A 127,737-nucleotide genomic window follows, 5' to 3' on the forward strand; every position below is an offset into this window, starting at 1 on the left:
TTCCACAACCTAGGCGTAGTCACCCCTCACTGACCCCTAGAGTGGCGGCGTCACCCCTCATGCACTTCAGAATTCTGCAGTTCAACTGTAATGGACTAACTGGGAAGATTACGGAGATAGTCGATTTCATGAAGCGGCACAACATCCGCATTGCTGCGATTCAAGAGACTAAACTCACAGCAAGATCTGCATTGCAGACCTGCTCTGGTTATAATGTCCACAGGAAAGACCGCGAGAGCGGAAATGGAGGCGGCCTCGCGTTTATTATACACCACTCTGTGCAATATCATATATTTGATCCTGGCATCGACCGCAGTGACAATGTCTTAGAACGTCAAGGCCTATCTGTCCGGTCAGGCGATGCAAATCTAGAAATCATCAACATCTACATCCCTCCTGTCACCTGTTGCCCCAGTGGATACCGCCCTAATATCGAGGCCTTACTCCCTGGCAACAATCGCATTATCTTAGGCGATTTCAATGCCCATCATGACCTATGGCATTCAAACTTGCGGGCGGACAGTAGGGGTGAGATGTTGGCGGATCAAATAGACGAAACGACGTTCTGCACAATAAACGGAGACGCCCCCACACGTATGGTAGGAAGCTGTCATAGCTCGCCAGATATCTCAATCGTGAGCGCAGAACTCGTAAACTGCGTCAACTGGCAGCCGATGGTAACATTGGCATCCGACCACCTGCCCATACTTATTTCGTTCGAGCGTACCGCCGACTTCATCGTCACCGAAAAACGCACTTTCATAAACTTCAAAAAAGGAAAGTGGGAAGAATATAAATCTGCAACAGACAGCAGCTTTGCTGCCCTCCCTATCCCGACTGATGCCCGCCAAGGGGAGCGTGCCTTCCGTAAGGTCATTGAATCCGCCTCGGCACATTTCATTCCCGCCGGGAGAATTCCCGAAATCCGGCCCCACTTCCCGGCGGAGGCCGCGAGCTTAGCGAGGGAACGCGACCTTATAAGACAGCTTGATCCAGGCGACCCCCAAATAAGGGATATAAACCAACGCATCAGATTGCTTGTGGACGAACACAAGCGGGCGAAATGGGAAGAGCACCTAAGAGGTTGTAACCTCTCTACCGGTGTGGGTAAACTTTGGTCCACCGTAAAGTCCCTATCGAATCCGACTAAGCACAAAGACAAAGTTTCCATCGCCTTTGGCGATAAGGTGCTGTCGGATGCGAAAAAATGCGCGAGCGCTTTCTGCCGACAATATATAATGCATCCTACGGTCGACAAAGATAGACGGAGAGCCAATAGACACGCACATAAACACAAACTCAGCGCGTCACCAATTACCATCACCGCTAGAGAGGTTGAGGACGCCATTGGTCGCGCTAAACCATCCAAAGCAGTGGGCCCAGACGGCATAGCCATGCCGATGCTTAAAAACCTAGGGAAAGAGGGTTTCAAATATTTAGCGCATGTCTTCAACCTGTCTCTTTCCACCTTTTTCATACCCGAGAAATGGAAAATGGCCAAGGTGGTCCCGCTACTAAAGCCTGGGAAACCAGCTAACGTAGGTGAGTCATATCGTCCGATATCTCTCCTATCGCCAGTGGCAAAGACGCTTGAATCCATTTTGCTCCCTTATTTCCAAGCACATTTGCAGCTAGCCCCTCATCAGCATGGCTTCAGAAAACTCCATAGCACTACCTCCGCGCTAAATGTCATTAGCACCCAGATAAATTGCGGTTTGAATCAATATCCCCACCATAGAACAGTACTCGTAGCGTTAGACCTATCAAAAGCTTTTGATACGGTCAACCATGGCTCGTTACTGCAAGACCTGGAAGGGTCCACCCTTCCCCCATGTCTTAAAAGGTGGACCGCAAATTATCTGGGTGGTCGGCAGGCATCGGTGCAATTCAGAAACGAAACATCAAAACAAAGGAGAATTAAACAAGGGGTGCCACAGGGTGGTGTCCTATCCCCGCTTTTGTTTAATTTCTACATATCTAAGCTACCTTCACCACCGGAAGGAGTCACAATCGTTTCCTACGCCGATGACTGCACAATAATGGCCACAGGCCCAGGCCCAAAGATCGATGAGCTATGCAATAAAATAAACGGCTATCTCCCTGATCTCTCCAGTTTTTTTGCCTCGCGAAACCTGGCATTGTCACCGACTAAATCTTCCGCGACCTTATTTACAACATGGACGCCCCAAATGTCGACCATATTGAACATCCACGTCGATGGCACTACGCTACCGACTGTCCTACACCCCAAAATCTTGGGTGTGACGTTTGATCAGGATCTACATTTTGGTGCGCACGCAACCGCAATTGTTCCAAGAATTCAGAGCCGTAATTAAATCCTCAAATCCCTTGCTGGCAGTACCTGGGGAAAAGATAAAGAAACGCTCTTGACCACATACAAAGCAATTAGCCAGCCGATTACGTGCTACGCGTCACCCATATGGTCGCCAAGCCTAAAAACCACCCACTGGAAGAAACTACAGGCCTGCCAAAATACTGCTCTCAGAATCGCCACGGGCTGTCTTCTTATGTCCCCAGAACACCATCTGCATAATGAGGCGAGAATACTCCCCATCAGGGAGAGAAATGAGATGCTGACCAAACAGTTTCTGTTGAATACCCAGAAACCTGGGCATCCCAACAGACATCTGATTGACGAACCAGCACCGCCTAGGGGCCTAAGGAGTCATCTCCGTAAGCATTTTGAGGAAATACGGCACCTGAGAACCCAGCCGTATGAAGCGGAAAAACACAAGCAGGTCCTTGGTGAACTCCATAGACAGGCGTCGGACCTTTATGTCGGGAATTGCCCGGTGAATCCAGTACTTGAAGAAAAATATCCAGAACTCGCAGAAGAGGAACGCATACTCCCCAGGGAAACGCGTGTCACTCTTGCTCAACTTCGTTCTGGATACTGTAACAGGTTAAACTCTTACCTATCCAGAATCAACCCCGACATACAAAATGTATGCCCTGCTTGCAATGTGTCCCCACATGACACCAACCATCTCTTTAATTGTAATGTGGAACCAACGCCTCTAACACCCCTCTCCTTATGGTCCACCCCTGTTGAAACGGCAAGTTTCCTTGGACTCCCGTTAGAGGATATTGATGACAATTTGTGATCGGTCGCGGCTATTTAGGTGGGGCGAGCATTGCTACAACAACAACAACAACAACTGTCCTACACCCCAAAATCTTGGGTGTGACGTTTGATCAGGATCTACATTTTGGTGAGCACGCAGCCGCAATTGTTCCGAAAATCCAGAGCCGTAATAAAATCCTCAAATCCCTTGCTGGCAGTACTTGGGGAAAAGACAAAGAAACGCTCATTTCCACATACAAAGCAATTGGCCAGCCGATTGCGTGCTACGCGTCCCCTATATGGTCGCCAAGCCTAAAAATTACCCACTGGAAGAAGTTACAGGCCTGCCAAAATACTGCTCTCAGAATCGCCACGGGCTGTCTTCTTATGTCCCCATAACACCATCTACATAATGAGGCGAGAATACTCTCCATCAGGGAGAGAAATGAGATGCTAACCAAGCAGTTCCTGTTGAATACCCAGAAACCTGAGCATCCCAACAGACATCTAATTGATGAGCCAACACCGCCTATGGGCTTAAGGAGTCATCTCCGTAAGCATTTTGAGGAAATACGGCACCTGAGAACTCAGCCGAATGAAGCAAAGAAACACAAGCAGGTCCTTGGTGAACTCCACAAACAGGCGTCGGACCTTTATGCCAGGAATTGCCCGGTGAATCGAGTACTCAAAGAAACAATACCCTAAACTTGCAGAAGAGGAACGCACACTCCCTAGGGAAACGCGTGTCACTCTAGCTCAACTTCGATCTGGATATTGTAACAGGTTAAACTCTTACCTACCCAGAATCAACCCCATCTATTCAATTGTAATGTGGAACCAACGCCTCTAACACCCCTCTCATTATTATCCACCCCTGTTGAAACAGCAAGTTTCCTTGGACTCTCGTGATTATACGGCGCTACTGTTGCAAATGAAGTTTACATTGAAAAAAATCATAAGAAACACAAAAAAGCATACAATATTTTATTGTATTAACTTGATTTTACTTTACGCTTTAATAAATGGAAATTTCCATAAGTAGTATAATTATCTGTTAAAAATGGAATATAAAAAGCTCTGAAAAGTTTATGCGATTTATGCTGTATAAGAAAAGGTAATGTTTTCATTGTTGTCCATTCTTTGGTGAAATTAGCATAATTGGGCTCCAAATCTGTATAAACTCCTTCATCAAAATATATCAAAAAATCACAGTTATTATAATTAAAATATGTACGTTCATCTTCTTGATTCATATCATTAAAATATGGATGCACCAATTGTGTAGCATTTTCACACTCAGCATAATAAACTGGCAACATACCACGAAATTCCGATTTCAAAAAACGCAAACGAAAATTTTTCGTTGGCAAGAAAAAGCTACTAGGATAACGATACCAATCCTTACCAATACAAACATTATAAATTTGATCGTTACGATATTGTGGTGTTGTTGTAAATTGATTTAGCTCCATAATGACATCCATCGGTGCATGGTAATTGCGATAGAGCGCAAATACTCTGGATAATCCCAAAAGTGTGCTGATTAGCATTACAAAAATTGCAATAAACATAGTATGATCCAAATAATGTGAACCCACTGTTGTTCTACTTGGAAAGAGTAATGTCTTAAGTCTATAGAAAATGCGTTGTAAAATATCAACAGTGATTGCGCCACATAATGATATTATTGGATAAATGGGAAATAGAAAACGTTCTTCTTTATGTGGCTGTGGCAAAAATACCAACAACCAAATGTAAAGTGGCGCCAATGATAAATACCGTGGAAAATTAAGTGTTGATTTTGATTTGGCTGGTACCACAAAATAATCAATCACTAATATAATTGGAGTAATTAGGGATAGTAGCTGGAAATAAAAGAATAAAAAAGATTGTATTTGATGGTATGTTTTTATTGTAAGTTTATATTTCGTTGTTGGAGTTCACGTGCACCTGTCCAAGAGGTCTAAAAAGCCCATCCGTCGGGGTGTAGGGCACTGTTATAACTGGTTAGAACATAAAAACAGTCGGTTTATACGATTTAATTTTACTGAAAGGCATATAAAATAAGTTTTTTCTAGTCAGTGTGCTTTAAATTTAATATAAGTACCTAGTAAAAGGTTAATGGTCCTAATATATTTTAGGGCAGATGTGTCGTTTGGACCTCACCTGTTGGTTTGAAGTCTTTAGCTTTTCTAAAATAGTCCCAATTTGGAGTCAGGACAGAGAACATGAATTGAGGCTATGAAACAAAAAAACTATGTGTTGCGTTTTACTACCCTTTTCTAATGAATGGTTGCCTAAATATGGCCGTTGGCATGTAAGTGCGGAGTATGTTCATTGGTTTCCCTGTCACCAAAGTCTATTCGGCTGAAGCGTGGCAGCCAGTTCAAACAAATTAGCCTGAACTGCTCGCAAGGTATTTTTAGTCTTCAGTGTAGGAGCCATTACTTCGTTGCAAAAATTGCACCTTACCCGCTGATAAAAATCCAATTGAAGTACTTTCTGAATTCAGAACCGGTACAAAGGAATATTATCATCAGAATCCCAACTCGCGGTGGTGAAAACGGAGCGGGTGCTTAATGCATATTATGACCTACGGGCACATAGTTATGTGGCAAAACAGTCAGTTAACAAAATAAACGGCTACCTCCCTGATCTCTCCAGTTTCTTCACCTCGCGAAACCTGACATTATCACCGACTACATCATCGGCGACCTTATTTACAACATGGGCGTCCCAAATGTCGACCATTTTGAACATCCACGTCAATTGCACTACGCGACCGACTGTCTTACACCCCAAAATCTTGGGTGTGACGTTCCATCAGGATCTACATTTCGGTAAGCATGCAGCCGCAATTGTACCGAAAATCCAGAGCCGTAAAAAATCCTCAAATCTATTGCTGGCAATACTTGGGGAAAAGAAAAAGAAACGCTCATTACCACATACAAAGCAATTGGGCAGCCGATTGCATGCTAGGCGTCGCCGATATGGTCGCCAAGCACAAAGACTACTCACTGGAAGAAGCTACAGGCCTGCCAAAATACTGCCCTCGGAACCGCCACGGGTTGTCTTCTTATATCCCCAGAACACCGTCTACATTATGAGGTGAGAATACTCCCCATCAGGGAGAGAAATGCTAACCAAACAGTTCCTGTTGAATACCCAAATTTGGGCATCCCACAGACATCTGATTGATGAGCCAACACCGCCCAGGGGCTTAAGGAGTCATCTCAGTAAGCATATGAGGAAATACGACACCTGAGAACACAGCCGTATGAAGCCAAAAAACACAAGCAGGTCTTCAGTGAACTCCACAAACAGGCGTATGTCAGGAATTGCCCGGTGAATCCTGTACTCAAAGAACAATACCCTAAACTTGCAGAACAGGAACGCACACTCCCTAGGGAAACGCGAGTCACTCTAGCTCAACTTCGATCTGGATATTGTAACAGGTTAAACTCTTACCTATCCAGAATCAACCCCGACATATAAAATGTATGTTCCGCTTGCAATGGGTGTCCACATGACACCAACCATCTCTTCAATTGTAATGTGGAACCAACGCCTCTAACACCCCTCTCATTATGGTCCACCACCGTTGAAACACCAAGTTTCCTTGGACTTCCGTTAGAGGATATTGAGGACAATTTGTGATCGGTCACAACTATTAGATGGGGCGAAGCACTGCTACAACAACAACAAGTCGTTAAAGAGTATAAACTATCACAGTGGTAGATTGCCGACATAAGTGCAAAATTTCCGCTTAATTGGGAAGTAGAGACGTCAATGGGTCCGACAGGCACTTAGGCTGACAATCTGCACATAGTAAATTGTATGTTGTCTACTTACCCAAATTATATTGAAATTTAAAAATCCATTGATTAAATAATACGTTAGTGGTTCCGTACCAAATATATTCGGTCCATGACTAGTGAATACGTTATAAATGACTAGATTCAGTGGTGCGATAACCAATTTTCCGAAGTAAATACTATCAATGATGACCATTGGCACACCGATTGTTATGGCTGAAATTGCTCCCCAAAAGAAAAACGTTTTCCACAATCGTTTACGGACAAGAATATCTATAGCAATTGGTACACCTATTAAACAACCAAAAGGCCAACCGAGAAGTGCAGAAATGGCCACAAAAAATATCGCCAAACTATATTTCAATTTCCACCATGCAGCAAGAGCAGCACAACCAAAATACATTGAGAAGGATGATGGCAACAATGAGGTACTCGAAATAAACATGCCAACACTAAAAAGTTGAAAAATCAACCACAAGCGACCTATATGTATACCAAATTCCTGGCAAATTGACCTGTAGTAAATAGATATTACATATATATAATTTTTTTTAATATATAAAAAATGTTACTCACTTATACATAAAACGTTCCATAACTGCACAACCAAATCCTAAAATACATCGTATCATATAAAATATAAGTATCGGGCTTGGATTAAATAATTTCTGATATATCCATCCGGGTACTCCTTGCATTAGCAGATATGTGTAGGAGCGTAACGCATACTTGGGACTATATTCCCATGTTTGCATGCCATGTCCATTGATGATATAATGAAGTGGCTCCCAATAATTGTAGGTTTCATCACAATCGGAAATGTATGTCCAAATGGCGCTACATAAACGTGCACTAATGAACGTTTTAAATGCAGTTTCTACACTTGGTACAAGTGTCGATTTTCCTTCCGTTGGTATTGAAGGCTTAACAATTTTAGTTCCATTAACACTGCAAATACAAAAATACTTTTTCCAAACACAAAAATTATTTCTTATTGTAAAGTTACTTCTTTTTGGAAGCCTTTCTTTGGTTGTTATCAAGCTTCTTTGGTGGTTTTTTTGTTAGAATACTTCCATAGTCGGACTTGTTTGCATTATATCGTTGACGTGCGGCCGGTGGGGCCATAGCTACAATTGAGCGTGCTAATCCTCGCGAGAAATAATTTTTATGTATGTTCGATGGAGGATTAGCTATATTTATACTTCGAGTCGTTCATTTACACAAGACTCCTAGACATTGTTTACTATATAGTTTGGCAGTTTAAGTAGAGGTTATGTTGCGAATAGAGTGGAAGGCAGTGGACTAGGCAGTCGAATGTCATATAATGAAGGAATGGTGTTCGGAGTTTTTTCAAAGTTAAAAAAAAAATGATAAAAGCTTTAATATAAATAAAACTATCGTTTTAATAACAACAAAAACGCCTTATGTATTCTATATACACAAATTCGTAATGATTATTTCACTTTAAAAGTTTAGTTAAATAATCTAAAATTTTTTTTTGAACCTGAGTCGAGATCTGTGCGTGTGAAAGTGTGAATTTTCACCGATCAGCTGTTAGTTGCTCTACTTGGTAAAATTGGCAGCGATTTAGTTTAGCACCCCCCGAGTTCGGGGTTAAACTTGGTATCAAATGAAAGAGGGAGTTCTCCCGATCACAAATATATATAACTTAAAGTGCGCGGACTTATAGTTTACGAGTTATTTGATGTTAAAGTTTGCAAATTTAGCAAATTTCTATAGCACTCTCACTTACAATTTACACATCTTTCAAAACCTTTATGCTCATAAATATCTATATAAATTGGCAACGATACACTTAAATTTCATTTTAGTATATTTCACATATAATTCTTGCATTGTTTTTACTTAATTTAAATGTTTTTATTAAATAAATCGCGCTTTTGTAGCAACATTCACATTTATGTATGTATATATTTTATCGATGACATTACAAAGCTGTGCTGCCACATCAACAAAGAAAAAACAAATATAAATATTAACGTGCCACCTTTCAGTTAATAAAGAAAAGGAAAATATATATTTTTACTACTATGCGGAAGGACATCACCGTGGCGGTAGCCACGGTTATACGACACACCCGGACTTGGCATGGCGTAGCCCAGGGTTATTTTAAATAAGCGCGGCCGAAGGCCGCCTACGCGGAAAGGTGTTCTACGCAGAATTACTGTGCATGGCGCAGCCGGTGTTGGATCGGCTAACATAACAATAAACATAAGAGTTATAAGGTAATATGCGGAAGGACATCACCGTGGCGGTAGCCACGGTTATACCACACACCCGGACTTGGCATGGCGTAGCCCAGGGTTATTGTAAATAAGCGCGGCCGAAGGCCGCCTACGCGGAAAGGTGTTCTACGCAGAATTACTGTGCATGGCGCAGCCGGTGTTGGATCGGCTAACATAACAATAAACATAAGAGTTATAAGGTAATATGCGGAAGAATATCACCGTGGCGGTAGCCACGGTTATACCACACACCCGGACTTGGCATGGCGTAGCCCAGGGTTATTTTAAATAAGCGCGGCCGAAGGCCGCCTACGCGGAAAGGTGTTCTACGCAGAATTACTGTGCATGGCGCAGCCGGTGTTGGATCGGCTAACATAACAATAAACATAAGAGTTATAAGGTAATATCAGCTCGTTCACGAATGCAAAAAAGAGCTTTTTCAAATTAATAAGTAAATAAAGACTAGAAAAGTTAAAGATATATATACATCAGATGAAAGATATTTTTATAAGTTATTTTTCGATTCTGCACCGTTTCCGTTTTTTAGATGTGGCAGCACAGCTTTGTAATGTCATCAATAAAATATATATATACATAAATGTGAATGTTGCTACAAAAGCGCGATTGATTTAATAAACACTTGTATATTAAGTAAAAACAATGCAAGAATTATATGTGAAATATATTAAAATGAAATTTAAGTGTATCGTTGCCAATTTATATAGATATTTATGTGCATAAAGGTTTTGAAAGATGTGTAAATTGTAAGTGAAAGTGCTATAGAAATTTGCTAAATTTGCAAACTTTAATATCAAATAACTCGTAAACTATAAGTCTGCGCACTTTAAGTTATATATATTTGTGATCGGGAGAACTCCCTCTTTCATTTGATACCAAGTTTAACCCCGAACTCGGGGGGTGCTATTCTAAAATTTTCCCGTAAAATTTACAATGCTCCTAGAGATAAGCAGCAGTATCCGGTTCATTGCATTGTTTACTATATAGTTTGGCAGCTTAATTCGAGGTAATGTTGCGAATAGAGTGGAAGGCACTCGTAGGCCGTGAAAATAGGCACTCGAATGGAGTGGAATGAAGAACAGTAGGAAGACCAGAGTTGCATTGGATCAATCATTGCATCAATTTTAAAGATAAATTTCGAAAAAATAATTAAATACTTGAGTATAAGCAAACATTTTCTTTCAATTACTGCAATTAAGGTGTCCTAGATGCTATATATTCTAAAATTATAACATTTTATGTCTGTTTAAAAATTTAACTTCAATTTCCCTAAGATTTCCGTAATATGGCCATCAGTGATGTTTGTGTGTGTGTGCAAATTTTGAGCGATCAGCTGTTAGTTGCGCTACTTGGTAAAGTTTACAATGCTCCGGTTAAACTCCTGAACATTTGGAAAAGTTACGAACAGACTTATAAGAGATATGTCATTTCACGAAGCCGAGTCGAAATGTCATAAGCCTTTAACGCACTAAACACATTGTCGCATTGTTATAAGACCGCGTCACAATACCATTTTTCATATAGATAAGCTTATGCAGTTACATCGCCACAATCAACCAAGATGTTTTATTTTTTTTTTGTTTTCTCGGACGTTGTGCCAGCGCACTGCCCTCAAGTGGCCCGATGAAACCAGGCTAATCCTGTTATTATTATTATTTTTTTTCATACGTAGTTTTTTTTTTTTTTTGGTATCCTAATTCTTATTTATGTTTTATTTATAACTTCTACTTTTTATTGTTACCGAGTTTTTGAGAGGCAGTGGCTTCCCTGCAAAAACGCTCTCGTCATTCCACGTCATTTGACTAGTCATTTTACGGTCATAGGTTATATTCATAGTCACAATTGCATGGGCGTGATTAGGTTTTGTGACCAAATTTTTTGTAGGGTTCTTAAGCGCCGAGATCTAAAACCGCTCAGCTACAGAATAACTCATCAGCTGAGAAATATAGATTCACAAAATACAATAGATTAAAAGTATAAATATAATTTTTTAATTATTAAGAGAAGATAGAACCTTTTTTTATGGCAAAGAGCGAGCCCGAAATATCAATTAATCTCGAGTGAGAGTTATAATCTTCACACAAACATAGAAAAGCTTCGTTTAGTTGGAAATTGCTTCTGCATTGTTTAAGAATTATAGGTTTGTAATGCCATGTATATACAATATATATATATATGCATTATAATACCTTGTCGCTTTTTTCGTTATTGCAATTCAACAAACGAAAAGAAATGAAAGTGGTGAATAGAGTTGCCAACTCCGCAACAATATCTTTTTATCTTGGTAGAACATTATAAGGTGGTGACACGTCGACATAAATGCAAACAAACATTCACTATCAATGTATTTTGTTTTTGTAAAACACTTAATAATTTGTAGTCTAATATTATTTGGGGTGCTGCACAGAAGGGTGTACTACGCAGAAGAACATCACCGTGGCGGTAGCCACGGTTATACCACACACCCGGACTTGGCATGCCGTAGCCCAGGGTTATTTTTTATAAGCGCGGCCGAAGGCCGCCTGTGTAGAAAAGTGTTATACGCAGAATTACCGTTGGAATCAGCATAAACATCTCTATAAAGTCCGGTTTTTTTATTTTTTTGACAAATGTATGTATTCTGCACTCGTTCCAATTAAATACATTAATTTCAAATTATTCAGAGAATTACACAACAAAATACATTGATAGTGTATGTTTGTTTGCATTTATGTCGGCGTGCCACCACCTTATAATGTTCTACCAAGATAAAAATATATTGTTGCGGAGCTGGCAACACTATTCACCACCTTCATTTGTTTTCGTTTGTTTAATTGCAACAACGAAAAAAGCGACAATAGTACCGACGTGTTTTCCGCGAAAACCTTTTAAACGAGATAAGATATATAGTTTCTGCTTTCGGATTCTGAATCTTGACACAAATACGCGTCTTTTGATACCGCTATCGATATGTGCGACCCGAATTTTAAGTGCAGGACTTAAGTTGAAATTTCACTAAATTTGAAATTAAAATGCTTATATTTCATAAACTAAGAGTTTCCTAGAGCTGTGGATGATAATTTTGTGATTTTTAGGACCCCCTCTACCCCTACACATCAACAAAAGTTTGAAAATCGGGGCACCTTATTCAAAATATTCTCCTTTACTTGTCATACGATTTTAGTTCGCAACATTTGCGTGAATGAAATTTTTGTTGGGGCAGTTATAAAATATGCAGGAAGTCCCTTAAAATAAGCGACCCTAATGTTTGTTGTTCGATTCTATGCAATCGAGTATAGTTGTCATTTGTACAACAAAAACTATGGAGACACATCTCCAATTGTTAACAATTTTTGCAGATTGTCATCGTTGGTAGTTCTTTTTGTTTTTTGGTTCCATGACACCAGTTTATACAAACTCCTAAATATCCAAGTAATAATTGTAAAGGTAATTGTCTACTTTGGGGAACAACCGCACAGACCAGAAAATTTCGGCAGCATGTCTAAGGATGATAGAGAATTAGATCTTTCCAACGCGGGACGTGGTGTGTGGTTAGTGAAAGTGCCAAAGTATATAGCACAAAAATGGTCAAAGGCGCCTTCAAATATGGATGTTGGGAAATTGCGCATTAGTAAAACACCTGGACAAAAGGCACAAGTGTCCTTATCACTAACCCAAGCTGTGGTAAACTTAGATCCCGAGGAGAGAATCCCTACTGAACATATTTTAGATGTATCAGTGGTAACTAAACAAACCTTAGGAGTATTTTCGCATGTGATGCCACCAGAACCAGTAAACATAAGCAATGGGAAAGATAAAGATCAGCCCCCAGTCACTGAATCTGAAAAATTATATATGGAGGGACGTATTGTACAAAAGTTAGAATGTCGACCAATTGCAGACAACTGTTATATGCAATTAAAACTTGAATCAATACGAAGAGCATCAGTGCCACAGCGTAGAGTGCAACCAATAGATAAAATCGTGCAAAACTTCAAGCCTGTTAAAGATCATGCACACAATGTTTGTATTTTATTTTTACCTTTTACTTGTACATATATAAGTACTATTAAGGATATTTCAATAAACATTTTTTCTTATTTTTATCACAGATCGAATATCGTGAACGTAAGAAGGCAGAAGGCAAAAAAGCGCGCGATGATAAAAATTCAGTTATGGACATGCTTTTCAATGCATTTGAAAAACATCAATATTACAATATTAAAGATCTGGTGAAAATAACCAAACAACCGATAGGCTATCTTAAGGAAATTCTCAAAGAGGTATGTGATTATAATATGAAGAATCCGCATAAAAATATGTGGGAATTGAAGAAAGAGTATCGCCATTATAAGACTGATGAAAAAAAAGAGGATGACGAAAAGGCGAACACGGACAGCGATTCGGATTAGTACAAAAAATGAAATGTATAATAAATCAAAATGATGTTTATTTTTTATTATTAATTAAAAGGGTATATAGCAAAGATATCGGCGAATGAAATATTTATAAAATGGATGTGGTATATGCTGAACACAGATATTCAACACGGCCAAAAAAATTACTGACATGTTTTTTCGACACTACAAAATTTAAGTTTAAGTATTGATTGGTTTTAAGGAAAACCTTCGTCTATTGTGCTCTGTATGGTGAGTCTAATTCAATACCAAATGAAGCAGCATCACAACCACTCACCTTGACTAACCGCATCAAGGTTATGGGCTTACACTTATAACTCATGAACCCCTACGACTGTTGGTAGAGAAGCGACTATACCAAAATTTGTTGTAATCAGCAAAGATTTATTATATAAGTTCATTTATATTTAGAATGAGGAAAGGTGAGGTCCGTTGATGTGTTCTGCCCAATCGTTAAATTATTCCATCTCATCAAACTAATGGAGCCTAAGTACTTTTTGTCCCCCAGCGGGTTAGGGGGTCAGAATATACCCGCGGTAGGTATGTGCAATTACTGGCATATGCTGATGACATTGATATCATCGGCTTAAACACCCGCGCTGTTAGTTCTGCTCACTCCAAACTGGAAAAAGAAGCGGTAAAGATGGGTTTGATAGTGAATGAGGACAAAACGAAGTAACTGCTGTCAGCAAAAAGTCAGCGCATACGCGCCTTGGCAACCACGCTACTGTTGGCAGCCATAATTTCGAAATAGTAAAAAACTTCGTTTATTTGGGAACCAGCAACAACATCAGCACTGAAATCCAGCGAAGAATCAATCTTGCCAATAAATGCTACTTTGGACTAGGTAGGCAATTGAAAAGTAAAGTCCTCTCTCGGCGAACGAAAATCATACTCTACAAGTCACTTATCGTACCCGTCCTGCTATATGGGGCAGAAGCATGGACCATGACAACAGCAGATGAAGAGGCTTTGGGAGTTTTCGAGAGAAAAGTTCTTCGAAAGATTTATGGACCTCTACGCGTTGGCGATGGCGAGTACCGAAGAATATTTAATGATGAGCTGTACGAGCTATACGCAGACATCAACATATTCCAGCGAATTAAAACGCAGTGGCTGCGCTGGCTAGGCCATGTTATGCGAATGAAAGATTATGCTCCGGCCAAGAAAGTGTTTCTATCGGAACCCGCCTATGGAAGCAGAGGTAGAGGGCGGCCCCCACTCCGTTGGAAGGACCAGGTGGAAAACGATTTAAACTCCCTTGGTGTGACCAATTGGCGCCGGTTGGCGGAGCGAAGGAGCGACTGGCGCGCCTTGTTGGACGGCCATAACCGTTTAGACGGTTAAGCGCCAATTAAGTAAGATATATTGCCAGCGCAATATATAGCTTCTCCAAACCCAATTGTCAACCTCACCTATCCGCAGCGAATCCTGCTTCACAAACAGACGAGGCTCTGGCGACCCCAAGCTCCTCATGGAACTTGAGGGTGGGGAGAGTGGGATGGCCTGAAGGTTTAATGTGGTCATATAAATCGTTCCCGAGATGGTGCTGTTACCGGAGCGTACCGGATCTGTATCCGGCAAAGGACCATCACATCGATAACACTCCCCAAAGCCTTCGGGGAGCAACCTAATCGCTACAACAACAACAAGTACGTTTTGTTTAAATACTTGAAAAAGATTACATCCAGCTCGAAAAAACCACAGCCACGACAAAAATGCACATAGGAACAATTTCCACGAACTCAACAACAGAAACAGCCAAAGAAGATAATAAATAAAATAACTTGCATCCTACCAACATATTATGACCAAGTACAAACGTTATATTCCAATTCAAAAACAAAAAGAATCGGTGTCTGACAACAGTTATGGCAAAATAATGAAGTTCTCGGTAAGAGGTTGATGAAGTGAGTCTCGGAATTATTCTATAGTCAGGAATTGTTTTAGTTTTAGACTGGGAAAGTATCCGAGCGATAAGATTTTCATCGTATTGCAGACTTCAATTTTACGATGGGTAATGAAAGCTCAGTCAAAATTTAAAATAATGCTAACGACTGTACCACCTTCGATGTTGGAAACATATTTGCCTTTTCTGAATTAAATTGGATTTTTCTAAAATGTTGTTACAAAAGTTGTAGTCACAGCATGAGCGACCAAGTGAGCATCTACTGAGTGCTTTCTGCCTAGAGACCCATTCTCATTCAATAAAAATTTTAATTTTGTTAAACACTATTATTTTTTAGGTAATTTTTTTACATTAAAACTATGTTTGTAGATATAAAAAAGCCCTATTTGTATATACATGTGTGTATGCACAATATAAACTATTTAAAACTATATACATATGTACATATTTGTATGCGTCAATTACAGATTTTATATAATCACTGTCATTGTAGTTAAATATCGTCGGTCCAATGCCAAAGTCACGAATGTGCATATTTGATGTGTTGAGAAAAACGCGTAAGACATTGTCAAAAATAGAGATTTAATTTTGTATTTTTCAACCACTATTGGAAGGTTTACTTTTGTAAACCACTTAGGAAATGTTAGTTGAAAATGATTTTTAAATTTTTTTTCAAAAAAATTCACATTTGTTGTTTTGGCTTTGCAAAATTTGACATATATAATATTTCGTTTAAGCAAAAATGGCACATTCGTGGCTTTGGCATTCTACGGACGATATACCAAATTCATTGTACTGTCTATTTACAAATTGTCATAATTTATAAAACTGTTTTATTAGTATTTTTGATAGATATACCCTCCACAGCGTTAATTGGATGGTCAGGTACAAAGCAATTATTATTGTTTTTTAACCAAATTTGAAACAAATAGTAAAATATTAACATTTTATATTAACATATTATGAGCATTTATAATATAGTATATGTGTGTAACTTTACATTGGCAATATTTATTATAATATGCAAATTTCTTTAAGTATAACTTGTGTCAGGTGAATAAACGGAATGCTTTATTATATGTTTGCAAAATATAGTAGGTAATAAACTTTTATGTGTCTGTAAAAATAAGAAATTTCATAGGAAATAAGTTTGCTAGTTAATCAATGAAAAAACGCATACAAAAATTTTAAATATCTACTGCACATTTTTACAACTAATTTCAAAATTATTGCACACACTTACGTTTTAGTACTTTCAAACAATATTAGCATCTGTGCGCAATATGTGTTTATAGCCGAAAATTGTATTTTTAAGGCTTTCGTTTAGTGTATTACACTGAAAGAAATGGTGCTAGTAAAATCAACAAATCGGTTCTGTTTTTCTTGACTTAACGGAGATTCAGTGAAATTGATCGAATTATGGTGAATTCGACCGAGTTCTTTGTCAAGCGAACAAATTCGTTTAGTCATTTCAACAGAAGAGAAATTGTCGCCCTTAAGTTAACAAAATTCTGTAAAATTGACAGATTCCTAATCAATCTAACTGATTTTTCTGTTAACACAAATGATCTTACTGGTTATTTCAACAGTGAACAACAGTCAATGCTTGAGCAAATATCAAAGAGAATTTTACGCTCACCGCGCTCTCTACTTTGTACTTATGACGATGGTGCCACTTGTTAAAAAACCACCAAAATAAGAAAACAATCAAATCGAAAAAAACACACAAAATGGGAAAACAATAAAAAACTCGTTTTTCAGTTACCAATACAAAACGAAAACCTCTTTTTTGAATTTACTGTGCAACAAATGATGATATACCGGGACACCTATTTATGGTATAATTTTGCAACTTCTCGTCCAAGCGATATGCAAAATTGCGCCCTCTTGTTGCAAAGTTTTGCTTGAACGAACAGGATTTTTCCAAAGTTAGTAACATTTTGCTCAAGTTTTTATGAATTTTCACTCAAGCGAACGAATCTAATAAGATAATAAAAAAAACATCCTTTTTTAATGTTGATGTTTCCGACAAAATAAAAATGAGTTGTTTTGGAATCGTTTCAACTTAAAGTGTTACGAAAATTAAACTTGCCGAATTACATGTAAAGTTACTCCAGTAGTGAATTACCTTCCTGCGATTTGATTCTTTACTTTTCTATAACTTACAAGTTCTCTTTTTAAAATATTACGTCAAACATTTATACTACCCCTCAGAAACCTCCCCCCTCCCTCCCCCCACCACGCCGGCCTGGTGATGTGCTATACTTGATATCATTCGCTATAATATTTTTATTGATAAGCAGGTTGTTTAATTAAACACCAAGCAATTACACGGAAGTATATACGCACCACCTGAAAATATGAGTGCCACTGCGTATACGTAACATTTTATTATTATGTATAAACAAATAAAAAAATTTGCAATAAAATAATATTGCGACTATAAACTGAGATATAACCTATCCTATGTCTCAAGTTAGATCAAACTACACACGGGGTGCAAAACAAATTCAAAATCGGTTCAGTAGTTTAGGAGTCCATCGCGGCCGAAAATATTGTGACACGTGTTTTTTGTATATTAAGATGTATGAATATGTAGCAAGCATGCGTGTTTATGTATTCACATATTTACGTATTTATATAGCGGCCACCGTGGTGTGATGGTAGCGTGCTCCACTTACCACACCGAAGACCCTGGGTTCACACCCCGGGAAAAGCAAGATCAAAATTTTAGAAACAAGCTTTTTCAATTAGAAGAAACAATTTCTAAGCGGAGTCGCCCCTCGGCAGTGTTGGGCAAACACTCAGAGTATATTTCTGCCATGAAAAGCTCTCAGTGAAAACTCATATGCCTTGCAGAAGCCATTCGGAGTCGGCATAAAACAAGTAGGTCGCGTCCCGCCAATTTGTAAGAAAAATTAATAGGAGCACGACACAAATTGGAAGAGAAGTTCGGCCTAAAATCACTTCGGAGGTTATCGCGTCTTACATTTATTTATTTATTAGCAGACCCGGCAGACGTTTTCTGCCCTAAACTTGGCCTGCATGCATGCGTTTTAAAAAGCTTTTTCCGCCTAACTCTGCCCTCCCCCTCTTCACTTTTTCCTAATCCTTTTATTAACTCCTCCCTCGGTCTTTTTCGCTTCATCTATCTCCATCGTCGTCTCATTCTATCTCTTTTGTTCCAGTCCCAGTCCCACTCCGAGTCTCAGCCCCAGTCCTAGTCCTAATCCCAGTCCTAGTCCTGATCCCAGTCCCAGTCCCTCTCTGGTCGGAAAAAAGCGATCGTAAGCACTAATATAGGCAAATTTATATACCAAATTTCAGGCAAATCGAATAGGACGTATGTAAATAAGTATGCGGGTATTATTAATTCATGTCTCTATTTCGGCTTCGCTTGCATATTTATTAGTTTTGCCAGGTTGATGCGACTAAATCGAATATCACAATGAAAATTACTTTAGCGCTCTCAGCAACAGCTTTCATTTGATATCCATATTACCCACACATTCTATTCATCAACAGCTTTCATTTGATATCCATATTGTATAAACACTGTCTAGGCATTCACGGGCCCACGTTTTGGCCTATATCTCGAGACCCTAGTCACCCAGGGGTATGGAAATTACCCTCTACTAAAGCACTCATCAACAGCTTTCATTTGCTATCAATATTCTATAAACACATTCTAGGGGTACCCTGGTCCACGTTTGAACAAAATAGACTGACGCATCTCTTCAAACAACTAACCCCCTCCCCTCCCCCCCCCCCCCCCCCCCCCTCCTCTCGGGGGCCTGGTGATGTGCTATATTTGATATCATTCGCTATAATATTTTTTATTGATAAGCAGGTTGTTTAATTAAACATCAAGCAATTACACGGAAGTATATCCGCACCACCTGAAAATATGAGTGCAACTGCGTATACGTAACATTTTATTATTACGTATAAACATTTAAAGTCCATCGAGGACAAACATAGTGACACGTGATTTTTATATATAAAGATATGGCAACATAGGTACTTTCATACAAAGCTGTCGCAACAACTTTTTTTTGTTCATTTGACTACTAAAACGGTAAATTACGAATCAACGATTTGTGCGCAGTTGATTCAACATCTTGTTGCGATGGATAAAAATTGACAGAAATTTCGGTTGATTTCACCAGTCTTTTTCTTGCAGTGTAGAGGAAATTTAGGTTAATTGTCTATTAATAAATATACATGATTACGTTTTTATAATTATTAGTAAAGGGATTTCCCAAAATAAGCAGGCAGTTTAACTAACACATCTACTACATAGTAGTCAATAATGTGACGTGGCTGATTAGTTCCGAGTTGTTCTACTATCATGACATCAACTCTTCATTTGAGAAAATGCCAGAATCATAATCGTCATTGGTATTTGGTACTTTCTCTATTTTTTTTAATGGACGTACAACATTTATATTAACATTTAACATTTCACTGTTGACTGTAAGATTTTCATCAGTTTTAGTACTACTACTACTACAACCAGCCTCATTAATTATATTAGACGACTTTTTCTGTTTACGTTTGGTGTTGTCAGTCGTGCTAATCGTCGTGGTGTTTATTATGCCAATATTATCTTCTATAGCTACAGTATGACGTTTGGTATCTAAGAGATCCAATTTGATATCGTCCCAAGTAGAAGGCTTTTCGGTACATTTGTTTTTTACATTAATTTTGATATTATTTTGGTTTGCCTGCAAAATATTAAAAAGTTTTTGTTTAAGTAATAATAATAATAACAAGGTCGGATATTCTTTCGAGCTTTACCAATTTCTGTTTATTTTAACTACAAGCTATTGCGACTTACAGTTTTAATAACCACTCTGTACGTGGAAGCTTTCATTCGCTTTCATGCGCTCGGTAGGGTTAAGGGTCTTGGAATATACCCGCGGTAAGGCACAACTGCCATAAAAGGCAACGTGCTTCATACGATTATAATCAATTTTCGAATTGTAAAACAAAATTCGAATATAGATCCGCCACGTTCCGGTAACAAGCACCTTAAGACAATAGCTCGACCATCTGTGATACTCTTCAATATTACCATTGGGTTGGGTTGATTTGTTTGTTTGTTGTTGAAAGTTAACCGATATTGCGCCATCGGTTTTTCAATAGGATTTGGGCTCAGGAAAAAAATGTCCACTACGCATACCCAAAAAAATAATTTTCGCGCCTGCGAAATTTATTTTTTTTTTACTTTTTTCAACTTTGATTTTTAAGGTTTTTTTCCATGACCTACTAAAAAAATTTTCAAAAAACTGTTATCGACGTTTTTAGCGGACATTTTTGGCTCGGACAGGGTATACATGAAAATTTTACAATCAAATGAAAATTTTTTAGTAGGTCAAGAAAAAAACCTTAAACATCAAAGACGAAAAAAAGTAAAAAAATGAAATTTCGCATGCTCGAAAATTATTTTTTTGTGTATGCGTATTGGAACTTTTTTCCTGAACCCAAATTCTATCGAAAAATCGATGGCGCGATATCGGTTTTATTAACCCGGTTTATCGACCCAGTCTAATAACCATATTTTACTTTCTATGCCATCACCAGCGGGTTAGGGGGCTTAGAATATACCCACGGCAGGTATTCTTGTCGTAAGAGGCGACTAAAATACAAAATTGATTTAGGTTGTGTAGCGCAGCCTTTTCAAGGTATTGCCAGCGCAAAATATAGCTTCTCCAACCCAATTGTCAACCTCACATACCCGTGGCGAATCCTGTTGCTTTAACAGCCGAGGCTGTTGCGGTATGGCCTTGAAGCTTTCATGTGGTCATACTAAATCGTTCCCGTAATGGTCGGGCAGGTGCCTTAATGGGGCTTGTTACCGGAACGTACCGGATCTGCATCCGGCAAAGGACCATCAATATCGATAACACTCCTTAAGGCCTTCGGGGAGTGTCCTTATCGCTACAACAACAACAACAACGCCCTCCATGAGGATCTTGGGGTTGCCATAGCCTCCTATAATTACCTAGACTAAGCCAAAATAAGAAAAGTAGCCCATTGGTGTATGCTTAGGCTTATTCGCCAATGTCTTTAAAACACTGTGCTTTGTATCTCTTGATATCAATACTCACCAGCAGTAATGTCGACAAAAAATAACGCGATACATAACTTTCATCCTTATCCGTCATCACATCTTGAAATGTAATAGAAGTTGCCGTTATTTGTCTCGTCGAATTTTTTGGTTTTTGTAGCTCATTCATAATTTCTGTACCTAATTGAAAAACATCAAAATGATGACGATCTCGTGCTTTCGATAAAATAGGTTGCAAATATTCATGCCATTTTTGAATCTGAAAAATAAAATAATAATAAAAAGAATAAAAAATTGCATATAACAAATCATTTTAAAAGAACTGTATATACATGTATATATATATATATATATATATATACCGGGATCCATAAGATAAGTCGAAAAAAAAAATATCGAAAAAAAATGTCGAATTTAAAAATTTTTTATATGATGAACATTTTTTTTTGCCTAAACTCAAAATATCGAAATGTTATAATGTCGAAATAAAAAAGGCCGAAAAAAGAAAAATGTCGAAAATGTGGAAAATATTAGAAATTCAAAAAAAAAAAAAAATTTTTTTTTTAATGACAATTAAGTTTTCAGTGCACATTTGCAAAATAAAACTAAAATTTTGATAATTTTCCAATTATTCATGATATGGATATATACGTAGTTATAACAATTTCCTGAAAAATGTCATTGCTCTTTTGTGGAATACTTGTGGTGCACTTCATGTCAAATACATTTTTTCCACTAATTTTCAAGAAACTTTTATATTATAATAGGTGTTTTTATATATCGACTTCGGTCGTAATCTGCAAAACAATAAAATTCAATGCTTAGAAGCCCCAGTTGCGCTTTATTATAAGATTTAGCATAAGCATCCATTAATGTGTTTCTATTTTCAGTATTTTAGATTCATTTTGTAATGGTAGTATGAATTATTTTGAGTCAGGAAATAATTGTGTATGTTTCTTTTTTAATAATATGTACTACTTCCACTTTGCACTCAGTTCTCAATCTAAGTTACCTTATTTTTTTAATTTTTAAGTATGTATTAGGTACATATGAGTAATTCTTAAAAACAATGACGTTTTTCTAATATGATGGGTTTTTTACTTTGCTTTTTATACTCAGCGTGCTTTGCATACAGAGTCTATTAACTTTGATTGGATAACGGTTGGTTGTACAGGTATAAAGGAATCGAGATAGATATAAACTTCCATATATCAAAATTATCAGTATCGAAAAAAAAATTTGGTTGAGCCATATCCGTCCGTCCGTTAGCACGAAAATTTGAGTAAATATTAAGATATCTTCACCAAATTTGGTACACTAGCTTATCTGGGCCCAGAATAGATTGGTGTTGAAAATGAGCGGATGATAACCACGCCCACTTTTTATATATATAACATTTTGGAAAACACAAAAAAACCTATAATTCAGTAAATGATACACCTAGAATGTTAACATGTGGACTGATATTGAGACTTGATAAAAATTTAGAAAATTTTTTTTAAAATAGGCGTGGCACCGCCCACTTGTGACAAAATCAATTTAAATATTATTAATCATAAATCAAAAATCGTTAAAGCTAAAAAAAATAAATGTAAGGCGCGATAACCTCCGAAGAGATCTAAGCCAAGCTTCTCTTCCAATTTGCGTCGTGCTCCTCTTGATTTTCCCTACAAATTGGCCGGACAGAACCTACATGTTTTATGCCGACTCCGAACGGCATCTGCAAGGCAGATGAGTTTTCACTGAGAGCTTTTCATGGCAGAAATACACCCGGAGCGCTTGCCAAACACTGCCGAGGTGACACCGCTTAGAAAAATCTTCTAATTTAAAAACCTTATTTCTAAAATTTTGATGTTGCTTTGCCCGGGGTGCGAACCCAGGGCATACGGTGTGGTAGGCGGAGAACGCTACCATCACACCACGGTGGCCGCCGATCGTTAAAGCTATCGTAACAAAATTCGGTAGAGAGGTTGCCTTTACTATATGGAATACTTTGAAGAAAAATTAACGAAATCGGTTAAGGACCACGCCCACGTTTATATAAAAGATTTTTAAAAGGGTCGTGGACGAATTAAATAAGCTATATCTTAGCGAAAAAGGGCTTTGTATCAATAGAATTTTACTTTCTAAATTGAATTATAACATTAAATTGGAAAACACTAAAATTTTTGAAAATGGGTGTGGCACCGCCCCTTTTAAGACTAAGCAATTTTCCATGTTTCGGGAGCCATAACTCGAAGAAAAATTAACATATCGGTAATGAAATTGTGTACACAAATTTTCCTTACAGCAGAAAATATTTTTAGTAAAAATGGACGGGATCGTCTAAAGACCGTGGCAACTTAGATATAAAATAAGTTTAAAAGGCTCGTAGACTGGAATAATAAGCTATAACTTAGCAAAAAATAGTTTTGAATCAATGACATTTCACTCATCAAGTTTTAATGTAAGAGGAAATGGGGAGATATTTTTTTTAAACGGACGGTGCCACGTGTTATGTAGAAAAGTAATTTATCTGAAATGAAATGTACAATTGAAGCTCACGCTGAGTATATAATATTCGGTGACATCCGAACTTAGACACCTTTACTTTTTTAATCTATGTTTCCTTTGCGTTCGTTATTTTTTTTTTATGTTACTCAAGGCCATGTGTTTTTTTTAATTGTTTTAGTTGAAATTTTTGTTTGGAACAATTTAGTTGATTTTTGTTTGTTGCAACTCCCAAAAGAATGAGTGCCGAAATTGTTACATCTAATAAGGGCAAGAGAAAGCTTGTTCTGAACGGATATGAACTTGGGGTGGGGAGGGAGGTATAGCCTGAAGGTTTAATGAGGCCATATAAATCGTTCCCGAGATGGCCGGGCTAGCACCTTAATGGTGCTGTGTTACCGGAGCGAGCCGGATCTGTATCCGGCAAAGGAACATCACAACGATAACACTCCCCAAAGCCTTCGGGGAGTAAACATCGCTGCAACAATAAAACCAACAACGGATATGTATATCATTCAGAAAAGTCGCATAAGGATGTGTTTTACTGGAAGTGCGGGAAGAAAAATGAATTTAAATGTAACGCTCGCGTTACGACGGCGTTAGATGGAAACGTGCATATTAGTAAAAAAGCCTGCTTCAGCACACGTCCACGATCAATTGGCATATGAAGCTGAAATTTACAAAGCAAATGCTAATTTAAAGCAACAAGCCAAAACTAGCAAGAGCAAACCATCACAAATAATAAAAGCATCAATAGTTGGATGTAAAAGAGAATGCAGGATATACCTACCGAATTCCCAGAGCAACTTGCAAAAAATCAAAAGAGACGGAACCTTCAACTTTGGACGAAATCAACGTTCCAGAAGACCTCCAGCTCGTGGAAGAGGAAAGTTTTTACTCTCGGATAAAGAGTTTGGTAATGAGCGAATTTTAATTTTTAGCACAATTGAAAACTTAAAGGTTCTTGGGGATTCGAGCAGTGCACGGACTTTTAAAAAGAGAATGTTGGTAGACGAAAAATCCAAATAGTGGTAGAAGTTGGTAGATTTTTTTCCAAGAAAACAATATCTACAGTTTATATTTGTACAAAACAATTCATAATTTATTATAAAACAAATAAAGCACATTTCACGGAAATAACACTAAAAAGCAAAAAAAAAACAGGAAAATACATGTAAATTTGTATATACATCGCTTATGCCTATATGATACTTGCTTTTTTCCTGTATTTCGAGCTTGAAATATTAACGAAAATTTACCGAAACGTCTAATTACAACAACAATTTTCCAATGTACCAAAAATACTGCCACAAAATAATGACATCGGCATGTTATCGTTTACTTCAACCTTTTTTTTTATTTTCGTTCAAAATTATTCACAAAAAACTGATTGCTGCAGCAATATTGCTCGCTGTGGCAATTAAGCGTAAAAAAAGAGAGAAGATCGCAAAAAAAGAATTTGGTGCAAAGAATGGTTTAAAAAACGAGCAGTTCTTGGACAAAGTGAGCTTATTAAAGAACTGGAATTCACGTCACAAAATGATTTTAAAAATTACGTTCGTATGAGCAAGGCAACATTTGACCAACTTTTACAAAAAATTTTGCCACTCATAACGAAACGGGATACAATAATGAGAGAAGCGATTCCCCATCATCACCGCCTTGCTTTAACTTTGCGCTTTCTAGCTAGTGGCAATAGCTTTGAAGACTGAAAATTTTTGACAGCAATTGCGCCCCAAACGATTTAATTTTTCGATTAAAGTCGCATAATCATTATTCTTTTTAATTCTATTACAATAATCTTTGCTTTTTACTTGCCACAATGATGGCAAAGATTTATACATTTCAATAAATTCACTCAGAAATTTTTTATTGTCCATTTTACTTTTCCGCGCACGTCTGTTCCGTTCAGAAATTACTACGATTATGAGCTATTTCGCCATACACGCACGAACAGTTCGCGCAAATGTTCGCCAAAAATTAAAATATTTAGATTTTTGGCGAACATTTGCGCGAACTGGCAAACACCACCATACACGACAGAAAAGGTCGCAGAAACATGACATAACGGGAATGTTCGCGGAAATGTTCGTGTGTTGTATTTGGCGCTTAATGATCGCAGTATTTGGTTTCAATGCGAATATATTGAAATGTTGGTAGATTTTTGGACTTTGGTGTTAGAAGTGGTAGAAAATAAAAATGGGCTAAAAAGTTGGTAGATCTACCAATAAAGTGGTAAAGTCCGTGCACTGGATTCGAAGGTATGGCTAGTGGATGGGACAATCAAAGTTGCACCAACAATTTTGAAACAACTATTTACTATACATGCCCATTTAAAGGGAAATGTGGTTCCTGGTATTTACTGCCTAATGAGTAGCAAAAAAAAAAAACAAAACAATGTTACGAGGAAGTTTTTTACGAAATCCTCAAGCTAGCTTGCGAGAATAATATACACCTTAAAACTGATTATATAATTTCTGACTTCGAAAAAGCAATCATTTCAGCCACGAAGTCGTTCTTTCCAAATGCAATTAATAAAGGATGTTTTTTCCATTTTGAACAGATTTTGTAGCGGAAAGTTCAAAGTGAAAAGTTTGCCTCGATTTACGAAAAAGATGAACACTTTTCTTTGCAGGTGAGAATGCTAAGCTGTTTAGCTTTCTTGAAAGCAGAGGAAATACCATAATACTTCAAGGAAATTGAAAAATCCATGAGCAATCAAACTGCAGGTATATTCAAAATGGTTGGAAAAGAACTACATAGCCACAGCAGATAAGTCCAAAAAAGGCGTGATTCCAGTAAAAACCATCTCTCAGTGTATCCACCATCGTTTTGGTCAATACATGAACAAATGGATATAAACATACCAACAACGCAAAACTGCAGAAGCTTGGCACAGAAGAACGCAAGTGATAATTGACAAGGACCATATTGGAGTATACAAACTTATACATCACTTAAAAGAAGAATATGTTAGTTGTTAAAAATAAAATAAATTTAATTAGATCGCAAAATATTATTAAACCAAAAAAAGCGTATTAAAGAAAAAAGGAAATAATTGTTTCTTCAAACTGGCTCTAGGTCCATAAATTATACACGTGGTTGTTGTTTTTGTTCCAATATATTTCGATCTCCAACGGTTCGAAATATATTGGAATAAAAACAACAACAACGTGTTTAATTTATGGACCTAGAGGCAGTTTGAAGAAATAATTGTTAAATTTAATTGTCGCCAAAAATCAAAATTTGAAAAAAGAAAATAATAAATAAAATTTTAAATAAATAAAAAGATGATAAAAAAATTTTAAGGACTACCTTTATATAAATGGACCAAAAAATAAAAGGCAATTTTTTTTAATACAGACATAGTCTTGTTGAATTTTGACTAAAAAAGTTTAACAATATCTCTTGCAAAAGAATTTTGGGATTTAAAATTATTAAGGTAGAGTGCGTGTTTAAATTTTAAATAATCAATTAGTTAATCCCAAGTACATGGTTTGCCTTAAATTTAAAGATTGCGCTCCACCTTTATAGTTTTAAATCCCAAAATTCTATTACAAGAGTTATTGTTAAAGTTTTTTAGTCAAAATTCATCAAGACTATGTCTGTATTAAAGGAAAAATTGCCTTCTATTTTTTGGTCCATTTATATAAAGGTAGTCATTAAAATTTTGTATCATCTTTTTATTTTCAATTTTTTAGTACTGCCTACAAAAAGGCAATTGCAACTTTTATGAGTAATTTAAGTAATTCCTACGTGAAAATTCTTATCTTTATTTCTTCAAAATAGCAGGATTTAATAAAATTAGTGGAATTTTCGCTGACAACACTGGCGAAAACAACAGAATTCCACCTCGCATCATAACAAGAGAATTCCACCTCGTCTGTCAGCTTAATTTGCACAGCTGATAATCGTGGTGAAATTCGCATACGCCTGAAAGTCTAAAAGAATCGTGGCGGAAGTCGTGTTCGCTTAAAAGTATGCAAGGACGTGCATTGAGTTGGGCCTTAAACGAGGTGGAATTCTACAACGCCTGCAACGCTCAGGAGGCTAGCCAAGAAGGTATGTCCAAATCTTCTAAATAGTTCGACTTGTGCGTTACGTAGCTCAAATTGTTTGATCAAACATTGCACTGTCACCGAGTTTTAAACTATATTTCAGGTTTCAAGTCTCTAGATAGCCAGGAAGTTAGTTAAAAATCGATTACAAGATTCCCAAATTAAAATTAATTTTCTTAATATCTCGATCCATGCGCCACCTAGCGGAGTTTGTCACCGGGTTCTGACTTACGGCTTAAGTTTCATATCTCCAGCTCACCGGGAAGTTACTCAAAAATCGATTGCAAGATTGCCCTCGTTTTTCAAGGATTTGTAGTTATCTCACTTAGCGCGCCACCTAGTCGAATTTTGTTTTCTGTATATTGTATTGTCACCGGGTCTCGAACTATGTGCTAAGTTACAAGTATCTAGGTAACCGGGAAGTTAGTTAAAAATGGATTGAAAGATTCCCAAATTAAAATAAATTTTCTTAATATCTCGATCCATGCGCCACCTAGTGGCATTTTTTTAATCAAATGTTGCATTAGGACCGGGTTCTGACCCACAGCCCAAGTTTCAAGTCTCTAGCTCACCGGCAAGTTACTCAAAATTCGATCGCAAGATTACCCTCGTGTTTCTGGGATTTGTAGTTATCTCAATTAGCATGCCACCTAGCGGAACTTTGTTTTCTACAAATTGTATTGTCACCGGGTCTCGAACTATGTGCTAAGTTACAAGTCTCTAGGTGACCGGGAAGTTTGTTAAAAATGGATTGAAAAATTCCCAAATTAAAATTAATTTTTCTAATATCTCGATCCATGCGCCACCTAACGGAATTTTTTGATAAAATATTGCTTTGTCACCGGGTTCTGACCCACGGCCCAAGTTTCAAGTCTCTAGCTCACCGGCAAGTTACTCAAAAATCGATTGCAAAATTCCCATCGTTTTTCAGGGATTTTTAGTTATCTCAATTAGCATGCCACCTAGCGGAACTTTGTTTTCTACAAATTGTAATGTCACCGGGTTTCGAACTATGTGCAAAGTTACAAGTCTCTAGGTAACCAGAAAGTTAGTTAAAAGTGGATTGAAAGATTCCCAAATTAAAATTAATTTTCCTAATATCTCGATCCATGCACCACCTAGCGGAATATTTTTGATAAAATATTGCATTGTCACCGGGTTCTGACTTACAACTCAAGTTTCACTTCTCCAGCTCAACGGGAAGTTACTCAAAAATCGATTGCAAGATTCTCTGCGTTTTTTCAGGGATTTTCGTTTATCTCGATTCGTCTGCCACCTGGCGGCATTTTGTTTTCCACGAATTGTATTGCCATCGACTCCCAAACTATGTGCTAAGTTTCAAGTCTCTGGACCGCCGAGAAGTTAGTTAAAAGTCGATCACAAAATTTCCATTTTAAAATTAATTTTCCTAATATCTCGATCCATGCGCCACTTAGCGGTTTTTTTTTCACTTGCATTGTAATGTCTCCCAGATCTGAACTATGTTCTAAGTATCAAGTGTCAAGCTCAACTGGAAGTTACCGAAAAAGACTTTTCCGTGGGTCAAAAATTCGTACGGAAATGAGGGGACAAACATAAAAGCGACTTAATATAAAGGATTAAGATTTTTGCGTTTCGCATTTTCTATTTAAATATTTTGCTATATTATGGATAAATACGTAATTATTTTAGCTCTTGAATTTCCAAGTGTTAGCTTTTAGTTGTATAAATATTTTGAATTAAATAAAATTGAACAAAATATATGTATATATGTATGTATACATTTTATATACATAAATACTTTCTTTCTTAACAACTTTGAATTCTGAACATAAATAGTTTTGGGACGTTACATAGGTTTGGAGGTGCTGAACCACTAAAGTACTCTGAATTTTTATAATTTTTGCAATAATTACATAGTTGATGTTTATATGAAAAATAGATTTGTCGAAATAATTCAATGAATGATGTGTAAAATTCGCGCGAATTTGTCGAAAAAAAATTTCGTAATAATTCAATGAATGATGTGTAAAGTTCGCGCGAATTTGACACATCATTCATTGATATATTTCGACATTTTTATTCGACATTTTTATTATCGACATTTTTATTCTCAACATTTTTTTCGGTATTTTTAGTTTCGACATTAAAATTTTCTACATATCGTACTAGACCCATATATACCTTAGTTTTACTCTTTTCAATTTCGTGCACATTGTCCATGTCCAACAAATCATCTTGCGTAAATAAGCCCGAATCGCGAAAGGTTGGTTCGTCATCAATGCCACTTTCATGCGCTGTATTTATATTGTCTTCCATAACAGCAGCAACATTTTCATTTAAAGAATTTTCAATAACGGCAGCAACATTTTCATTTAAAGAATTTTCAATAACAGCACCAACGTTTTCTTTCATACAACTTTCAGTAAGCGCTGTAGATGCTGTTTCGGTAGTTTCTTTATCTATACAATTGTTGTTAGTTAGCAAATCATTTGTTATTGCCATTGTGCTGGTGGTTGATTCCACTGTCGCCGTAGCTTCTCCCACTTCATTCGCTGTTACATCTACACAGTTTTCAGCATCGTTTTGTGGTGCAACATTTTCAACATTTCCCACCATTTCATCATTTCTACTATCTTCACTAATTTGTTCTTGTAGCTCTTTTATTGCTTTATCGAAGTCTTCATTTATCACTCTCATACTACACATTATCGACGGTGTTAATTGTAAATCTGCGTCGTCAACACCCGAATCTCTGCTCAAACGATGTGTCATTTTATTGGCCTGCTCTTCCTCAGTAAACCCCAAAAAATCTTCTGCATCTTCATCATCGCTTAGGACGTTGCAATCTGGTAGATATAATGTAAAAATTTATTAAATATTCTAAAAATAATTGGTTTTTAAACAAACCTGTTGCACTGCTAGTTCTCATTCGCGTATCATTTGATTCTATAGTGACATTTTGTGAATCACTAAATAATTTCATTGGTCTATATTGTCGTGTTTCACTCATATCTACATGGTGTGTACGTTTCATCGAACGCTGTGATGTTGGACATAAAAATTGTTATAGAGTAACATTTTTTTTTGTAGTTTTTACGTAGGAAAGAACCGAAGAAAAATTCCAATAAATTATTACTTTTTATGTCGAACTTTATTTTAACAAATTCACTTCTAACTAGTAATGTGAAAAAAGAGTTAAAAATTGGTTTTTAATTTTTAGTTAAAAATAAAAATGAAAACTTATTTGCTACCCTTCGACTTATTTATTATTACAAACATATTTCATTTATTTCAATTTGGAAATAGATGGCAGCCCTACAAAAATATGTGCTTTTTTAAATTGAGTTAATTTCCCAATACATATATACAAGGCGTCAACAATTCTTGATACAAATTTAATTTTAGTACAAATTTTATTTGTAGGTAGTCTTATTGTGCAGCCTAGCTAGAAAGTGCCTTAGTTTATATGTTGCTACCCCTTACAACTTTTCAGAAGCTTTGACCATTTAAAAAAAATGCCTTTTCGTATGCCCATATTTTGACCAATTCTCTAACGAAATTTGCATTCATTACACGTGCCCTTAGCCTTAAAAATTACCGTTAATTAAAAACATTAGTAAAAACTATAAGAAAAACCCACAGCTAAATAATAAGTTAAAGCGTACATCATGCTCTGTAATAATTACAAAAAATACCCACCGATTGCAGAAAAAGATCCATTTCTGCACCAAGCTTAAATAATATACGACGCCTTAATATTTTTTCAGGAAATTTAAAAATATTCAATACTATCGGCGTCGTAGGTGGCAATATTTGTACAGGCATCGTATATGTAATTGGTGGTTCATCTTCCTCAACTATATTTAAAAGTGTTCTTATTTCATCATCAACATATACGGTTATATTCTCTTTGTTTGGAATGGATGGAAAAACATCTGTAGTGAGTACTTTTGGTGAAAGCATACGTTGTTCATGATCATCCAAATCAGATAAATATACACCTTCATCATCTAAATGCGGTAGATAAACGCGAATTTTTTCTGATTCAGTCACATTTTCGGCGGCTACAAAAAAGTAAGTACATACTTTAATTACTTCATACATAACTGTAATTTTAAGAAATTTACCATTTTCAACTGCTTTCTTGTCACTCGCAGCCACCAATGCGACACTTTCAGTTTCATTTTGTGCTTCCTTATTAGCAATCGTTGATGGATTTTCGTTTTGATTTTTAGAATTCCCATTCCTACATGCGGTATTCAAGGCATCATCATTTATTTTGTTCGCTAAATTACTACTGCTCTCGCTTAATTGATTAGTTCGTTCGCTAATGCTTTCCCCTAAACATGCGGTATCTAACGCATCAGCATTTATGCTGTTCGCTAAATTGCTACTGCTCTCGCTTAATTGATTAGTTTGTTCGCTAATGCTTTCACCTAAGCCAGTGTCATTACGCAACTGACCTGTCGCATTTTCACTGCAGCCGCTATCATTCACATTCAAAGTGTTTGAATTCGCGCTTACATTAGAATCTGTTTGACCTGTCACATTTTCACTGTACCCGCTTTCGTTCTCATTCAAATTGCTAGAATTGGCGTTCACATTGGAATATGTTAAATCTTTTTGTGTACTAGTATTTGAAGCGTCTATTGAATTTTCAGTTTGGTTTGTACATTCTAATAATGATTTTTCGGTGGAATTAAAATGTTGCGTTAAATCTAGTATGTGTTGTGTGGGTGCTGTTAAATTTGTTAAACTCAAATCTGCCTCATTCCTTATTGCATCTTCCTGTATGCTGCTTTGCGCAAGCAATTCAGATTCATTCGCATTTGTACTTGTATCAATGGCTGAAGTATTATTTAAGCTAACACTGCTATCAATGCCTAAATCAAGTTGCAGCAAATCTTGATTACAGTCAATAATGGATTCAGCGAATCCCTTTGAATTTTGTACTTCTTGATTAGGCACTTTATTTTTGCTTATTTTGAGTTGTTCAATAAGTATGTCATCTAACCTAGGTTTTTTTCGATGTCTCAAAATTTCACCAATGTCCAGAACTTTATTTTCTAAATCTAAATATTTTTGTATATACTCTTCAGAGAGTGGAGGCCAATCTGCTAGATCGTTAACTGCATCAATCGCACTTTGTTCCTCTCTTTCTGCTAGACGTTCCTCCTCCTCATCAATATAATCTTTGACTTTGAAATATAAACGAAAATTAATATCTGGCACCAATGTATTATAGCGGTGTTCCACATGATATGTAAAGAGTTTGTAATTTCTTTTTGAGTCAATGTCTTCTTCATTTTCAAGATCGACTATGCTGGCATGCATCCATGCTACTGGGTGTATATATTGCTCTGATTCTATTCTATAAAACTTTGAAGTTGTAACTTTTGCTTTATCTTGTTGATTAATTCCACCGAAACGTTTCTCTTCTGCTAGTTTTCGAAACTTTCTTGGTACTAGCTCCACTTCATAGGGGTCTTCCACAGCTTCCACCAGACGTTTACGACTGCGTTTAAGTTTTTCTGTGGAAGTTTTTGCTGAATTCTCTGGCCTAAAAGATGAAAACAAATTTTTTAATGAATGATAAATAGAATGAATATGAATAAATAGAATGATAAAACATAAAATTATTTTAAAACATTTTCCCCTGTTGTTGTTGTTGTTGTTGTAGCGATAAGGTTGCTCCCCGAAGGTTTTGGGGAGTGTTATCGATGTGATGGTCCTTTGCCGGATACAAATCCGGTACGCTCCGGTACCATAGCACCATTAAGGTGCTAGCCCGACCATCTCGGGAACGATTTATGTGGCCACATTAAACCTTCAGGCCATTCCCTCCCTCCCTACCCCCAAGTTCCATGAGGAGCTTGGGATCGCCAGAGCCTCGTCTGTTAGTGAAACAGGATTCGCCGCGGATAGGTGAGGTTGACAATTGGGTTTGGAGAAGCTATATATTGCGCTGGCAACCTGAAAGGTTGCGCTACACAGCCCCTTGAATCTGGTATTTTAGTCGCCTCTTACGACAGGCATACCTACCGCGGGTATATTCTGATCCCCTAACCCGCTGGGGTAACATTTTCCCCTGTTGTTGTTGTATTAATGATAACGACACTTCCCGAAGGTTTTGGAGAGTGTTATCGATGTTGATGGTCCTTTGCCGGATACATATCCGGTACGTTCCGGTAATAAAGCACCATAAAGGTACTAGCGCGACCATCTAGGGAACGATTAATATTGAGCCCTATAACAACATATTGCAAAAAGAGCGAATTGGCACGAGTTCCTCTGAACCAACCAACCAATACAGCTCTTACCTTTTTCAGATTTGTTCCGTGCTCATACTCGTGAGGAGTGTCCATAAGGTAGGGCTAGATGTGCCTCCTTGACTATGATTAAATGTATTCAAAAGAAGTATAGAAGCATAAGGTGACTTTAGACCAAAATATCTGCTTTTACTCTTCTTGATTTTTCAAATTTTGTTTTTGCGTATACTTTATCGTTTTGTTTGGTATAAACAATGGATGACTTCTGTGGAAAGTGCAATAAAGGTTTCGGTAGATCTGATACTTTGACTGTTCCATGTAGTGCCATCGCGCCTGCTGTGCAGGGCCTATCACTGAATATGACGTGAATCTGATGAAATCCAACCATAATATTCGTTACCTGTGCCCAGACTGTGCTAATGCGCCTGAAAAAATCTGTAAACTATATGAGTCTGCGCTTGCTACACAAAAAATTGGTTTAGAAACACTAATGACTGCCTTTGAAACTAAATTCAAAGATTTGGCCGCGCAAATTGATACACTAAAAGCTAATGTGAACATAGTGCTGTTGCATTACAACAACGAAAACAACAAAAGTAATGTGACCGACGATAATGTTGCAAAAAAAAAAAGCAAAAAACACCAAAAAAGAGTAAAAAAACATGAAAATAATAATACGGCGTTATTAGTCGCAGAAAGAAACGCCGTAAAGACAGTTGTAGTTAGCTCTTGTGCTTTGGTGCTAAGATCATTCATAATCTTAATTGCGATAGTTGTCGCTCTGCAGACGTCGATTTCTTGGCATTCTCGCCTTTGCCCAGTACCTCACGCACTCTCCATACTGCCCATCTGGCTACCACTGCTAATAAACCTGTTAACACTGATCCTAAAACTAATGTCGCTACAAATACAGCCAGTACTAATACTGCTGCGATCAGCAGTGCGTCGTCAATTAACCATTCTATTACTACGGTTGCATATATTTCTGCTGCTCTGTCTGCAGGGCCTGCTGCTGTTTCTACTGATGGCTGCCCTGGTTCTTCTGGTCGGCCCGTAAAAGTTGGTGCTAATCTCAGCAAAGTTGCCCATGCAAGTGCTACTTTAAATGCTGCAGATAACTTTGTGGATGACAGTATTGTTGAAATCGAAACTTCTACGTATGGAGACACTGCTGCAGCCCGGCCTGCCGACTTTGGCGGTAATTCCAATTCTCCAGCTGCGTCCCGGCGAATGGACTCTGCAAACATCATTGGCATTACAGGTGCTGGCATTTTGAGAAGCGACAGCCGTTCCGCCTCGTAAAGTGATCTTTGTATCAAGACTGCATGCATCACTATCGGAAGATGACATTTCTAATTACATCTGCACTAAGTTTGGTGCTGAAACTAGTGACATCAATGTCTTCAAGTTTACTTTTAAATATGCGAGAGACATATCTTCCTTCAAAATATCGGTTCCTGATAAATATTTTGATAAGGTACTGGATACTTCCTTCTGGCCGACTCATTCTGTGGTTCATGTATAATCCAAAAAGCATGTCAATACGTCAAAAAACTAAAAGACCTGTGCTGTGAGAGCAGCACAAACCTTGATAGCTGTCTACCGTCCTGTTCTAAAGGTCGGGGAGTTGATATTTCCATAAATGGCACCCAAAAGCAATTGAGTATCTACTATCAAAATGTCTCCGGAATGCGAACTAAGTCTAACGCAATGTACAATGTGAGTTCGCATGCAGACTTTGACGTGTTCGTTCTTATCGAAACCTGGCTAAATCCTGAGTTCCTTGATGCTGAGTTTTTTGACTCTAAGCTGTATATTGTCTATCGCAAGGATCGCGATTTTTCCAAAACTGGCCTCTCTAGAGGCGGTGGTTTTAATTGCCATACCCCGGCACATCAACTCGTCGCTTGTGGAGCTGAAGGATCAAGACTCGCTTTTGGACCAACTGTGTGTCTCAGTTTGTGGCATCTCTGAAAGTTTTAGCTGTGCGTCATACATTCCACCGTCTAGTCTAGACTCACTTTATAAGTCTCATGTAGATAATATTACCGATTCAGTTCGTTCTTGTGATAATGGTAACTTTTGCATATTAGGTGATTTTAATTTACCTAATATTGAATGGTCTTACGTCGACAATAACTACACATTGGTTCCGAACAATGTTAACACCACTTCTGAGATTTACCTTATTGACAGTCTCTCAAGTGTCAGTCTTTCTCAGATCAAGGGCTTCACCAATCAACTGTCGAGAATTCTTGATCTTGTCTTTCTTAATGATAATTTTAACTGTACGGTAACTGAATGCCTGGAACCGTTGTCGTGCTCTGGTTTGCACCACATTCCGCTTATCCTCGACGTAGAATTCTATAACTTCGAAAGTATTGGTACTCTAAATGAGGGTCCTAGTTTTTCATTTGGACGTGGAAATTATGACTGTATATATCAGGAAGTTTCTTCCGTTGAGGGGAAGCCCTTTTTCTGGGAAGTGATCTTGCTCGTTGCTTCAGTTTATTTAAAAACGTTGTTAATCAAATCTGCATAAACAATATACCTAAGAAAATGAAGCGGTATTACAGAATACCATGGTATACTAGAAAACTAAATAGGCTTAAGAATCAGAGGAATCGGTTTTTCAAAAAGTTCAAGGCCACTAAGCTTATGGCGTATAAAGAAAAATACCTGCGTTATTCCAAATTATTCAAAGCTTTAGGAAAGAGGCTCTATGGTAACTATGTTCGTAATTTTGTATCTGATATTAAAGAAAACCCTAGGCCGTTCTGGAATTATGTAAATTCCAAAAAACGATGCTCAAGTATCCCGGCCTCAGTCATCTATGACTCTGAGCATGCTTCAACAGCTGAAGCGGCTAATCTTTTTGCAGCCTTCTGCTCCAATTTCGTTACGCCACCGGAAGTCCCACAGGAGCCGCCCACTGTGGTTGACACTCCCATTAACTTTAGTGCGTCGACTCTATCGATTGAAGATATGGTCGATGGAATCCAGAATATTAAATCATCTACCAATACTGATATTGACGGCTTATCGTCTAATCTTTTGAAAAATTGTTTGGCTCTGGCTTTCACCCTCCTTTTAATTTTCAACAAATCTTTAGAGCGTGGCGAATTTATTGATGCGTGGAAGATAACTATCATCAGCCCGATTTTAAAGTGTGGTAACAAGAACAATGTCGCAAATTATAGGCCCATTGCAAAATTATCATCTGTTTCAAAATTATTCGAGTACATCGTGAAATAAAAAATGTATTTTACTGTTAAACCATTAATCATTGAAAATCAGCATGGTTTTATGGTCGGTAGGTCCACTGTAACAAACCTATCTATCTTCTCTGATTTTTGCCTATCTTCTTTTAATGACCGTTGTCAAGTTGATACTGTGTACACCGATTTCTCAAAAGCATTTGATAAAGTTAGTCACTCAATCCTGATTTCAAAATTGGCCCGCTTGGGCTTCCACTCGATGTTTTTATCATGGATTAAATCGTACCTTCACCAGCGCAGCTGTGTTGTGGTTGTAGACAATGACTCTTCAAACCCATTCACAGCCACCTCTGGGGTGCCTCAAGGTAGCATACTTGGCCCGTTACTTTTTGTAATTTTTATAAACGATATTTCCACCTGCTTCTAGCACTCTAATTTTCTATTATACGCTGATGACCTAAAGATTTTCAATACCATCACAAACTCTGATGACGTGATTAAAATTCAATCTGATTTAGATAACGTTGCTGTCTGGTGCAGTGCCAATAACTTGCCACTAAATGTCAGCAATTCCTTTCTTGTAAACTTTTCTAAATCACGTGGCCTCATTCCCACTTCCTACTCCCTTGATGGTACCCGCCTCTCAACTCTTAACGAGATAAAGGACTTGGGTGTTGCCTTCGATTCGAGATTTTCTTTCGCGACCCATATAAATTCTACTATTGCTAAGGCGTATTCACTTCTGGCTTTTATTAGGCGTTGTTGAACAGACTTCACGGATCCCTACACCCTCAAGTTATTGTTCACTGCAATAGTTCGTTCGAAACTGGAATATGCCTGTTTTATTTGGAGGTCATATCATGAATGCCATATTGTTAGGATTGAACGTGTGCAAAAAAACGTTTTTTGGTTCGCGCTGCGCTCGATGAACTTTTCTGAACCGATTCCATCATATAAAGCCAGGTACTCACTTATCAAATTAGAGTCCTTGGTTTTAGAAGAACTGTCCTATCGCTCACGTTTGTTTATGACATCATCAATGGTGTAGTTGATGCACCTTGTCTCCTTAAAGCTGGAGACATTGGTGCTTTATCGGTAACCGTATCGGTAACCTTTTAACAGCTGATTCGACCAACCTTATGAGAATCAATGCAATCGATTATTGGTGCCGCTAAGGTCGTAACCGTATCGTAGCCAACCAATTGGGTTTTGGTTTGCCGTCGTAACGATAAACAGCTGATTACGTTAGGGATACGGATACAGCGATACGACATACGGCACCAATGACTCCAGCTTTAGAGTCTCCGTTTCCATATCCCTATAAGGCCTCTTCGTAATGTACCTATTTTCTATACGGATTGTGTCCGAACCCTCTATGCCTCAAATAAACCTTTGCTTAGAGCTATGATGGACTTTAATCGCATCTCTGATTCTTCAGCTTTGATTTTGCTCTTCCTAAGTCTACTTTTAAAACAATACTTACTGATATCTATTCAAACTGATTACTTTTCTGGTCAATCTCTTCGTAGCATGTAAGTTTTATTGTGTCTATATTCAACTTATGTCCTATATTATTAAGTAATTATCTTATTTTTTATTAAACATTGTTATCTAGTCTGTAAGGGCTTTAAATGCCATAGACTGAAATAAATAAATAAATAATAAATAAATACAATTTCTTTGCAGGGGCATCCACTAGAAGGCTTTTTGAAAAGTTATACAATAACTTGTGAATGGTTAAATGCTATATCATTGGATAGAAAAGCACAAGGTAGATTTAGAGCAAAGGCCTTGGAAGATGGCAGGAAGTGTGTGGCTTCCCGGCGCGACCGAAAAATTTTTTTTTTTTTAAATAAGAAATTTAAGTAGACACTGTAAATTCCACATTTTAGTCGTAATACCGACATTTGTCGGCCAAACAACTGCACGATCAAGTGTACCACCCCAGCGGGTTAGAATATACCCGCGGTAGGTATGCCTGTCGTAATAGGCGACTAAAATACTAGATTGAAGGGGCTGTGTAGCCCAACCCTTTCAGTTTGCCAGCGCAATATATAGGTTCTCCAAACCCAATTGTCAACCTCACCTATCCGTGGCGAATCCTGTTTCACTAACAGACGAGGCTCTGACATCCCCAAGCTCCTCATGGAACTTGGCGATGGGGAGGGAGGGATGGTCTGAAGGTTTAATTTGGCCATATAAATCGTTCCCGAGATGGTCGGGCTAGCACCTTAATGGTGCTGTGTTACCGGAGCGTGCCTGATCTATATCCCTTGATGTGTTGAGATTACCTTCGAAAATCTTTAAAGGACAATTTCAATGTTTCTAGATGAAGATACTTTCGGATTTATACCATTTTTCTGAGAAAAGTTTTCTCTATCTTCACAACAAAAATAATATAAGATTTATGCTTTAATAAAATAGAGCATTAAATATAGAAACATTCAAAACACTACACTTTCCTACCTGTTATCAACCATTTCCTTCTCCGTGTTGGATAAGGTCAATATCTGCCGCTCCACGAGCTCTTGCACAAAATCTACTCGCCGCGCATACACTTTGGACGAGTTCAATAGCAACAAACCAGCTTCATTTAATACAATATCCCGTCCGATGCCTAATTGTTCGAATAAATCTAAATACTAATATTATAACCATTTTAGAATGAGAAAAATTAGCATGTAGCGTCCGGCTAAATATTGCATTTTATTTCAAACACTCACGTAGCTTAATGAAATACCAAAGTCGGTAGCATACTCTGGGTGCTCCGCTAATTCAATAAGCAAAAGCACAATATTTTTTTGAGAACAATCTTCTTCTACGCTGTGTATTAGCTTGGAAACACGTGAATTAGGATGTTTATTTGCTGCTTGAAGAATGCTATCGAGGACTTTGGAGTGATTTGCATCTAAAATCATTTAAAGTTGTGAAGTTTAAAGCAAAATTAGAAAGAAAAATAGTAAAGAAAAATCTTGGAATGTTGTGTTGACTGACACACACACACCGCTACACACGCCAAACACATTGCGAGTACAGCATCAACGGGAACTGACGCTTTCTTGGCTTTTGCGGGTGCACTTGCAGCTTTTATGCTTACCCGATTCAAACATGTTGACTATCGGATGCGGCAGCACTATTTATTTTTTAATAAATCTTGAAATTTTATAACTTTTCATTATTTACACTTTTTTTATCTCTTATCTTTTCTATTTTGATATTCTCTTTTACAAAACCTCATTTTCTGCCTCAGTTTTTCTCCAAAGAAAAGTTCATTTTTCCATTCGAGGGTGTCGTGCCCTCAAATAAGAACTTAACGAATCAACAATCAATTATTATAGCCGGCTTAGTGACTTTTGAGACTATTATAAACAAAATTATTCCATTTATTGAATTAAATATTTTTAGATTACATTTTAACAACTTAATATTAAATAAACCTTTAAGAAATGAGATTGTAATATATCCGAAAATATGCTTCCCGATGCTGACGAGAATGAACTTTCGTTAAGTTATGCTGAACACTGAAACATTAAACCGACCTCATATCACCATAGTTTGTGCGTTAAATTTGGTTGGTTGCTGCACGATATGCGATATATATGCACATCAAGATGCATGCTGCTCATACATGTTCTTCAATTAATTTAAATTCGGTTAAACGTGTTTGCACATGTAAAAATTGTTATATATATCCGGTTTTCAAAGCAAATCCACAGCGAATTGGATGTTAAAGTAATCCAAAATTTCATTTTTTTGGGAAAACGCAATCAAAGATTCACAGCTATGTATATGTGGGATATTTTCTTACCACTGTTCAATTTAGTGTTCTTGCCTGACGAAACACTTAGGGAGATAATTTTCCCGTAAATAAAAAAGTCGGTTTAATATTGATAACCTTAACTTTAATTACTTAAAAGTTTTCTTTAAAGGAAAATTAGCGCGTGTTCTACAGCTTGAGTACAAAAATCGTATGATCAAAAAATGTTCAGTTTTGCTAACTGTAAGCTTACAAAAACAATGTACATTGTAGAAAGAGAATGCCAAATATAATAATGTAATATTTATACAGAAGTTTTCACAGGGTGCCCCACATATATATATTCTATATTCTATGTAGTCTGCGGTAATATTTTTGGGTGTTCTATAAATGTCATCATAATCTCGCCAACTGGTTATCTACGTGGGTCATAAAATAAAAAAAATAAAAACAAAGTTTTGAGTTGAATCAGTTAACAATAAGACATACGATATCTCCCACAGCGGGTTGGGGGGTCAGAATATACCCGCGGTTGGTATGCCTGTCGTAAGAGGCGACTAAAATACCAGATTCAAGGGGTTGTGCCGGGCAACCATTTCAGTGGGTTTGCTAGCGCAATATATAGCTTCTCCAAACCTCACCTATCCTTGGCGAATTCTGTTTCATTAACAGTCGAGGCTCTGACGACCCCAAACTCCTCATGGATTTAGGAGGTTAGAGGACGGATTGGCCAAGAAGATCGCATGTGGTCATAACAAATCGTTCCCCAAATTGTCGGGCTTGGTACCGGAACGTACCGGATCTGAATCCGGCAAAAGACCATCAACATCGATAACCTCCCCAAGGCATTCGCGGAATTTCCTTATCGCTACAACAACAACAACAACTACATGCGATATCAGTGGAAGGTATTGAACTCAGGCCCACTCATGTGCTATGCGTCACCAGTTTGGTCGCCTGGTCTTAAAAAATACACACTGCAAAAAGCTGCAGACCTGCCAAAATGCTGTATTATGACCCTAAACATCATCTGTATAGTGAAACCAAAGAAGTGACAAACCGGGACACCCTTGCAAACAATTGCTTGATCTAGACCTGCCTCCAAAGGGTTAAAGGAATCTCTCAATAAGCAACAGAATGAGATCCGGTACTAACACAGCCGTTTGATCCAGACAAGCATTAGAAAGACCTAGGCCATATCCACCCAGAATCAGTAAACGTCTTTGCCGGGCTCGCCCGTCGAGCCCCGTTATCAATATACACTATCCTACGTTTGCAAAAGAGGTGGAAACTACGCTTCTAACACCAATTTCCCTATTATCTACCTTTGTTGAAACTGCTAGTTCCTTTCCTTTCCAGTCTCAAAGCATCGTTTTCACTAATTGTGGCCTATGGTTTAGAGAGTGATTGATGGACGTGAAAAATAAAGAATTCACATATAATGTATTTGTAAATAATGGTCTATCTATAGTCATAGTTAAAATAAAAAAGGTTTTAATTTTAGTTGCAGCTTTTTGACATAATTTTCAATGAGCTATCTCTCAAAAAAGCTACACTTAAATATAAAACCTATTTGAATTTGACTATGACTATGCGCCAATAAATTGCAGTACGTTATCCTTTGATTTTGTCACATTAGCTGTGTTTTTTTTTTTACATATATAGACGTTCACACTTAAAGTTTATATGGACTGCTAAGCGTCAAACTTTAAATACACCTCCGAAATTGCTGCGCATAAAATTTGTCCTACTAAATTTCAATACGCATTATACTCAGATGTAACTGAAATATGTGGCTATGTGTCACCTCCACACTAATACCTATATGACACTACTTTATTTTCACGTATTTTTTCTGTATCTTTACTTCAATTTTTAGTCTCCCTCCTCCTAATACGACTTGAGTATTGGTGTAAGTGTGTAAACTATATTCCAAAAAACTAACGAAATACAAGAAAAATACAACTAGTTCAATAAAAACAAACGAGCGTATTTCGTTAGGTTTTTTGACATTCGGCTGTTTTTTCTTAATTTTTTCTGACAAATGAAAATTTTGTGCACAAATATACAAATAATATCAACATTTTTGTGAAATATGTAAACTAGGAGAGCGCAACATAATGCTCCTGTATTATTTGCATTTTTTTATTGTGCAAAAGTTTTATGAAAAAGAAAATTCTAAATGTAAACAATAATATGCCAAAATCAATCATTTTTGGGGAATATTGGTCTCCTTTTCTCTTGTGCAATATTGTTCTTGTAATTGGACGCTCCGACAAAGTTTCGTCAGTTTGGAATCCGAGATAAAATAAAGTAGTGTCATATAGGTATAATTCTATATTTCCCCTTTAAAAGTGATGTTTATCCACTATTCATCGCAACCGATTCACCAATAGCCATCATCCGGCAGAAAGAGCCTGAGCCAGATACATAATTTTGCATGTAAATGCAACAACAACGAGTTGAGCCAGATAAATCCAGATAGAAGCAAAAAGGATAAATATAATAAGAGTCGTCACTCGTTATTTTTTTGGCATTTACTCGATGTAAACTATGAGGTAGTCGCTAATTTTTTTTTGGGCGAGATGTTTATAAATGTCTTCATTTTCATGGGGTATTTGTGTTTATTTTTCCGACTGTATCTAATTAATTTTTTAATTCTCTTTCCAAAAAACACGTTTGCATAACGTGACAACACCGCATGGATAAATGGGAGGCAATTCAAATATGTCCCTCAAAGTGGTGACTACACTACCTCACAGTTTACATCGAGTAAATGCCAAAAAAGATAGAAGTCTGGTTCAATTTGTGAGCCAGATAATTTGTTAATTACTTGTCTTTAGTTTGGCAACGCTGCCTTTAATCAGAGCTGTAAAAAGATTGAATCAATTGAGTGTGCATTCTTTTAAAAAATTGTGATTTATTGGTTGCATATTCTCCATTCATGAATGGCTCAAAATACCTTAACTCAAATCAAAAGTGTGTGTGTTATTGAATGGTAAAATATAATTCAATATAGAGTGGGAATGTAGCAACCATTCCCAATCTTTAATGAATGTAAATTTGAAATGAATGCACACTTTTTTCCATTCAGTACTAAATACTTTTTCCCTAGGTTTTTTTTGTATACTTCCATTGCCATCAGATATGTTAAATCAATTTAGGAGTTGGGTGCAAAAAAAGGCGTAAAATTTATCAATAGAAATAATAGCCCCTTCTAATTATTCAAGTAGTTTAATATTTAAGAATTCATGAGCTTAACACTGGCTTATAATAATTGAGTATTCAATCATTATTTTTGAAAAGAAAGAAAAATTTACTGGCATACTGCGATTTTAACATTTCGAAAATCGCCACATAATCATCATCCATCACTTTCGAATGTTATCAAAGGCTTCACTGATATTCGAACCGCGAATCACGGTGAAACTGCAGTTGCCTTAAATCATCGAAATATGCCAGTAAATGTTTTTTTCTTTTCAGTTTCTCTTTAAACTTCGCAAAGACAATCTATTGCTTTCTTCCTATATGTCAAAATGGTTCTATATGTCCTACTTATTTTGGTATTGTAGTAAAATGGATATTGTAAATGAACACATTGTGCATTGACCAAATAGAGTAAATTGCGGATATATTTTGCCGATAATATAACAAAAACAGATACATGAGTTTAAGTCGTTTAAATTTAAATACATAAAGTACATAGGTATATCGGCGATTTCGTTGGAGCTTCCTAATTTCGATAAATATATGTCTAATTCCACGGCATCGTCCTACAGCGATTCAGGCTTTTTCCATTCACCTGAGTCACCTTCCCAGTTTTCCTTCATATGTGCCACGAAAAAAAAAAATGTTTCATTGGGAGAAACTCTTCAGAGGTTATTAATTTCCCTCCCCACAAAGAGATTGACTGGCTCCATCGGATTACAGTTTTTTACATCTGATGTTTTGACAGTGTTTGACGGAATATAAATATAGGACCCGAGTGATTGAGAAGGACCATTAGTCTCTGCCTATTTGCATGGCATTTGTAGGTTGAATTCTATCTTACTTGAGCAGATTTGTATGAAAAGTTAATTTTCCTTGCTATCAACAAAGCTACAACTACCTATAGAGCCTACTTTAAATGACTGATTACAAACTATTGTGTTTGGAAGAATATTTTTCTTAGAAAATAGAGAAAAATAGTATATTGCTGTTGCAATTTTGAAACTCACAAACCATTATCTATACAGTATTGGACCATAAACCGCTATGAAGAATATATGAAGGAACTTAAGAGATTTTATAATATATATCTTTCGATTGTTTAATCAACAATTGAGGACATTCAAATGTAGATTAGTACTTTTTCCTGCAAGCCTTTTATATGCCACATTGGCAACACTTATTTAGAACGATGACAATTTTCAGAACAGGGATGTTGAAATCTTTTTCATTTGCTATTTTTATTATTAAATTTTTAAGAAAATTTCAATAAGAATACTTTTCCAGTTAACTTCTTTGTGCTTTATTACCATTTAAATATCGAAAAAACTGGTCATTATGGACAATAATTAAATTTGTGTGTAGATATTTTGAAGTGGCTTTAATTCAATGCAACCATGTGATATTTGAGCGGGTTTTGTGCATGTACGACATTTTTCATAACTGGTTGGTACTAGAAAAGTGTGTGCACAATCAGCAAAGGCTGCATTCATTTGAATGCTTATTCTGTGTTTAAAAATGTTTGTGTTTCTTTCAATTACTTCATTCCTTCTTCGAAGAGTTCAACAGTGCATTCTTTTTTTCCCACTGCTGAATGAAGAATGGGTTGTGTTTTAAGCCACATTCCTTAACAAGGAGAGAAGAATGAAGAAACAGCATTCTTAAATCAATGATTTAAATATTCAAATGATTGCACACTTTTACAGCTCTGCCTTTAATAAACCTACTTTTTCAAAAATATATGTCGCGGCTTATCCTTTCGCCGTATGAGTTAAATGTAAAACAGCGGCGACATCTGCCTATCACATTTCACGTGTGCGAAAATATCACGACATCTGCTTCTCAAGTCTCTCAATGATCCAGTGAGAATTGAGCGTGAGCCGGAGCTATAAACCTCACTGGATGACGGCAAATATGTTATACATTATGGCCACAAGGGGTTTTTGTCTCCGATTTTGGGTACACCCTGTTCTGTAGCTAGTTATGAATCACTGCCGCTAGATGGGTCTCCTAAGCATTATCTGAGCGAGGACAAAGCTGGAGTCATTGGTGCCGTATGTTGTATCGCTGTATCCGTATCCCTAACGTAATCAGCTGTTTATCGTTACGATGGTAAACCAAAACCCAATTGGTTGGCTACGATACGGTTACGACCTTAGCGGCACCAATAGTCGATTGCATTGATTCTCATAAGGTTGGTCGAATCAGCTGTTATAAGGTTACCGATACGGTTACCGATAAAGCACCAATGTCTCCAGCTTAAGGTTTTTTTACGCGCAAACGTAAAAAAAAAAACCACCATATCCATCTCGCCATACACCAAAATTTCTGGCCCACCCTTATCTCTTTATCACCTCTACCGCTATTAGACAACTGTCAATTGCAGCTGAGAAGCTTGTAAGATTTAACATAAACAACAGTTTTTTTCGCGTTGTTTTAATTTAATAACTAATATTTACTAGTTGAATTAAAAAATTACTGAAAATACATCAAAATGGCGAATCAAGAATCACAAGTAATGAGTCTACCGTTACCACCAACGCAGTATATCAATCTTTTTTCCGATGAAAATATTCGACGCAATCGGGCTCCTCGACCACCACCGCCCATACAGGATAGCTATAGCATGTTCGGCATACAATATAGTAACGAAGAAATGATCCGCTCCCTGGAATCCCAAAATATAAAACGTCTCATACCAATACATTTTGACCGCAGAAAAGAGTTGAAAAAGCTTAATCATTCACTCTTTGTTAATTTTTTGGACCTCATTGATTTGCTGATTCAATATCCGGATAGTCCGCGAAGAACCGAAAAGGTATTAGGCGTTTGTTATGAAATTAACTTTATGATGCTAATAATGTGCTTCTGACATTTTTAGATAGATGACTTGAGCCTGCTTTTTGTCCATATGCATCATTTACTGAATGAGTTTCGTCCTCATCAGGCACGTGAAACATTAAGAGTAATGATGGAACTGCAAAGACGTCAACGTATTGAAACTGCAGCACGTTTCCAAAAGCATTTAGAACGTGTTAGAGATATAGTTAATAATGCATTTTCTGGATTGCCCGAAATCCATAATGAAGACAACGATAATATTGAGGATATTAAAATGGATGTAGATTCCCATGAAATAAATACGTCAAACAAAAGTGATCAATTGGATCGTATAATGTGTAAAATTGTTGATGGAATGGATTAGATACGTGCCTTAATACCTTTTAGTATAGCTTTAATATCTTATAAATTAATACTACGGAAATAGTAACAAGGCAAACATAAATAAAGGTTTTACTAGCTGTGGAACAGTAGCAAAAAAATTATTTGGAAGGTTGTTGGAATGGACATGTTGGAATGCCATATCTTCATAATGAGACAATATCATTAGCAATCACTTTATGCCTGTAACTTCGTACGTAAAGGCAACGCCCCAGATGTGGCTGTTCTTTTTGTAGCGATAAGGACACTACTCCAAGGTTTTGGGGAGTGTTGTCGACGTTGATGGTACTTTGTTGATGTATTAAAGATAAAGACACTCCCCGAACGCTACCCAAGGCAGTCGGTTCTATGTACCGGAGCGACTCGGGATTTTTGCAGACCAAGGACTGTCATTTCAGTGTGACCCCATTTAATTTGTTGCGTCTCTCCCAAAAATTGTCATCCTCCCAGCAGCTCCTTGCAGCAGGACAGCTCCATATTCTCTTACTCCGGTACTGAGAAATGGTTTTGCTGCATCTGCTGGAAAAGAATCTTTTTAGGACGGTCATACTCTGTTCAGTGTGTCTCGTGAAAGGGATGGTTGCATCGGACAGGTTGTTCTGGGCTTGAACCCAAAACCCGACGTCCACGTAACTTTTATAAATCTTTTGTGGCTCCTTGCTGTTCACGCCCAAGGGCGTCCCGTAGTCTACGCCTAAGCACCCCACTACCTTCCAGCAGCCCCGCTGCTCAGCAAGCCACAACAAGTACCCGCTGCTGCTCGCGCCCCACGGCGCCAACAACTCAAACAGCTGCTACCACTCATAACTACTACCTTCGTAGTAGAGTCGGTAGCAATGCTGACCATTAGCCCCTGCCCCCGTCTTCCCCCCCCCCCCCCCCCCCCCCCCCCCCCCCCCCTCCCCCATCTTTTCCGGAAGCAATCGTGCAGGTCAGGGAAACAGACTCTTAGTCCCTACCTCCTTTTGCACCGTTTGCCAGCACAGAATATATAGGTTTGCGACATCAGCCCAATGCAGCTCCTGCCTTGGGTGGTGCCACTTTCCTAGATGTTCTGGTCTCCGCGACGGCAACCCCCCGACGGGTTTCATCGCGCCATGTTGCCAGGTCGCAAACCCAAATCATCCGGGTACCCCAATGCTTGCCCAAGGACGCCCAATCCCAGGGCCACAACAGCAATTGCGTCCTGGCCTTCCACAACCCAGGCGTAGTCACCGGTCACTTACCCCCAGAGTGGCGGCGTCTTCCCTTATGCACTTCAGAATTCTTCAGTTAAACTGTAATGGACTAACAGGGAAGATTACGGAGATAGTCGATTTCATGAAGCGGCACAACATCCGCATTGCTGTGATTCAAGAGCCTAAACTCACAGCAAGATCTGCATTGCAGACCTGCTCTGGGTATAATGTCCACAGGAAAGACCGAGAGAGCGGAAATGGAGGCGGCCTCGCGTTTATCATACACCACTCTGTGCAATAGTATATATTTGATCCTGACATCGACCGCAGGGACAATGTCTTAGAACGTCAAGGCATATCTGTCCGGTCAGGCGATGCAAACCTAGAAATTATAAACATCTACATCCCTCCTGCCACGTGTTGCCCCAGTGGATATCGCCCTAATATCAGAGCCTTACTCACTGGCAACAATCGCATTATCTTAGGCGATTTCAATGCCCATCATGATCTATGGCATTCAAACTTGCAGGCGGACAGTAGGGGTGAGATGTTGGCGGATCAAATAGAAGAAACGACGTTTTGCACAATAAACGGAGACGCCCCCACACGTATGGTAGAAAGCTGTCACAGCTCGCCAGATATCTCAATCGTGAGCGCAGAACTCGTAAACTGCGTCAACTGGCAGCCGATGGTAACATTGGCATCCGACCACCTGCCCATACTTATTTCGCTCGAGCGTACCGCCGACTTCATCGTCACTGAAAAACGCACTTTCATAAACTTCAAAAAAGGAAAGTGGGAAGAATATAAATCCTTTACAGACAACCGCTTTGCTGCCCTCCCTATCCCGACTGATGCCCGCCAAGGGGAACGTGCCTTCCGTAAGGTCATTGAATCCGCCTCGGCACGTTTCATTCCCGCCGGGAGAATTCCCGAAATCCGGCCCCACTTCCCGGCGGAAGCCGCAAACTTAGCGAGAGGTCCTTGGTGGTCCCGCTACTAAAGCCTGGGAAACCAGCTAACATAGGTGAGTCGTATCGTCCGATATCTCTCCTACCTCCAGTGGCAAAGACGCTTGAAGCCATTTTGGTCCCTTATTTACAAGCAAATTTGCAGCTAGCCCCTCATCAGCATGGCTTCAGAAAACTCCATAGCACTACCACCGCGCTAAATGCCATTAGCACCCAGATAAATTGCGGTTTAAATCAATACCCCCCCCCCCCCCCCCCATAGAACAGTACTCGTAGCGCTAGACCTATCAAAAAGTATTAAAAGCTTTTGATACTGTCAACCATGGCTCGTTACTGCAAGACCTGGAAGGGTCTACCCTTCCCCCATGTCTTAAAAGGTGGACCGCAAATTATCTGGGTCGTCGGCAGGCATCGGTGCAATTTGTGCAAAGATCGATGCGCTATGCAATAAAATAAACGGCTACCTCGCTGATCTCTCCAGTTTTTTCGCCTCGCGATACCTGGCATTATCACCGACTAAATCTTCCGCGACCTTATTTACAACATGGACGTCCCAAATGTCGACCATTTTGAACATCCACGTCGATGGCACCTACGCTACCGACTGTTCTACACCCCAAAATCTTGGGTGTGACATTTGATCAGGATCTACATTTTGGTGAGCACGCAGCCGCAATTGTTCTGAGAATTCAGAGCCGTAACAAAATCCTCAAATCCCTCGCTGGCAGTACCTGGGGAAAAGATAAAGAAACGCTCATGACTACATACAAAGCAATTAGCCAGCCGATTACGTGCTACGCGTCACCCATATGGTAGCCAAGCCTAAAAATTACCCACTGGAAGAAACTACAGGCCTGCCAAAATATTGCTCTCAGAATCGCCACGGGCTGTCTTCTTATGTAACCAGAACACCATCTGCATAATGAGGCGAGAATACTCCCCATCACGGAGAGAAATGAGATGCTGACCAAAAAGTTCCTGTTGAATACCCAGAAACCTGAGCATCCCAACAGACATCTGATTGATGAACCAGCACCGCCTAGGGGCTTAAGGAGTCATCTCCATAAGCATTTTGAGGAAATACGGCACTTGAGAACCCAGCCGTATGAAGCGAAAAAACACAAGCAGGTCCTTGGTGAACTCCATAAACAGGCGTCGGACCTTTATGTCGGGAATTGCCCGGTGAATCCAGTACTTAAAGAAAAGTATCCAAAACTCGCGGAAGAGGAACGCATACTCCCCAGGGAAACGCGTGTCACTCTTGCTCAACTTCGTTTTCGATACTGTAACAGGTTAAACTCTTACCAGAATCAACCCCGACATACAAAATGTATGCCCCGCTTGCAATGTGTCCCCACATGACACCAACCATCTCTTTAATTGTAATGTGGGACCAACGCCTCTAACACCCCTTTCCTTATGCTCCACCCCTGTTGAAACGGCAAGTTTCCTTCGACTCCCGTTAGAGGAGTTTGATGACAATTTGTGATCGGTCGCGGCTGTTAGGTGGGGCGAAGCATTGCTACAACAACAACAACAACACTCCCCGAAGTCTTACAGTATGGCTATTCGCAGCCCCGCTCGAACCATACGGTCCCGTCCATGAAGCTTCCGATGTCTTACGGAGCATTTAGCAACTTCCTGAAGCTCCGACATTAAACTGCACTTAGTTTGAAACCTAGTGTATGCAAAAGCTGGGTATTCACAAAGGTAGTGCGTGCCTGCTTCCTTGCTGCCCCCTGTTAAAGGCGATTTCCATTCTCTCAGCATGCAGGTCAACACCCAATGCCCGGTGATAGTGGCAGTGATCTTCTGCTGGCGGCCTTAGAAGGAGGGATGAGGGAGTTAAACGCCATGGGCGCTGCTTGGCTGTCTGAGTAAATGCAGGCGCATACACGCCCTCTTTGTATCCGGAACTTCGGCTTGGAAAGGAAGAGGGACTAACAGCGACATCGTAAGTTGATTACAGAAGACATCAGCTCTCCCACCGCAGTCAATTTGGACCCGTCAGTGTAGACTGAGATCGCTTTCTTTCTTTGCCCCCCTCCAGTCAATTCTTGAGTGGAGTTTGATCTTATGACGCCTGTCAAAACTTAGTGACTGCTGACGGAAAGCCTACTGAGGATACCACTGCAATAAGCCTTACGAAGTCTTACTGCCAAACAAGTTGCAGTTTTACGTGTGTTAAGGTGGAGAAGTAGTTGTTTTACATGCCCTATTAGTGTGTCAGTTGGACACGACCTTATTGCACCTCTAACAACTCCGAAGTTGCTCGTTGTACTCTATTCATCTTTTAAATATTGTACTGTTTCTCCATGGCCCGCCACCATACTATAGCTCCATATGTTGGTAGGATCTGACGGCGGCCGTATATAGCCATATCGCGAGTTTGAGAGAATAAGTCAACACAACGGACCAAGAATGTACCCAAGTGAGTTGTTCCTTAACTGTACTGTGACCTTACCTGTAACCGTTAAGTACCCTCGTAAAAAATCCTATTCCAACACCGCTGACAAAGCCGCGGAACAATCTTCCGAATGCTAGCTGGGCAAACGAAATCAGCTGCGGAACCTTACACGTGCTGGATTAAAAAATACCGGAAATAAATGGTAAATGCCTTCACAGCAGTGAAATTTCTGTATATCCCCGTAGCAATACAAGATATGTTAGTTTAAGAATGAACAGTTGATATATTACTGTGGAAAATTTACCAGCTTAGCACTTTAATACTTTTCAAATGATTTCGTACTAAATCTGGGGTAAGCAATACTGACTTAAAAGAAGAAAAAAAAAATTAAAGGTAGGTACTTACCGTTGAATGAGCAAAAACTTAGCTTTGTCTATGCCTTAAGAAAATTATAGCTTACAACTTATCTATGTAGTTTTGTTGAATTAATCAAATTGCGAGGGGAATCAATTCCGAAAAATTTGCTTAAAAGCTAATAAACATTTATTAGTTCTCAAAAAAGCAGCAAATATAATGAAACAACAGGTTTGCATGTCCTCAGGTACTGAAGGTTATAGGGGGTGAATCAGCTTGGGGGATATTTAAGCCATGGGCTGTGAAACATATAGAAATATTGAATTTTACAAAGAATAGCAGGGCTCCAAAATAATACTACACCATTTCCAGTTGTAAATGAGAAAACGTCATTTGGAAAAGAGATTTGTAAATTGTAAATGAGATTAGTCAGTTGTAAATTATAAAGCGTTAAATGTAAATGCGAAAGCGTTATATGTAATTGAGAATAGTCAATTGTAAATGCGAAAGCATTACTTCGATATGAGAATAGTCACTTGTAAATAAGAATAGTCAATTGTAAATGCAAAAGCGTCATTTGCAATTGAGAATATTGAGTTGTAAATAAGAATAGTGAATTGTAAATTCGAAAGCGTCATTTGGAAATGAGATTACTCAATTGTAAATGCGAAAGCGTCATATGAAAATTAGAACAGTTACTTGCAAATGAGAAAGCGTCATTTGAAAATTCGAAAGCGTCAATTGTAATTGAGAATAGTCACCTTTAAATGAGAATAGTCAATTGTAAATGCGGAATCGTCATATGTAAATGAGAATAGTCACTAGTAAATTAGAAAGTATCAAATCAAAATGCGAAAGCATCATTTGTAATTGAGAATACGTAGTGAATTATTAAAAAGAAAGTATCACTTGAAAATGCGAAAGAGCTATATGGAAATGAAAATAGTCAATTGTAAATGCGAAAGCGTTATATGGAAATGAGAAAAATGAGTAAGTTTTGAATCAGAAAGCATTAAGTGAAAATGCGACAGTTATTAAGAATAAAAGTTGTTAATAGAAAATACGAAATTCGTTTTATTCAGTACTTTAAACATTGAATTTAAATAAACGTGTAACAAATAGTATTTCGAGCAATGGCAATAACTACAAATTGGTATGGGTTCAATGCACTGCCCATGAAAGAGATGCCCACATGGTAATAGGCGAACAACTGACTTCCTTTGCATTTTATTTACGCACACAGCACAATTCTCTTTAAACTCCATTTTGGTAGCGCTCGAAAAGTTCAGTTATACGTTTTTATTTGGTCAGTTACCGATAGACTTATAAATAAATTCAAATATGTATTTATAACTTACTTGCTGCATACACTTTCTAATAGTAAAGTGGTTTATGTAAAAGTATAAATAAGGAGTCCGAAGTCCGTGGGACACAAGTGTGTGTGTTATTTTAGTGAAGTAAGTAGGTAGTGGTTAAATACCATCCTAAAAACTAACCACTGTTTTAAGTTATTAAAGCAATTAGTTTGGATCTGCTTTCTCATTTGCAACTGACTATTCTTATTTACATGTGACTCTTTCGCATTTTCAAGTGATGCTTTCTTATTTATAACTGATTACGTATTCTCAATTACAAATGACATTTTCCCATTTTCATTTGATGCTTTCTAATTTACTAGTGACTATTCTCATTTTCATTTGACGCTTTCGCATTTACAATTGAGTACTCGCATTTTCAACTGACGCTTTCTAATTTTCAAATGACGCCTTCTGATTTACATGTGACTATTCCCATTTTCAAATGACGCTTTCGCATTTAAAATTTACTAATCTCATATCCAAATGACGCTTTCGCATTTAGAACTCACTATTCTCATTTAAAACTGACTATTCTTATTTACAAGTGACTATTCGCATTTCCATGTGTCGCTTTCGCATTTACAATTGACAATTCTCATTTCCAAATGACGTTTTCGAATTTACAATTCACTATTCTCATTTACAACTGACTATTCTCAATTCCAATTGACGCTTTCGAAATTTCATTGACAAGTGACTATTCTAATATCAAAGTGACGCTTTCGCATTTACAATTGACTATTCTCATTTCCAAACGCTTTCGCATTTATATCTGACGCTTTCTCATTTACAACTGGAATGTTATTTAGGGAGAGTAATAAATAAGTTGGCTAAATATGCGGAAAACGTTCCGACTCTCTATTCAGAGTAACTTTGCTTATGCTAAAAGAGCCCTACTATACCTTGGGCAGATCTACACAGTTATATTTATTTACAGATTCTGCGATCAGGGTTGCAAACGATACCGATGTTTCCAGAATATCGTTGCTTCGTTCATAAACATAGATTTCGTAGCGTCGATATTTCATGTCTACGAACTTCGATACATTGTTCCTTATCTTCGAGGCTTTTACGTAAATAAGTCAAGGAACAAAAAGATTTCAAGGAAAAATCCTGGAACATAAGGAATTAAATTTAATTTGTAAAATTCGGTTCGCATACAATCCGGCACAGCACTGCTTTAAATTTTTTTACGATGTCAAATTATGACGTCAAGGTCAGCACAACGTGCTTACACCAAAGGGAAGTCAGTCGATGGTGCATTGCAAAGGTGGTCATGAATATAGAGAAAACCCTGGAACACCAGGAATATGCCCTAGGTCATCAACCAATTGCTTAGGCGGTTCGACGGCGACGAGTCAAATATACGGAACATACAAATGAAGTTTCAGTCATCATCAGCGGCAGATGCCTAACAACAATCAGTTATCTGATGGATCAGATGCTTCGGCATTTACATGCCTGGACATCTGGAGTTGAGTTAACCGCCAACGCGGTAAAAACCGATTTAGTATTATTTACTAGGAAATATAAGGTCCCTAACTGGACTAAGCCTAAGCTTGGAGAGGTAACCCTACAAGAAAAATATAGCACAAAGTATCTAGGAGTTACACTAGACAGTAAGTTATCGTGGCAACTCCATGTGGAAGAGAAAGCGTAGAAAGCCTCCGCGGCACTATAGGCATCAGATATCTGCTTTGAATACTAATAAAATTAGTGCACTTAGTAATGAGCCAAAAAAATGCGTCTAAATGTGTACTTAGTCAAGTACAGACAAAAACTATGAGTGATTAGCACATAAGATAGAAAGTACATACGAGTGCTCCGTAACACATGTGTCTTATACATATATGACATTGTTGTGTATAAACTGATGTCATAGTCGCTTTAACTCAGTAGCACTTTGATTTCGTGTGTAATACACTGTATACTTCGTTTATCATCGGTTTTACTTTGGCGCTGTATTCAGTTTAGATTCGTGCACATCGTTGTGTTGCTAGCGTCAGAAGACTTATATGACTATATTCATTTTATTGCACTATTAGTCTTACTTATTCCAATTAGTGTTTTCGTATAACACAGTTGACTTTCTTGCTCAATAAGTCAATTGAGTACTGAACTGCTTCGTGGCTTATGAGCGGTTATTCATTTTACGAAGCATGACTATGTAAATGTGTGTTAGTGGTTATAAGTGCTGGATGTTCTTTGTTTGCATACGCACTAATACTAATTTTTTGCTTAGTCCACAAATAACCTTAAAAGATGAATAATTGCAGCTCACTGATAGGCATGCGAAATGATGCCACGACGCAAGTGGGATCTATCACCCAAACTCGCTCATTGGGTATTTACGGCAATTGTCAAACCGATTATCAATGATTAGCATAACGGGAGCCCTTAAAGCTACCCCGACAGCAGCATCACATGCCATTCTACAGAGACCGCCTGCAGACCTAATGGCAAAAAATATCGCGTTAGCCACTGTAACAAGGCTTAAGGCAGTGGTGCAATTTGAGTGCAGGCCGTATGGCCATAGCAGTATAGCGCCATCTAATATCGGGCAAACGGAGTATATCGTCCCGTGCTTAAGCTTTGAAAGAGATATTGAGGCTACAATTGAGGCGGGGGTTGGCGCCAGGATGCAGAAATGGCAGAACATACAATACACATATATACCGATGGTTCGAAGTTAACGGAGGCGGTGGGGTCTGCTTTTACTTTACTGTGTCGATTCAGAACTAAGTTGATCCTACTGTATATATATTGATAATCAGGCGGCAATTAAAGCAATATTCTCACACAATACCTCATCAAGAAGTGTCCTGGAATGCAAAGCAGCATTGAAACTGAGGTCTCGGTCATAAAGGAATAGAAGTTAACGAAAACGCCGATGAGTTTGCAAATGAGGGCACAGCATTCGCTAAATCGACGGTAGACATCCCAATCCGCTTGGGATTAATCAAAAAGAGACAGGGGTTGCCCATCAAGCAGAAAAGACGTGGACAGAAGCGCCGGGCTGCAAAAATTCTAAGATCATGTGCAATCCTAGGATATTGGACTCACAAAGTGGCACAGATCTCTGGATAGAAAAGACTTAAGTGTCACGATGGGCATAATTACTGGACACTGCCTTCTCGCGCCACATGCTTATAAGTCAGGTCACGTTAGTAGCATCAGATATAGAAGGTGCGATCTGCAGGACGAAACGGTTAGAGACGTTCTGTGTTCGTGTCTTGCACTCGCCAGGTCAAGGCTTCAGCTGTTAGGGGCGGCAGAGTTGCCAGATCTCGAGACATTAAGCTAGGTCCTATACAACTTCTAGCATTTGCCAAGAGGACGGTGTTATTCTATAACATTAGTCCTGGCATCTAAATGAGGCTCGTCCGTTTGGCCGTCAAACAAATTCTTGGTCTTAAGAAGCTCTATAGTTCCTTCTGAAATCTTCTTGAGCTCTCAAGTCGTTTTCACACAATTTTATCTGCTCGAATTCTTGCTCATTAAAGTATGCTTCCCATATAACCAAACTAAGGAAATACGGCAACGTGGAATATAGATGATTTTTTTCTAATATCTTAAAGCTAACAGTTGTTCGCTTATCACAATTTATCTGTCCTCCAGTAACAGTTATTCTAGAGCTCTGCGCAAAACGAAAAGTAAAAGTACACATAATGAATGCAACATTTCCTTTTTTGCGCGCTAACGGGGTGAATCAAAACCACCACCATATCCATTCATGGCATTTAATAGGAGCAAACAAAAATACGAACTTCATAATTCGCCGAATGCGCGAAATTTAGTAGACGAAGATTTTTTGGCAAGGACCGCTTGTAGAAATTATGTTTTTAGCAAGCATTTACAAATTTTCTGCAAATTTTCATTAACAAAGTGAAAATATAATGAAAAATATATCTTAACTGTGATGTGAAAGATTTCAAAATTGATTTAATCGAAATCAGCCACTTTCAACTCTTTAAAAATGTGCAAATCTTTTGTAAAGTAACACACATACATACATACCTCTATGATATTTGTTCCACGAAAATATGAGTGAATTTGAAGGGCAAATGTAAAATAAATTAAATTACTTAAGTTCAAACAGCGTTTATTTTAAAGAACAACACTATGATTTGATTATCAAATCATTAAAGCACAAATATAACAAGTAAAGGTGTCTAAGTTCGGGTGTAACCGAACATTATATACTCAGCGTGAGCTTCAATTGCACATTTCATTTCAGATAAATTACTTTTCTCCATAACACGTGGCACCGCCCGTTTAAAAAAATATGTCTCCCCATTTCCTCTTACAATAAAACTTGATACGTGAAATATCATTGATTCAAAACTATTTTTTGCTAAGTTCTAGCTTATTATTCTAGTCTACGATCATTTTAAAGATCTTTTATATAAAAGTGGGCGTGGTTTTTAATCGATCTCGTCCATTTTTTCTAGAAATATTTCCTGCTATAGGGAAAATTTGTGTACCCAATTTTATTACGAGTTATGGCACCCATTTTCAAAAATTTTAGTGTTTTCCAATTTAATGCTATAATTCAATTTAGAACGTAAAATTCTATTGATACAAAGCTCTTTTTCGCTAAGATATAGCTTATTATTTTAATCTAAGACTCTTTTAAAAATCTTTATATAAAAGTGGGCGTGGTCTTTTACCACTCTCGTCCATTTTTTCTTGAAACATTTCCTGCTATAGGCTTAAGAAATGTTTTCCTCTTCGCATGGCAAAAATTTCTTCAAAATGAGGAAAATTCCTCAATTTGAAGTATTTTTCCTCATTTTGAAGAAATTTGGCCATGCGAATGAGGAAAAAATTTCTTAAGTGACATTTCATTCCCATTTTTCTTCAATCGGGAGAAATTTTTTTCTGAGTGTACCCAATTTTATTACGAGTTATGGCTTCCGAAACAAAGATATTTGCGTAGTCATGAAAGGGGCGTTGCCACGCCCATTTTTTAAAATTTGAAGTTTTTCCTATTTATTGTTATAAATCCATTTGGGAAATGAGATACCATTGATATAAAGCTCTTTTTTGCAAAGAAAGCTTATTTTATTCGTCCACGACCCTTTTAAAAATCTTTTATATAAAGTGGGCGTGGTCCTTAACCGATTTCGTTAATTTTTCTTCAAAGCATTCCTTATAGTAAAGACAACCTCTCTGCCGAATTTTGTTACGTTAGGTTTAACGATTTTCGATTTATGATTAATAATATTTGTAAAATTAATTTTATCACAAGTGGGCGCTGCAACGCCCATTTAAAAAAAAATTTTAAAATGTTTATCAAGAGTCTCAATATCAGTCCACACGTCAAATTTCAACATTCTAGGTGTATTATTTACTAAATAATCAGGTTTATTGTGTATTCCAAAATGTTATATATATATAAAGTGGGCGTGGTTATCATCCCATTTCGCTCATTTTCAATACCAATCTATTTTGGGTCCAGATAAGCTCGTGTACCAAATTTGGTGAAGATATCTCAATATTTACGCAAGTTGTCGTGTTAATGGACGGACGGACGGACGGACATTGCTCAATCAAAATTTTTTTCGATACTGATGATTTTGATATATGGAAGTCTATATCTATCTCGATTCCTTTGTACCTGCATAACCTACCGTTATTCAATCAAAGTTAATATACTCTGTGTGCAAAGCACGCTGAGTATAAAAAGAGATAACGCGGAATGTCATTTTTAAAATTGTTGCTTTGCAGTAGCTTGTAAAAAATTAATAAACGCCAACACGCCTTCACCATTAGGTGAATGCAATCATATGTACGGACTACGTACATACACGCTATACGTGTATTGACGTAAATTAGACTGATTCAATTTTTTCATTATTATTTTTTTTTCGAAACAGACCTAAAACATAGCAACTGTCCCCGAAGGCACAGGACAGTACGGATATCGAAAATAAAAACAATTGCTTTGGCATGATCAAGCAAACGGATAAACAGGGTTTACCTCAGAATTCGTCCGACGTGAGAATTTTCTTTCTAAATGTGCTATATGCGCAAAAAATCTATTAAAATTATGATGTTGTTTTTGAAACAAATTCAGAGAAAGGGCGTTCTACAACCAAATTCTGAGTATTCCAGGTTCGAAGTCGAGGTCAAGGTATATAACAATAATTTTTATGATAATTATTGTTTTTTTTTGGCGCAACGCTGGTAAAATATAGTTGGTAAAGAGGAATAGAAATCGCGAATTATCAATCAAAGAAACAAACGCTGTGTAGCTAAATAGCCAGCGCATTGTGCCAAAAGGGTACTGATTATGAAGGCTTAGTACCCACCCTTCGAAATGTTTCTATCTGAGCAGGTTTCTGAAAAATTTTCTATCTTCTATTAAAAAAAAATATAATTTTTTAATTATAGAAAAAAATTATTATTATAAAAGTTATTGTTATAGGCCTTGAGCTCGCTTTCGAACCTAGAAAAAATTCAAAGCAAAACGTTTATCCAACTTATTTTGCGGGGGCAGCGTTTTGTGATAAATGCGCTCCTAGAAGAGGAGGCCCGCTATTTATCTTTTTTTCTTCATATTTTCTATTTCCTTTTCTTCCTTTTAATTTTCCGTTTTTGTTCTTTTTCCTGTTCTTTTCTTCACCCTTTTATTCTTTTTTATATTCTGTTTTTCTTTTTAATTTTCAGTATCTTTTTCTTTATTTTTATTTCTCTTTTTTATTATTTTGTTTTTGTTTTCATTTTTATTTTTAGTTTTTTCTTTTCTTTTTTCTATTGTCTTTTATTTTTATTTATATTTATATTTTTCTTTCTTTTTTCCGTTTTCTTTTTATTTTTGTCTTAATCTTTTTTTTTTGTTTTTATTCGAATTTTATTTTCTTTTTTATTTTGCTTTTCTTTTGTTATTTAAATTGTTATTTATATTTTCTTTTTCCTTTTTATGTTCCACTTCTATTTTCTCATTCTCTTTTTATTTTTTTTATTTTTTTATAGTTTTGTTATTATCTTCCTTTTTTCTTTTAACTTTTCTTTTTATTCGTTTTTTCCATTTTTCTTCTGCTTTTCCAATTTATGTTTAATCTCTTTTTATTCTTCCTTTTCTTTTTATTGTCCTTTTTCGTCTTGTTTTATTTTTTTTTTTTTTTCATTTTTCATTTTTTTCTATTTTTTTATAGCGGGTTCGAATCGAGCTCAAGGCCTAACTATAATTATTTTATCATTATTATTCTTATGATACATTTTTTCTTAATTGAAAAAATTGTAAATTAGAATAGAAGAAAGAACAAATTTAAACAACTGCCAAAGCGCCTTGTATAGATCCATTTCGCGAACTGCTAAATTACTTCCTCGGGAACGTTTAGGCGCTGCTGCTATAACCCTTCAGCTTTCACAGTGGTTGTTTGTTTGTCTTCATTACTTCTACTTTTATCCTGTTTCTTGCCAATTGATTTACACAGCGCTGCGACATCTGTTGCAGAATCAATGTAAAAATTGGACTTGTTTCATTGCAAAATAATTATTGTTAGGCCTTGAGCTCGATTCGAACCCGCCATCTTACAAATCAGTAGGCCGATAAAACAACAAAAATTGTTATTCTTTTTTCCTTTGTTTTACTTCACTTTTTTATTTTTCTTCTTCTTTTTTTCTTTTCCTTTTTCCTTCCGCTTTTTCTTTTTCTTTTATTTTTACTTTTTCTTTTTATTTATACTTTGCTATATTTTTCCTCTGCCTCTTTTCAGTTTCTTATATTTATTAATTTTTCCTATCTTTTTATTTTTCCTTTTCTTTTTACTTTTTGTTTTCACATTAATTTTTTCTTTTTCATTAATTTTCCTTCTTCCTTTTTGATATTCAGTTATTTTGATCTTCACAAGGTCTATAATTCCTTTCCATTTGAGATTTGCAGCTGCTTTTTCATAGTTGGGTGATATGAGAAGCATACTTTAAGGAGCTACAATTTCGTGTGAAAACGAGTTGAGTGCTCAAAACGGCATTTAATATAAATATAGACCTTAACAAATCCAAAACTGGCAATGTTCAAAAAAATTGGAGCACATTGTCAACTGTTTTTATATAACCAAAGAAAAAACATTGGCGGCAGTATTTTGCACCTTTTTTCAACCCTGCCTAGTGCTCACATTTCAAAATATCTTTTATGCCCGAAAATTGATTTTTGAATCTGTCTTATTGAATCACCCTAATGTAAACATAACCTTATGCAGAATTTATCTCTCATAACCATTTATCTCTGGTAACTAAAGTTATTCAGCATTTACCAATACACATACATACCTACAAATATCCATACCAGTGACAGTCAAAATTTAATTAGCGAAAATATGAAAAAAACAATGCCCATTAAAACAACAAGAATGAACTGTATTAATATAATTTCAAAAGCAAAAGCGAATGTAATTTCATATACTGCCGGGCTGTGAAGTTTTAATATGCATTTAAAATGTCGGAAATCATCGATACCGAATTGCTTGTGAATTGCACAATACTCGCCGTGAAGCGTTTTGATCTTCATACAATCGCTAATTCATCTGCATTAAATAATTTAAATCGTACGGAAATTGTTAGTTTACTATCGGGAATTATCGAAAATAAGGATAACTTGAACAGCATCAACGAAGCAAAGTAAGTTTTAAAGATAAAAAATTGAAAATTTGCTACCCATGTTACTGGTACACCGTGGCGTATGAGTAACATTAAATGAATGAAACGTCTATGTTGCATGGGACGCCGATGTTCATGGTTTAATTATTAAAGTTTACCCACGTAGCCTTAAACCACCCTGTGCGTTTCACATTCCAAACTCCCAAGTCGCTCCTAAAAATGAAAAGTGTTATTTCTTTTCAAACTCCTTTCTGAATAATTAACAAAACTTTACAACAGTACTGAAAGTTTTACTTTTTTAGTTTTGATAGTTTCTTTTGATAACATTCGTGAAAAAATTAATAATTTTGCTGTAAATTTTTGGGTAAATTACTAATAAAAACGCAATTTTGTAACAATGTTGAGTACTTGAACTTTGTAATTATTTTGCAGATGCCATAAGCTCAAATCCTGGTTGCTGTGCTGCCCGTATTCTAAAGACCCGTACTTTCTTGCTGCTGGTCAAAAGGATGCTAGGCGCTCTTTTCAAAACATTTGACTCTGCCGTTTGAACTTCCAGATTTCGTTTACGGAGTACTAAGCAACTTCCGAAAGTTCCGGCTGTGTGTAACTGCCAATAAATAGTTTGAAACCTAGCGTTTGATCAAACTGGGCATAGCTAAAGGCAGTGCGTGACTGTTTCTTAGCAGCTCTCCTCGACGCAGCTCATGCAAATGATGTAAAAAGGGATATCCATTCTTTCTTCATCAGGCCAGTGGCCAGTGATTGTGGCAATGATCCTAAAGATTTATTTTCTTAAATGATCGACCACCTATGATGCATCCATCGGTGCCTGTTGCGTAGTTAGCTGCAGCGTAAAGCGACCTCTTGCAGCTGCGGACAATCTTAGATGAAGTGAGGGAGTGAGATTAGCGCCATGAGCGCTGCTTGAGTAAGTGCTCAGGTGTGTTATTTTGTAACTCTATTCGAAAGAAATTTTTTTCGGATTAAAATTTTTTTTTTTATTTGAAAGCTTTTAAAACGCATTTTTCTTCGAATATAGTTACAGGATAAGACCCCAGGACTTCTGCTACGAAGATACTAGCCGAGTTTGAAAGACGGGCTGACAGCGACTGCTAAAATTGCTGAGAAATTTTCAACTCCTAAACCTCAGTCCACATATCCATTTTGGGATTTATCCATAACATGTTATGCACACCATCATTTTCCCTCAGTGTCAAAAGTGACTAACAGGTTGTTTATTACGGCCATATTCTCTAGCAAAGCCCTTGGCTAAAGCCTTATCAATCGTCATATCTCAAAAGGAGATTTTTGTCGAATTTGTGCCTTTTTGAAGAAGGGGATTTAATTTTTCCCATCTTAAAAACAACCATGAGTGCGGAGTGTCACATTTAAAAAAAAAACTACATGCGAAATCTTGTGTATTTCAATTATGCCGATGTTTATTATTTTACTTTCCGATAGCTCATGGTCTTTTGGGATAAAGTAGTTTTCTAGATAGGACAGAGATCGAGATATTTAGAAAGTCCTTTTACAACAAGTGAAATCTTGCAACCGCTATTTGAGTAACTTCCCGTAGAGCTAGATTCTTGAAATTAAAAACATACTCCGGAAACACATGAAGGTGCAACATGAGTGAAAAAAGTGCTAAGTGGTCCAGGGATCGTAGAAATTCAAAAAATCGTCCGATTCTGGAAATTTTACTTTCGAGTTTAAATGAACTTCCCTTAACCCATATACCTACAAATTTGAACTATACTTCGGGCTTTATTAGGCTCTAATATTGAGAAAGAAATTTCATTTATAATTCTGGAATCTTGCCATCGATTTTTAAGTAACTACACATTGAGCTAGAAAAAAGAAGCCTTACACATAGTTCAGGTCACCTTCGTAACGCAATAAAATAAATTAAAAAAAATAAAAAGAACAAAAAAAAAAAATTGTAAGTACTTGCTCTATATAAATGTACCAGACGAAACTAAGTTGTCCCAAGCGGGGTCGCCTCTCGGCAGTGATGTGGCAAACACACCGAGTGTATTTCTGCCATGAAAAGCTTCTCAGCGAAAACTCATCTGACATACAGATACCGTTCGGAATCGGCATAAAACATGTACCTCTCGATCCGCCAATTTGTAGGACAAATTGTATGCGAATTGAAATAGAAGCTCGGTCTCAAATCTCTTCGGAGGTTATCGCGCCTTACATTTTATTTTTAGAAGAAACTAAAAAGTTCTCTTTAAACTGAGACATAATCTTAATGAACTTGATATTCAAATTTTAACAAAACCATTGAAAAATTTTGTATGAACATTTTATCGAAAGTCAACTTACTGGGTTCTGTTGTATTACGGGGGATATGCTTGTTTGAGTTCTGTTATAAGTCAATCGGAGGTTATTCTTGGAGCATTTTCGGGGATCATTTCAGTATATTCTGATATCAGAACTATAGCAGCGAGCAGAACAATAACAGTGGTAATTTTCTTTAATTAAATTCCTTCAATTAAATTCTTTTCTCATGCTTTCCATATTTAAAAATAAAATTTCTATAAATTTTGTAAGTGTGACTTTGTAAACCAATTTCAAAAACGTGTTTGGGAAAACTCCACATTTGAGAAAGTTTTACGAAAATTTCGAACAGTTTATTTGGAGTTCTTTGAATTCTTTTGAATTAGGAGTTTTGTTTTCAATTGTCAAAACTCAATGCAATTTTGTGAGACTTATTTACTTTGCACTTTGTAAGATTGCATACTTGAAATCTTCGTTTAAAATTCTCGAATATTCGAATTTTTTTTAAGAAGTTTTATAGACTGGTTTGCACAGTGGTACACGTGGTACCACCAGCTAAAAAAATGTCTCCCCACTTCCTCATACTATAAAACTTGATAAGTGAAATATCATTGATTCAAAACAATTTTTTGCCAAGTTATAGCTTATTTTATTCGTCCACGACCCTTTTAAAAATCTTTATTTTGATTTTATCACAAGTGGGCGGTGCCACGTCCATTTTAAAGAATTTTTTCAAATTTTTATCAGGAGTCTCAATATCAGTCCACACGTCAAATTTCAACATTGCAGGTGTATTATTTACTAAATTATCCGGTTTTTTGTGTTTTCCAATATGTTATATATATAAAAAGTGGGCGTGGTTATCATCCGATTTCGCCCATTTTCAATATCAAACTATTCTGGGTCCAGATACTACCAAAATTTGGTGGAGATATCTCAATATTTACTCAACTTATCGTGTTAACGGACGGTCGGACTTGGCTCAATCAAACTTTTTTTCGATGCTGATGATTTTGATATATGGAAGTCTATATCTATCTCAATTCTTTTAGACCTGTACAACCAACCGTTATCCAATCAAAGTTTATATACTCTGTGTGCAAAGCACGTTGTGTATAAAAATTCTGTTCGCTGTTGTATTTGCTGACCTTTTTCAGATTTTTTCGGTAAAATTTTGGAGCTATTTGTTAACTTTTAAGCTACCATTTTAAGTTTATGTATCTACATCTGTCAAAAATAATTTCGGCATATCTGGAATTTTTATGTGGAGCATCGATTTGGAAACCAATATGAACTTTTTGGGATGATTTTTAGTTTAATCAACACTCTATGAAAAAACTGCTCAAATCAACTGAATTATAGGTCATTTCAACCGAAATTCCTGTAATATTTTTCCATCGCAAATAGCCGTTGAATCAACTTTGCACAAATTGTTGATTTTGAATGAATTAATTTGAATAATTCAGAAATTTTTTTTTATTGGAAAAACTGTTTTCTAAAGTGCTTGGTGTTGCTCATATTGCTTTATAATTTTTTTTGTTACTGATGAACTTAGCCACCGAAAAGGTGGCTGATAAAAAAGTGAAATTCATAAACATGTCCTTTGCTCTGGATGTAATGTTGCTTTTTTCTACGGCTTTAAACCGAAATTTTCGGTGTGGTAGGCGTAGCATACCAATGAATACTGTTAAAATAACAGATTTCCGTGAACATTGAAATAACAGTGGCTGTTGATATGACATATATTTCTGTGGCACAATAGTCATAAGAACAAAGTATTGAGCGCTGTGAGTTTAAGTTTCTCTCCAAAATTAGCTTGAGAGTAGTTCTCTGTAGAAATGAATAACAAAATCAGTTCTTTAAATAGAGAAACCCGTTAGATCGATTGAGAATCTGTAATTTTTGCAATTGTTAACTTGAGACCAACAGTTTTTCTTCTGTTGAAATAAAATATAAAATTTGTTTTCTTATAAAAAAACTCGTTTAAGTTAATGATAATGCAATCAATTTTACTAATTTTCTTTTGATTTAGGAACAAAAAGCCTTTTGCTAACTCTACTAGCTTCATTTCCTTCGGAGCAGTTATGATTTTGGAACCGTTACGGGAATATTTTCAGAGCCATTTTGAAACTTTTGTGAATTATTGACCTAGGTTTATATTTGCGATTATTTCTAAAAACTGACTACGACTAAGTTTGTCCTAAAAATAACCTCGAATCGGTCCTTAAAAATTATTACGGAGAGTTTTCTCTCATCACCATAAATTTTATATGAGATTTTTTAAAAACATTTTGAAAGATTCGGAAAATAGTTCCGTATTATTATCTATAAATATTTAAAAAAAAATTTGTTTATGTGTAGTCATTAATAATCACTTATTTTTTTCGCCAGAGACTTTTTGACTGAATGCTTGTTCCCGTCACCAACTCGACCCTATGAACTACCATGGGACCAAAAAACAATTTGGGCAATTATATTCGGTGTTATGCTGTTTGTGGCAATCGCAGGAAATTGCATTGTACTATGGATTGTTGCTGGTATGTATAGAAATCATTTAAAGGTAATGCATGAACTAATTATACCTTAAAGACCAGTGTTCAGAGGCCCAATAAGGGAACCTAAAGGTTAAGACACAGCTACAATAGTGGCTATAACCATAAGCACATATATTACCATCTTTAATACCAACAGAAATTGAAAATACACGTTTTAAAAATAAACAAAATTTACGCATCTGCACACACATATATAACAGTGATAATGTAGCTGAGGTTCCGTAGGGTTGTGCTCTGGTCGGACTGACGTTCGATTGGTGAATATGGAAATTCTCCCAGATCCTCTTCACCTGATGTTGTCATAACCTGTAGAGCATGATTTTCGTTTGCCAAGAGAGGACTTGAATTCATTTGCCTATCTAGACCAAAGTAGCGTTTATTGGCAGAGTGATTTTTCGCTGGATTTAAGAGCTGACAATGTTCGTTGTGTTAATGCTGGCTTTCAAATAAACGAAGTGTTTTACTAATTCGAAATTATGGCTGCCACCAGTGGCGTGGTTGTCAATGCGCAAATACGCTGACTCTTTGCTTGATGATAAATGGTACTGCGTTTTGTACTCATTCACCATCAAACTCATCTTTTCCACATTTCGAAGTAATTAGAAATTACGGGGCAGATGTTCAGGCCGATGATATCAATGTCGTCAGCATACGCCCGCAATTTGACGTTTTTAAAAAATATTGTTCCAGAGCAGTTAAGTTCTGCAGCTACATTAACTGCAGCAGTATTATTTTCTCCAGTATCAAATTAAAATTTAATGTTCTTATCTGTCGGAATTCTAGCCAACAACTTATTGTTTGCAGTATAGACGTTGTAATTCACTCAGGCCCAGTTTTTCAGTACAAGTTCAACTAAGTTTGTTAGTTAAACTACGCTTAAACTTATTCTGCAATTTTTCAGTCTACTTTAACTGAAGTTTAAGCTGAGCTTAAGCGGCCAATCTGGCAGGGTTAAACTCTGGTTAACCTAAAAGTTATTTGCCGTCGTTCGAAATGGCATCGAATATACCCAACAAGCATTTGGGTTTGAGTACCATTAGAGGTCATGTTGATAACTAGCCATACTTCTAAAATCTCAAGAGTTGTGTTGATAACTAGACATACTTCTAAAATCTCAAGAGTTGTTTCGAAATAGTGACTCAACTCGAGAATCATAGCGTACTCAATAAAAGAGGTAATTTTTTATAAAGCAAAAAATGCTATTACTAAAGTTGAACAAATTTAATTAACAACTTTTGGTTCTTTCAAATGTAAGATTCCATACTAAAGTTTTTTCACGAAAATAATATGAAATATATATAATAAATAAATGTGACACGCTAACCTCCGAAGATATTTTAAGCAGAGCTTCCCTTCCAAATTGCGTCGTGCTCCTTTTAAGTGTTCCTACAAATTGGCCGGACGGGATCTACTTGTTTTATGTCGACTCCGAACGGCATCTGCAAGGCAGATTAGCTTTCACTGAGAGCTTTTCATGGCAGAAATACAAAAGGAGTGCTTGCGAAACACTGCCGATGGGCAATCCCGCCTAGAAAAAGTGGGTTCTAATTGAAAAACCTTTTTTCTGAAATTTTGATGTTGCTTTGCCCCGGGGCATGAACCCAGGATCTTCAGTGTGGTAAGCGGATCACGCTACCATTATCCCACGGCGGCGGGCTATATAATTTATTTCTGATTACCTACGCCTCATTACTGCTTTCAATTAGGTGTTTATTTCTCACAATAAATAGCTATTTGCTTTGATGGTACCACCTATTTTTTTCAACTCATCTCGATATCCAATGTAAGATATAAACTGGAGAAACTTGTGCAATATTCATTTGAGAACTGTACATTTCCCAAGATCTCTCGAAATTAGGATATTAATTGGAAAATATTAATAACGTTGGAGATCCTCCAAAACTTTTAATTTTAAAAAATTTCTCCAAGGTTGGATAGTGATTGGAGGATGAAGTTGGATATCAACTCAGGAACTATACGGTTTAAGAATAATTAAATAATGATGTTGGATATCACTTCCGGAACTATATATATAATTTCGCTGGAGAATTTTTTTTCCATGTTTCTTGGGTAAAAAAAATCCAGTTGTTGCCGTATCTACAAATTATCTAGATACTAAAAAACCAATGGTGCCGCATACCCCGAAGGCGCCCTTAAACTGTGACTGAAAAACTGCTCAGTAGTTTAACTGGAGTTTAAATTTGACTATAGTTTAAGCAAACATAGTTTAAGCTTAGCTTAACCAGCTACTGAAAAACAGGGCCTAACTCTATATAAGAACGCTATCGATGTGACGTTTTAATTTGGTTTGAGTTCCGTACGTGCGAGTTTGAGCTACATACACTTGAAATCAACTAAACATAGTTAAATTGTCGACAAAGCGCTTCGTTAAAGGTTAATGAATTCTACTACAGTAGACCTTCCTTTTGCGATGGTGGCTACTGTAGTTTAATAAACTAACTTTTAACGGTATGATTTTTCGAATTTTTGATAACGATTTTTCGATTGCCATACTGGTTGTGCTATTCACTTAGTGTAAAGAACGCCATCGATATGATTTTTAGGTTTAGTTTAAATGAAAAAAATGGCTACAAAGATAATGCCGCTAACAACATTTGAATTACCTTCTTTTATTTAACGACTATGGCTTATCATACGTTAACGAATTTCGATAAAAATTCTTTACCAACTACCAAAATCGTTATAATTATCGATTCCTTAATTTAGCGATTATGAATGTCGTTAAAAAAGTTAGTGAATTTCACTACATATGTTTAATAGTTAATGTGATTATGGTGTTGACAATACTCACCTTGGCTTCTTTATTTCCATTACAGGTCATCGCAGTATGCGCACGGTTACAAATTACTTTTTGCTCAATTTGAGTATCGCTGATTTGTTGATGTCTTCGTTGAACTGTGTTTTCAATTTCATTTTTATGCTTAATTCAGATTGGCCATTTGGATCTATTTATTGTACTATCAATAATTTTATGGCAAATGTTACAGTATCAACATCAGTATTTACACTGGTGGCTATATCATTGGATAGGTGAGGCAGTGTATAAATAATATATTATGTGTATTCACGTCAACTTGTTATCAACTTATCTGATTAAAAATTATTTCTCTACAGTTTTTTGTTTTTAAACGGTTTTATTTAGCTTGACGTGAAAGACAGGCCGCACAGCCGCATGCACGGCCGTTGTGAACGAATTTCGTAATTGAAGTTTAAGTAACTTCCCGATAAGCTACAAGCTTGAAACTTGGAATATAGTTCAGAACCCGATGACAATGCAATAATAAGAAAAAACTCCGATAGGTGGCGCATGGATCGAAATATTTCAGAAAATCGTACTTGTGGTCCCATTTGGTTCATATTTGGAACACATAATACATACATGAATAGAAAGCGAGCTATGAAAAAAATCGCCGCTAGGTGGCGCAAGGATCGAGATATTCAAAAAATCGTATTTTTGGTCCGACTGAGCTCATATTTGGAACACGTAATACATACAAGAATAGAAAGAGACCTATGAAAAAAATCGCCGCTAGGTGGCGCAAGGATCGAGATATTCAAAAAAATCGTATTTTTGGTCCGACTGAGCTCATATTTGGAACACGTAATACATGCAAGAATAGAAAGAGACCTATGCAAAAAATCGCCGCTAGGTGGCGCAAGGATCGAGATATTCAAAAAAATTGTATTTGTGGTCGGATTTGGTCCATATTTGGAACACATATTACATACATGATTAGAAGGCGACCTATGATGTCCGATTTGGCTAATATTTAGAACAAATATTACATACAGTCCGGCAAAAGTGATATAAAAATATTTTATAGTTCGAGGAGGGACAAGCATACGTCGAGTAAAGTCTTTGGAAGGATTATGTATTGAGGACTTAGATTGTAACAAATTGTCATAAAAGAGTCCTTGTAGTAATGAGTCAATCAGAGAAATAATAGGCAATTAAATAAAGACTAAAAACTTGAAAATAAAATAATTAAAACAAAATTTTAAGTTAAACGGTTTTATTGAAAACAATATTTACAGGAAGTAATAATAATACTAAAAGCTAGAAAATAATTAGGTAGGTCCTAAGTACTTGTCATCACACCCTCATCAATCTAAGGCGTTGATAACACAATTAAACAAAAGCGTTGGACGCGTCAAATTTCTATTGATAGTGATATATAAGACCAACGGAACCTTAATAAGGTTATGCTACGCTTCACACTTAACAAATTTTTTTAAAATTATTTAATTTAAATATAACTTCATAACCAGATAAGCTGATAGCCAAAGTGACAGGAATGCTCCATTTAATTCGAAATAAAAAATAATTATATTCCTTGCTTTATTAAAGATATATAGCGATTGTTCATCCCTTAAAGAGACGCACATCAAGACGAAAAGTACGCATTATTCTTGTATTGATTTGGGTTTTAAGTTGTCTATTAGCAGCGCCGTGTTTAATGTATTCCAGTACAATGACAAAAAGGTAAAATAAATATATTTAGATACCTGTAGGCATTTTACAAGGTCCCCTATACGCCGTATGTGCTATGTTTCAATCAAAATTTATATTGGAAACAATTGGAAACAACTTAAATATTAATATTCAAAAACATGAACACGACACTCATGTGAATTGCCCAATACGTTTTTCCTAAAAACGATTTAAAATTAATTATACTCTATAAAGAACAAGTTATTAACGCTCCGAATTTTTTTCCCGCAGATATTATAACGGCAAATCACGAACTGTATGCTTTATGCTGTGGCCAGATGGTCGTTATCCCACATCGATATCAGATTATGCGTATGTATAAATTTCACGTATATATTTTAATTTTGAAAATCTCAAAAATATTTAACAGAGTATTAGATATCCCTAAAATCATGAAATCATGCATCAAGAAACTTTTACTTATTCCAATATCCTGTTAAACATTTATAAAATCCCGAGGACCTCAATTCAAGTGGACAAAAAGAAGACGTAGACATATGGACGAAAGTGTTGTAGGAGGAAAAAATCCCGATAATGCTACGGGTCCTACACGTTAAACTTCCACACAGTAAAATGGAGTCAAAAAACGTTTTTTCACACTTAAGGGGAGTTGGCTTGACGTGGCGCCTATTCAGTATCTATGGCATTCACATAAAGGGGATGTTTCTGAGCTCAGCCCGCGCGAAGTTTACAAACCGGTGCACCCCAACGCACAACTGCTTGAAATAGCCTCGCCACTCAGGCGGATAAGGAGACATCTCGGTAAGCGTTATGACGCGACTCGACGCTTATCAACACAGCTACTCAACTTAGAAATGAATTACATATGTAAAGTCGTTAAACACTTTTGCCGGATCGCTCTCGGTAAACTTTGTTATAAAATATGTTACTCAACTCTTGCAGTAGAGGAAAGCTTGATTCAAGGGGTTGTGTAGTGCCACCCTTTCAAGGGGTTGCCAGCGCGATATAAAGCTTCGCCAGCCCAATTGTCAACCTCACCTACCGGTGGTGAATCCTGTTTCTTTAACAACCGAGGCTCTGACGACCCCAAGCTCCTCATGGATCTAAAACGTGGGAGGACGGTATGGCCTAGAAGGTTTCATGTGGTCATACCAAATCTTTCCCTAGATGGTTGGGCTAGTACCTTAATGATGCTTGTTACCAGAACTTACCGGATCTGCATCCTGCAAAGGACCATCAACATCGATGGCCCTTCCCAAGGACTTCGGGGAGTGTCTTTATCGCTACAACAACAACAACAGTAGAGGAAAGCAGACTACCCAGGCACATTGGCTCAACTTCGCCATGAATACTATAACAGGTTAAACTACTACTTATCTAGAGACAGCCCCGTAATGTCTTACTTGCGGTTTGTCCCACTGGACACCAACACTCCTCTCAATGGCAATGTGAATCCAATGCCTCTAACAGCAATGCCTTCATAAAAAAAAAAAAACCAAAGAAAATGACTTTGATGACACTGCCTAGTCTGTCAGAAACACATAATTATTATTGACAGTGTTGTCTGTCAAACCTTTAAGAAAAAGGCAAAAAAACAAAAAGCGTTGAATGGCTTCAGGAATATCTAATACTCTGTTTTTGAAATGCTGTTAAATAATAATAAATTCGAATTTTTAATTTCATTAAATACTTTTTACAGTTACAACATAATTATCCTCATACTAACATATGGTATTCCAATGGTTGTTATGCTCATATGCTATACATTAATGGGCCGTGTTCTTTGGTATGAAGATATCTAGAAGACTAAAAATTCTTCATCAACCATTAATGTTTTTTTCAAAATTTCAGGGGTAGTCGCTCCATTGGTGAAAACACCGATCGTCAAATCGAATCAATGAAATCTAAACGCAAAGTTGTTCGTATGTTTATAGCGATCGTATTTATATTTGCCATTTGTTGGTTGCCATATCATATGTTTTTCATCTATGCTTATCATAACAACGATGTTACATCGACTAAATATGTACAGCACATGTACTTGGGTTTCTATTGGTTGGCTATGTCAAATGCCATGGTAAATCCAATAATATATTACTGGATGAACAAAAGGTAGCCATTATTAATACTTATTCTTGGTATGTTTTTTTCTATTTCTAATGATTCACTCTTACTTTTTAGGTTTCGTCTATATTTCCAAAGGATCATATGTTGTTACTGTTGCAGTGCTGGGAAACATAAAATCGATTCTCTAAATGTGATGGCAAATAAAAATAGCTTTCAAAAAAGTATGCGAGGTATGTGATGATGTATTTTATATTTTATTTATTGTTATTTACTTATATCTTAAATTTTTAATGATATGTTACTATATATAGTTTTAATTTAAGTTCTGTGATGCTATGTTATGTACAGTAATGTTATATTGCGCTGTGTTATGTTGTTATTTTTTGTTCTGTTATATTGAGTATGTTGCGTTGTATGAAGTGGGTATTGTAACGAATTTAGGGAAATTCCACTTATTTGAAACCTTCTGCAAACGTTCGAATCGCTAAATTGTCGAATAAATAACTCCAATATTCAGTAATGCAAAATGGTCTTTATTAGACTACTTTGAGATTACTTCACAATAACACTTATACTTCACAACTAATTGAGTGTTTAAATCAAACTGATTACTGATTCCTCAGCTTGTGCTGCTTTTATACTCTCAGTTTTCTCGTTCATCCATTTCTCCTTAGGTCTAGTCATTTCGCGAAACTGTATTCCAGAAAAATTATATCCCTCGCTTGGTTATTAGCTATATACATGTATACCTATTTGTAGTTTATGTCTCTCTTATAGCCATATGCGGGTGTATGCGTGAGTACTATTTCGGCTGATGATTACATGGGTTTGCGAGTATCTCTTGGTTGCCTTGTATGTACATATGTGTGTAAATGATTATTGATTTGTTTACGGACAAACGAGTGGCTGCTTAGTATCAGCTTAGTGATACTAGTATCAGGTTAGTGATGCTAATATTCGTCACAGTATGTTACATATGTAAATTATTAATCATGTTGTGTTATGTTATAATACGGTACAGTCGAAGTGTTGTGTTAAATTTTTTATATTATACGAAATGCTATATTCAATCCGGCTTCAGTTAACGCAAAACAGGAGTAGCTGGTGTGACTTGTTACCAAACGGCCAAAATCGCTTAGGCACTTAAGTGGAGATAGAAGTGAAGATATTAAATCCGTCTTAGTAGTGTCAAGTACATATACAGCAGCGAAGGCCTGCTGACACGAACAACTTCTTAGAAAAGAATAATCTGCCTTAGAAGATGCTGCTCAGTCCCACCTTAGAATCCAACAATTTATTTATATTACATTACATCGTCGGTGTTCAAGCAAAAGACACTTAGTCCATTTTAGCATTTTTGGTTTAATGACAGCAAACATTCCCCAAGATGTCAGGCAATTTAGCATGTGTAACTGGTTGTATTCTTAGAATTCAATCACCAAGTCTCTTACGAACCTTTTTATAACAGACAAAAGTCATGAAATCATTTTGAACTTAGTGATTTTTGCTAGAACGTTGACGATATATATTGTCTTACATGTTAGTTCACAGATCTATTAGTTAGATTAAAAATGCAATAATGAAAGGGTGAAAAGGCAATATTTTTTAATGAATATCATTACAAAATATAACATTCAAACCTTTCTCAAATATGAGAAGGGGAAAACGTCTGCGGGTTGTATTTCCTATCCCTTGTTTCACAACGTTTTAATGGACGGTACTGTTCCTAACTAGGGAATACGGTAACAGATATGTAGTTGTATTGCGTTCTTTAACGTTGTTCAGATGACTGACAATTTGCACCGGTATCATAAAGAAGCGCCTTAATATCCAAGAGGCTTATAGTTCGAAAACTCGGGATTGACAGTCCACATTCCCTTGGCACAACATTTAACTGTGTAGACCAATAATCTATGGGTATGATCATAACATTCGCGCAAAATTAAAAGCTGCTCGAACAGGTCATAGCAGAAACACACATATCAATTGCTAAAAAAAGCTAACTAATCTACGGGATTCTGGAAGTCAGGTATTAACTGGTAGGAAATTAATGCAACGTGAAATATAAGAAAATTTTTTAATAATGATAAAATAATTATTGTTAGGCCTTGAGCTCGATTCAAACTCGCGAACATTTTTGTGTTTTCACGCCGCTCTGAATTTTATTTTTTGGACTTACAAAACTTCATTATATTTTTTCTTTTTTGCCCAGATCTGATTTCATACTTCCCGACCTTATTAATGATGCTAAAAAGGCATAGCTTGTAGGTTACATCATGACATAAAAAATAATATTTTCCTAAAAGATCCTAATTTAATAAAATACTTTGGAAACCTTGTTTCACTATATGAAATATATCTATACTTATAATAAAACTCGACAGAAGTTGTTCTGGCTTTTTGTCTACATGTTAAACTAAAAACTCTGCATCTTTTTCTTTCTCTCTTATTTCCTTTCCCTAGTTCTTGTATTTCCTTGTCTCTTCATTCTCAACCTCTTCTTTCTTTCTTTTTTCTTAACCGACTAACTCACCCTTTTTCATTCCCTTGCTACCCCCATTCTTCACACTCTTCCTCATACCTTTCCCCAATTTTTTCTTATTCCTTGTTTTTTATCGTATCCAAATCTTATTTTTACTCTTCCTTTTAATATGCTGTTCTTACTCTTCTTCAAACCCTTCGAGTTATTTTTTCTTTTACTCGCACTTTACCTTTTCCTTTTGTCTTCCCTGCAAATTTTCCTACTCTATTTCCGCTTTCCTTTTTGGCCCAATTTTTCTATTCCCTTTTCTCTTTTTTTCATATTATTTTGCTACGTCAAAAAGTTTCCCCTACCTTCTACCTTAAAATTCATGCCAGGATAATTAGGGCTGTCCAATTTTTGTTTTAGTTCTAATAACTTAACCTGTGGACTTATAACATCATGAGATAGACCAAAAAGGCTAGCACGAAACTAATTTACAGCCTGACATTTAGATCACTAATGAGCCCATTATAAACTCACATGCGGTCTTTATCTCTACTTGGCAGTTACCTTAGATCGTAACACTACCTGGGTCAGTATATTTAGCCTTTGCTTTTATTTCAGGTTTATAAATCCCCGTAAGGCCATAAAAAAGGGAGAGTTACCAGTCGTCGTTTTCTGACCCTTCCCTCCTCTTCAATACACTTGCAACCGCGACGGTTATCATACGTAATACTCCTAAAATTTCGGAGAGTGTCTTTGCGGGTACAACAGTAATCATAAGTGCCGATTCCATCTTAGAAACATTTACACCGTGTTCTCTGTGGCCGAAGTGCTTTGTCGGGAAAGGTCATCTAACTGTAATAACGTCGGTAACTTCATATGTTATAATCCAATGCTATTAAGCTTAACCATTGACAGGTCCCTTCATCTGTTTACTTCTGACCTTTAGACGAACTCAAGAAGTGTGTTGGTTTCCCTGTTATTGAAGAACTATCCCCTGGAAGTTCAAGATGGGCCCCTTCACAGGACTCACATATCATATACACACACATGTTGTGCCCTTGATAGGTTGAGTCCCATTACTACTAGTCTAATATGTACATCTAAAAACCTTTTGAGGATCTTCAATAAGAGGGATGCCACACTCTAGTGAAAAAACCCTCGGGTGCTGTATTTAATGTAAGTGTATAGCGGAGCTTATAGTAGTTTTAGTTAAATTCAAGGAAAATATTTATTCATTTATGCATAGACCTTTCTAGCGAGAGCGAGCATACTCCTAATATTATTTCTCTCATTTTTACTCAGCAAATGGCAAACATGTATGGAAGCGCAGTACAATGGAGACACAAATACAAGTGGCGAAAACATCATTACGTGACAGAAGAGCCAGTGAGAGAACGCCAAATAAAATTATGGTCGATTGCATCCAAGAAAAGGAAAAGGATGATTTCGGCTCGCCGGTATATATTTCCATAAACGAGGGTGCTGATCATCAGCACATTAGAATTAAATGTATATCATGTGACGAAGACAATAAACCCGCTAATGCTACTCAACAAGAGAATACTAAAGAAACTTTGTGATTTTAGCATCGCGCATGAATCTTAAGGTTTTTAATATATGTATGTATTTATTTAAAAAAAAAGTACTTGTACTATAAAATAATTCTAGATATTTATGTATTTTTAAAACAAATGTAGATACTAAAGATATTTGACAAATAGAAAAAAAATTTGAACTCAACAGTTTCTTGTTCTCATTTTCTTGTACTTATTATCATTTAATATTTAAAAATTGAACGAAATCCCTTGTCATCCTACCCAAAATTTGTTGTTAAGTTGGCAGAAAGCATGTGAGCTGCATGCAGGTGGTTTTGGGGAGTGTTGTCGGTGTTGATTGCCCTTTGTCGGGAAGAGGATCCGTTGAATAAATTGTAAAGATTTCGAATACAACTTGGACATGGCAAAGTTAAGTGAATTAAGGATCCAACAACTGAACCGTGGATTGAATACAACCGGCAATAAGATCGAACTTCAAGCACGGCTACGAGAGGTAATGGAGTTGGAAGGAATTGATGTGGACGAGTATGTCTTTTATACTGATGTGGAAGAGCCAGCGACTAAAATGGAGGAGAATATTGAGACTCCGAGTCCATTGGCAAGTGTTGACACTAACGCGATACTAGCAGTGCTGAAACAAATATCAACCGAAATGTCATCTCAACTGGAAGAACAAAAGACAAATATAACATCTCAACTGGCAGAACAAAAGACATATATGGCATCCCAAATGGAATCACAGGAGAGACGTATATCCGAAATGTCGTCACAAATAACATCAAAGATTGAAGCACAAGAAACGCATATTTCAGAAATGTCGACACAGATTACATCTAAGATGGAAGCACAAGAGGAGCGCTTATCATTGCAGGTGGCACAAATGTCTTCGCAGTTAAAAGCACAGGAAGCAAGCGTAACATCAAAGCTGGAAGCACAGGATACAAAAATTGTACAGCTCGAGGACAAAATTGGTGCCGAGATAGAAGCTTTGAGAGGTCGTATACAGGAGTTGCAAATGAATCGCCCAGCAGTTTCAGCGAGTAACACGAAGGTAAAAACGCCATCCTTTGACGGTTTTGTTCCTTTCCAGTTCGAGAAGAAAGCAGCAGTGAACAACTGGAATGCTGAAGATAAAGTTGCTGCACTGTTCGTGGCATTGAAAGGGGCTGCAGCTGAAATCTTGAAGACAATTCCAGAGTACGAACGGAACAACTATGAAACATTGATGAGCGCTCTAGAGAGACGATACGGAAGCGAACAAAGGAAAGAGATATACCAAATTGAGTTGCAAAACCGTTGGCTCATTTGGCAAATGCAGACGCACCCGTGGAATACACCGAGAGGGTAAAAATCCAGAGTTTTATAAATGGCATACGGGATGTGGAAACGAAGCGAGCGACATTTGCAACCCCAAAACCCACATTCGCAGGAACGGTATCACATGCATTGACTCAGGAAAATGTCTCCCTATTGAGTAAACCAGCATATAAGGTTCATCGTGTGGAAGTAGAAAGACCAGAGTGGGTAGACAACATTTTGAAAGCAAAGGGTACACTTACTTACTTACTTAATTGGCGCTTAACCGTCTAAACGGTTATGGCCGTCCAACAAGGCGCGCCAGTCGCTCCTTCGCTCCGCCAACCGGCGCCAATTGGTCACACCAAGTGAGTTTAAATCGTTTTCCACCTGGTCCTTCCAACGGAGTGGGGGCCGCCCTCTACCGCTGCTTCCATAGGCGGGTTCCGATAGGAACACTTTCTTGGCCGGAGCATCATCTTTCATTCGCATAACATGGCCTAGGGTACACAGCAGAAGAATAATGATGCAGTCAAATGCTTTAAGTGTGGAAAGCCAGGGCACATTGCGCGTTATTGCAACACCAACCCTAACAGTTCCAACAATGTGGGTGGTCATAAACGCAAAGCTGGAGGAGATAAGCAAGTGCGAGTCAGATGTAAAGATCGAAAACTTGCCCCAGCTATTGAATGTCCTGTGATATCTATCTCGCAAATTGGAAGAAAATCGAGCAGTCTTACCGTCAGAGGAAATGTGGATGACAAGGAGCGTTTACTGACTGTAGATACGGGCGCATTTCATTCCTTAATCCGATCTGATTTGGTCAACAGGAGAGTAAAGCCATTACCTGGGGCAAGGTTGCGTACGGTCACTGGCGAGTATAACCAAGTCCAAGGAGAAGTGGTATGTGAGGTTTTAATTGGAAAGGTCACGATTCTACACAAATTCGTTGTGGCAGATATTGTTGATGAAGTCATATTGTGAGTGGACTTCTTAGTTGACCATGAAATCAGGATCGATATGCAGAGAAGGATTATGCGCTATAAGAACCAGGATATACCACTTAACTTCAGTTTGGAGAAAGGGTTGAGCAGTAAGCGAGCGCTGGTGGAGGAGATTCAACAAATACCACAAAAGTGAAAGAAAGTAAATAGGGCAAAGGTTGATGGAATGAATGGGCCAAACAAATCAAAACCCAAGGTACCCGCCAGAAAAACACTGGCATTGACAAACCCTAATGGATGCACTAAAACAAACGACAGAATTGTGAAACGTCGGAACGATAATGATTATGTGAAGCCAATCCATCAAGCGCATGCTCTACGAAGTAGCTCATTGGTCAAACAACAGAGTGTGAGGGAACGGTCCAGGATAATGAGTAATAGGATGAAACACAGGTACAACAAGAACAATAATTCGGAAGGTTTCTTGTAGGGAGATTTGGTACTGCTATACAACCCTCACCGGCGGAAAGGTGTTCCATCCACATTTTGGTGCAGTTGGGAAGGCCCGTGCAGAGTTGTGAAGAGGATCAGTGATGTCATCTGCCGCATACAAACAATTGGGAAACCACGAAATAGAAGGGTGGTTCATTTGGAGAGGCTAGCAGCGGTTAGGTCGAGAGATTTGTCTTATCGGGACGATCAGACTTAGGGGAGGGCAGTGTGACGAATATTAGTAACACTAAGTGATACTCACATCACTAATCTGATGCTAAGTAAATAAAGCCACAACAAAAATAAAGCAAGCTGCCACACTTGCAGGTACGTAAACAAATTAATCATCATGTACACACATACATACAAGCAGCAGAGTGATACAAATGCATGTCATCATCAGCTACTACTTCGCTCACATATGGTTACACACTATAAAAACACGCGCGTATGACTGATGACCAGGTAGAGGATTCTAGAAGAAGAAACGTCTAGACATTTGGGCAGAGAGTATAAAAGCAGCAGAAGCTGAGTAGTCGGGATCAGTTTGATTAAACAAGCTATTGGTTGCGAAGTATAAGTGTATTGTGAATGCCATTTTGCATTATTGAATATTAGAGTTATTTATTCAACACGATACGAACGTTAGTAGAAGACTGGAAATAAGAGGAATTGCCCTAAAATCGTAACAATAGCTTCATTAAGGTACTAGCCTCACCATCATTGATACTAGCCCGGGCATCGAGGGCTGTCCAACCAGAGCCTTTTATAAAGTAAACTGAACGTCCGTTTTCTACCCTTAGCTAAAAATATCGGGGTCAGCTCTTCTTTACACTAATATGAGAAATATCATAAGCTTTAAATGATTTTTCCTTAACTGTCGAAAGTTTAGTCGTGAATCTTAGTTGGATTTCAAGGTTAGTATTGTTTTCGCTGTTAATGCTGGTTTCCGAAGATACAAAGTTCTTCACGGTTTTGAATTTATATCCGTCAACAGCTATGTGACTCTTAAGGCGCGAATGCGCCGATTCTTTCTTCCATGACTACAATTACTTTCTCCACTCTGTTTTCGCTTCTATTACTTGGCAAAAGAAGAAAGATTTTAGGGCGCGTTGGGGTCTATAATGTCAATGTCATCAGCATGTCAGCAGTTGAAAACTCTTATAATAGATCTATTTTGTCACTTCTTACGGCAGAATTCTAAATCCCCTGACCTGCCGCACTATATCGATTGTCTTACCGTGCACGGTAATTTCTCCAGGCATATCGTAATCTTTTTTTTGCATATCGTAAAATTCTGATCAATAGCAGATTTCCACGCCTTATGCCGCAGTTGTCCGGTCCAATCAGTTCGTCGTCTTGAATAAAACTTCATATGCGATATAAATTGGGCAAATTTACGGTAACTGGTACGGTTTAAGGGATCACTTTTATGGAGGATCACAGTTTACGTGGAAGTAGATTCTTACCAACTCCTTACCTCTGTGTCTAAACCGCTCGGCCTGTAGTATGTTGCTAACCGGTGATTTGTTATTTTTAAGTCGAACAATTGTCATTATTACTACATCAACGTATTTAGCGTAGTTAGGGATTGGTCCATCGTGTTCGTCATCTCCCTCGTTATCGAGGAATGAGGAGAAGTGCTCTGTCCACAACTTAACCAAACACTGTACGTTGATTACCAGGTCGCCACTATCATTCCTGCAGGAGTCTGCCACGGCCTTGAAACCATCCGTCATCCGCGAAATTTTCTGGTTTCTTAATTCCCTTCTTCGCGTCACGAGAACGCTTCCGTAACCGCGTGTCACACCCGTACGCAGCGTGACCCCATAGGTCTTAGGCTATTACATACATACATATGTACACTTCCGAATAAGGAAAATGGGAATTATATTTCCCCATAGGTACATGTTGTTTTTGTTCATGTTTAATATTAAAGTAAATTTCTTTATAAGCACATATGTATATATGTATGTATCTTATAACTTTAAACGAGCAATTCTTGTATATTTGTATGTTTGTATGGCCGAACGATACCGGGAACGGCTCAACCGATTTAAATGCAATTTGGCACAGAGATAATGTATCACCGTCTAAGACTTTCTACCTAGGTGTTGCCGTATGGGTATCAAACGAAAGGTATTTCACTCCGCATTACAATAAGGACATTTTTGAGTATGGTTGCCACTTAGGGTTTCCACTTATTCGAAATTAAAAAAATTGCATGAGATATGCCGATATGGGTATCAAACGAAAGATATTTCACTCCGCATTACAATAGGGACATTTTTGAGTAGGGTTGCCATTTAGGGTTGCCACCTATTCGAATTAAAAAAAAATTGAATGACATGCCGATATGAGTATCAAACGAAAGGTATTCCACTCCGCATTACAATAGGGAAATTTTTGAGTAGGGTTGCCATTTAGGGTTGCCACCTATTCGAGTAAAAAAAAAATTGCATGAGATATGCCGATATGGGCATCAAACGAAAGGTATTTCACTCCGTATTACAATAGGGACATTTTTAGTAGGGTTGCCACCTATTCGAAATTAAAAAAAAATTGCATGAGATATGCCGATATCGATATCAAAAGAAAGGTATTTCATTCCGCATTACAATAGGGACATTTTTGAGTAGGGTTGCCATTTAGGGTTGGGCTAGTTAGAAGAATTGGAACTCTACTTACTCATATTCTACTAAAGCTTTAAAGGAGAACATTAAAGTTAAAAATCTTCGTAAAAAATCTTACACATGATTCGACTTAATTTTCTTAATTTCACACACGCTAATAAAATTGAAATGCAATATCAAGGCACCGTGGAAAATTGTAGCAAAATATATTTAAATGCATATTTTTGGCAAATATGAAAAGGCTAATTGCAATTTCTCACAGATTACTATTAGAAAGATTTCTCACCGTAGCAAAAAGATATCTCACCAAGGTAATTTTCTACCGTTGAACACTAGAGGCATATGTTCAATTTGAAGAATTTTATCAAAGCACCACCACTCGTATGGATAACGGTCGATACATGGTCCGGCTCCCATTTAAATCAACATTCCCGAACGATATCGACCTAGGTCGAACTCGAGAAAGTTTGTTTCCAGCAGATCAGTTTTTGATATTTTTTGGAGGATGTCGGGATGGTTTGCCGTGATCTTTTTTAGGGGAAAGCCGGCTGAATTGAGAGCATCTATAGTCTCTGTTAGGGATTGCTCGGCTGATTGGAGATCATGACTGCCAGATAAAATATCATCAACATACGTCTCGGATTTTAGTATTGGGGCTGCGCGTGGATGGGAATCGGCTATGTCTTTCGACAGCTCTTGTAGAGTGCGAATAGCCAGGAAAGGCGCGCAGTTAACCCCGAAGGTGACCGTTTTCAACTTGTAGTCCTTGATTGGACTGTGTTCGGGGGTTCGGAATATTATCCGTTGGTAGTCTCGGTCATCGGGGTGCAAGAGAATTTGGCGGTACATTTTCTCGACGTCGCCATTAAACACATATTTATATGTTCGCCATTTCAGCAACATAAGTCGGAGATCGGGTTGGAGGGTTGGTCCGGTGCATAAAACATCGTTGAGGGAGTGACCGGAACCCGACTTTTTAGAGGCGTTGAATACAACTCTGACTTTTGTTGTCTTCTTGTCTGGCCTTACGACTGCATGGTGAGGGAGATAGAATGAGCAGTATTTACCCAGGGATTCTATTTCATTGGGACTGCATTCTTCCATGTGGCCTAGGGACAGATATTCTTCGAGTACTTGGTCGTATTGCTGCTTAAGATCGCCCTTTTTTGAGAGGGAACGTTCCATGCCGTGGAACTGTCGTAGGGCTGCAGTACGGGATTGACCTAGGTCGATATCGTTCGGGAATGTTGATTTAAATGGGAGCCGGACCATGTATCGACCGTTATCCATGCGAGTGGTGGTGCTTTGATAAAATTCTTCGCACATTTTATCTTCTGGGGTTTCCACTCGCGTTCTGGGTATTTCTTCGATTTCCCAGAATTGTCTTAGCTGTGGATTTAGCTGGACATTCGTAACTTCCCACGCTTGAGAGGAGTGTGATCCGACTTTTTCGGGGGTTTGGCCACTTATTATCCAGCCAAATATTGTGTTTTGGGCTAGCAGTGTGGGGGAGATCTTTTCGATGCCATTTAGCATTATTTGTGGGATAAGATCACTGCCTAATACCAGATCAATTTGGGAGGGGTTCTGAGTGTTCTGGTCTGCTAGCTTGAGATGGGACCATTTACGCATTTGGTCGTTATTTAGCCTGAGTGTTGGGAGTTGCCTAGTGAGCCGAGGTAGCACTATTGCCCGGGCCTTTATTTTCACCTTGTGGTCATTCGAGACTAGGGTCAGTGAGCATAGCTTGTTGGAGGTTTGTACTACTCCGCCTCCCATTCCCGATATTTCAAATAGGGAGTGGGTATATGGGAGGCCTAGCTTGATTTGAGTTTTCGACGAGATGAAGCTACGCTCTGACCCTTGATCCACTAAGGCTCTGAGCCTGAAGCAGTCCCCTCGGTGTTCTATGGACACTATCGCTGTGGGGAGAATGATCTTGCTATCATTTTCTGCATGCAAAGATTGGATGCGGGCAGCGTTTGAGGTGGTGGGAAGTTCCTCGTTGGGATCTGTGTTGGCAACGTCCTGACTAGTTGCTACTTGAGCTGTTGTTTTCCGAGGGCCATTGGTTTTATTAGATACTCCGGCGTCGTGGAGGGTGAAGTTGTCGCGACCTTGGCAGTGGAGGCACGTTCTTGTGCTTGTGCAATCGTTTAAGAGGTGGGTTTGGGACAGGCAATTTTCGCATAGATTGCTTTCTCTTACGAATTTTTTCCGTTCAGGGATTGCCAGCTTTTTGTAATGCAAGCAGCTTTGTAGCGTATGGGAGTTCTGCTTGCACATTGTGCAGGCGTATACTTTTTGATGCTCGGCCACATGACCATTTGTACGATTTTGGGAGTAGTCGTTGTTCTGCGGGGGGTTGCGGTTTTGGTTAGGGGTTTGAGCCTGCCTGAACTGGGGATTGTTTTGACTTGAGGAAGGCTTTGAGAAATTGGTGGAGGGTGGATTATATCGGGATTTGGCTGGTCGCCATTGATCCACCCTTTCCACTATCTCGTAGCGTGTAGTCAGAAACTGATCCATTTGGGACCAGTTCGGTAGGTCTCGTCTGGAGCTTAAAGATTGCTCCCAAAGCGCAACTGTATTTTCCGGCAGTTTTGAGGTTACCAGATATATTAATATGGGGTCCCAACTGTCTGTCGAGACTTGTTGGGTTGCTAATATTTGGAGACAGTTATTAACGGAAGATTGCAGACTTTGGATTTCATCACTGCTTTCCGATTGAATCGCTTTTAGATTCATGAAAATTCGGATTTGATTGTCTACCAGGACTCTTTTATTTTCGTAACGGGATTTCAGGGCTTCCCACGCCAGAACAAAGTTGTCATCACTCAGTGGGAATTGCTTTACTATCTGGCCGGCTTTTCCTTGGGTCTTGTACCTGAGGTGGTACAGTTTTTGGGCGCTCGAGAATTTGGGGTGGTTGATATAGACCGCCGTGAACATGTCACGGAAGGACGGCCATTGATCATAACTCCCGTAAAAGACTTCGGTGTCACAGGCGGGTACTTTGAGGTGCATCCCGGAATTTTCTTGGGGAGTGGCAGTTGTAGCGGGGACGGGATTGCTTAGTACCCTTAGCTGGAGCTGATCGCCTATTCTTGCCTTTGTGTCTTCATACGCTATGAGGCAGGCGCGGTATTTATTGAAGGCTGAGGCCTTAAAGTCGTCGGGAAGGTCGTTTTCATCTGACTCTACGACGGCGTCATATGCGCTTTGTACCCTTTCCCAGAACACATCGATATTTTTGTCTTTTATTTTTAGGGATGCCTCGGTGTTATCTTCGATCTGGGTTGTGCCGAACCGAGCGCGGTAATCAGTAAAGAGATCCGTTTCGGATATAAATTTATGTTCGACCACGGTAGCCATTCTGAAGAGGGACTTGCTTAATTTTATTTTAGCTATTTTGGTTATTTAGAGATTGCCGAGTGTTTATTTATACGGGAAAACCAAAGGGATAAGTTTTCCTATTGGTCGAGAGTGTGGTAGGCTAGGACCAGTTGGACTCAATTGGGATTAGTCTGCGACCAGTTGGGATGACCTGCAGAATTTGCTGCTGGGTATTTCAAACTATGTGAATGTGGCTGAATTTTTTGCTGGGTATCGCAAATAATAATACAGATGTGGGGATATGTATTTAAATTATACCGCAAGGGACACAAGTATTAAAGGGCAATGAGCTAACTTTGTGCAAGTGTGTGGGATTTGCCTCGAAATTTTTTAATGCACCGCTTTTATGTACAGGTGTATATTGGGGTGAGAATGTACATATACATATATAAAATGTATTTTTTGGCGGGAAAATATAATTCTGGCGGGAGAAATTTGTATTTGGCGGGAGCCACCAAAATTTATTCGTGGGGATATACCGAATATATGTATATGTATGTATATTATTGAAAAACGCTGGTTCCGTCAATGGCGACGAAGGACCATTGGTTACCATTGGCTAACCATTTAACTACTTACCAACATATGGCGCTTAGGGAAGTAAGTTGACATATAATTAAACTAACTGGCAGTTATCATAACTGATTTTTGAATGTAATAAAATTGTGAGACTTTCATAGTGTATAACTAAAAAAATGTTTGAAATCAATAATACGGCGCATGAAGATACTCGACCAAAATAACTTAGTTCTCGATTTCACTAATTGTCATAACAATCCCTTATACTAAAGGCTGGAATTACCCATTTCAAAATTTTCCAGTTAATTTTGCGGTTAGTGTTTGATATGTTTTTGAAATCTATTTTTAAGGAAATCAAATATAGGTAAGTAAAAATATATAATATATGTACATATAAAAAAAATAGAGTTTGATTAATGATGACATGTAGAATAAAGTATGTTATGCGGCATATTCGAAGATTGCCGAGCAAAGCTCGGTCGCCCAGGTACTGTACCGTTCCTAACGCATTTACACTTCTTTATAGAAAAACTACATTTACAGTTTTCTCTATATCGTTGGAAGCATTCTAATTCATATTTCAGAAAATAATATTTTTTTCAGTGCATGTACATTAGGGTGGTCCTTATTTGTATGGAGAGAATTTTATCATCCGATTTCCAAAGTCTCAACCCTTAAATCGATAGTATTATAGCCGAATATATCAAACAAAAAATTTTATCTCGATTGGAGATGGTTTAGGCGTGTCGCAGGGGGGTCAAAGTTGAAATTGCGCTATGGAGACTCAAAAAATAAGTGATTTTTCTTTTTATCTAATACTCGAAATCGGTAGCCCTATGGTAGAAAATATCAGATGCAAATTCTGGTCCCGATTGGAAACGCCTAAGGGGTGTCGCAGTGAGGTTGAAGCTTAGACTACCCTATGGAGACTCGCAAAATAAAAGTGATTTTTCTTTTTATTTAATACCCGAAATAGATATCACTATGGTCGGAGATATCACATAAAAAATTTGGTTATGATTGGAAAAGCCTAAGGCGTGTCGCAGGGGGGGTAAAAGTTCAGACTACACTATGGAGACTCGCAAAATAAAAGAGAAAGGGAAGAGAGAGGAATATAGTAACTTATGGGTTTTTTGTCAATATTATAAGCAAATTAATTGCATAAAATAAATTACGTTTTCAAGTGATCAAGAACTGAAGTTGATATTTCGTTTCAATATGATATCGCGACAAAAAATTAAGATTTATTTATCGAAAACCAAATTACGGGTGCCAAGTTGCCTTCTAATGGGCAAGTGTTACGGGTTTTTTTCTACAATATTAGAAAAATAAAATTAAGTGTTCGCGAGAGTGCATATCTTGTGATAAAAGAGACGGAAGTGTTTTGGCAAAAAGCACGCATCCCTCTCAAGCCTAAAAATCATAGTGTTGCGAAGTTAGAAGCGTTATATATGAGATGGCGTTCGCTTTTTAAAAGCAGTAAACGCCATTCTGCACACCAAAAAGCGAAAGGGTCGAGATTTTGCGAAGAATTGGAAAATTTATTTGATATAGCTCACGAAAAAGCATTGAACATGATCAACAACCAAACTTATAAAGAGTTTCTTATCAATCAGAGGAAGAAAGGACGTTTAGGCGCATTTCAAGAATAAATTGTACCGGAAATAATAAAGAAGTGCTTAAAAAAAGCTGCGATGTAGACTCGCCTGGAGGTAATAAATATTCTTTGTTACCTTTTACAATTATGTAATTCCAAATATCATTTCAATACTGCGTTAGAAGAAGCCGTTGAAGAAAGCGAAAATGAAGATTTTGATCGGGGAAGCAATTGCTCACTAGAAATATCAAGTCGAAGTGAACCAAAAAACAAACGAGGGCAGAAAAAATTAATTACACCCAAACAAGTATCAGTTCGTGATAAGCGTAAAGTAAGTTGCTCACTAGAACGATCAAGTCGAAAAGTGGCAAAACACAAACGAGGGCAAACAAATTGTATTACACCCAAAACTAGTATCAGTTCGTGACAGTTGTAAGGTCAGCGATCGAAATGCAGTCAGAATACTAATAGCAGTATCCGAAGCCCTTGGTGCAAATGTAAAAACTCTAACCGTAAACCGGAGTAGTATACGACGATGCCGTCTAAAAAAGCGCCGATACATAATGAAGCAGCTAAAACGATCGTTTGAATCCAAAGCAATTACGTCAGTTACCGTTAACTGGGATGGGAAGTTGTTGCCTGCAACAGAAGGAACAGGGAAGGTAGACAGGCTTCCAACAATTATTTCCTGGGAAGATGGAGAACAACTACTCGGTGCTCCAGCAATTTCGAACGGAAGTCGAAAAGCACAAGCTTCTCTAGTATACGACTTACTTGTTAGGTGGAAAGTACACGGCAAAGTTGAAGCGGCATGTTGTGATACAACGGCGTCGAACACGGGCAGGTTTCAGGGAGCTTGTGTTTTCTTGGAACAAAAACTTGGTAAAAGCTTGTTGCATTTGCCGTGTCGTCACCATATATACGAAATAGTGTTACGCAGCGCTTTCGAAGCAAAAATACCCTTATCAAAAGGACCTAATGTTGAGATTTTTAAAAACTTTAGAGATGCCTGGTCCAATTTAGACAAACGTAATTTCAAAGCTGGAATTGAGGACGGCTTCGTCAGAACAGCAATACCTAATAAAACCTAATAAAGAAGAGCTTTTAGATAGCTTCCATCACATTTTTGTATCAATACAGCCTCGTGAAAACTATAAAGAATTTGTAGAACTAGCACTTGTTTTTCTTGGTTGTTCTCCAAAGAGCTATACATTTTCAGCACCAGGCGCCTTCCACCACGCTCGGTGGATGGCAAAGGGTATTTATACTCTAAAATTATATATCTTTCGAGAAGAGTACATATTGGAAAAAACTTAGAAATAGCACTTCGGGATTTATGCATTTTTATAGTTAATATTTATTTAGAGAATTGGATGCACGCCTCTAAATCCATAGCTACCCCAGGCGCTGACTTCCTTTTTGTTAATGAGTTATACCAATACAAAAACTTTGACAAGGTGATAGGTGAAGTCACGTTCTCGAAGTTCAAGAATCATTTATGGTATCTCTCACGGGAAACAGTTTGTTTGGCACTATTTGATGAAAAAATTTTAAAAGAAACAAAGCAAAAAATGGTTGCAGCTCTAGGACAAGACAATTACTTTGTAGGAAAAAAGTGTGACTTTGTAATAGGAAGTGAAGAAAGAGTTTTTGCCAATGATCTAGATCAATTTGTAAGTAAAAGCAGCTTGGATTTTTTCGATAGGTTTTGCATAAAAAAAGAGTTTCTTCATTCAGACCAAATTTGTTGGGCCACTAACGAAAATTATATTAAAGCTGTTGATGGATTAAAAAAATTGAAAGTCGTAAACGATACGGCAGAGAGAGGAGTAGAAGAGTGCAACAAAATCTTATCCAAAAACGAAGAGGACAAACAATACATATTGCAGGTAGTCCAACACTATAAAGAAAAATACCCAAACGCTACAAAGCAATCTTTATCACAACCATTGGTTATTTAGAAATTTATTGTTTAATTATGATGTAAAATGAACGAACATGACTATTTTTATTTTATGTATAACTTGGAAACTCAATAAAAACAAATTATTCACATTTTTTGAGCCTCCATCGGTTAATCTGGACTGTCACCCCCTGCGACACGCCTTAGGCTTTTCCAATCATAACCAAATTATGTGTGTGATATCTCCGACAATAGTGCTATCTATTTCGGGTATTAGATAAAAAGAAAAATCACTTTTATTTTTCGAGTCTCCATAGGGTAGTCTGAACTTCAACCCCCCTGCGACGCCCGCTAGGCGTTTCCAATCGAGACCAGAATTTGCATCTGATATTTTCTGCCATAGGTCTACCGATTTCGAGTATTAGATAAAAAGAAAAATGACTTTTATTTTTTGAGTCTCCATAGAGCAATTTCAACTTTTACCCGCCTGCGACACGCCTAAACCATCTCCAATCGGGATAAACATTTTTGTGCGATATAGTTGACCGTGGTGCAACAAATCTAGCGGGTGAGACTGGAAAAAATACTACATTCGATTATAAGGACCACCCTAATGTACATACATACCAATATATTTATTATATTATATATTTATTATATTATTATTCATTGCTATACCAACATTATAATCTTACTAAATAACTGCATAATTAAAACTAATTCTACAACAAAACTAATAAGTAAATAAACAAAGCCATAGATGAAAAATAGTTTATATAAAGAGCGTCTGTCATCAACATATATTTTGAGTATAAGTAATTCTATGAAGAGTATACAAGACATGTTGACCTGCACCTTACGCAAAGGATATTTCGATTTATTTATTGGAGAGCCACTCCTTTCGTGCTTGGCAAAATTGAAGATAAAGCGCTTGCAACTGTGATAACAAGAAAATATGTATAAATTAATAAATAAATTAAAATTAATTACCAAATAACAATATATAGTAAAAAAACAGAAGGTAAATGCCAAACAATTAAGAGTACAAACCGAACAACGATTAATTAATTAAAAGTTGAACCGAACCGAACTGCAGCAGTTACACTAAAGCTGAACCTAATATTTTCCCAAGATGAAAGCAAAATAGGTTGATTCAATTTGTTGTGAAAGATGCACGTATTGTACGTATTGTTTATATCCTGTGCAATACTACGAGAGCACGCTATTACGGAGTTATAGCATGCATTGGCATAGAATATAACGAAATGCCACGAAAAATGCTGAAACAATTGCTTAATTGCAATTGTATTTTCATTTTCTACAATTCGTTCTACGAAAACATACATAGGTTTGAGCATAACATAAACTGCGGGGATTGCATAAAATTTGTGTGTGTATTTTGTTGCTACGACTTAACACTTCGTGTAATCTATGCATTTCGTACAATCCATGCACCGTCTACAATACAAAGCAGATCTAACATGTTTCAATTGGTTGCACTTAACATTTTCCAAAAAAACAATGAAGACTTTGCCTGTTTTTTTTAGATATTTCCGATCGATATGTATTTCAATATAAGTTGTTAAGGTTTTTCGATTTAATCTGTGCGAGACTTCATTTGCACAATCATCGATAAAGACGGAATTCATATTAGGAGTGAATAAAAGCAAAATAATCTCGAAATGATCCCTAAAATAGTCTCGTAGTGAACTGGAAACGATGCCAAAATTGTCCCAAGATTGTTCTGAAAGAGTCTTGAAATGATTCTAAAGTTTTCCTGAAATGACCCCTAAAACCAACCCGCAGTGTTCTGAAATTGTCCCAAATTGGACCCGAAATAGTCTGAAAATTGTCACGAAACAGCTCGGAAATATCCAGAAGTTTTGGTGAGAACGTTCTTGAAATGATTCATTATTAGTCCCGAAATGATGCCTAAAATAAACCCACAGTGATCCTGAAATTGTTCAAAATTGATCCCGACATAGTGTGAAAATGATTCCCAAAACAGTATCGAGGTGAACTCTAAACGATGCCAAATCGGTCCCGAAATAGTCTCGAAATGATTGCGGTAGTTTTCCCGAAGTAATCCTGCAACGGGTCTTTAAATGGTTTCAAAATAATCCCGAAATGACCATGAAATCGTTCCAAATCGAAATCATAATGTAGCTCTCTCGAAATGGTTTCGAAGTGAACCTGAATTTGTTTTAAAGTGATATCTAAATTAACTTCAACAAGATCCTGAAATTGTTCCAAATTGATTTTGTAATATGTATGTAGTCTCAAAACGATTCCGAAATAATCCAGAAGTAATCCCGAAATCGCCCCAAAATTGCACCGACATATTTTCGAATGATCCTTAAAATAATCCCGAAGAAAAATATACAATAGGATTCCATCCTCGTCAAAATTTGATCGCAGTCCATCAAACCGTTACGCATAGACAAAGTTGGCACATGATGTGTCCGCCTTTGCCTGGTTTAAAAAAAGTACCCGGTTCGAAAAACCGGGTACTTTTTCAGAACCGGGTACTTTTGCTAAACCGTATACTATTTTGGAACCGCGTGCTTCTTTGAACCTGGTCTTTATCTGCAACCCGGTACTTTCTTTGAACCCGGTACTTTTTTGGATCCCTGAACTTTTTGTATGTATGTGCACGTATTTTTTTTTCTCGGACGTTGTGGCAGCGCACTGCCCTCAATGGCCCAATGAAACCAGGCTAATCCTGTTATTATTTTTTTCGTTTTTTTGTTTTTGTTTTTTTAACTCATACATAGTTTTTTTTTTTATTTTTGTTTTTTTGTATCCTAATTCTTATTTATGTTTTATTTATAATTTCTACTTTTTTTGTTACCGAGTCTTTGAGAGGCAGTGGCTTCTTAAGCGCCGAGATATTAAACCGCTCAGCTACAGAGAAACTCATCAGCTGAGAAATATAGATTGACCACTATAATAGATTAAAAGTATAAATATAATTTTTTAATTATTAAGAGAAGATAGAACCGTTTTTTTATGGCAAAGAGCGAGTCCGAAACATCAATTATTCTCGAGTGATAGTTATAGTCTTCACACAAACATAAAAAAGGTTCGTTTAGTTGGAAATTGCTTCTGCATTGTTTAAGACAGAGCCGGCCACACAAATACTAAAACAATTGCATAAGTGTGTGTAAAAATTGAGTGACAACTCCCCACAGTGTGCTAAAAGAAAATGTGGACTGTGAAGTTTGAAATTAAAAAGGACTTTGGTTATTTGATTTCAAGCTAATCCTGACTATACTTACTTATATTCGTATAACTAAGAACGCGGAGTTCGAGCTAGTCAGATGAAACTTTCTTATAAAAGAAGGTATCGTGTTTATTCAATGCAAAATTTATTTAAAAAAATTCATTTTTTCATTAAGAAAGAACTATAAAACAAAGTAAATGTGAAGATAGAAATATATATTTTCAAAACATAAAGTTATTCAATAAAAAAAAATTTATGAAAATTAATAAAACTAAGTAGAACGTATAAAAATATATTTATATTAAATTGTCAATATTTATTAATAATTGATTAATTATTTTTAATTATTTATAATTAATATTTAAATTGTCAATATTAATATGTATGTTCAAAGGAACTTAATAATACTAACTAAAACGTATTAAAAGCCACTTTAACATTGAAGCATATTGTTTTTATTATGTGCCCAATAAGTAGCATGGACTTTTCCTTTTGCATTCACTGTTGATTTTAGTGAGTGACAAGCGAAAGCAAACGATCGTGATCACACATCATTAGTGTCGGTGTGAAAATACGAACTCAAATTGCACAATGTGCAACTTTTGGCCGGCTTTGGTTTAAGAATTATAGGTTTATAATGCCTTGAAACTCGCATGGATCATTCAAGTTTACTTCGTTCAAAATAAATGGGCTTGAAATCGATCCATTTAAAAGTCTAGCCATAAATAGTACACCTAGCATTTCTCACGACTTACAAGGGTAGGAATATTTATTAATTTTAACCGATTAGTGTAAGGAGAAAGATTATACGGAGAGTCCCATTAAAGATTTCTCAAGGCGAAATGTAAAAACTGTTTTTGAATTGATTCTAGTCTATCCACATGAACTTGATAACGCGGATTCTAAATGATCGATCCATATTCTTATATCGGCCTCACCAATGATGTAAAAAGGGTTTTTGTAACGTAAGGATCACTAAACTCTTTTGCCCATCTTTTGGCAAATGCTAAAACTCCTCTTGCTTTATTGACTGTGGCATTAATATTAGGGTTGAAACTAAGTTTGCAATTCATTGTAACTCCCAAGTCGACAAAAACATCAACGCTTTCCAGAGTTTGGCCATTAATTGTGTAAGAAGCTGGCTGTACGTTCCCACGTGAAAAACACATGCATTTACATTTTTCTATGTTGAGCGGCATAAAATTCGCATTACACCAAGTAACTAAAGAATTTAAATCCGCCTGGAGTACACAACGTTCCGACTTAATGACTTAAAAAGTTTTACGTCGTCGGCATACATTCAAATTTTAGAATATTTTATAATTGTGGAAATATCGTTTATAAAGAGCAAAAACAGAATAGGACCGAGATGGTTGCCCTGAGGCACACCGGAGGAACATCGATGACATTCGAACAAATGTTTTTAAAAATTACTCTTTGAGTTCTACCGCAAAGATAGGAGGAGATACAGCGAGTTAGGCCAGGTTGAAAGCCAAGCAATTCGAGTTTATAAACAAGTAATGAGTGGCGTACTTTGTCGAATGTTTTATCAAGGAAAATATCAAATATATAAGTGGAACACGTGCGGATACCCAATCGAACATTTGTGATAGAATCAAACCAAAAGCCGGAATTCGGTCGTTTTCTATATGTTTATAAAAAGTACTTACCAAACAATACGACACCGACCATTAAGAATGGTTGTATGCAACCCATTTCTATAAAAATTGGAAACAAAATATTTCCTGATAAAGCGCCCATGCGGCCAAACATCATTGCTACAGCAACAACAAGACTCCTAAAAGAAAAATCAAAAATATGAGGCATATCTATGGTCTGTATCACATCTATAGAGACATGAGAGATTATATATGTGAGAAATACTAAAGGACGTATATGTGAAAATTTGGTCGCAGGCAGATAGTAAAATTCAATTTAACCTTGTGTGCCAGGTTAATTTTTATTAACCTAGCTAATATTTTAATGAGGTTCTCTTATGTTACCCTAAACCACCACTGAGTTAGAGTTCATAAGAGAAAGAAAAACAAGTAAGGAAGGCTAAGTTCGGGTGTAACCGAACATTACATACTCAGCTGAGAGCTTCGGAGACAAAATAAGGGAAAATCACCATGTAGGAAAATAAACCTAGGTTAACCCTGGAAAGTGTTTGTATGACATGGGTATCAAATGGAAGGTATTAATGAGGGTTTTAAAAGAGAGTGGCTCTTAGTTATATATGTGAAGGCGTTTTCGTGATATCGACCAAAATATGGACCAGGGTGACCCAGAATATATTCTGTCGGGTACCGCTAATTTATTTATATATGTAATACCACGAACAGTATTCCTGCCATGATTCCAAGGGCTTTTGATATCGCTCTGCAGAACTTTTTCATTTTCTTCTACTTAATATGGTAGTTGTCCCACCCATTTTACAAAGTTTTTTGTAAAGTTATATTTTGCGTCAAAAAACCAATCCAATCACCAAGTTTCATCCCTTTTTTCGTATTTGGTACAGAATTATGGCATTTTTTTCATTTTTCCGATATCGAAAAAGTGGGCCTGATCATAGTCGGATTTCGACAATACCAAGATAAAGTGAGTTCCGATAAGTACGTGAACCAAGTTTAGTAAAGATATATCGATTTTTGCTCAAGTTATCGTGTTAACGGTCGAGCGGAAGGACAGACGGTCGACTGTGTATAAAAACTGGGCGTGGCTTCAACCGATTTCGCCCATTTTCACAGAAAACGGTTACCGTCATAGAAGCTAAGCCCTTACCAAATTTCACAAGGATTGGTAAATTTTTGTTCGACTTATGGCATTAAAAGTATCCTAGACAAATTAAATAAAAAAGGGCGGAGCCACGCCCATTTTGAAATTTTCTTTTATTTTTGTATTTTGTTGCACCATATCATTACTGGAGTTGAATGTTGGCATAATTTTCTTATATACTGTAAAGATATTAAATTTTTTGTTAAAATTTGACTTTTAAATTTTTTTTTTTAAAGTGGGCGTGTTCGTCAAACCAATTTTGCTAATTTTTATTTAAAACTCATATAATAATAGGAGTAACGTTCCTGCCAAATTTCATCATGTTATCTTCAACGACTGCTAAATTATAGCTTGCAAAACTTTTAAATTACCTTCTTTTAAAAGTGGGCGGCGCCACGCCCACTGTCCAAAATTTTACTATTTTTATTTTCTGCGTCCAGAGACGGTTTTTAATTTTTGCATTACGAGGTCTCAACTGGGAATCAAGTATTTATCTTCCACCATACAGGAATAGACTTCTTCTAATTAATTTGCCATCTCTAGAGAATCGTAGAGTATTACTTGGCGTTCATTCACAAGCTCATCATTGGTGTGATTGACTCCCCTGACCTAATCAGTCAACTAAATTTTGCGGTTCCTGCTAGGGCGTCCAGGCATTTTGTGCCTTTTCATTTACCTCTATGCCGGCAAAATTTTGCTAGAAACAGTCCCCTGCGCCATTGGTGCTCGCGGTACAATGATTTGTATAACTGCATTGGCTTTGAATGTTCGTTTGCTGCTTTACATACTGCTATACTCTTATGTTTAGCCTGATATTTTAATTTTATTTTTTCTTATACAATGCGATGTCAAATGTTTATAACATACAAATTTTCTATGTACCTTTTTTGAATTTTTTAATTTTAAGAATGGCTCTGTATTTTACATATATATCTGTCTATTACAATAATTAGTCGACCGCTTTGTGTTTGCGTCGACTTTAAATAAATAAATAAATAAATAAATAAATAAATAAGGTCAACCCACCTACCAAGTTACATCGCTTTATCCTCCTTTGGTAATGAATTATCGCACTTTTTCGGTTTTTCGAAATTTTCGATATCGAAAAAGTGGGCGTGGTTATAGTCCGATTTCGTTCATTTTAAATAGCGATCTGATATGAGTGCCCAGGAACTTACATACAAAATTTCATTAAGATACCTCAAAATTTATTCAAGTTATCGTGTTTACGGACGGACGGACGGACATGGCTAAATGAATTCCTTTTTTCCCCCAGATCATTTTGATATATAGAAGTCTATATCTATCTCTATTAGTTTATGCCGTTACGGGGTACTCTTATGCGAACAAAATTAATATACTCTTTGAGCTCTGCTCAGCTGAGTATAAAAATTTAAATCGGTCAAGCCGTTATTGAGTATAAGATTGGACCAACCAATTTTTGTTTAGTTTCCACCATTTATATAAATTTCTTCATATTTTTCTTGTACATACCGTAGTGAGGTTGGAATTAATGCGATTACAACGCCAAGAAGACACGACGTTGATACACTAACTATTGTCTGAAACGCTGACGCTATAATTAGAGTACTAAGACCATTTACAGACCAATAAAGTCCAATAGCAAGAAAAGCCGATAACGAAAGTCCAAGTGCTAAAAGAGTTAACTGATAATGAATTTTAACTTCAAAACATAATCTGAATCAACTTACTTAGTAATCTCTTCGGGCCTAGGGCTCTTACAATTGCTCCAGCAAAAAAATAACCCACGAACCCAGCACCTGCCACGATTATGTTATTGATGTATAACTCCATTGAATAATTTGGACGCTATAATGCAAAAATGGGCAATTAGCGAAAGGATCCTATAGAGCTTAAGAAATCTTATTAGATCTGCAGCCTACATTATTAGAATGGGTCAGGTTCTGCCGATATTGCTTCCTAATCATCGAATGGCTGCCACCCACATCGCCTAAGTAATTAATAAAATATCGTCCTAATAAAGATTTTGGCTTCAACCACCCCAAAAACGGGAGCATGGAAAAAGTTTTAACTGCTCACTTGATTTTAATATTACCGTCTAACCCTCGCACTATGTGCTTGTTCCGAGTTCGGAATGTAAGTACTATTTTTCTGCTCCCCTGCATCAACTCCTGATAGAAAATGTGCATCGATAGCCACCTTAAGGAATTTTTCACTCCTCTATGTCCAAGCTCCATTACCCTTATTTATGAGATCTTGACCTTTCCTCCTTTCCTAATTTTGCTGTTTCACTAGAGCATTAGATATAAACACAGAAGTTTTTCCATGAGTACCTCTTGGATTTGCATATTTAACGCTGTCCATGATTATTGCAAGCTTAAAAATGTCTCGCATCTGTTTTCGAGACATCCTTAGTTCTTTGTCCTCTATGATGGCTTTGCTTTGCCCCGGTTTTTCTTAGATGTCAAGATATATTGTGCGCATTTACTAACGTCATTGATGCGATATTGTGGGGTTTCTTCAGTTCATCTAAAATTATAGTCTACTAAGGTTTCTTTACTTTCGTGTCTAGAACTATTAGAATTCGGTTCAGCTCCTTGCTCGAGGACATCTCCGGCCTTTTGTGGAGGGAAACTGAAATTGTACACGGATGTTCAGTGAATTATGACCTATTAAGTATCCTTTAGGCATACCTTGATATATCAGACTCGCATCTCAGTGTGATATTAAATGCTGGTCCAACCTTTTTAGGAAAATTATCCTAGTTCTGAAAATAACTTTGAAGTATGCACATAGTACGCAATTCGATCTGCAACTAAGACCAGCCGTCCTTCCCTCTCTTCTGGTGGGGCGGCTACTTTTTTCGCTAGACGGCTACTACCGCTAACGTAGTCAGTGCTGCAGTTTTCTTACCATGACCGAATACGCGCGCACTGGGTTTGGAAATCGACTCTCCAGAGGAGTGCCATGGCTCCTAGATCAGCGCACATTTCGGTGTTAATGGTTTATTTGTAGCGCAGATAATTACCGACCACGCATCAGCACCCAACACACAAGCGTCCAAGCTCTGTGTACTTCCTTGTTTATTGAGAGGAAGTCGCGCTTATCTTCCTTCGTCGGCCGAGATACGTGAATTAACTTCGAGTCATGTGGCGGTGAATTCGCGATCTGACGCTGTAGAAGTAGTAGAGCATAACCAGACTTTCCCATATATGGAAACCATATATTGGCCGTTGGTGTCGTGGGGATTCACCTCAAAATGATTACGGGCGTCTTCACAGAACGTCTTCGTAGGCTATTTCACCGATGCTTCAACGTCGGGACGAGGAGGAATAGATTCATTAACTTTGCCCATGTTCAGAATTACTAGCAGATAACACAATTATAACGAATTGTCAGGATAACTTTCCGATTGTCTTGCGGAGGCTGTTATGAACGTGGAGCTCTCCTTCCTAATTAGTTCATAGGGTAATCAAGTATTTCAATGGGGCCACCGTAGTATGGTGGTAGCGGACTCCGCCTACCACACCGGAGCTCCTAGGTTCAACTCTCGGGGTAAATAACATCAAAAATTTATAAAACAAATTTTTGCACTTAGGAAAGAATTTTCCAATCGGGGCGCCCTTCGGAAGTGATTTTGCAAACACTTCGAGTGTATTTCTGCCATGAAAAGCTTCTTAGTGAAAATTCATCCGCCTTGCACATGCCGTTCGGAGACGGCATAAAACATGTAGGTCTCGCCCCGCCAATTTGTAGAGAGAATTAAAAGGAGCACGACGCAAATTGGAAGTAAAGCTCGGCCTAAATATCCTTGCAAGTAAATTGGGCCAAGTATTAATTAATTAATTAACAAAACAAAATGTCTCAGAGCGGAAATGTGGGATCCCTTCTCCCACACCCCTTGAAACCAACCCAGCCTGATTATTTTAGTCTAAGTTAGCATTTGAACAAAACCGGTTAATTGAATATCTGTTTTTCCCCTATTCGGCTAGCTAAATGGATGATTTTCTGGAAAAGCCCAGCGACAATCTACGACAAAATGATATTTTTCAACACTTACACCGTTACTACAACTGTCCTTGACATTAGCAATATCCATCGTTTTATTAGCGCTGTACTCTAGAATTGTACAAAGGGATCCAGAACCTTCTTCCGTTGTGCTGAGAGCCTCATATTCTGTGATAGCAGCAAAAAGTTGAGGAAGCCAAAGTCGTATTGTATTCATGCTGTAATTAAATATTTCATTACTTCATTCGTTATCAACAAAAGTATTTATGTAAAATATTTAAATACCCAAGCAGAATGCAAAATTGTAAGGCGAAAAAATGCACTGCGTATCCCAGTAATGGTTTTCTAAAAAGTGGCTTAATCTGCTGCATACCCTCTCGGAATGCTTGAGAAAATGTGCGTGACTCACGTTTAAATTTCGGTTTCACTGGTGTATTTTCTACGGTAAAAACATGCTCATTTACATTCGTATAGCGGCTTGGCACTTCTTCCACCAGCTCCGTAATCTTGCAACATCAAAAAAGCAATCAAAATTTCCGCATAAAATAAAAGTGCCTTCGCACGCATTAGTAACGGCAAGTCACAGTTACGTCATAGGCATAACAGAAACCAAATAAGGCAACCTAACTTGAAACTGTCATCGTTATGACTTCAATAAGGAACGCCGACAGTTTGGAGTCGTTCGTGCCTTAACTATGGCATGACTGATGTTTGTGAATATACCGTTGGGATCGTTTTACTTACCGGAAAACTAGCTTTCGGCATTTTCGTATTGATAGCGTAAATCTTTTGAAATTCACGTAACGCTTCACCGTTTCTACCTTGAGACATAAGAAATTTTGGACTCTCCGGTAAAAGTATAAAACATAGTCCACTAAGGAGACTTGGTAAACCACATACTGCCAAAAATATTTGCCATGAGTGTACTGAAAAATAAGATGGAATAAAAAGTAAGTGACTTGTTCGAGAAAAACTGTTAGGTTAGGTTGAGCTGGCCTGTTACAAAGACTAAATGTCGTCATTGTGTTACCAGAATTTGTTCGACGACCAAACTGAAAACCCCTAATTATATATAAAATAACTCCGGCCTCTTGGCAAATACTATAAGTTTCCTAGGACCTATCGTAATTGCTCCCTCTGGGTCTGGCAACACTAGTAGCTGGAGCCTTGAGCTCGCGAGCGAACGAGCAGGAACACAGAATGTATTCAACCGTTTCTTGCTGCACTTCCTACATCTGATGTTACTGACGAGGCCAAACTAATAAGCATGTGTCTTTTTTCTTTTGAGATATGAGCAACGTTGTGAGTCTAATATTCTTTGATTTGCACATGATCTTAGAAATTTTGCAACCCTGCGCTGCTGGCCACACCTTTTGATGGATCATATGCAACTCCCGTCTACATTAGATCTCTTCCATACGAATTGGGATGTCTACCATCGATTCATAGAGTGCTGCATTTTCCTACGCCAACAAACAAAGCGTTGTTGCCACATAACAAAGCGTTTATAATGCTTGTTTGCATTGCAGGAAACTTCTTGATGAAGTGCTGTGTGAGTTTATTGCCTTAATGGTCTGACGTATCAATATACATATATCGTGGCGAATATTAGTAGTTTCCATACATCTCTCTGCGGCCAGTAATAAATGCTGAACAAAAACAATATAAAGACAGCAGCTAAAAGCGCAGAAGTTATTTCTCACACATATACAAGTAAGAAGACAGAAACGAATTATAAATAAGCAGCTATGAGATACAGAAACGAGAAATATATAAGCAACAAGTCTTGACCCTGGGAGAAATAGGTGATCGAGGCGAACTGCGAGTATAAAAGCAGCGCAGTCCAAGTGAAGATCAATCAGATTGATTTGAACACGCTAGTGAAGTACGCGAGTAATTTAATTGTGCAGTACTACTGCCTTAGTAGTGTTGCAAATAAAGAACAATTTGCTCCACTGAATATTTGAGTTATTTATTCGACAGTTCAGCGATTCGAACGATAACAGAAGGTGCAAAATAATCAAGAATTTCCAAAAATTCGTTACAATATTGACGCGACTGCAGCTCAAGCACGCTTCTTCCAGAATTTCTACTGCTTTCCTCACGCTAGACACCGCAGTAATCGCGCAGCCTGTAGGAGCTATTAAGTACCACCCTGGTGTATATACAATTTTATACATGCACTGATTATTATTATTACCTACCTTTTAAACTGTCGAATATAACAAAATCCCAGTCTCTGGGAAATATTGCAAACGCCAATAATGGTAGACACAATAAAGCTATAGAATTCATCATTCCTATAATCATGACCACTCTTGGCCGGTGCTCAGCAGAGTGCATTTCAGTCAAGTAGGTAAAAAGTACAGCACCAGGTCCATTAACACTGCAATGTAATATGCATTAAAATATTTCGAATAATTAACATAAACAATTTATTATGATGTATTTTGTTTAACTTACATGAAACCACCGACAAATTTGAAGGCAACAAGCATTTTAAAATTCTGCGTCAATGAACTACTAATCACGCAAACTGCATCAGCTAAATATCCGTAAAGTAAGATTTTTCTTCGGCCCAAAGTATCGGCAAGATAACCCCAAATTATTGCTGACGAAATCATACCAGCATAGGTGGCTGCATTTAGGGAGCCTTTTTCAAAAAGTGTCATTTCCAAATCGCATTCGGCAATTGGCAGAATGTAAGACATTGTTGATGTTTCGAATACAGTGGAAAAAGCAGCAATTGTGCAAATCGAAAGTAAAAGAAAATTGAATAACCCAAAACCGGCTGCGTCCATAGCCTTTTCGAAATCTGCGGGTGCTGGTTCATCTTAAAAAAAAATAATATTATATTTATAATACTGATTATGTTGGAAAACTATGGAATGTATATTAGACTGGGTCGATTTATTAACCGATATCGCGCCATCCATTTTTCGATAGGATTTGGGCTCAGAAAAAAAGTTCCACTACGCATACCCACGCGCGATATGGGTTAACTTTCGTCCATACAAATCGACCCAGGTTAATGTATGTGCTATATGACTAGCAGCTGTAATGTTGGGAATGTAATGGGAAGCAGACATGTTTTTAAATTGAGCATTCGTCCAGACAGATGTGAATTGCGATGAAAGGCATACGAACAGTAGATCTATCTCACACCGAAAAACCGATGTATGTTGTTTACATACTTCGTTCCGCTGACTAGGATACCATAAGAATTCAGCGAACCCTAAAGAACAATTGGTAAGATGAGCAATTTCGCATGGTCGTTAGGTTAGGTCAGGTGGTAGCTGCCCTGATAGGGAAGCTTAGTTGGAGAGCATGAAGGTACGTTGTGATACTACATAAAATCACAGTGACGTAAGCTATAGCTACGTAGAGAGTAATTGCGTAGCAACGATATTGTTTCGAATGAGACCTATCGCAACCTTGGATAAATCCTCCCGAGATCCAAGTGAGTCGATACCGAGTCAAGCATGCGGTGCCTCAATGATTCCACGTTATAATCCTCCATACAGCTGCAGCAGGATGGGTCTTCTTATATATTGAGACGTACCGCATGGATTCACATTGGCCAATGTCCTGTCAAATCCGCAATGGCCATTGATAAATAAGCCCTAGTGAACTCAATCATTTCGGCAGACCTCATGCCATCCATTTCCGGCCAGAAGGATCTTGCTACCCTGCAAGAGGTGGTGTCCCACCAATACTTGCGAAGCTGGCTTGACACACATCTATGCAGTAGCAGACCACAGGTGGCCAGCGGAATGCCGAAATCTCTACAGCTATCTTCTTCCGACTAAGTTATACCGATGCGGGCTAAGAGATCCACTTGACAGTTGCACGGGATATCACTGTGGCTCGGGACCTACATAATCTTAATCATAAAGTAGTTCTATGCAATCGCAAGTGAGGTCTGGCACTCCAAGACTACCCAAGATTTCACTATAGTTGAACTCTAGGCTTTCATAGCCGCTTCCATAACCGTAGTAGGACCGTAAAGCGTTTCATCCATCTCATACTTCGTCACGGCGGCTTTCGCCTGCACGCATGGTAGTTAGATTGTGTGAAAACAACAAAGAAAATTATTATTTATCGCGATTTACCTCCGAGTAGGTTTTGACCGAGCTTCTCTTCCAATTTGCGTCATGGCCTTTTTAAATTTTCTTACAAACTGCTGGGACGGGACCTATATGGCTTATGCCGACTTCGAAGGGCAGCTGCACGGCAGATGCATTTTCACTAAGCAACTTTTATCGGCTTGCCAAACCAATGCCTAGAGGCCATATAATATAGGAAACTTTGTTATTTCACAATGTAGCTCGACAAATCTTGTTCCTAGGGATAGGAGGAGCATAGATATTAACTATTGTGGATTTATTGAAGATAACTGTACATATACATTTGATCTTCGCTCAGTTTATGTGGTGGCCTTTTCAAACGCCTTTCCCGTACCGAGTAAGATTTTTGGGGTTTCAGATATCTTTAATTGTCCACAGTCTGTCTATATTCGTGCGTTTTTATTCCTTAAATACAAATTGATGAATTCCGTACCAAAACGAAATAACAGCTGATTTTTTTTTAGATAGTCATGGGCCTTATATTCTTTTTCGGAAACGCAACTTGTAATCTTTATGAGCTGTAAAAGACACTAAATTCCCTGTTTTTTTTTTTAGGAACCTACCAAAAACATACGTTTAATGACAAAGTTCAATAATTTCATAATTTTTTTATATCATAAAAAAATCTAAGGCGCAGATGAAATTTCACTGAGAAGCTTTTCATGGCCGAAAGAGACTCGAAGTGTTTGCCAAATCACTGCCGAGTGGCGACCCCGCTTAGATAAACTTTCTTCTAAAAAACCCTTTTTTATAAATTTGCGATGCTGCTTTGCCCGAGGCGTGAACCCAGGATGTTCGGTGTTGTAGGCGGAGCACGCTACAACCACAGCACGGCGGCCGCCGAAAGAAATTATTTCGCATTTGAAGAAAAAAGATGTATATAATTTTACAGCTTTCGAATCGCATTTCCTTTCGAATCAAGTTACATAATAAGATCCCTGTTCACATATGTCATTAATCCGTTTCACCATTTCATAGCTATTGTTATTGATATAAAATTGATAATATTGATGTTGATCACAGAGTACTAAGATGACAAAAACGTTACACATGATCCACCCATTTTTTTTTCAGGGTCGCTGAAATAGTGGTACCAAACCCTCAATTCTAAAAATAGCAAATACTACATATTGTGGCGAATATTAGCATCATTAAGTGATACTAGCATCCCTAAGCTGATACTAAGCAGCCACTCGTATGTACGTAAAAAAATCAATCATCATTTACAGACATACATACAAGGCAACGGAGAGATACTCACAAACACATGTAATCATCAGCCTAAGTAGTACTCACATATATACACGCATATGGCTACAAACTACAAATATATGTACATGTATATGGCTGGTAACCAAGCATTAAATTCGCGAAATTACTAGACCTTAGGAGAAATGGATGAACGAGGAAACCGAGAGTATAAAAGCAGCGGAAGCTGAGGCATGACTAATCAGTTTTGATTAAAGCACGCTATTGGTTGTGAAGTATAAGTGTTATTGTGGGTACTCCCAAAGTAGTATAATAAAGACCATTTTTCATTGTTGAATATTGGAATTATTTATTCAACTGTTTACCTATTCGAACGTTAGCAGAAAGTTTGGAATAAGCGGAATTCCGCAAAATTCGTTACAATGTATACACCGAAATGCATTAACCCCAATAAATTCCAAGCCAAAACGCAACATTTCCAAAAGCTATCGAACCAAAAAGAAATTGTTATAAACAATTATCAATTCTAAATCTAGTGGTCCGGTAAATTTAAATTTTTTGGCTGTATATGTGTGCTATCATAACTCCTATAATGCCGTAAGCATAATTTGAAAATGTTCAATAATGTAAGACTGGAAATTTAGTTTTAGTTATCTACACCTTTTCCAGTTTAAGTTCAGAAATTTACAATTCATATTCAGAAAATTAAAATTCAAGTTCAGAAATTTCCAATTCATATTCAAAATTTCCAATTTCAATTCAGAAATTTACAATTAAAGTTCATAAATTTACAATTCTAGTTCAGAATTTCCAATTCAAGTTCAGAAAATTACAATTCAAGTTCAGAAATTTCAATTCAAGTTCAGAAAACTACAATTCAAGTTCAGAATTTCCAATCTAAGTTCAGAAAATTACAAATTCAAGTTCAGAAAATTACAATTCAAGTCCAGAAATTTACAATTCATATTCAGATATTCAAGTTCACAAAATTACAATTCAAGTTCAGAAATTTACAATTCAAGTTCAGAATTTCCAATTTAAGTTGAGAAAATTACAATTCAAGTTCAGAAAATTACAACTAAAGTTCAGAAAATTAAAATTCAAATTCAGAATTTCCAATTTAAGTTAAGAAAATTTCAATTCAAGTTCAGAAAATTACAATTGAAGTTCAGAAAATTAAAACTCAAGTTCAGAAAATTACAATTGTAGTTCAGAATTTCCAATTTAAGTTCAGAAAATTACAATTCAAGTTCAGAAATTTACAACACAAGTTCAGAAAATTACAATTCAAATTCAGAATTTCCAATTTAAGTTCAGAAAATTTCAATTCAAGTTCAGAAAATTACAACTCAAGTTCAGAAAATTACAATTCAAGTCCAGAAATTTACAATTCATATTCAGAATTTCCAATTCAAGTTCAGAAAATTACAATTCAAGTTCAGAAATTTAAAATTCATGTTAAGAAAATTACAATCCAAGTTCAGAATTTCCAATTTAAGTTGAGAAAATTACAATTCAAGTTCAGAAAATTACAATTCAAGTTCAGAAAATTACAATTCCAGTTCAGAATTTCCAATTTAAGTTCAGAAAATTACAATTCAAGTTCAGAAATTTACAATTCATATTCAGAATTTCCAATTCAAGTTCAGAAAATTACAATTCAAGTTCAGAAATTTATAACTCAAGTTCAGAAAATTATAAATCAAGTTCAGAAAATTTCATTTCAAGTTCAGAAAATTTTACTTTGTGTTTTGAAAATTTTTTTTACACATGTTCGTAAAAGCAATTGAGTCAAAATTTCTATGTTGTTGTTATTGGTTTTGTATCGATAAGGTTGCTCCCCGAAGGCTTTGGGGAGTGTTATCGATGTGATGGTCCTTTGCCGGATATAGATCCGGTACGCTCCGGTACCAAAGCACCATTAAGGTGCTAGCTCGACCTCTCGGGAACTATTTATGTGGCCAAATTAAACCTTCAGGCCATTCCCTCCCTCCCCACCCCCAAGTTCCATGAGGAGCTTGGGGTCGCCAGAGCCTCGTCTGTTAGTGAAACAGGATTCGCCGCGGATAGGTGAGGTTGGCAATTGGGTTAGGAGAAGCTATATATTGTGCTGGCAACCTGAAGGGTTGCGCTACACAGCCCATTGAATCTAGTATTTTAGTCGCCTCTTACGACAGGCATACCTACCGCGGGTATATTCTGACCCCCTAACCCGCTGGGGGATCAAAATTCTGAAATTTAAAAATTCCTATGATTTTACTGTATTCTGTAAATGTAAATACATGCGCAGGGCCAAGGTAAAAAGAAATGTTGACATTCATACAAAGTATAATACATAAAAAGCGAAGCGTAATGGAATTGAAAAACAATTGTGTGATATGCCTGACAACAATGGCTTATAAAAGTGTATGTCGAGCTTTTCCGTGCAGACATTTGTATCGAACACTCAAATGGGCTCGCATGTGTCCTTCGTGTGGGACCATATTCGCCCATGTCAAACCCAGTGGAGGCAATATGGTCCAAAATAAAATCCATTGTAATGTCAAATATGGATGTGCTCAATGTGGAAAGTCCAGGTCTGACAGAGCAGAGGCTGCAATATTTAGAAGAAAAATTGACGATGCCAAGGTAACCGTAACCGGTGGATATTGTGTTCGAGAAACACAGCACTGCTTTAGCATTCATGCTGATGTACTTTCGTTGCGTAATATGCCTGCCGGGGAATGAGCAACACAAAGCATGCATAATACATTCGTTATACATTTACAAATCAAAAAATTATTCGCTGAACGTGAGACACTCTAATATTCATACATACATAAATTGACATACAACGTGCATTTCTTTTACCTCTGTATAACGTAATTCACAGATATATGCCATATAAAAGTACATGTGTACATATATGTAAAGCGCACAAGCACTCATTTTACAGATGTAAGAAGCGTTTTTGTAATTTTTAAGAACCACGTAATGCACACATGCTTGCGTAACTTTTGTCCATTCTTTTTGCTATTATGTATGCAATGTTACAACGTTTCTATGTAATATAATTATTACTTATTATAACTATGAATGAAATAATTACAAGTTCATAAAACTGGAGAAATTTTGTAAGCGTGCTCGTTTTGAAAGTTATTGCATTTCAATTTTCCAACTTGCTTACAATTGACCCCAATGATTATACTCGGTGTTGCAAAATATTCGGAGTTTGGTAATGTAGCAAGGTTTTTCTCATATACATATGGAAGGGGTTTTTGTTTACATATTTATTTTGGAAAAGCCACATCCCCTTTTGAAGAGGAAGCTATGTATTTATGTATGAATTAATAAAATTAACATACCTATCTGTTTAAACAATTTTGCATGCACAGATTTCCATTCGACGAAATAAAAATACCTGAACAATTTTCTGAACTTAAATTGTAATTTTCTGGAATTGAATTGTAAATTTCTGAACTTGAAATGTAATTTTCTGAATATTAGTTGGAAATTTCTGAACTTAAATTGTAATTTTCTGAACTTGAATTGGAAATTCTGAATATGAATTGTAAATTTCTGAACTTGAGTTGTAATTTTCTGAACTTAAATTGGAAATTCTGAACTTGAATTGTAATTTTCTGAACTTGAATTGTAAGTTTCTGAACTTATATTGTAATTTTCTGAATTTAAATTGGAAATTCTGAATTTGAATTGTAATTTTCTGAACTTGAATTGTAATTTTCTGAACTTAAATTGGAAATTCTGAACTTGAATTGTAATTTTCTGAATATGAATCGGAAATTTCTGAACTTGAATTGGAATTTCTGAACTTGAACTGTAATTTTCTGAGCTTGAATTGGAAATTCTGAATATGAATTGTAAATTTTCTGAATATGAATTGGAAATTTCTGAACTTGAATTGGAATTTCTGAACTTGAATTGTAATTTTCTGAACTTGAATTTGAAATTCTGAATATGAATTGTAAATTTCTGAATTTAAATTGGGTATTCTGAACTTGAATTGTAATTCACTGAATATGAATTGTAAATTTCTGAACTTAAACTGGAAAAGGTGTAGACATTTTTATCGGAACCCGCCTAGGAAGCAGAGGAAGGACCAGGAGGACAACGATTTAAATTCCTTTGGTATGACCAATTGGCGACAGTTAACCCAGCGAAGAAAGGATTTGTTGGACGGCCATAATTGTTCAAACGGTTATGCGCCAATTAAGTAAGTAAGAAACTTTTTATAACATATCGTGTTTTTGCTTGGAACTCCTCAATTTTATTAATATATTATTCATAAACAAATATAGGTAAGCCAAATCCAAGTAACCACGCAGTTTAGCTGCGATTAGGCAGAGAAAACGACATGATATGACAATATTAGCCCTTTATCAGTTATCATCAGTTTGTCGCACCATTGTTGTCCACATTGTGAAATTCGTTAGGGGTTCTTTGTTTACTACCTCTAGATATCTCTATATATATTTATAAAGCTACAGTAAATTCCAAATAAACAACCCGAAACGACTTTTAGAAAGTCTGCAAATATGGTGCAACAAACTGATGATAACTGATAAAGGGTTAATCTCATTTTATTATCTCGTTATCTTCGCCTAACAACAACTTTTTTATGAAAATAAGTACAAAAACATATTGGCCCGTAATCATAGTCGCTGACTAAAATACTCTTTAGTTAAAATCTTGCCTAAATTAAAAATGGGATTTAAAATTTTTATCTGTCATAGACATATTAAACACAGTTTTCAGCTAAAATAAGCATGGACAGGGTATCCGCATGAAAAAAAGGCATTGATTGGCGCTATGAAGACATTTTTTAGAAGTTTTGAAAGTTCACCTTGTTTCTTACAATCGTGGTTACTTGACTCCACGTATAAAAAATTGTAATTTTTTACATGACAAAAACTCTTACAATAGCACAAAAATTGTCAAAGGAGTACCTGAAAACGCGTTTTGATAATAATCCGGCGGCGGATAATTATCATTCAATTCTATTTAAAAGTTATTAGCAAACGTTTTGTAAAAATTCGCTGTTTTTTATCAGCCGTCAATTTAGAATTGAGTGCACATTATTTTAATTGAACATGAATATACTTATTATATTTCCTTCTTAAAAAATTAATTAAATCTCGCAACGTAAACGAATAAGTAGTTACAGCGGATTTGGGCTCCTTAAAGCAAAGGAAGCAACAAGGCTATCCACTCATACACTCGTATTCATGTTGAATAGTTTATATAGTTTATAAGAATTTTGTAAAGAAAAGTTGTTTTCATTAAGACAGATGTGACGGCCGAAATGATGCAAACCTTAAATGTTAGGTGGCCCTAACCGTTAAAGCCGTTTAATTTAAAATATACCCGAAACCGAATAGTGATATCTCTAACCCCGATACTAATATGTATGCAGGACATTCAATGATAATCAGGTTAAATAAAATTTAGGTTTGTCTTCGCAAAGTCAGCGTAAATAAAGGGAGTTTAGTACAGTTTTCCATAGGAAAGAAGTGACCTAAAATGTGGAGCCATTGTACATGGGCCTGCAACGTGTAAGTCCTTTTACATTAGAAAATCATTGATCTCAAGTCGATTATGACATAGACTAAGAGGGTGATAAAGGGGGAAAGTAGTTCAGCAGCGCCCGTACCAAGCAGTTCTTAAAAGTTTTGTTGCTAATTCTTGTTGCATTCCGTGTTTTATTTCAAGCTTTCTTTTAAGAGGAATTGGCAAATGTAAAGGGGAATAGAAGACACAAAAGGAAATGCCAGCAGAATTGAATTCAAGAATTCTGTAATGTAATTCAATAATTCGAAGTCGGACATAAGAAATTGTTCTTTTATTAATAGATATTCACGAAAAACCGAATAATTACCCTCAAACGGCTGCGAAACTGGTAAAAATTGTATCAGCGCAAAACGCAACAATATCACCAAATTAACATCAACCACATGAAAGTCTTAAACTTCTTTTTTTGTAAAAATATTTTGCATTGTAAAAGTATTACTTTGCCGCCTTCGGATTATTGCTTCCGAAATTAAAACGCGTCATTTTGACATGTATTAAAAATCGACGCCTGTGGTAAATAATTCCTTCCGGTGAATATTTATTTCTAAATTTCACGCCAAAATCAGTATAGGATGATACTTTTTCCTTAAAAGATACTAAAATATCAAAACTCACAAATATCTACGAATGCGGAATAGTCTTAATTAAAGATTTCGTATATGTGGAGCCAAGTAACCATCGCACATTTTAAGATTGTGTAATTTTCGTCACAAACATATTAATACGCATTCTAGGTATAATAAATGACCTCCTGGCGTATATTTGCTTGTCGGGGAAGCCTTTTTTCACTTCACTTTAAGTTCATCGCGTTTAAATAGCAAATTGTTTAATTTCTCGCAAATTTTGACAGCAAACCAATAACTTAAAACCTATTTTAAAAAATTAAAGTCGCGCTCATTTCATTTTAAACTTAAAATACTTTTTAAGAGATAAAATAGTGTTTAAGTGGACTATAACAGGTTTAAAATGATATTTAATTTAGAACCATGCTCAAACCAATAAAACTCTATTTTATTTCGACTATGATTACGGGCCATTGCATTTGTTGTCAGTCGATGTGACAACGCACAAAATTCCGGGTAGGGAGATAGACGCAAATAGCTATCACTAGGCCATAATTTACTGAGACCTTCCATAAGATCTATAAGATTTGTATGTTTAAATGCAAACTATTCCAACAAATTTTGAGATATCTTGATGGAATTTGGTCAGCAGCTATATTTTGGTGTCCGAATAGACATTTATCGGAACCGATCGGTTTGGACAACTATGGTATATTTTCCCCATACAACAAATTTTTCAGAATAGGAGTTTTTTTGACATATCGTCCTCAATTTATAAGATAGAAACTTCTACCAAAATGCTTTCATAGATAGCATGTATTGTTGCCTGAAAAGATCGTAGAGATCGGTCGCATATATAGCAGGTATCCCTTGCAAACCAAATGTTCAGATAAGAGCTTTCCGTAATTTCTATTAGGCTTTAACAGCTCGAAACTTCAAAATTCATCAAATACTTACCTATACGTCATATATTGTTCAGAAAAGTGATTAATAGTTATAGCTATCTCATGCAGACCACAAGAAACGTGGAACTTTGTATCCTCACACAAAGTACCGTGCTATTTTTATACCGTTCATGAAAAGGAAATGGTATATTAGGTCACGAATCTCAAAATTGTAAGTCATAAGGGGTGGCGAAGACAATAAAGAAATAGATAAAAGAGAAAAGAGAAGATAGAGACTTAAAAAGAGATAGACGAAAATGGAGAGATGGGGATAGATGGAACGGAAAAGAAGTGAGGGAAAAGACGGAGAGGGACAAATAGACGCAGACGAAGATAAAGGTTGGGAAAGGTGTGAAAAAAAAGGGTAGATGGATGAGGGAGAGTAAGGTAAACACTTTTTTACAACTTATGCAGATAAACCAATGTTTGGGTAGAACGGCGTCTGTCGGACTGCTAGTATATATATATATATATATATATATATATATATATGTGTGTGTGTGTGTGTGTGTGTGTGTGTGTGTGTGTGTATTAGGGTGGGTCAAATTTAATGTTGAAAAGGCACATGCAGTTTCTGAATCTATGGGTCATACTGAGTAATATTGTCCATGGGACCATAGGTCTGAAATGAATTTCGAGCCTCCCTGATTTTGTTAGAAAATTTTATATCCCAATCCGAATAGCGGCTCTCACAAATAAAATACATGAAATTAAATGTCAAATTCGGATTCGGATTGGGATATAAAATTTTCTAACAAAATTAGGGAGGCTCGAACTTCATTTCAGACCTATGGTCCCATGGACAGTATTACTCAGTATGACCCATAGATTCCAAAACTGGATGTGCACCTGAAGTCCCCCCCCCCCCCCTTTTCACAATACAATTTGTATATAGATATATATATATATATTAGACTGGGTCAATTTATTAACCGATATCGCGCCATCGATTTTTCGATAGGATTTAGGCTCAGGAAAAAAAGTTCCACTACGCATACCCAAAAAAATAATTTTCGAGCCTGCGAAATTTCATTTTTTTTACTTTTTTTCGACTTTGATTTTTAAGGTTTTTTTCATTACCTCCTAAAAAAAATTTCATTTGATTGTGAAATTTTCATGTGTACCCTGTCCGACCCAAAATTGTCCGCTAAAAACGATAACAGTTTTTTGAAAAAAAAAAACCTTATAAATCAAAGTTGAAAAAAAGTAAAAAAAATGAAATTTCGCAGGCTCGAAAATTATTTTTTTTGGGTATGCGTAGAGGAATTTTTTTTCTTGAGCCCAAATTCTATCGAAAAATCGATGGGGCGATATCGGCTAACTTTCGTCCACACAAATCGACCCACCCTAATATATGCATATATGTACATATATATACTCATTGATATAGTTTTTTTAAGTTAACGAGTAAATAACCATCAAAGAAGTCCCCCCTGTCTAGGACATTATAATGAATGAATGAAGCTTTTTCTTTATATTAAATTGAATCATAGAAGCTAGTTATCTTTTGTTTATTTTTGCACTTTTTAGCAAGTCATGAAATTATTTTGACAATCAAATATCTTATCTGGCGGTTAATTAAATGTGGTGCTCTAGCTACCAACCCACTAAGATAGGCAGCACAGCCTCTAAGGAGCAGCTTGCATTTTTCAGTTATTATTTTTTTCTTAAAAAAATTCACATTTTCGACGCGGATGAACACCAGAAATCTGCACATTCATTTTAATGCATTATATACACGTTTGATAAAAAAGGACTACACCGTTCTCAAAATATATTTGAATTTTTCGCGCTTTGTAACCGCTAAACTCTTAAGTATGTATTACCATTTCTGCCATCTTTTTTTTGATCAGCTTCCATTTCTTTGTTTCTAATTATTAGCAATTACTTTATTTGATGAATATGAAATGCAGAAATATCGTTGAAGAACACTTGCGATCGCATTAATTGAAGAGCATTGAAAGCAATACAATTCCGTTGCTTTGAACTTGATCGTAATTTTTTACAATTTTTTTTTTTTCACAAATAACGTGGCAACGTATAGGTTTATGTATTTGTGTGTATGTTCATAATTACTGGGCAATATATATTTTATTAATTAATTTGCATCAGTCCTGTTCATCACTAAACCACTCGCGTTGACAAACTATATTCAAATGACTTTTGATATTTTTAAATAAGATAAATATACTCGCATCTGTATATATTTATTTGCTACATGACTGTGCAACAACAGCAAATTGTAAAAGCCTTAGATTAAATTTAAGATATACAAAGTTTTCCACGATTTGCCCTTTCGCCACTGGGTTTTTGACTTGAACATGTATCTAAAATATTTATATAAGACGACTCTTCAAATGTCATAAAGATATTGAGGACAGTTTTATAAGCAGTTCTACGAATCAACAAACATGCAAAGTTGGAGCAAACACCTGAATTAATGGGTGCAAAATTTTAGAATTAAAAAATTTATGGATAACTAGCTTTACCAGGCGCACGTTGTAACGCCCGAGATCGAATGGATGTTGCGTTATTTTTGCTGTTTTGTTTGTTGATAATTTAATTTATTGTTCTGTAAATTGAATTGAATTTTGTACGCATATTTGGTGAAATTTTCTGTTAAAACATTTTATTCTTGTATCTTATTGTATCTTATTGTATATTATTGTATTGCTTTTACCCCTGATGATTGTTGCTTTGATTACATTCCGAAGAAGTATGACTGGTGAGCCAATTTTCAAAGTTGATTTATGCGCAGTAGGCCGGGTCGATTTGTGGGGAGGCAAAAAAATCGCCCATTGCTCTGTGAAAATCATATTCAAGGGATCAAAATAAGAAACTTTGCCGAAGGAACTATACCTCTAAAACGAATTCTGATGTCTCCCCCTTTGGGTCGTAGGGGCAAATTTTGAAAAATCCCACTTTGAAATGTCTATGTTTTTCTTTTTGGAGTTTATTTTTCTCTTTAGAAATTTATTTAGTCAGAACATATGTAAATGAAAAAATGAATTTAACTTAGTAAAAGAAAAGAAATTAAAAAAAATTATTAGAAATTAGCGTTTTTACAACCCCCTTTTAAAACCAAGGCATCACTGTGATGCATTTGCATGTCGTAAACATAGTTGTGTGGGTTTTTTGTTCAACCGTTTTAAAAAATGAAGGTATCACTGTGACACAACTGCAGATCGTAAAATTGCTTGTGTTGTTTTTTTTTAAGCCACCACAAGACACAGCAGGTAGAATTGAAATTGCCCCTACCCAAAAGTTCGACCCAAACGGGGGGGGGGGGGGGGGGGGGACATCAGAATTCGTTTTAGAGGTATGGTTCCTTCGGCAAAGTTTCTTATTTTGATCCCTAGAATACGACTTTCATAGAGCAATGAGCGATTTACAAATCGACCCGCCCTAATGCGCAGGCATTCCTTTTGGTTCTAAGGAGTATAGAAATTCATTTGGATAATTCACAATTTTATCTTCATCTGTAACTGTGTCGATCGATTTATATTTCGTCACTTCACCAGGAAATTGATTTTGAAAGCGATCATTGATTTTGTTAACATGATCATTTTTGGGAGCTAAGATAGTTCTTTCGCATGGCCAAAAAACAAAAACATTTAAATTTAAAATTCTTAATTCTGAAATATGAAAAACTTTCGTCTTGATCGAAGGAACCTCGAGCCAAAATTTGGTGATGATCGAAGTATAGCAAACACGTCTTCATAGGGAACACACACACAGAATTAGATTTTTATAGAAGATGTAGATAGACTGAAGCTAAAAAATTTTTTTAACAGCGGCAGATTACTAAACGTCCAAAAGGCATAACAGCTAAACTCAACAATGCGGTCAAACTTTAGGTGTTAAAATAACTTAAGTTTGTATGGCAGCCATAGTTTTTCCCCATTCCTACCATTATGACATCCAGATAATGCAGTATAATATATTCCATTTGTATGGGAGGTGCCACGCCCCCTTTTTCCCAATTCCGCCTTTTCTTGGTGGTGTTAGGGATTGACCTCATATAACTCCTTACTGAATTTCAATATTCTGGCATGTATACCTTCAAAGTTATGCATTACTAAAGATTCCATTTGTATGGGAGGTGCCACGCCCCCTTTCTTCAAATTCCGCATTTTCTTGGTGGTGTTAGGGATTGACCTCATGTAACTCCTCATTGAATTTCAATGTTCTGGCATGTATACCTTCAAAGGTTAGCAGTACCAAAGATTCCATTTGTATGGGAGGTGCCACGCCCCTTTTACATATCGAAATTATTTTTAGCCTAAAACCTTCCCGTTGATCGAAGGAACCCATAACCAAAATTTGGCGATGATTGATGTGTGGGAAATACGTTTACATAGCGAACACACTCACACACAGGATTTGATTTTTATATATATATGGCTAAACCGATTTGGGATTTCAAAATCAACTAACCCTCATCTCTCCTTCCTGTATCTTTCCTAAAAATTTCATGGCAATCTGTCGAGCCGTTCTCGAGTTATGAGTTGACAATCAAAATGTACACTTCTTTTTATATATATAGATATATTTAAAAACAAGACAAATAGCGCCCAAGAAACTTCAACCAAATTCATTGTGGATGTTATAACTTCCGCATAGACGTCAAATTACAAATTGAACCAATCAACTGATTTTTATTTGACTAGCGGGGTCTCATTCTGTATCTCTTTCCAGGGCCGCAGTAACACTCAACGGGGCCCTGGCCAGCCATCAGTATGGGGGCCCTTTTTTCATTTCTGTTCCCTTCTTTTTTCTATTAAAAAATACAAACTTATATCTTTCATAAAAATTTTATTGGGAACAATGTAATAATATCAATAAAATTACTATCTACATTTTAAACATGTCGTTTTCTACATTTGTTTTCGGCAAATTCATCAATTATATCATCAATATCGATTTTGTTCAATAAATCTGACTCAATGCAAAGTATACCTCACATCTCGAGTCGCTCTTGTCGCGTTCAGCAAGTTTGGTTTTTTTTAATTGCGAGAAGGATCGTTCCGCAGAATAATTTGTGATCATTAATGTTAAAAAAACCGAAGAGCTATTTCTGTGTTAGGAAATACATCGGCTAATTGAATTAGAATCTTATACAAATGATATGAGTTTTTTGTGCATCAGTGTATCTGGAATTCACGTAACTTTGGAATTGTTCCATTTCAATGGAAAATTCTTCCAAGTCTCTAGAATGAAAAAATAACTAAGTTATTTATAGCTTCGTAGAGGTCTCCAATCACTTAGTGAAAATTTGATGAGATGTGCAAATCTCTCTGAAACTTCCATATACTTTCACTGTGAACATTGTCGATGATTTCGAGGAAACCTTTTGCCCTAAAATTATCGCGAGGTGAAAATTCTACTTCTGGAGCACTTCCGTCATTAGGTTGTTTTTTTCTACGACGAGTACATTTTACGATTTCTGTATAACCTACATCAGGTCATAATTGTTTTGTTTTTTCCTCGAAATCATTGAATTTTTCACGGAATGAAACTAAACTCTCTTCTAACGATCCGTACAAAAAAGCACACGTTTTCAAATCTGCTTTTTCACTTTGCAATGATTTACTCACTTAACGCATAGCAATCAAAATAGAGTTGAAGGCTTCTACACCCTCTGTTCCAAAAATAACCGAAATTCTCCAAAACAAAAACAACGAGTGTACATTTTGAGATAATTCTTTTTTATTATTCAATATACTCTCCTTTCACTTCGATATAGAGCTAACGATTTCTTCTTGAATACAAGCGAGATTTTCGAGACCCGAGAAATCGAGAACTCGACTCCTCGCGAGATTCTCGAGTCTCGAAGTCCTTGTAAATCTCGCGAGCTTCTCGACATTCTTACATAATCGCTATATGGACAGTATTTGTGCACTCGTTTTTTTTTTACTTCTGATTTTTTTGTTGATTATATTGCTTCAATGACATTTAACTCAAAACATATTTATTATACATTTAATTTTGTTCGCAATATTTTATTTTTCAACGAGACTGTAGGGTTATCTACTTGTATTAAATATACTGTAATTTTATAAATTATTTTCGTTTCGTTTAAATTAAAACTATTTCTTTTAATTCTGAATGTATAAAATATTTAACTTTATTTTTTTAAAAGATGTTTTTTTGATAACTTCCAATATTTTCATTTTGAAAGATTATACAAAATAAAATGATTTAAAAATAATTTATAAAATTACAGTATATTTAATATAAGTAGATAACCCTTCAGAGACATCAAGAACACAAGACTTCTCGCAAGATTTTCGAATCTCGAATTACTCGTAAGGATCGCGAGTTTCTCGACTTTCAATTCAGTCGCTGCATTGGTATAATTCTATACATTTCGGGATTTTTACTTGTGGTTTTGTGGACATTTTGGCGTGTGCTCCAGAAGAAATAGTTAGCTCTATATAAAACAGCAATGAATCAATAAAGTTGAATGTCGAGAAGCTCACGTTCTCGCGAACCTTACGAGTAATTCGAGATTCGAGAATCTCGCGAGAAGGCGAGACTCGCGAGAAATCTATTCTCGAATATGTTCGAGAAATCGTAAGCTCTACTTCGATACACTTCTTTGCACGCTAATACAATTTGTCAAATGAGTCGGAAATGTCCTTTTTAGGAACCTTGTCTAGTTCGTTGGTTGTTGCCTCTTGAATGCGTTCAATTAAGTTTTATTTATTGGAGTAAAAATTATTTTCAGTTCTGATTATATTATTCTTTCTCTAGAATTTTATGTTTGTAAGAAAATTTGAATAGGTTTTTTCATTTTTCGGGAGCCTCCTAAAATCGGGGGCCCAGGCAACTGCCTATTCTGCCTACTTGTTAATCCGGCCCTGTCTCTTTCTATCACCCGCTGCAGATAGCCAAACGTGTGCGCCGCCATATTGAACATCCTGTCAAAACGCTACCAAAATGCTAAAAAGTAGCCATCTTGAACATCCTGTCAGGCAGTTGACCGGTAAGATATCACACTTGTTTTATCCACAATGACCAAATTTGTACATTTGTATAAATTCACGAAGTCTCTTATTGTCTTACGGAGTATACGGCCAAACATTTTATATGAAAACCCACAAAAACAAAGTACACATGACAGATTTAAAATCATAGCACATACATTGCATACGACAACTTGAGATTTGCCTAAATATCAAGGATACATCGTGACGTTAAGTTTCACGTTAATCAATAAATTTCAATCGTTTCCTTTTTTTTAATAATTTGGGAAAAGTTTAAACAACGTGACATCAGGACGGACAAGGCAACAGCGCTGTTTCGATTATACCTTGTAAATCTCTTCAAAGCCTTTCCTCCCGGGAGTGGGATGTGAACCCACACTCCTACGATGGTTGAAGTGTTACAAACGCATTCAGCCACGTCATGCCTTAGTCCGTTGAAACACTTTGGGAATGATATTATTAAAGCAGTTATCAAAATAACTTTTATTTCATTTTTAACCGAACGTTTATGTTAAAACAATAATAACGTTTAGCTTTAACACGAAGTGTGCAATCAAAGCCATAGCACGCGTGCGGTTGTGTGTGAGTGAAATTAACGTTAAGGGAGAGCGTTTCATAACGTTTATAACGTTAGCGAAGAGGCTTCGTTAATTTTGATTTTTAACGAAGCGAAATATTAGCTGTGTTTTTTTATTCTTCTATATACGTTTACGCTTAAACTTTATATGGACTGCTAAGCGACAAACTTTAAATACACCTCTGAAATTGCTGCGCATAAAATTTGTCCTACTAAATTTCAATACGCATTATACTCAGATGTAACTGAAATATGTGTCTCTGTTTCACCCTCTACACTGATTCTATGTATTCTATGTGTGTCCACAATTCATCGCAACTGATTCAGCTATATGTTATACCCTATGGCCATCAGAGGGTTGTGTCTCCGCTTTTTGGTACACCCTGTGATGTAGCTGTAGTTATTTAACCACTGCCGCTAGATGGGTCTCCTAAGCATTATCTAAGCGAGGATAGGCGTTTTTTTCACGCGCAAACGAAACGTATACGCGTGTAAAAAAAAAACACGGCTATTATAGTTTCGTTTGTTGAGCATCCTTGCTAAATATGTATGAAACATTTGTGAGCCCCTTTAATATTAAAGCTCATATTATTATATGGCTTTCTAGCATCTGAATAAAACTTTTGAGCGTGGTATCGAGAAAAAACAAAGAACTTTTTTAATATGCCCTAATGGTCGTATTCAGTTTCTACCTTAAATATTTACCGCCACCACCAAAAGAGAAATTGATAAAAAAGTTGTTCATAAGGCACGTCGCACTTACACCAAGTTGTTGATATGTTGATAGTGAATTTACCGAACGCGGATTTAGATTTTACAATAGCCATGTTTTTTTTCACGCGTATAAGTTTCGTTTGCGCGTGAAAAAAACGCCTATCTTAGCTTAGATAATGCTTAGGAGACCCATCTAGCGGATGTGGTTAAACAACTAGCTACAGCAACAGGGTGTAGCGAAAAGCGGAGACATAACCTTCTGTTGTATTTATGTGTATAACATATAGCTGAATCAGTTGTGATAAATAGTGGACGCGCACAGAATACACAGAATTAGTGCAGAGGGTGAAACATAGACACATATTTCAGTTACATCTGAGTATAATGCGTATTGAAATTTAGTAGTACTAAGTTTATACGTAGCAATTTCAGAGGTATATTTAAAGTTTGTCGCTTAGCAGTCCATATAAAGTTTAAGCGTAATCGTATATAGATGAGAAAAAAAAAAAACACAGCTAATATTAACTAATCGGTTGCCGAAAAAGAGTTGTTTTTACTTACATTTTTTTTTTTGTAAACATTTATTTACCTCCTTATTAAAAAAAAAAATACAAAAGGTTTATTAAGCTTTTTAAAATGACATTTCAATACAAATTTCCTGTTATAAGCACTTTAGAAACATACTTTATTTTTTATGTAAGGAGGTTAGACCACGTTTTCTAGAATAAATCTTCTACAGATAATCTACGCCTTCACATATATCCCATCGCTAAGAACTAGATTATCTATTTCAATTTTCTCGGATAGTCAGGCTGCCATAAAATCCCTGCAATGCAGCAACACCTCGTCACTAGTGGCGTTGAAACCCTCAACAAGCTAGCTGAAAAATGCGACCTGAGCATTATATGGGTTCCTGGCCACTGTGACATTTCAGGAAACTACGCTGCGGACGAGCTAGCTAGGGAAGGCACCAATCTGCAAACAATAACCTCCGCTGTTTGGGCCAGTCCTCCTCTAAACACCTACAAGCACTGCTTGCGATTTCTATTCACGCATGGGTCATGGAACCTACACGTAGAATATCCAAGCAAATCTGGCCTAATCTGGATGAAAAGAGATCGCAATCGGTGATACTGTTAAACCGTATCTCTATAAGCCCACTAGTGAGCCTTCTCACAGGTCACTGTCTCATGGGCACTCATGGTGCCTATATGGGCCAACAAGAAAAATGACTTCTGTCGCAGCTGTAGGGACGAGGAGGAGAAAGAAAGCGTATAGCACTATCTGTGCCACTGGCCCGCACTGTCAGAAACCAGGTACCGATGCCTCCACAGACCTTCCTTTGGGGGTCTTGCGGAGCTTGAATCTGCACACACAAACGACATCTTGCGTTTCATTAGGCAAACGCGCTGGCTTAGCCTCACTGGGGTCTAAACATTCTTCGGAAGTAGGGAAATAGGAAATAGGGGCAACGCGTGGTAGCACAACGGGCCACAACGGCCTGCGTGAGTCTCCGCTTGTTCAGCCGAGGCAGCCACTTTAACCTAACCTAACCTAAGAACTAGATTATTAGTTAAAATATTGTTTACATGTATATACATATGCACTTTATATGGACTGCACAACTTTATCTACACTTATGAAACTGTGTGTGTATCCACTATTCTTCACTTTCAATTTTGTATGACCGAAAAGCTTTGTGTCTCCACTATTTGTCCATACACCACAATTATGTGTAATTGTGGATGAGCGTTTTTTTAGTCGCAAATGTAGATGTACATATATACACGTTAAAAAAAACTCAGCCACCAGCTGTAAAATTTTCAGGTTTCTCTTTTATTTCGTACTTCCGCTTAGAGATTACACTCTAGAAGTGGTTCTTTGCATATGAAAAAAAACCCAGCCTCCTAAAATTTGTTCATAATTACCGATTATCGTAGGGAAAAATATATATGGGAAATCTAGTTATTTAAAAAACTAAGTAAGAGATGCCAAACTTTTTTCTATACAAAGAACCACCTTTAGAGGGTAGTTTTTAAGAGGAAGCACCAAATAAAAGATAAACGTGAAAATTGGGCAGAGAACTGTTCTCGAAGAGCTGCTCGTGCCGTTTCCTTACTTAAGGCAAGAAAGATCAGTCATGTGCATCCCAAAAACTTTATGTACGTAAAAGAATGCTGGGGTATACGTAGGGTGTATCGCCCTCTGTTTATAAATGGGTGTATATAGCGAGTCCTTGTTTGATGGAAACCACCGACCCCTCCCTAAATTCACGGCTGCATTGTGTGCCATTTTGCACATCCCACTTATAGACCTGGTTGCGAAGAACATAGCATTAGGAAGTACAACGAAGCCCAGTTCCTTGGGGTAGCTTTAGCGTAGACCATACGCATAATACCGTAATAAAATACTATACGAACAGACTACCTAATTCCGTACCTGCACTTCGAAGGAGCTTTTAGAGTCACAAGAGAGGATAGCTTAAGTCGCAGCCCCTCAACTTTTATATTGACAGCCAAGCATTGATTAAAGCAATTATTTCGACAATAATCTGGAGAGGGCCAAGCATACATCTATATTGGGTCAAAGGACATATGGGAATAGATGGGAATGAAAAAGGGGATGAGCTAGCTAAAGAGGCACATTCCTCGAAGCTTATACCGTAAACGTTCCAATAAGATTGGACGAATTAAGAGAAGGAGAGAGTTGCACATAATCGACCAAGCAGGAAATGAATGACCGTTTTCTTCTTTTGAACCGTGGAATCATTAAAAAGTTTTTTTTTTAATGTACAATCATGGGATTTTTGGGACACAAACCTTTTTTTTTTGGAACTTAAGTAATATTAAAAGCGCAAAACATTTTTTTTATTTTAAAGTTTTTGGAAAAATAAAAAAAATTGGTGGTATTTTGAAGAACTTTCTTCTTTTTGGGAAAAATATTAAACTCTGTTTTTATTTGGAAGAACCTTTTGCGAACTTTCCGGAAAAATTCGGAGTAATTTTGCAGAACTTCTCTTCTCTTTCTAAGCAACTAATAAAAAGCTACTCAGAAGAAGTTTCTTATCACTTTTTATATTTTTCCGGAAAGGAAATTCGCAGAAATTTCGAAGAAATAATTTTATTTTTCTTAGGGAAAAAATATAACGAATCAGAGCAGCTTTGCAAAACATGTTTCTTCTTCAGGAACTCTAGATCTATGACCCTGTCAATACCAAGTACCTTGGTACTCCGTTACTAGCTCTTGATGTCACTCCATGAATCGGCTACAAGATGCCCAAAGTATTATTTTCTATTTTAAAATCCATATAAGAATCTAACTGTTTAAACCCGGACGGAACATTGTCAAATAGCGACGTCATTGAATTTTATGTCATAATAAGGCAGTTAAAGTGTGCGCAAACTTTGCAGGCCTGCATCTCTTATATGCATTAATGCGATTATATATTATTTACTAATTCATTCCGAAGATAAGATATACGTAAAGACTTACTCCATACATAATTAAACATCTAAATTTTAATAAAAGTACAGCCGCCCTGGTATAGTGGTAACGTGCTCCACCTCTCACACCAAAGGTCTTGGGTTCAAGTCCCGGGTAAAGCACCATCAAAAATTTAAGATCAAGTTTTTTCAATTAGAGAAAAGTTTTCTAAGCATCGTCGCACTTCTACAATGGTTTCCGAGTACAATTCTCCCGTGAAAAAGTTCTCAGTGGAATTTCATCTGCCTTGCAGCTAATATTCGGAATCCGCATAAACAATGAGGGTCCCGTAGGAAAAATCTCCTAAATCTCCTCGCAGGCCTGTATTCGTTGCATCATTTTCATATCTGCGTAAAGCTCATAATTATACATCCTTCGAAACTCACTGTCGTGGCAAGGTTACACTCTAGTCAACTTTAACTTGAGTTTAAACTTGCACTGAAAAATCGGGGATGAATGATTAGTATCATTGCACTTCGCCAGGTTTAGTGATATTACATTAACGTTACACAAGCATCAGAAAAAGGATATAAATTTCTTAGAAAGTGTTGATATTACTCAATTATAATCAATTTCAGTTGTATGCGAAAAATATATTGCAAACAATCAGAGGTAGCAAATAACAGTTCCCGAGGCCAATTTTTATAGTCAGCGTGCTTTGCACACAGAGTATATTAACTTTGATTGGATAACGGTTGGTTGTACAGGTATAACGGAATCGAGATAGATATAGACTTCCATATATCAAAATCATCAGTATCGAAAAAAAATTTGATTGAGCCATATCCGTCCGTCCATCCGCCCCTTAGCACGATACCTTGAGTAAATATTGAGATATCTTCATCAAATTTGGGAGATTAGCTTATCTGGACCCGGAATAGATTGGTATTGAAAATGAGCGAAATCGGATGATAACCACGCCCACTTTTTTTTAATAAAATTTTGGAAAACACAAAAAACCTGATAATTTAGTAAATACTACTGAGTCATGAGAGTTCTTATGATGTACTCGTTTTTACTGAGACTTGGCTAAAACCAACAGTTTTTAATGCTGAAGTTTTATCGAGTTCGTTTCAAGTGTTTAGAAAAGACCGACTGGCCAGAGCTGATGGAGGTGTGTTAATTGCCGTTCACACTAGGTTTTCCGCGGAGGAACTACATTTTCCTGACTTTGAGGATGCTGAGCTTCTTTGTGTGAGAGTAAAACTTTCCTCAACTTAAAAATATTTTATAGCCAACTACATTATATTTGAATCATTCCTCAATAGTGAAATCTGTGTGCAGCACTGCCAGGGCCTGTGATTCTGTCACTGTACTTGGCGATTTTAATCTGCCATGTGTGTCATGGAGTCTTATCGACGGGAAGCTAGTCCCTACTTCTTCTCGCGCTATCCACTATGATTTCCTAAACGAGTTTGCAGATGTTGGACTTTTTAAAGTTAACAACATTCAGAATAAATTCGGTAAATGCTTGGATTTAATTTTCTCAGACGATTCAAATTGTTTTGTAAATCGATGCGATCCCCTTGCCCTGCCTGAAGATGTGTATCATCCTGCTCTCGCGATGTTTATGGAATCTCAAAATTTATCTGAGCGTTCCTCCAACGTAGTGCGAAAGACCCCTCACCTGTTTCTGTTTAGAAAAGCCAATTGGTCTTAAGTAATACTCGAAGTATCGAGAATAAATTGGCCTGAGTACGATGGGGATATTGATGAGAGTATATCCCATTTTAATAATGTATTATACGGAATATTTAAAAAATGCATACCTACGTCCGAAACCACTGCTATATCATCATCGGCTTGGAGCACTAAAGAATTGAAAAATCAGAAGACGCATTCATTCAAACGTTACAAACTTTCGGGATCAATGACTGACTATGCCGCCTACTCAATTTTACGTCACAAATATAACACATTGAACAGAATTTGTTATAAGAACTATATCAGTAGGATTAAAAGCCAAATTTTTGTGAATCCTAAGTCGTTTTACAGCTTTGTTAATTCAAAAACGAAAATAAAAGGGTTTCCTTCTACAATGAAGTTAATGATCAGATTTCCAACGATAGCTTCGAAATTGCTAACATGTTTGCGGATTTCTTCGAATCTAATTATTCAAACACCTATGATTACCCGCCATCGAATTATCCTTTCAGATTGTCTCCTCTGGATTCCCAGGCAGTCCCATATATATGTACTGATGATGTTTTAACTCATCTGGAAAATCTAAAAATGTCTTACTCTAGTGGTCCGGATCAAATTCCGTCGGTAGTGCTGAAATCTTGTGCTCGATACTTATATCAACCTCTAGCCTGTTTGTTTAATGCGTCCCTGAAGCAAGGGGTATTCCCCAAGAAGTGGAAAGAATCATTCATTATACCATTGCATAAAAATGGAAGCAGAACGTGTGTTATAAATTATAGAGGAATAGCCAAACTCAACACTATTCCTAAGCTATTTGAATTGATTATCACAAAACAGATTGCTTTTAGAGTATCTTCATTAATTAACTTTTCACAACATGGCTTTTGCAAGGGTAAATCAACGGTGTCCAACTTGCTCGAGTTTACAACCTTTGTGTCCAACAGTTTCAAGACTAATTGTGAAGCTGATGTTATTTATACTGATTTTAGTAAGGCATTTGATAAAGTTTCTCATTCTATACTTTTATTCAAACTTGATCGGTTAGGATTTCCTCCTTTGCTTCTATCTTGGGTTTCTTCTTATGTGAAGGAAAGAAAACAAACAGTTATATTTAATAATTGTTGG

At 36.9% G+C, this 127,737-nt stretch overlaps 6 protein-coding genes across 17 annotated transcripts; 3 read left to right on the forward strand and 3 right to left on the reverse strand.

Moving 5' to 3' along the window:
- Positions 1 to 3,909: 3,909 nt before the first annotated feature.
- Positions 3,910 to 8,865, reverse strand: Alg9 (alpha-1,2-mannosyltransferase Alg9). 2 transcript variants are annotated; one of them, XM_067791517.1, is made up of 4 exons: positions 8,654 to 8,865; positions 7,477 to 7,848; positions 6,938 to 7,415; positions 3,910 to 4,950 (listed from the first exon to the last, which is right to left on the reverse strand). In XM_067791517.1, the coding sequence occupies exons 1-4, from the start codon at positions 8,662 to 8,664 to the stop codon at positions 4,078 to 4,080; spliced, it is 1,734 nt and encodes a 577-aa protein (XP_067647618.1). In that variant the 5' UTR covers positions 8,665 to 8,865; the 3' UTR covers positions 3,910 to 4,077. The 2 variants fall into 2 exon arrangements, with proteins under 2 accessions (XP_067647618.1, XP_067646770.1); XM_067790669.1 differs by lacking the exon at positions 8,654 to 8,865 and adding an exon at positions 7,907 to 8,143 and having other exon boundaries at positions 3,913 to 4,950.
- Positions 8,866 to 12,463: 3,598 nt separating this feature from the next.
- TfIIFbeta (transcription factor TFIIFbeta) lies at positions 12,464 to 13,646 on the forward strand. The gene is made up of 2 exons (XM_067756500.1): positions 12,464 to 13,166; positions 13,256 to 13,646. The coding sequence occupies exons 1-2, from the start codon at positions 12,642 to 12,644 to the stop codon at positions 13,553 to 13,555; spliced, it is 825 nt and encodes a 274-aa protein (XP_067612601.1). The 5' UTR covers positions 12,464 to 12,641; the 3' UTR covers positions 13,556 to 13,646.
- Positions 13,647 to 15,791: 2,145 nt separating this feature from the next.
- Cap-H2 (Chromosome associated protein H2) lies at positions 15,792 to 41,553 on the reverse strand. Of its 5 annotated transcripts, XM_067787189.1 has the most exons (11): positions 40,998 to 41,552; positions 40,658 to 40,919; positions 40,284 to 40,468; positions 40,027 to 40,202; positions 32,201 to 33,633; positions 31,773 to 32,137; positions 30,981 to 31,113; positions 30,255 to 30,919; positions 21,584 to 21,802; positions 20,026 to 20,197; positions 15,792 to 16,587 (listed from the first exon to the last, which is right to left on the reverse strand). In XM_067787189.1, the coding sequence occupies exons 2-11, from the start codon at positions 40,668 to 40,670 to the stop codon at positions 16,580 to 16,582; spliced, it is 3,369 nt and encodes a 1,122-aa protein (XP_067643290.1). In that variant the 5' UTR covers positions 40,671 to 40,919; positions 40,998 to 41,552; the 3' UTR covers positions 15,792 to 16,579. The 5 variants fall into 5 exon arrangements, with proteins under 5 accessions (XP_067643290.1, XP_067643286.1, XP_067643278.1 ...); XM_067787185.1 differs by lacking the exon at positions 15,792 to 16,587 and having other exon boundaries at positions 19,267 to 20,197; positions 41,369 to 41,552; XM_067787177.1 differs by lacking the exon at positions 15,792 to 16,587 and having other exon boundaries at positions 19,267 to 20,197.
- On the forward strand, positions 31,187 to 78,204 carry TkR86C (Tachykinin-like receptor at 86C). 7 transcript variants are annotated; one of them, XR_010953441.1, is made up of 11 exons: positions 57,825 to 58,080; positions 62,261 to 62,639; positions 67,296 to 67,441; positions 70,297 to 70,510; positions 71,829 to 71,963; positions 72,204 to 72,284; positions 73,633 to 73,719; positions 73,785 to 74,045; positions 74,115 to 74,230; positions 74,778 to 74,940; positions 77,773 to 77,893. XR_010953441.1 is itself a non-coding variant. In XM_067787220.1 (10 exons), exons 2-10 carry the CDS (start codon positions 62,458 to 62,460, stop codon positions 78,048 to 78,050), a joined length of 1,500 nt encoding a protein of 499 aa, XP_067643321.1. In that variant the 5' UTR covers positions 57,825 to 58,080; positions 62,261 to 62,457; the 3' UTR covers positions 78,051 to 78,204. The 7 variants fall into 7 exon arrangements, 6 of the variants coding, with proteins under 6 accessions (XP_067643364.1, XP_067643371.1, XP_067643321.1 ...); XM_067787220.1 differs by lacking the exon at positions 74,778 to 74,940 and having other exon boundaries at positions 77,773 to 78,204; XM_067787239.1 differs by lacking the exon at positions 74,778 to 74,940 and having other exon boundaries at positions 62,311 to 62,639; positions 77,773 to 78,204.
- On the forward strand, positions 46,928 to 47,847 carry MED7 (mediator complex subunit 7). Its single transcript, XM_067787282.1, has 2 exons — positions 46,928 to 47,342; positions 47,406 to 47,847. The coding sequence occupies exons 1-2, from the start codon at positions 47,019 to 47,021 to the stop codon at positions 47,727 to 47,729; spliced, it is 648 nt and encodes a 215-aa protein (XP_067643383.1). The 5' UTR covers positions 46,928 to 47,018; the 3' UTR covers positions 47,730 to 47,847.
- Positions 78,205 to 87,894: 9,690 nt separating the features above from the next.
- On the reverse strand, positions 87,895 to 115,369 carry LOC137252084 (synaptic vesicle glycoprotein 2B-like). Its single transcript, XM_067787295.1, has 10 exons — positions 115,032 to 115,369; positions 103,258 to 103,627; positions 102,999 to 103,180; positions 101,539 to 101,720; positions 101,080 to 101,300; positions 100,847 to 101,012; positions 98,517 to 98,634; positions 98,299 to 98,458; positions 95,700 to 95,827; positions 87,895 to 91,743 (listed from the first exon to the last, which is right to left on the reverse strand). Exons 1-10 carry the CDS (start codon positions 115,063 to 115,065, stop codon positions 91,688 to 91,690), a joined length of 1,617 nt encoding a protein of 538 aa, XP_067643396.1. The 5' UTR covers positions 115,066 to 115,369; the 3' UTR covers positions 87,895 to 91,687.
- Between the last annotated feature and the right edge of the window lie 12,368 nt (positions 115,370 to 127,737).

This window comes from Eurosta solidaginis, chromosome 1, assembly GCF_040869045.1.
Source record: "Eurosta solidaginis isolate ZX-2024a chromosome 1, ASM4086904v1, whole genome shotgun sequence".
Taxonomy (NCBI): domain Eukaryota; kingdom Metazoa; phylum Arthropoda; class Insecta; order Diptera; family Tephritidae; genus Eurosta; species Eurosta solidaginis.

Coding starts and splice junctions, on each gene's coding strand:
- TfIIFbeta (XM_067756500.1), top strand. CDS start 12,642: ATGTCTAAGGATGATAGAGAATTAGATCTTTCCAACGCGGGACGTGGT. Junction 13,167..13,255: donor TTAAAGATCATGCACACAAT/GTTTGTATTTTA, acceptor TTTTTATCACAG/ATCGAATATCGTGAACGTAA.
- Alg9 (XM_067790669.1), bottom strand. CDS start 8,025: ATGGCCCCACCGGCCGCACGTCAACGATATAATGCAAACAAGTCCGAC. Junction 7,849..7,906: donor AGAAAGGCTTCCAAAAAGAA/GTAACTTTACAA, acceptor TTGTATTTGCAG/TGTTAATGGAACTAAAATTG. Junction 4,951..6,937: donor TAAATTTCAATATAATTTGG/GTAAGTAGACAA, acceptor TTTTATTTCCAG/CTACTATCCCTAATTACTCC.
- Cap-H2 (XM_067787185.1), bottom strand. Junction 40,203..40,283: donor TTGGTATTTCATTAAGCTAC/GTGAGTGTTTGA, acceptor TTATAATATTAG/TATTTAGATTTATTCGAACA. Junction 33,634..40,026: donor AAGGAAATGGTTGATAACAG/GTAGGAAAGTGT, acceptor TTCATCTTTTAG/GCCAGAGAATTCAGCAAAAA.
- MED7 (XM_067787282.1), top strand. CDS start 47,019: ATGGCGAATCAAGAATCACAAGTAATGAGTCTACCGTTACCACCAACG. Junction 47,343..47,405: donor GTCCGCGAAGAACCGAAAAG/GTATTAGGCGTT, acceptor TGACATTTTTAG/ATAGATGACTTGAGCCTGCT.
- TkR86C (XM_067787220.1), top strand. CDS start 62,458: ATGTCGGAAATCATCGATACCGAATTGCTTGTGAATTGCACAATACTC. Junction 72,285..73,632: donor ACATCGATATCAGATTATGC/GTATGTATAAAT, acceptor TACTTTTTACAG/TTACAACATAATTATCCTCA. Junction 73,720..73,784: donor TTAATGGGCCGTGTTCTTTG/GTATGAAGATAT, acceptor TCAAAATTTCAG/GGGTAGTCGCTCCATTGGTG.
- LOC137252084 (XM_067787295.1), bottom strand. CDS start 115,065: ATGGAAGCTGATCAAAAAAAAGATGGCAGAAATG. Junction 101,013..101,079: donor CAATTTTGCATTCTGCTTGG/GTATTTAAATAT, acceptor ATTTAATTACAG/CATGAATACAATACGACTTT. Junction 98,459..98,516: donor AGGCCCGAAGAGATTACTAA/GTAAGTTGATTC, acceptor TAACTCTTTTAG/CACTTGGACTTTCGTTATCG.